At 55.1% G+C, this 101,582-nt stretch overlaps 1 protein-coding gene across 1 annotated transcript; it reads left to right on the top strand.

The window, feature by feature from the left end:
* Positions 1-8,522: 8,522 nt before the first annotated feature.
* On the top strand, positions 8,523-97,217 carry PIK3R3 (phosphoinositide-3-kinase regulatory subunit 3). Its single transcript, XM_067301172.1, has 15 exons — positions 8,523-8,850; positions 13,446-13,541; positions 13,884-13,961; positions 23,852-23,983; positions 28,570-28,762; positions 29,205-29,290; positions 86,146-86,257; positions 88,597-88,695; positions 90,144-90,324; positions 91,181-91,306; positions 92,055-92,197; positions 93,034-93,210; positions 94,083-94,157; positions 94,546-94,716; positions 96,202-97,217. The coding sequence occupies exons 1-15, from the start codon at positions 8,523-8,525 to the stop codon at positions 96,401-96,403; spliced, it is 2,199 nt and encodes a 732-aa protein (XP_067157273.1). The 3' UTR covers positions 96,404-97,217.
* Positions 97,218-101,582: the final 4,365 nt, after the last annotated feature.

Raw genomic sequence — 101,582 nt, 5'->3', positions numbered from 1 at the left:
CGCGCCCGTCGCTGCGGCCTCTTGGCCGCCCAAAACTCATGTGAGCCCTGTTTCCTTCCCTGAACCTCGTTGCTCGCCCCCCTCCTCTGCGAGCTGAGCCAGGAGCCGACACCAGACTGGGGAAACTGAGGCACCTGGAGACGCTGCTGGGTCGATCCTGCCGGCTGCGCGGCGGCTGCCAGCCCTGCCATGCCTCGGACGGCAGCTCTGGGCTGCCCTCTTCCATCCCGTGGCTTCGGCCACCAGCGCGGCCACCACGAGCTGACATCCCATCGGCGTCCCTCGTGTCCATGGCCGAGTCCTTGCAGCGTCCGTGTGCGTGCCCCTACCCACATCCCTGCTGGACCTCTCTGGCTGGAGACCGTGCCAGCACGGCCCTGCTGTGCCCTGCGGCCAGCACGGCGCGCAAGGGGACGGGCACTGGAGCGGGGTGGCAGGGGACATCGCTCCCACTCGACTGTGGGAGCAGTTTGGTGTGGGGGTGAGTCCCACACGGAGAAGTACAATGGGACCCCCTGGATGCAAAAGCTGCAGCTGGGGTGGCCCGTGGCAGGGTGCCACCCCGTTCCTCCTCTGCGCACCACCAGCCGGGGAGCCCCCGGGGCCGTGCCTGGCAGGTGGCAGGGACCGTTTGGGGACACACAGCCGCACGTGGCCATGCTGCCGGTGACATCTGCCGTCACACCACCGTGGTCTCCCAGACAGAGGGAGCGTGTCTCTGCTGCAGGAAAGCTGGGGACACGTGACGGCAATGATCCCCCCGGTCCTCCTCCATGAAATGTCACAGCAAATTCCCTGCCCGTCCGTGCTGATGCATTTTGGCGGGGTGAGGTCAGCCTCGCCGGGCTCCAGCCAGCGACCAACGTCACGGGGGGGCTCGAACTCTCCCAGGCACAGGCACTCTGGGCATTAATTCAATCCAAGCTGGATCCTGTTGCTTTAACCCTTCTTCCCACCAGCTGCCTGCAATCACAGCCTTTCTCCCCAGCCAGCTGCCAATCCAGCTGTTAACCTCAGCTGGAGAGAAGAGTTGGAGAGGCCAAGGCTTCAGCCCCCCCTGAGGGGACCTGCTTCCTCCCTCCTGACCCCTGCCCAGCCAAGGAGGTGCCCATCAGCTAATCAAATGCTGCAATTAAACCTGACCTTCGGGACAAGGCAAACGCCTAAATGGTATTGAAGACCCATCGCAGTGCCTCTCACCCAGAAGATGCCCCATCCCAGCCAGACCCTCTTCACTACACACAATCCCCCCACCGAAAATAATCTTGTCAAAGACATCAGTGTTTGCTGAGAAGCAGGAAGACACAAGAACAAATATCTTCTCCACATCTGCAGGAGACGGGACAAAACACGTTTTTGGGAGACAGGCTTGGTGCCGCAAGTGCTCGGGGCAGTCCCTACTCCTGATTCCCACCTTATTTTTGGGGCTGTGCATGACAGCTGGGTGGCCCAGCCAGATGCAGAGGAGAGGGTGCGTGTACGGAGATGGGCATCGGCAGCCAACCTGGCCCTTGGCCCACCTGGCCGTTGCGGTGAGCCACCGGTGAGCTCTGCTGCTGTGGTTTGGCACACCGGGTCCTCTCCAAACATGCGGAAACCGGTGGCTGCAAGAGGCTGGGGCTATTTGATCTCACTGGTTTAGCTGGGATTTGTCCCAGCCGCTGGAAAACTAAAAGGATGAGCTAGGGGCTGCTCACCTGGGCTCCCCAGCACCTAACTCTGGAGGTTAGCTAGTTTTGGATGTTCCCAGTTACCATTCCCATCCAAGCCCAATTAGGGAGCCGAGGGTGGATTTTCTGGCTCTCCAGGAACGCCTGATCTAATTGCAGCAGAACGGGCCGGGTGGCATTCCCGCGCATCCCTCCGTGCCGGCGATGCTGCCAGCTCCCCACTGCCCCATCCGAGCACCCGGCCGCCCGGCTGCACGCCAAGCCCCGAGCCCCGCTTCCCGCCCGCCGCCCCGAAGCGCAGGGAGCAGGGCCGCAGTGTCACGGCCGTATCGCCTCCACGAGCTCAAGGGTGGCTCTACACGGTCAGCCCAAAGGCCGGGCTAGCCAAGGTCGGGTCTCCTTGAGCAGGGCGACACGGGGAGCTTCCCTGTATTCATGCCATCCAGGGGGCTGAGCTGGGCACACGGGATGTGCCCCTGTGCCTCGGTTTCCCCTCTCTGTAAAACATAGGATACCAAACCTGTCTTCCCCAAACCATTTGCCTTCTGCAGCTAGAAACAGCAGAGAGGTGGAAGCAGCAGAGAAAAACCCCGAGCAGGACCAGCCCCGGGCTGCGAACCAGGCCCGCAGGCAGCCCAGGCGCCCCAGGCCTTCGGGGAGCCCCCGCTGCGCGATCCCTGTGCAATGGGCATCCGCACGCGTGTTTCGGGCTGGAAACACCTGCCGGGCCACCCGGCCAGCATCCAGGCTGGAGCCGTGTCCCTCGCAGGGTGACTGGCGGGCAGCGACACCCTGGGCCGTGTGTCCCGGGGCAACACACCGGAGATGAACCGGGCTTGAGATCTGCAAATCAAAGTTAATGCACTTTGCGCTGAATTCATCGGAGTTTTCTTCTTCCTGCTGAAACGGAACAGAAATAAATATCTAAAGGAGCCAAAAGGTTTTGACCTCTTGACAGCAAAAGATTTCAATTTTCAGCTTTGAAAGGGCATCTTGATCCTAAGCAAACCGCAGCCTTATCTAAAACAAACAAAACTCAGACCATTTTGGCCGGAGAACTGGAGAAATCATTGATTTCCGCCAGCTCTGGGAGGGACAGGGGCGCGAAACCAAACAGATTTCCCCATGACCCATGGCTGCAGCTCCTGACTTTGGGGCAATTTCTCCTGATTTCCATGGCTGCGTGCAAAAGCACAACTTGAGTCCGAAAAGCGGAGCTGCCCCCCAGAGTGGATCTACGCCGCGAGCAGGCCAGAACAGAGACAGGCATAACGGGAGAGTATGAGCACATTTCGGCGGTGCATCTCTCCGGGCACGCGCAGGGGATGCTGAGCCGCTCCGGGCGAGGACGCAGCCCGGCACCTTATGTAGCCGATTTTCGTCATGCCGGTGCTCATAGCTGTGCTTTAAGCATGCCGTTAATGAAGGGGTTGGTGACGCTTTCCCGCCGGCGTGTCGGGCTCAGTTTCTTCACGCGCATCTATCCTGGCGCGTTCGCCGGCTCGCAGCACATCTGCCCTTGCTAGCCGTGGGGTGGCCGGCTGCCAGCCCCTCTCCAGTTCACGTTTTCTTGCATCGCATGTGTCCAAGCCGGATAAATCCCTCCTAAATTAATTAACGGGGGCCGTGTAGAGGCGCCAGCTGCTGTAAATCTGAGCCGCACTGGCTATGGGGACGTGCAAGGCTGTGCCACGGGGTCAGGTCAGGACAACCCGGAGCGAGGCGCCGCTTTGCAGGAGGTTTCTGCGCTCGAGAGCCGCGCTCGAGTCCTCATCCGTCTTCCCGACGTCACATCCCGCCAGCGAGGGCGGCCGGGCGGCCCCGGGGACTCACGGAGGGCTTTCCCCGCTCGTGGGGCCGGATGCCGGTGCCCGGCTCCCCTGAAGGAGCTTGCTCTCCAAAAGGGAGGGAAAAACAAAACACCTGGTGCCGTACGGACGGCGAGCAAAGAGCGGCTCGAAGGGGAGAGGGGGGATGTCGGGAGCCGTCACGCTTGAGTCCCGCTAATGAGACGTTTCCACCGGCGGCGGGAAGCAGAAGCCAGTCAAGTCGAAGGCTAATCTTTCATTTCAGTGATCTCTGCTCATTAAGCAAATGAGGAATGAACCGGAGCTAATCAGGGCACGGCGGGCGGCTCCTCCGCGTGCCGGATGCGGCGCGGGGCTGGGGCGCCTTCGCCCCTCGGCAGCACGGCGCAGCGCGGGGAGGGGGCTCGCCGCCGTCCAGGGAGCGCAGCCGGCTGTGGCAGCGCAGGCGTCGGCCCGGGGGCCTTTAACCACGCCGCAGCCCGGAGCGACGCTGCGAACAGGCCGGGCTGAGTGCTTCCTTCCAGGAGAAATGCAGAGCTTTGCAACAAGTGTGGAATCCCCACCGGAGACGGAGCAGTGCTCGGCTCTCCTTCCCCAGCCCCTATAAAGCCATCCACTGGCCATCGGTGCTGTCACCCCCTGGCTGGGACATCAAAGGGTGGCAGCTAGGTGACAGGACCGAGGCCACAGGAGGCAGTGGCAGAGCACGGCAGCAGGATGCCAGATGCCACAGACTGTCCTGGCTGTCCTTCACCCCAAGGCGCCAGGTGTCCCCGGGTGTCTCTTCGTTCCCAGGAAGGCTACGAGCAGCCCTCCAGCCCTGCGGTCCCTTGCTGGGAGGCGCGACCAGGAGCTCTGGATAGTCCCTGCTCATATAAATCCGGAGCCGGGGGGATGCTCAGCCCCATCCAGCGAGCTGGGCCCTGGGTGGGATGCAGGCAGGGAGGGGGACGGGGCAACTCAACGCCAGTGCAGGACGGCGCCTTTGCGTTTGGGACCCCCCTCACCTCCCGGCTCAGCGGTGACCGGCATCACGCGGGCTGCTCCCGATGAGGCGATGCCTGACCCATTTCCCTGCCCCAGCGCCCACTGGGACCAGCAGCGAGAGCAGCGCCCGGCCCTGCTATACCCCCTCCCTGCTGCTTCTAAGCGCTGCGGGGAGGGACCAGGAGCAGCTTTGCCTCCGGTGCGGTGCAACCCTGCACTGATGCGCTGAGCCCCTAACTGGTACTGGAGCTGGAAAAGCCACTGACTCCAGTGGGCACCTGGTGGCTCCAGCAGCTGTGAGCACGGTTCCTGAGCAATCCTGATCCACCAGCAACCTCTCGCTGCCTCCCTCCGGATCTCCCCGTGCCTGGAGAGGGCCCCAGCCTGCCCCAGCCACCCCCGCAGCATGGCAGAGCTGTGCCGCCTCCGTATGTTATATTTTCAGCCTTCCCCACTCTCATCCTCCTCTCTGCCCCTTGCCAGCCCCTCCCGGGAGCAAACCTCCTCCTCTCCACTCTCCGGGCGGCCCGGGAGCGCAGGTGCCATGCCCAGCCCCACTGGGCTCCGTAACGCCGCCGGAGAGCCGGCCGCAGGGCGAAACGCTCGTGCGGGGCCAGGGCGAGAGCGAGGGGCTGCGCTCTGGCGTGGGGGGATGCAGAGGAGCGGGACACCCGTGCGTCCCGGCGGGCGGAGGAGCAGCGCTGCGGCAGGGTCTTTGCTTGCCAGCACCGCAGCCGGAGGGGAGACGCTGCTGCTTTCGGTGTCCTGGGGAAGGGGCACGGGGAGGACCGGCCTTGTGACCTGTCCTACGAGACACAGCTCCCTGCTCAGAGCAGGAGAAGGGTGATTTCCCTCTGGATGCACGTCAAGATAAACCTATTGCGTGGGAGCAGTGCACTGGTTTTCCTGGATTTCATAGGAAAAGATGCCCCCGATCCGTCCCCAAACCCCTCCGATGCCATCCCAAGTTGGGCTTTGCCCAGGGTCCCAGCACTCAGCAAACTGGGGCCGTTTGCAGCCGTGCAGGAGCCGGGAACGACTCCAGCTCCGTGTCGGCAGCTGCAGCGGCACCGCGGTGCCAGCAGGAGAGGTGCACGGCAGGGGGAAAAAAGCCCTTTTAGTCCCGGCCCCGGCAGCTGTCGCTGGGATCCGGGCCGGGAGAGGAGCGGAGGGCTGCGAGGGCCGCGCGCGGCAATGCGAATGCAGCCACAGCCAAATCCCCTGGGATGACGATGCTGGGCTGTGCCGTGCCGGGGAGGAGTTTTCCGAGACGATGGCCGAGAAGGGCCGTGCGCCTCCCGCCTTGCACCGCCAGCCCCTGTGCCAGGTGCCCAGCCTCAGTTTCCCCAAATTTCCCAGTCCCAGGGTGAGCACCCAGGCCCGGACTTGCCCTTCGCCAGCTCCCGGGGTGCCACCGCTCCGGAGGAGACCACCCCTGCCCCGAATCCTCGGTGTCCCTCCCTGGCTGCCCCCGGCCACCCCGACCCCCCCACGGGGGCTGCCAGGGGAATTGGGGTGGCCGGGCCCACTGGAGCCGGGTTCGCCGGCGCGGAGGCTCGGCTCAGCCCCGGCTCCGGATCCAGCTGCGCATAGTTGCTAGGAGACTGGGGATGTTCCTGCGAGCTCCTCCATCTGCCGGGAGGTTGGTGCCGCTTCGGCTCCCTGTGGCGCCGGGGGGGGGGGGAGCGGGGGGTCCCCTCGTCTCCGAGCCCCAAGCACGGGGTCCCGGCAGAGCAGGGTCCCCTCGCAGCCGGCGGCAGGGGGACAGGACCAGCCCGAGCAGCCGAGCCGGCACACGAGCTCCTCTGCAGCGGTGTCTCCTACGCGGCCGTCCCTGTGACTCCGGGCCCGGGCGCCAGCGGGGGTGATGGGGCCGAGTCCCCTCGTAGATTTGGGAGCGCGTGAGGCCACGTTGCACCGGCCTGCAAATGGCACGCAGTGCAAGGCGCTGCGCACTCGCCACACGGGCCGGGTGGGCCGGGTGCTCCCGAGCCCTTTCTCCTCCACGGCCCCAGGCCAAATCCATGCCATCGCTCAGCGGCTTCGCTCCTTGTGGGTTCGCAAAGAAAACTGCTCTTAAAGCCTGGCAAGAAGGAGGAATCCAGAGCCCAGGATCAGCACAGGAGCAGGCACCGGACCTCCCGCTCCGCCATGCACCACCAGCCTTGCAGCCTCCGCCTGTGCCTCAGTTTCCCCTGGAGCCGAAGAGCATTTCCTTCTCGCGGGGGTGCTCGGGGCTCCCGCCGCGAGCTCGCCCAGGCGCTGCCGTGGGGGGGAGGCCGGCCAGCGCGAGATGAGCGCTCCCGGCTCACGAGGGCAGCAGGCCCCCCCGTGCTGCTCCAGTGCTGGCCTGGATTCAGCCAGAGTGCATTTCCCAGAGCTCATGTTTTAGGTACCATCTATTTTTAGGATGCCCAACCTGCGGCAAAGACACGGAGCAGCCGCCAGTTCAGAGAAGGCAGTGTGACAAGGAAGGATTTTAGAAAAAAACCAAAGTCTGTGCCTCTGGGAGCATCACACCCAACCTCTCCAGGCCCCACGAGCACCCAAGCATTTTGGCAGCTCATCCATGCCCAAACTTGAGTGGGGTGACTTCTCAGAGACACGAAGCACCTCAGGGCAGAGCCGTTCGCAGCATGGGTGCCCACCCAGCCAGAAGGCAGCTGAGACCCGGCGCTCTTGTTGCACGCAGCCGCACCGCTCTCTCGCCACGGGCTGGCCATGCGCGCTCCCCGCCACGGCAGAGCCGGGCCCTTTCCACGCGCGCCCTGCCAGCCTCCTCCATCCAGCCGTGCCCCGCTCAGTTTAATGCCGCCTCGCTGATTTTCTCGCCCGGCTCGGTGACGGGGCGGCAGGCGGGGAGGGGGCTCTGCTGCGCGCCCGAAGCCCCCTCCGGCGATCCGGGAGCGCAGGCGCTGCCAGCGCTGCATTGGGACCGGGGGGGGGGGTAAAATCGGGCCCCCCCCCCGGGGGCCAAGCGCCCGCCCCCGCCGCGCTGCGCTGCGCTGCGGAGCCGCGGGGGGGGGGCGCGGGGGGGGGGGCGCCCGCTGACATCACCGCGGAGCCGCGCGCGCCGCCGCCCCCGCCGCGCGCCCCCGCCGCCGCCGCCGCCGCCGCCGCCGCCGCCGCCGCCGCGGAGCGCCGCGGGCGCCGGGTGAGGCGCGGGCTGCCGCGGGGCCGGGGCGCGGGGCAACGCGGAGCGGCGGCCTCGGCCCCGCGCGGCTGCAGTATTTTAATGCATCCGGAAAAAAAGGGAAAAAAAAGGAAATCTCCGCTCCTGCAGCTTCGCCCGCCGGCTCCGCGCCGGGTTTCTGCGCTGGAGCTGCTGGGAGGGAGCTGCGTGCGGTGGGAGGCTGCTCGGCACATACAGTCTATTTTAAAAGCACATTGCTTGATCCCTTGCCCTACTTTCCAGGCTCCCGTCTGTACTTTCCTTGTGCGCAGTGTCCGATCCCCGCTGGCGTAAACTCCCTGGGAAGCGGGAGCCGACCGAGCCGCCGGGCTTGTTCCAGCTCCGGGTGTTTCGGACGGGGAACGGGGCCACGCTCCGGGGTCGAGCCAGAGATCGGATTGCTAACACGCTGCTTTTCTCTCCGACAGAGGCCAGCGCGGCTGGGGAGGGCTGATCCCCGGCGATGTGCGGATGAAGGGCAGAGAGAGACCAGGCTGAGAAGGGGACTGCGCCTTCGTACCCGCCCCGGCGACCCCGAATTGGCGTCGTTTGCTTCCCTCCTGCTTGCGCTGGCAATGCCCGGGCTGCGCGCAGACGCCTGAGCGAACCCCTGCAGCCTGCTGAGCCTTTGGGACCGGCTTGGCTCCACAGCGATTTTGGGAGAACGGTGGCCTGGAAAGGGCAGGGGCTGCTCTCCAACGCAGAGACTTTTCTGTGCGTGCACAGGGAAGGAAATCCCGCCGTTCCCCGTCGGTGACCCTACGACCGCCCCCGCACCCCGTCCCGGCCTGCCCGCCCCGCGCAGGCGCCGCGGGCCCCCGATGCCTACCCGCACCGGCAGGCGCAGGGCGATCCGGGCAGCGTGACCCACGCCACGCCATCGCCATGGCCTCCTCGGACGGGCTGCAGTACCGGGCCCTCTACGAGTACCGGAAGGACCGGGAGGAAGACCTGGCGCTGTGCCCCGGGGACGTGCTGATGGTCAGCAAGGCCGGGCTGCTGAGCGCCCCCGACTACAAGGACGGCGACGAGCGGAGCCCCAAGGGCTGGCTCAACGGCTTCAACGAGCGCACCAAGGAGCGCGGCGACTTCCCCGGCACCTACGTGGAGTACCTGGGCCCCGCGCGCATCCCCGCCGCCGCGGCCAAGGCCAGGCCCCGGCCCGTGCCCCCGGCGCCCGCCGGCACCCCCGCGCCCGGCGGCCAGCCCTGGGGTGAGTGCCGGGGGGGCGCGCGGGGGGAGGGCGGCCCCCTGCGGCCCGGCGAGGGGGGCATGGAGCCCAGGTTGGTCCCTCTGCGCAGCCCTGGCGGGGGTGCAGCACCCGTCGGGATCCGCTCGCAGGGGACAGCGGGATGGGATTGCAGGGGTCGCCGCAAAGGAATAGTTGCCCCGGGAATTATTTGCCGCGGTGCGTCGTGGCAGCTGCAGAAGGGGGTGTCGGGGGCATTGCTGCACCCCAGGTGACACGCTGCAAGGATCGCTCCTCTCCAGCACCCCGAGCTCGCTGCCGTGCCTGGCGCGGGTGGGCAAGGGGTCTGGGCCGCTGGCAGAGGACACGGGAGCCCTTTGAGCCGTGCAAGCCCCAGGGTGCCCAGAAAGCCCTGTTGTGGCCGGGGACCTTTCCGTCCGACCGCCGTTCTGCCCCGCTGCAGTGCCCGTGTCTAGCTGCTCTCAGTGCCCGGGCCAGCACTGGCCCTGCGGTGACGTTGTCCCAGACGTTGTCCCGGCCTGGCTGCTCGGCAGGTCAGTCCCCTGCTAAGGGCGGCTCTGCGCTGGGCTTTTCCTGCCCCGGGGGCTGGAGCGCAGCGTGGGCCGGGATGTTCAGCTCGGCCTTGCCAGGCTGGGAGGGATTTCAAAGCAATTGCATAATGTATCCGACAAAAAAAGAAACCTTCCAGGCAGGCAAACGAACCAAACCCGGCAGCCCTGGACGAAGCCTCGGTTCTCTGCTCCGCCTGGCCACGGCCGAGGAGAAACCTCTCTGCGGAGCCTCGAGCGGGGAGAGCGGGGCAGCCCGTAGCCGCGGGCGCCCAGAGCTTTCTCAGTCGCTGGCTCAGCGTCTCGGGCGCCTCCTCCATAGGTTCGGGAGCAGGGTGCAGCTTTGGGAACGGGAGAGGCTGTTTCCCTCTGGGCTGGCAGAGAAAACCGGGGGGACCTTGCTCCCGGGCAAGGGTCCGTACGCCTCCGAAATGCCGTTAAGGTGGCAGCAGGGAGCCTGCATCCCTCTAGCTACAGTATTTTGCACTGCGAGCGGCTGAAGGGCTGGGACGGCCGCTTCGGCAGCACTGGGGGGCTGGCGGGTGCCCCTGCCGCGGGGTTTCGGAGGAAGGCGACGGCTGGCTCCCGGGGAAGCCCGGCTGGCCCGAGCGCTGCAGGGCTCGGCTTGCACGGCACTGGGGTGCCCCAACGCAGAGGCCTTGGCGCATCCTAGTAAAAAGGGCTGGGTGCCCCGAAGGGGCGAGGTTTGGCCGTGCTTTTCTGCTCAGGCAGGCAGCATTGCATGGCACAGTGTTTTTCCCGGAGCGGCGCCACTCCGGTAGGTGAAGTCTGAGCCTGTGATCCCGCGCGCAGGGAGCTGTCAGAGTCCGAGGGAAGGGAGCAGGTAAAACATCTCCTCGCGGAGGGTTACGGACAGCCAGAGCTCTGCTTTGCAGCTGGTTCCCGTCTGGGTGGGATCAGCCTGGGACACGGGCGCGGAGCATCCCTGGAGCCCCAGCGGCTGCCTCCGTCCCTCCCCGCGAGCGCTCGCTGCGTCGCGCAGGCACGAGCGCGAGGCGAAAGGAGCCACCGGCATCGTTTTCTTTCCTCCCCTCCGCGGCGAGGTGCTGACAGCTCAGCCCTGCTGCGCTCCTGCAGCCGCCTTCCCCGACAGCGAGCGGCAGCATGGCACGTGTACGCAAGCGGCGGTACGTCGCCATCGCAGCGGGGAGCAGGGCGCTTTCGGGGTGCTCACCTTGTCAGGCAAAGCAGGGTCTGATCCCCTCCCCCAGCCAAAAGTCATTCGTGCAAGGAGCCCTCTTCCCCCGGGCAGAGCCCTAGCAAACTCGGTGCTGTAGTGTGGACAGTGGGACAGCTCAGGCACGAGCAGGTGTAAAGGCTCTCCAGCCCCGTTCACTGGGTGCTTTACATTTTGGCCTTGCAAGCAGCGCCCGGCTCTGGTCCCCAGCGGGATCGCTTGGCTCAGGGCCCGGAAGGGCGCCGGGTGCCAGAGGCAGGTCCCGGAGGTGGCACCCGGGGCGGGGGGTCCCTGCCCGCTGCCCGCGACCGAACGAGGCCTGGCCCCAGCAGTGAACGCGTGCATCGGTGTTAAGCAGCCGTAACGAGCCAAAAGCCCAGATTTCAACCTCAGCTGAGCTCAGGGGAATCGCTCCGGATTTCTCCTAGGGGAAAGGAGGCCAGGAGATGCCGTGGCCTGGGAAGCACAGGTGGCCCTTGGCAGACCCTGGGCGATGGTAGCAGCGGGGAGAAGGCTGCATTGGTCCCCCAAAAAGCTGCGGTTTAGCCCAAGCTGCCGGCTCACTTCATTGGGAACCGCACGCCAGGCCCCAGGGCTCAGGCAAAATCAGAAAAAATTTAAATTTAAAAAAAAAATAAATTAAAATTTTCTGTTAAGGAAAACCCAATAAAGCCGGTTTTCAGGGGGTAAATAGACGGGGGATGCTGCCATCTGCTGGACACGCTCCAGCCGTGTCCCTGTGTGCCAGCGTGGTCTCCCGGAGCGTACGTGGGCCTCGGGCTTGGCCCTTTTCAGCCCTCCGTTACGCTCCCAGCCTGGGGAAAGGACGGGGTCAAGGGCAGCGTTGCCTTGCCCAAAGTCCTTTTTCTTTTTTCCTCCTTCTTCCTTAAAATGGTTATGGTTTTATTTGCTTCACGAGGGAGCTCCCTGCCTTCCTGCCAGGCAGGAAAAGCTGGAGATAGAGCAAACCGAATGAGCGAGTTGGCCGGGCCACGGCGAAATGCAGTCACATGGGATCCTTGTTTAATTTGTTAGGATCCTTTTTAATGCATTTCCATCAAAACAAACCCGCTCACCACATTAAACAGGCAAACGAGCTCTTGACGCGTCGGCCTTTCCGGATGTTGTCCGGGTGCCCGGCAGCAGCGCCAAAACAGGGATTTGAAGGAGCTTTCCCAGGGGATTAAGCGAAAGGGCAGCGCAGACTGCATCGGGCATGCTTAAAGCTCCGCTCCGCAGCGCTTTTGGGGAGGCTCGGAGCAAAACCAGTGAATTTAACCCGCCTTGACGCTGGATCTGCTGCCCGGGAGCGTGACGAAGGGCGTTAATTAGAGCCACGCAGTGGGCAAACCGCCTCCCCCCTAGCTTGTCTTCCTCCAAAGCTCCCTCCGGAGCCGGCAGCTTCAGGACCTCAGTGGAGGAGCAGTCGCGCTGCTGCCGTCGGGAAAAGCTCCCCGGAAGGAGCTCGGCGCGCAGCGGGGACGTTGCCCGAAATGGGGCACGGTTTTTGGCAGGCCCGGCGCGGGCAGCTCGGGAGCGCGTGCCCCTGCCCGTCGCCGGCCCAGCTCGGACGGGCCTCGGCCGCCGGCTGTGCCGCAGCGCTGGCGGGGTGCCGCGCGGCGCTGGCGAGCCTTCGGCCCTGTCTCCCTCTCGTGGCTGCCGCGCAGACGGCCGGAGCTGGGCCGTCTGTCCGGCCTGAGCGCGGTCGTTAGCGTCCCCCGTGCAAGGCCATGTTCATTAGCGTCCCCCGTGCAAGGCCACGTTTGTTAGCATCCCCTGTGCAAGGCCACGTTCGTTAGCGTCCCCCGTGCAAGGCCGCGGCTTGAAGCTGACAGCTCCTGCGATAACCCCCCGTCTGGCGTCCGGGAGGTCTCCCGCGGGCTGCTCTCTGGGCCATCTCGCAGGACGGGATGGAGGGACAGCAGGCGACCGGGCGGCCGAGGGACCCCTGGGCTGAGAGGGGCCGGCGCCACCCCCGCGCACCCCCTAGCTGTGCTCTGTGCCAGCCCATGCCGGCGTGCCCCATCCCCTCTGGACGTTTGGGCAGAGCGGCCTCCAGGTGTCCCTACCGCGGCGAGGGCTGAGCCTCTGTGAGCCCCTGGAGAGGCCACGGCAGGCGGTCCGGGCGGCGGAAAGCCCGGGCGACCCGTCTTCCCCGGCTCCGCGGTGGGGCCGAGCCCCTCCCAGGCTCGGGCTCAACCCCGTTGCAGACACCAGCGAGTCCAAGCCGCGGGGAGCCCTGCCTGTGCTGGGGGGCGTCTGACGGCCCCAGTCCCGCCTGGGGGCCTCCAGGGGCCGGGGGCGATTAGAGGGGGCCGTTCCTGGCGCCCTCGGGGGGCTGGCCCGTGCGTTTGGGGGGAGCCCGCTTTCAGGGCGGGCGGGCGGGCGCCGTGTCGGGGCAAGGCTCTGCTGGATCCGCTCCAGCGCGCGGTGGCAGCTCGGGGCCGGAGGCGTGGGGAAGGGCTTTGGGCGTAAAGGGAAGCCGCGGTGGCGGCTGGATGCCTGCCCCGCCGGCCGGGGAGCGTGCGCTAACAGGTCTTTGCGACGCAGGGAGTGTTTGAGTCCCCAAAGCTGGCTTTTACTGCAAAAAGAGGATAAAATAAGGGAGAAGTTCTCCAAAATTGGACATCCGTGATCCAAAGCGTTGGCTGCGGCTGTGCCAAAGCAGCAGCTTGATCCTGTCCCGGGGCGCCCGAGAAAGACGGCTTGAATTCCTGCAGGCGACCTGGAGGCAGCGACTTCGGGGGGGGCCAGCTTGGAGCACCACACCAGGGCTGGGAGCGCATGCTGCCGGTGCGCGCACAGCTGGAAAACCAGGACACCCCGCTCCAAGCTTTCTCTCTCCGTGACAGGGCTCTCCGGACAGGTGGAGTTCGCCGAGCACTCCAACTTCCCCGAGCAGGCCGTGCCGACTGTAGCCAGGCTCATTGAGGCGCTGGAAAAAAAAGGTACCGTCAGCCTTCCAGATGGGATACGTGGGCGGGCAGGAGCGATGACCACCAGGATGACCTGCGACGGGCATCGCTGCGACCGGGGGCTCGTTTCCGCGGCTGTGCCGGGGCAGGTCCGGGCTGTTTGCAACTGCCCCGCGGAGCATCGTCTCGGGGCATGGAGGGGTCCCGTTCCCGTGCTCCCTGTGCCCGCCAGCCCCAGGCGGCACGAGGCGGGCGAGGAGACCCGGCCGGACGGGCGCTCCCAGCAGCATCAGCCCTCGCCAGCGTCAGCTGCAGGGCCGCTGGAGGGGGGGTTCGGGGCTGGGGACTGACCCTTCCCTCCCGGCTGCTCCGCAGGTGTCGACGGCGAGGTGCTCTACAGATCGCCCGCCGGCTCGCTGGGCGACCCCGAGCTGAAGCAGGCTCTTCTGACAGGTGAGTCCCGTAGCCACGTCCCTCCTCGCGGCCTGGGCGCAGCCGCGCTGGCCCCGGGCAGGAGCAGGGCCCTGGAGGTGCTGCTGCCGCGCAAGCTGGGGCGCTGCTGCCGCCGCCGCGTTGCCTTCGGAGCATGCAGAAGGCAGCAGCGGCCTCGTTAGGGCCCTGATTAGGCAGCTCTGTAGCTCCCTGCGCGCGTGATGTCCCCTGCGCTCTCCCCGCGGCTCTTGGGCGACCCCGGAGCGGCGCTGCGGGAGGCACCGGGGTGCCCGGCGCTGGCGCGGGGCCGGGGGCCGGGGGTGCGTTGCTTCCTGCACCCTGCTTGCATTTCGGAGGAGATCCCCTGGCCGGGGGGGGGGGGAGGGGGGGGTCTCCATCACTTTGGCTGCGGCGCCCAGAGGGCGGCACTGTGGCGCCAGGCAGGGGCGCAGTCCAGCCGTGCACGGTCCCGTCCTGGCACCGCGGCCGCCCCGGGCGGCAGGCGCGGATCCGGCCAGCGCCGGGAGCCGAGCCGGTGGCGCGCCGGGCCGTGCGGCCGGGGAGGAGGGACACGACGGCGGAGCTATCTAAAGCAACACGAGCTCATCGCTTCCCCCCGCGCCGGGCGCCGCATCCGGATGGGGCGAGGGGCGCGGGAGCCCGGCGCTCCCGACGGCAGCGAGGCCGCGGAAGAAGGGGTTTGGCGGGGGAAGAGGCAAGAGCGCAGAAAGTTTGTTTGGCTTTGCAAGCACGCGGGAGCCGGGGCCTCCCCTCCTCCCCGCGCAGCCGAGCGGGCCCGGTGCGTGGCCGGGCGCAGCATCCCCGGCAGGCGCAGCCAGAGGGGCAGGAGCCCCAGCCGTCAGTCCTTCCGTGGCGTGTCCTGCACGCAGGCTGCGGGAGCGGGGACAGCCGGACGCCCCGGGAACGCCGGTCGTGCCCAGACCCGTCCTCGCATGGGCAGGACAGCGACAGCAGCCGCCTTGCTTGCTGGCTGCTTAGAAGCAGGATATGGGAGCCAGCACCAGGGTAGGGAAATGCCATCCTGGTTTTTGGGCCATTTTAAAGGCAGCCGTGAAAAACCCCTGCTGGGCCCCCGAGCGACTTGGTGCTCCCACTCGCACCCGTCCCCCATCTCCTCCAGGTTCCTCCTGCCCCGATCCGTAAAAGTTCTTTTGTCCGACAGCTCGGCAGCGCTGGGTGCCAGCAGAGCTCCTTCACGTGCCGGCTGCCGGCTGCACAGCCCCGGCCTCATCCTCCACTGGGCGAGCTGCTGCATAGGGACTTCCACGGGTTAGATGAGGCTGTGGCGTGTCATGCTTTTGCTAGGTCTCAGCCAGAGGGTGCATTTCCCTGTGCTACCTGCCTGCTTCTTAAAAGCAGCCGGAAACATGACCCGCTTCCTTGGTGCTGGGCCGGGAGTCGCTCCGAAGCGCGGGGCATGCGCGGTGGCGAGGGGATGGGTGCAGCCGCGGCTTGGGGCAGGGACCTGGTGCTGGGCCCGGAGCCCCTCTCGTCCCTGCCACAGGGTGCAAAAACGCCGGCGCGCGGCGTGGTGACGTGGCTGCGCGCCAGGACACGGGGGTGACCCTCTGCCCTCGCTGCGAGGCTGCCGGCGGGGCAGCGGACGTGCGCGGTGGCGGGGCCGCCCCGTCGAGCCGGCGCGCCAGCTCCGGCGTGCGCCAAGCTGCAGCCGAGCCTGCGCCACCTCCAGCCCCGTGACCCGCGCTGGGCCGGCTCCAGGCGCCCGGCCCCGGTCCTCCCACGGCATCAGGCGGCGCCTGGCCGGGCTCTCGGGCTCGCCGGCGGTGCCTCCCGCTGGGATCCCGGCCCTCGTCCTGCCCGCGGAGCCGGCTGCCCTGGTGCGCACTGGTTCCCGGCCAGCCTGGGAAAGAGGAGGAGGAGGAGGAGGAGGAGGAGGAGGAGGGGAAGGCAGGAGGCTGCGCTCCCCGTTGGCCTTGCCAAGGGCTGGGAACCCTTCGCCCCAGTCCGGCTGCCGCTTTGGTCCTTGTGCGGGTGCGTGGGGTGCTGCTGGCTCGGACCACGTTCAGTGGGGCGAAACGCCCCTGCTGAAGCCGGGGAGCGCTGCGGCCGCTCGGGAGGGTGCACGCGAGGGGGCAGAGGCGAGGGGCGCGCTGCTCTTCCTCCCACGCTCCCGGTCGGCTCCGTCGTATCTGAGGCCAGGAGCTCACTTCGTTCAGCAGCCCGTATGCAAAAGTCAAGCTTTTTGGACTCGAATGGGGAGAAACGCGATACGGGGCTGGCAGAGAGGTGACTGGCTGGGAACCGAAGCTGGGCCTCGGCTGCGGAGAAAAGCGGGTGTCGGGAAGAGATGTCGGGTTCCCACCGGGGGTTTCGGCTTCCCTATGAATGCCCTAATTATGCTGGTATTTGGCAGCCGTGGCAGGAAAACTGCTAGAAAGCACAAGGAAAAGGGAGTAGGGGCTGCAAATGTTCAGGTGTTGGTTTCCTAACCCCAATCTTAATGTGTCAAAGAGAACAGGGCATTTTCTACGCTAAAAAAAACAGTTGTCTTAAATTTCCGTGGGGAGGGAGGAGGTTTCTCCCGGGGAAAACGACTCTCGCACCTGCAACCGCAGGGCCGTTGCCTTTCAGCGGCGAGGTCCCCGGCGGGGACGCGGGTTTCTGGGTCGGTTCCCAGCTCCGCCAGCGCCTTGCCGGGAGGGCCGGAGCCCCTGCGTGTCCTCCCCGCCAGCGAGCGAGCGTGGGCCCGTGGGGTTTGGCGGCCAGGGCGCAGTGAATCCAGGGGCGAGGCCGGGCTGCCGACAACGTGCCGAAAGCAACGTGCGGACTCGGTCCTTGCCCTGTCTCCCGTTCCGACGCCGCACCGCGGAAAAGTCATTTCACCCTGCTGCGCTGTTCCTGCCTGGCGCGGCTGCCGCCCGTCTCCCGAGCGGGGCCGCTCTGCTCCCGGCACGGGCGATGGGGAGAGCGGACAGGTCTCGAGGGGGAGCAGGGGCCCTGGGTCACGCCGTGCTGCCCAAATCCGTGCCAGGTGGCTCCCTGACCCAGCCCCAACTCCTTAAGGAGCTTGGCTTTTCCTGGTGTGTGGCCTCGTTCGCTTGGGGCCCGGGTCATCCCGCCCCGCGGCGATGGGCAGAGGACCCTTCCTCGGAGAGGCTCAGAGGACTGCCCTACAAAAAGCGATGTGTTCTCCCCACTCTTTTTCCTGTGAGCCTTAAGGGTCAGGGTAATCCTGGCTCCAGCTGGATGGCGGGGACGGGGGCACGAGCAGTCCCCTCTGCAACCTCCTCCTGCTTGCTGCTGCCTCGCACCCAGGCGTGGAAATGCAACGTGTGAGCACGAAAACGCATGGTGATAAAGAGCCCGGGGAGCAGTTCGTGGTCCGTGCGCCCGTCCCTGCAGGAGCACCCAAAACCCCGTGCGCCCGGGGCCGTGCCAGCACTGCTGTGCTGCCGGAGAGCACGGCGCGAAGCCCGGGCTGCCCCGGGGGAGCTGGGGACCCCACGTGTCTGAGCAAAGCGGGAGCCCACCTGAGCCGCCCCGACTGAAGCCTTAGCCTGTGCCCGGCCTTTTCAGAGCCCTCACCTGTGGCAGGTTCAGCCGAGTCGCATTAGGTCCGGCCTGGCGGTGCGCATGGTGTCGGGAGCGAAGGCCGAGGGGAGCCTGCTTAACCTAAGCCGGGGATACCGAAACTTAGCCGTACGTGGTCCCCGCTGCCCAGGGAGCAGGGAGGATCCCACCATGCAGCAGAGCGCGACCGCTGGTGAAAGCCTGTGGCCCGAATCTGGTATTTTCAAGCTGAAAGACGCAAGAGAAATGATTATTAGAAGGGAAGGCAAAGACAGAGTCCATTTAGGAAGAGCACAGCCCTAGTCAAGGCTTTTGCTTGAAGCAGCCCGGGAAAAAGACGGGCCGCTGAGCTGGGAGCCTCCCCGTGACGCCGGCCGCGCTGCCGCCGGCCCGTGCGTGGAGCGTGGACGGAGAGAGCAGCCGGGCCTGCAGCTGCCTTGCAGAAGTAGTTGTTTTAGGGCACTCGGCGTTTTGCACAGCGAGCGGGCGAGCCCGCGGGGCCGTGGGACGCACGGCCGAGCGCAGGGGCTGGAGTCACGGGGCGGCACCGAAAAGGGACTTAGCAAAGAGTCCCTTGGCGGAAGGGCTGCGGGCCATCAGCGAGGCAGAGGCTCCTCTCGGGAGCTTCGCTTGAGCCGCAGAGAAATTATTAGAGGCAGAAAAAGAAGAGAAAAGCATAGAAGTGGCCTCTTATTTTGTTTACCCCGCCACTGCCATCTTCAGTCCGGTTTCCTAAGGGAAATAAAAAGCTCACACTATTGCAATGGTGTGTATCCCCAAATGCCACCCAGTGTGACAGAGGGGTCCTGTAGCTGTTGAGGGGGAGGAGAGAGCCCTGTGCATGTGCTCAACCCTTATTAGACACTGGAGAATCCCCACAGGCCCGAGCCACCGGCAGACGGGCTCCTGCAACGCTTTGCCCCAGCCCATGCGGGGGTCGGGGTGAATCCTGCACCGGGGAGAGGCGGATTGGAGCCGCTGTCTCCAGGCGTGCCAGGCCCATGCATTGCCATCCTGCCGGCTTTGATCTCCAGCCGCGGTCTGCCTGGAGACACGCTCACGTGCCCGGGAATTAGGTCAGGGCTCGGCACGGATTAGAGGCTGCGGTGGGCCCGGCGGCTTCGCGAGTGGATGCCCGGGCAGGGAGCGCTCCCGGCTGCGATGCAGGGGGGCGGTTGCGTTCCCACGTCCTCGTCCCCCCGGCGAGGCCAGCGAGGGATGGAGACCTCAGAGGACGCTGGTCCTGCTTTCCGGCACCCGGCTTCCCCCGGCCGAGCCTTTAACCCCACCGCGACTGCTTTACTCCCCGAGCCGCGGCGCCCCGGCGCTGCTCCTCCGCTTTTTATTTATACCTGCAGCGCAATTAAACGCGGCGGCCGTCAGAGCCCGGGGAGAGGCATGAGTTCAGCTGTTAAATTTGGTGGTGACGAGAGGCGGAGGAAGAAGCGGCCGAGGCTTGGGCCTCGGTGCCTCCCTGTGACCCCGCTGCCCCCCGCGCCGGCCCCAGCGCTGCCTCCTGCTGCTCCCGCGTGTGCGGATGCCGCAGCGCTCCCCCCATTTCAGCTCATTTGCAGGGTCATTTTCGGCTCCGGGGCGGAAAGGCGATCCGAGCCCCCCGGCCACAGTGGGTATTTCGGTATTCGCCGGCTTTCGGGGGCCCGCGTGGGCGGCAGGGGCTGTCCCGGGCGCAGCCGGGTCCCAGCACAGGGACTGGCCCAGGGGCATTGCAAAGACACCGAGTCAAAGCCGGGGAAAAATTCCCCGGCTCCGTGCAGAATTCCCTGGGGAAATCCTCGCCGCGGGCTTCCCGGGAGGCGGGAACACCTGGCCGGGGCCAAGGCTTAGCGCTCAGGCTCAGGTCCCCGGGAGAGCCGGGTGCTCGTGCCACCGCCGCCGGGGCCGCCTGCCCGCGAGGCCCCACGGCGGAGCCGCTCGGTGCCACGGACGTGCTCAAGCCTCTCGCTCGGAGCGGCTCCCCCCCGCCCCCCCCCGCCTCCTCCCTGCCGTCCCTTGGCTAAACATCCTCCGCGTTTACTGAAACTCGCGGCGATTTGGGTGCGCGCCACGGGGCCGGCTTACTCACGCCTCCCCCGGGTAGCTGCAGCTGCCGGGAGAGGTCCTGGCATTTCCTGCCCGGCCTGACTCAGCCCCGCGGCTCCTGGCCCCGCGGCTCCCGGCCCCGCTCCGGCCTCGGCGCCAGCTCCTGCTCCCTCCGGTGAAGCTCCCGCCGCGGCCCCGGGCCCTTTGCGCCCGTCACGTTTTCCCTCCAGCTCGGATGTTTTGGGGACAGGACTGCCCAGGAGTTGCTCCGGGGATCGGAGCGGCTGTCCCCGGGGCTGGAGGCGCCCCTTTCCTCTCCCCAAACTTATTCCCGCTTCTGATCCTCGACGGAGCCTCTCCGGGTGCCCCCCGACCCCCTCCGCGCTCCCGCAGCCCCGCTACTCCCAGCCCCAGCGGTGCCAGGGTAGCGCCCGGCTCGGTCCCCAAGAAGCCCGGCCGAGCCTGGCTTAGCGGGGCCGGATGGGAAGGTGTCCACCCCGTCCCCTCCTTCCTCCCGCCTCCCTCCTCCTCGGCGCGAAAGCGGAGGCGCGTGGCAGCGGCGGGGTCGGCAGCCGGCGCTGGCGGGGGGCCTGGGTCCCTGCCAGCCGCCGGAGACGCTCGGCTCGGTTTGCAGGCACGCCAGCGAGCCGGGCTGCCGGCATTTGCTCGGCGCGGGGGGTCATTTGGGGGTTCAGTTTGAGGGTTTGGGGGGCTTTCCGTCTCTCTGTGGCACCGCGGGCACCCGGATGGGAAGCCCCTCTCCTTTACCCAGGGCTCGGCGAGGGACGGGGACCTCCAGGAACAGGCTGCAACATCTGGAGAGCGGCAGGAGAGCAGTGACTCATCCTGCAGCATCATTAACTTCTTAGGGCTGGTTATCATCTCCCTCCGATAAGGAGCGAGCAGAATCCGCCGGGTCAGGCCGGGACGGTAATTGGCTGGGAAGCCTCCGCCGTTAACCCTTCCCGGGCCGCCGGCCGGAGCCGCCGAGGTGGCCGGCGCCGCGCAGCCTCCTGCCGCCCACGCTGGCGAAGCCACGGCCTCCGGTCTGCTGGGCCCCCCGCGGCTTTTTGCGCCGGTTATTTCACCCCTTCTCCTCTTTGCGGAGGCTCTGCAGCGCACGCCTCCGGGTGCTGGGATGTTTCTGGGTCTCGCTTGGAAACGGAGCTCCGTTTGCACGATGCAAATGAGCTCATTAGGCAGCGCCGGCTCCCGGGGCTAATCGCCTCGGGCCAGAGCCAATCCACGGCGCCTCCGCGACTTCAGAAACAGATTGCGGCTGCTTTTCCCAATCTGTGCGAGCATCGTTAAGGTCACGGCGAGCGGCGGGTCCCAGCCAAAATCTCCGCAGCGGGCAGGGAGACGGCAAGCCCCCGGCCCTGCCAGCACCAGCCCCCCGTTTTGCCTGGTACGGAGTCGCCCTCAGAGGCCGGACCACGCTCGCTGCGCGCGTCCCCCAGTCTCGCTCCACCATGAGCAGCCGTGCGGGGCAGGATCAGATCCTGGTTTTATGTGGGTTTCCTTTACCCCAGTGCCAGGGACGCCCTGAGAGCGAGGACTGACCCACTGGAGCTGCTGGAGACCAGGTTTCTGGTCTGCAGGAGGAGGCCAAGCTCTTTCCACGGAGAAAGGCTTTGCCAGGGATTTCAGCAGGAGCAGGGCTGCCCACATGTGTGTGTGTGCATGTTTGCACACGTGTGTGCACGCACGTTTGCACATGTGTGTGCATGCACATGTGTGCACATCTGGCGTTTCCCCTTCCCAAAGAGACCTCTTTGTTAAAATGCAGCTGCCCATCAGCAGCCTCTTTAAAATAACCCAAAGCAGCAATGCCAGGGCAGGAAATGAAGAAGAAAAACACCGTCTCCATGGCAGGAGGTAAACGTCGTTCCCGGCTGGAGCGCGGCCAGGCCGGGGCGATGATCCCGCTCGGAGCAGCGCGCCGTCTGAAATGACGGCATCTCCTCTGTGTCAGCAGCTGCGGCTGGCCACCGCCATGGGGACGGGTGCCCGGGGCCTGGCAAAACCTGCCCCTTCGCTCAGCCGCCCCGAATCTGCTCCCGGGCCTTGGCAGTATGCTGCTAATGAGAGCGGCTCTCCGCAACGTAGCTGTTTTCCAGCGGAATTAGACCCCTAAGATTGCGGGAATGCAACCGATCCGTTTCTGAGCAAACGGCTCATCACTTACTGCTACTCCCTGCCCGCTGCTAAGTGGAAACATGCGTCCTTTGAGCTCATCGCCGGGCACGAAACCTCACGGCTGCGTCAAGCCGGGAGCTCGATAGCCGGGAGGAGAAGCTGTTTATCGGCGAGGTGGGAACCGCTCCGCGTTTCCACCAGACCCCCCGCAAGCGCGCTGGGCCTTCAGAGGAGGAAAGCTTTGGGCAAGCTCCCTCCAGGAAGCATCTGAAGCCCCTTCAAAGCCACCTGTTTCTCCAGTGCTGAAGGCAAAGTGCGTTGCCGGAGTTGGGCAAACTAACCCAAAACGTCAGGTTTCCCCAAGCAGGGGAAAAAACAGCAGCACCCCCAGGTTTTAGCTGTGCACTGGGGGATTTCAGCCAAAAATGGGGGTCGGAGGCCCCCTATGGGGGTCGGAGCTCGAGGGAGCTCCTACCCCTTCCCAACCCCACCTCCCTGGCCTTTCCTTAGGAAATAGCTTTTCTTGGCTATTTTTGGCTTCCAACGTCATCCCCTGGGCTCCCAGTCCCCGGAAGGGAGCGCAGCCACAGATGGCCAGTCAAAATGGTTGGAGACTCAAGCGCTTTTCTGTTGAAAAATGCCAGTTTTCTGGAAATGGGGCATCTCCTAATATGCCACTGATTTTGGTAAATCTGCATTTTGGGATAAAAACCAGGAGACGGGAAAAGGAAGGGAGTGAGCAGGTTCTGACTGCAGCAAACTCCTCGCCTCACTTATAAATCACAGCATATCAACGATTCAGGGCTTGAAACACCTCCTTTAAGAAAGTGCAAAGTTTGCTTTTTTTCCCCAATATTCCCATGCAGAAGAAGAGAGAGGTTCGGTTTCTACAAACAAAACATGTCAGCCAGTCCCAAGTATCTAGGGATTTTCTTCTTTTTCTTTCCCCGAGATTTCTCCTGCGAGGAGAATTTCAAAATGTTTGCATTGGGATCCAATTCGAATCAAAGCCAGATTTTGAAACCTCGAGATCTTTGCGAAAGGGAACGTCACCCTCCAGGCAGCCACCTCCCGGCCTGGCCGGGGCTGAGAGACCTCCAAGAAAAACGCATGAGGCAATGCCTCAAAGGGTGGCCGAAAGGGCTCTTCCCCCTGGACCGCGGTGAAGTAACGTCCCTGCGCGGGCTCCGCCGCGGGGCTCAGACGGCCGCGTCCCACCCTTTGGCTCCAGCCGCTCCATGGCACATTAGTTCTCCGAGCACTGACCCCATCCTGAGCTCGATTTCGGATGAGCTCAGCCTTTCCCACGTGGGTTCTCCCAGACATGGTGTTGCATGTCCCGGGAGCATCCCTCGCCGCCTCCCCGGGCACAGCTGCGTTTCAGGGCTGGCAGAAGCGATGCCAGCCGGGGCCACGCTCGCAGCATTTTGGGGTCGTTGGGGACGATGCCTGTCTTCGGTAGCGTGCATTACCCTGGGTGCCGTAACCCTGCATCAGCCCTGCAAAGCAGCCCAGCAGGGGCAACACGGGGAGTATCGTTTAGTGCCGCATCGTTTGGTGTTGCATCGTTTGGTGTTGCATCATTCAGTGTTGCATCAGTCGGTGTTGCATCGTTTGGTGTTTCATCGTTTAGCGCTGCATCGTTCGGCATTGCATCGTTCGGCGTTGCATAGTTCGGCGTTGCATCGTTCGGTGTTGCATCGTTCGGTGTTGCATCATCTTTTCCAATTGCCAGGTTTTATTTCTAGGCAGATTGGTGGGCTTCTCCACTGGGATGAAGCATGAGCTTTGATCGATATATTTTTAAAATCAGCCCCTCCTCGGGTGGGATTGGGGCCCGGCTCCTCGTCCTGAGGGGCAGGAGATGGGCCTGGGGGGTGGGCGAGCTCTGCCACTGTGCTGAAGCTAGGGCAGAAATATTTTCTGGGTGGTGCGTGGAGATGAATTCACGGGCTGCCCTGCGCGGGGAACTGGGCCAAGGCTGTGGGAATGGGCACTGATTTCCAGGGCAGGGCCCACCGGGGGTGGAGGGATGGAAAAGCAAAGGCCTCTCCGCAAAACAGAGGGTAAAAAACAGGAGGGGGCAAAACCAGGAGGAGGAAACAAGGCCAGGAGGCTCCGGAGGGGCAGCGCCATAGCTGTGTCCGTGGCCTGAGGATCCCCCGGGTCTCTCCTTGCAGATGCCTCCGCCGTGGACATGGACCGCTACGATGCCCCGACGCTGGCGGAGGCCCTGACGTGGTACCTCCAGGAGCTCCCGTCTCCCGTCATCCACCCGGCCGTCTACACCGACCTGCTCTATCTGGCCCAAGGTGAGCATCGCCGGGGCCTCAGGGGCCGGAGAGCGTCATGGGGCTGGAAGAGCCCCAGGAAGCGCTGCCGAGGGGGGCTCACGTGTGGCTCACGGGGCTGGGGAGCGCTCGGCCCCCTCCCTGGAGCTGCGTCAGGAGCAGATCTGGGCAGCGGGTGCATGGGCTGCTCCGGCCCTCTCCCCCTCCGCCCTGTCCAGTGGTTATTCCCTGCGCTCCTTGGAGCAGGGCTCCCTCTTTCTATCCGTCCAGTTGGGAAATGGTTGTTCCAGGTGCTGCCGGAAATCATTGTGACTAATAACACCCTGATTATACACTGGGGGGCTGCAAATTACGGCCTGGCGGTCGGGCAGGCGGCACGAGGCATCTCTGAAGGGCTTTGCAAATCCAGAAGTAGCTGGGAGGATGGCGGGGGGCAGAGCCGGGGCGCGGGCTGGTCCTGCAGCCGAAAGGAGCCCGGAGCGAGCGACGCCCGCCGTCCCTCCTCGCGCGTCGCTGAAGCGCAGCGGGGACTTTCCAGGCCGCCCGCGGGTTAGGCAGGCTGCCCGCTGCTGGGGCGGAGGCACCGATGGGACGAGGACTGTCCTGGAGGACAGTGCGGGTGTTGTCATTTTTTCCTGCTTGGCTGGGCACTGTCTAAGCCCAGTGCTCCGGTCCCTTCCTAGCAGGGACAGTCCTGCTGACACGGACACGCTCAGACCTTTCCCGAAAGAAATAGTTCAAGGAGAACTGGATTTGCTTGAGAAATCGGAGATGTACCAGCGGCAGCAGTCCCCCATCCAGCTGCTGGCTCCATCCCCCTCGGCCCATGCTGCGGCCACATCCACGGCCCCGCGGGAGCAGGACCGCCAGGAGCATCCTCCTGGCCTGGAGCTGCGTGTGCTGCCCAGCAGCTTTCGGGAGATGCTCCAGCGAAGCGAGAGGTGTTGCCGGATGGGAACAGGGCAGGCAGCGCTCCAGAGGCCGGCAGTGCCCACTGCCTGCCCGGCCCTTGCCGAGCTCTCCCGCTGGCAAGGCCGGCCACATCCCTGCGGGAGACTGAAAAAGCTCCCGCGGTAGGAGCCATATGAGGACAACGGCGTTTCGCAGCCCATGGCTCCCTCCTCGGACGGTCGCAGGCTGCGAGCCGAGCCGGACGCCGCGGCTTTCCACCCCGCAGCAAGCGGCTGAGCCCTGCTCTTGGAGGAGACCCACCTTGCAGCGCCGGGGGCCCTCTCCTGCCCAGACACACCACCGTGGGGAGATTTTGGGACATCAGAGCGTGGCGCTTGGATTGCACTTTGCCCCACAGACCTCCTCCCAGTCTTTCGGGGGTTCCCAAAGGAAACACCCCAGGAAGGAACCATCGCGGTGGGCTGGGTCGCACTGTGCGCCCTCCAAATCCCGCTGTGCACCCTGCAAATCCCACTGCGTATCCCTCAGCCCTCTCCCTCCCGGAGACCCGGGCGAGGTGCCGCTGCTGCAGACGGTGAGCAGCGCCGGTGCGTCCAGGCCCTGCCAGAAGAGCAGCCGGCTGCCAAGTCTCTCTGATACTGGCCCAGGAAGAAAGCGTTATTACAATATTTTGGCTCTGCTGCCTGGGAATTTTTTACTGTAATCTAGTCAAGATTTGGCTTTATATGGGCATAGAAGAATTCTCCGCTTTTTTAGCTCAGGATTTGGAAGTGCCTGCAGGTCTCTGCAAGTTTTTCAGCCTCTGTGCAAATATGTGAGATTGTTAAGGTTTCGGTTTTGTTTGATTTTTTTCTCTGAAGCGACAGGCGCAGGGCTGGTAACCAGGTCAGTAAAGGGAGACAGGAGTCCTTGGTCTGTCCAACCGGGAGCTTGGAACAAAACGCTTTGCAAATGAGTTCTGGTAGAGAGAAACCACGGACGAAAACCTGGGCCAGGATTTCTCCCGTCTCCACCCCGTCGTCCCTCTGAGATGAGTCCCATGGGCACTGCAAGGCAAGGGCCGGGCCCTCATGTACCTTGCAAGAGAGCTGCCGTGCTTGAGAACCTGCATCCCGCTCCTGCCTCCCCGGCTGCCTCTCAAATCGGATTTTCCCCTCTCGCACTAGCTGGTGGTTGCTGGTGCGGCTCAGTGTCCGCCATCCCCAGGAGAAACCTTCCTGCTCTGGTCCGGAGGAGCACGTCTGCAGCTCATGGTCTAGCCCGGCTTGGCGGGGACCCAAAGATCACCCGCGGCCGGAGCAGCGTGGAGAGCCAGCCCGGCCGTCCCTCCCTGGTCCGCCTGAGGCCGGAGGAGTTTGCTGCCGACGGAGGACAGCGCTGGCTTGCAGTCAAGCCCCCAGCAGTGCGAACCTCCCCCCGTCGTTTCCTTCCACTTGCTCTGCAAACAGGCTTGGGTTTTCCCCCAGACTCCTTGCCCAGCCCCGGAGCGGGCCGACGGGCTTGATATATAAGGGAACACCGAGAGCTCTGCCGAACCCCCGTGTTCCACCTCTGCCAGCCGCTGTGTGCAGCCGTCCCCAGCCCCTCGCCGCGCGCCTGCGAGCCAGCCCAGACCCCCTTACACGGCCCGGCAGCCTCCCTGCGTGGGTGCAGGCCGCCGCGGTGCGGGTGGGCACGGGAATATGCACACGTACACATGGCGACCCGCGCGTCCTCGTAGGAAAAGGTTGCTCGTGGCCTCCGGAGGGAGAAGGTGATGGATAGCAGCGATTTTCTCCTTGCCGTCCCCTCACCTCCCCCACGCAGGGACGCGGGGCCGTGGAGAAACACCCTCGGCCAGCTCCTGCTGGAGCCCATGGGGGCTGGTGGCATGGAGACTGTCTTTCCCCGTACCCGTTTGAGAGGAGAAATCAAAGGCTGCCTCCCTCCCAAGGATAAAAACTCAATTAGAAAGCAATTAGTCAGGTTGCCTCGTTAAGCTACTTCAAAGGGAAGCGTCTTTCCCCTGCAGCCCAAGTTCCTCAGATTCCTGCGCAGGAGCAATCTCTGCTCATTGCACAACACGGAGGAGGAGGATGGAGCCAGGAACCGAGGCGAAAACCTCCGGGGATTTCTCTGGGGCTTAGAAAAAAAAGAAAATGCAACTCTTTGAGGAGACGGTTCTGGGTTTTGGCAGTTTGCCCTTGCAAGCAGCCTCCTTCTGCCAAGGCTGAGGCTGGGTTGCTGGGGAGGACTGGAAGGGACCCACCACACGATGTCCAGCTCCACGCTGAGACATCGTCTGTGACACCTTCCGGGCCCTCACCCGGACAGACGTGAACCTGCTCCCGGCAGGAAGCTGCGTGGCCCTGGGAGCACAGAGCTAGCAGCGTACTGCTGCGGCAGCGCAGCTACGGGGGTCCAGGCAGCTCCAGCTCCAGGAGGACATCTGCGGTCCTCCTCCACCTGGGCCCCCAAGGCAGGGCTGGAAACCGCAGAGACCCAGCTCTGGGGACGGAGGGTGGCAGGTGGAAACGGTCAAGGTGCAAAGAGCCCCGAGGTTGGATCCTGCTTGGAGCCGCCCATGGCGCCACTGACCTGCTTGGTGGGGGCCCCCAAAGCCGTGATGCCTCCGGCTCTGGAGCACCCGGGTGCATGTGAGCCCCAGGGACCGATGGGTGCCTGGAGCCAGCTGGGCACCCGCCAAACCACAGCCCTGGTGCAAAAAGCTGCAGGGAGCTGACTCAGCCTCACGGCCCCGCGCAGGATCCGACCTTTGAAGCTGGCTGTGCGCAGCAGAGCCCCGGGGACTTTCCTGTCCCCGGCAGATGAAAGGGCCGGCCTGAGGCGGGGAAGGAGGACGGCCAGGAGGGCGACTGGGAGATCGGGGAGCCCTGGTCCTGCCGCAACATGCTTGTGCAATGCCACCACGCACGTTGGGACATCAGGGATGTAAGGTGCAAGCAGAAAAACAAAGAACTTCCCAGGCCTTTCCAGCCTCCCTCCACGCACGCAGCAGCAGCATTACGGAGAATTTTTTCCCGTCCATATAGTCAGCTTAAGAAAAGCCGGTGCCTCCAGAGCGCCGACGTATCATTTAGCACGAGCCTCCTGCCCGGGCTGTGCATTCCCGCGGCTCAGCCCCCGAGCCGTGCCCCCACCGCGCTTCCCTCACCTCGGGGCAGCCTGCGGGCGACCAGCGGGACTTTTCCCTGGCAAGCTGCCCCCGAGCTAAGCGCGAGCGGCGCGGGCAGGGCAGGACCGGGGCGCCTCGCGCTCGCAGCCTTTTCTTTCCCGAGGAGCCCTTCTCCTCCCAGCTTGCCCTTTCTGCTGCAGGGGCCGGACCTGTAAATTCGGCATGTCCTGCACCTGGTGCCGCTTGACCCTGCCTTTCCCAGGGCAGCGGTGGTGCAGGGCTGCTCCGGGGCTGTGCTACTCCTCCGTTTAAGTGGTGGAGAGGAGGCAGAGAGGGACGCGGCCAACGCTGGGTGAGCGGCTCCGTCCCTTGCTGCCCGCTGTGATGGGGAGCAGCGATGTTTCCGGAGGGGAAAGGGCGGGGGGCTGAACGGCGGGGAGCAGAGCCCCAGCAGAGCTCGTCGCACGCGTGCCCGCGGGCGCTTGGCTCAGCGGCAGCGTTGCGGGGCGGCCCGGGAGAGGCGAGCGGGGCGGGGGGGACGCCGGCCTTCGACGCTGAGCTTTCTCTCCCGCTCCCGCAGAGACGCAGGGCCTGGAGGAGTGCGGCCAGCGAGCGGGAGCCGTGCTGGCGGGGCCGGGCCTGGCGGCGCCGCAGCGGCTGCTGCTGCGGGAGCTCACGCGCCACTTCTGCCGCCTGTGCCGCGGCGGCCGCCTGGCGCCCCGGCTGCTGGGGGAGCTCTTCGGCGAGGTGCTCTTCCGCCCCGCTCTCGCCAGGTGAGGCGCGCGCCGGGGGGGGTGGGGGGGTTGCACAGCGGCCCTGCCCGAAACGCAGAGCGCTCGGGGGGCCCCTGCTCCCGCGCGGGTTTGCCCCAAGGGCCCGAGTCGGGTGTCGCCTTTGCTTGGCTTTTTTAGTGGGGTTTTTTGCCCCTCCTGCCTTGCGTTTAGATAAAATCCTGCCCCGCAGAGCCCGCCGGCCCCGGGCACACGGGGGGGGGGGTGTCACGGGGAGGGGGAGGGAGAGGGGGAGGGAGGGGGGCGGCCGAGCCCCCCCCACACACACACCGGGGCCCTCTGACATCACAGCGGTTCCCGCGGCGACGCGCTGCGACGTCACACGCGGGGCCGCGATAAAGGCCGGCGCCCGAATCCCGCCGGGATCCCGTCCCGGGAGCCCCCGCTCACGGCCGCCCCTCTTCCCCCTCCTCCCGCCCTGCAGCGCCGAGGCCGGCCCCGAGCTCCGCGCGAAGGTGGTCGAGTCCCTCATCGTGGCCGGCGGCACGGCCGAGGCGCCGGCGGCCCCCGGTAAGAGGCGGCGGCGGGCGGCGGGGGGGTCCCGCGCGCGGGGGGCCGGCGGCGGGCGCGGGCTTCGCGGTGCCCCCCGCAATTTGGGGGCCGGTCGTGACGCCCGGGTGCGGGATCGACGCTCGGGTGTGCAAACCCTGCGGACTTCCCGCCGTCCTTCCGCCCTCCCCGGGCTGCTCCTCGGTGAGGCGGGACTCGTGGCATTTCTTCGGAAAGAGGATTTCCCGAATGCATTTGGAAAAATGGAAATTTTGCAGCTGTTTTGCTTTGTGTCGGCGTCCCCGGTCCCACCGTGGTGCCGGCGGGTGCCGAGGCCGAGGCCGAGCCCTCGCGGGAAGGCGGCGGGCAGCGGTGTGCGCGGGCCTGCGTGTCGGTCGGGGCGTTTGCTGTGCGGCTCGTTTTGGTCGGATTTTCCTGTAACGTAGGCAGGATCAAGCCGTAGCTTAACTAAGGCGCTGTTACTCGCACTTTGAAACCTGGGCACAGCCTCCCCGCGCCGCGAGCTCCCCCGTCCCCGCTGCGGCCCCGTCAGCGATGGGGCCGGGGCGCCTGGCGTGCGGCTCTTCATGCCCGGCAAAGTGCCGAGAGCGCGTGCTTTCCACTGATATTAATGAATCCACAACCTCTCCCAGGCTTCAACCCCAAGGACTGTAAATATGTCCCTTTTTTGCTATCAGAACAGGTTTTTGCCCTCCAGCATCCGTTCATTCCCTGCGTTGGCTTTGCTGGTTTAAGGTCCAGCCCTCCGCTGACTCCTTGTCCTGCCCTGTCCCCCTTCCTTGGTTGCACCTCTCCTGTCCCACCGTTGAGGCACACGCTTCAGTTTGGGGCTCTTTGGTGTTTGTACAGCACTTGCGCTCCGGGGCCTGGTGCTTGGCGTAAGTGGGGGACTCGGGGCCGGGAGCAGCGAGCGTCTCCCACGGTGCCGGCCCTTGGCCAAGTCCCCGTCACATCAAGATGTGAGTGTGGGGGCTTCATGCAAATCACATGGAGGAGAAAAACCAAACCAAAAAAAACCCAAACCAAAACCAAACTCCAAGGAGGGGCCCTCGCCGTGGGATGCTCCCAAGGATGGGGCGCAGGCAGTGTGTTTAGGCAGGGCAGGGATGTGCCGGGGGGAAAAGTGGTTGGTTGGGCACCAACCGCAGACCTTGAGGACCATGGTGACCAACTCTTGTCTGAGCTGAGGGCTTGCAATGGCTTCTCATGACCGCTGTGGGATCTCACCTACCTCTGCCAAAGCCCGGCTGTCCCTTCTTCCCCCTGCTCCGAGCCCTCCGGACCCATGGGGAAGTCAGCTGCTCCCAGCCTTCTCCACTCGGAGATATTTCAGTGTTGGGTCTGGTGGATCCTGTCTCCATGCATTTCCTCCTTGTAATATATCTGGGTCCCTGTCATCGCCCTGCATCGCTGTGGGGTGGCCAGGCCAGGCAGGATTCTGACTCTCAATATTTCTCGTAAATCAGCCCTTTCAGACCTGTCATCTTGTTTCTCGCTCTCCCTTGAGCTCTCGCCCACAAGTTTGTCAACATGGATATGTCTCCTCTGCTGCTGATCCAGATGTTGTGCAGCTGGAGCCCCAGCTGGCCCCGGGGTCTGCTGCAACGTCCCGGCTGCTGTCCCCACTCCCATGGTGTCGCTTGTCACCCCCCCACACACCAAGCGGGGAGGTGGGTCGGGGCTCCTGGGTCCTCATCCTGACCACAAGCCCCACAGAAACACGGCCCGAGGGCCGGGAACGGAAGCCGGGACGCCTGGGCTCTCCCCCAGCCAGCCGAGCAGCTCGCTGCGTGACTTCGGACAAGTCCTGCAGCCTCACCTCTGTTTGTATCTAAAAGTGAGGCTATTATTATTTGTCTGTCATCACATTAGGATGTTGGGAAGCTTAATTAAATGCCTGCGAAGCGCTTTTGAGAGCTGTGGATGAAAGATGCTGTATAAAGTGGCGGGAATTATTATTAGCAGCTCCGAGGCAGGGTCCGTGCGCGCGGCTCCTGTTGCTGCCCTCGCTGCCTGCCTCACTCCTCCCGCTGCCCCCACGTCCGGGCACCATTATTATTTTCGTGCATGTGTGGAGCTGTGGCTTTATAATTATACATGTAAAATAGCTATAAATACCCTGCAATAACACAGCGGGTGTGTGCAAATAGCACAGGAATAGGAGTCGGTAGTTGACACGGAGGAAACCACGGTGTGACCTCATTCTGACTCAAGCATAAATATACCTCGTGCGAGCGTGCGGCTGGGGGGTTTCGGGGCTGGGGGGGGGAAGCGTCTCTCCCGCCTGGGTCCCTTCCCAGGCTCATGGGGCTGTAGGAGGCGCAGCCGTGGGACCCACCACGAGGGGTGCGGGGGCTGCCGGGAGGGTCTCCATGACAGGGACGCTTGCGTTTTGTTGGTGCCGTTCAGGATGCGATCCAAAGCTAGCGGCTCCCCTCGGAGGGCTGCACCGTGGGGCGGTGGTCCCTCCTCTCCCACACATCCCGGGGGCTGATATTTGAGGCTTTGGTGCAGAAAATGAGTATAAAGGATTCAAAACCCACCCTGGTGGAATCTGGTTCCCAGTAGGGCTGCCTGGTGTGGATTCGCTGGGGGCTAATATTGTTGCTGAGCTTGGTCTGCATCCTTCCCTTCGGCTGATGCACGTGCCGCGTCTCTGCAGCCACCCGTAAGCCAGGCCGTGAAGGGAAATCGTACGAGTCCTCTCCCACCACGGGTTCATGGTGGGTCCTTAAAGCCCTCCCTGGCCCCCCAGGGGACGCATGGGCCACACACAAGTTGCGCATGGCTGAGCCCAGGCCCAGGCGGCCACATCCAGACCTCCTCACTGCTTCCCGCTGCGAGTCCCCGCTGCGGCAGCCAGCCCTTCCCGGAGCCGGGTGCTCCCGGCCGGACACGGAGCCCCTCGCGGGTGCCCAGTGCCCGGGGGGATGCGTTTCCCGAGCTCGGGTGCGGGAGGGCTGGGGAAGGCAAAGGGAAGAACTGATGTAAACACCAGCTCAGCTGAAGGAAGATGACTTCATCTCCTTTTCCTCTCCTGGTGCTATTTATAGGCACTTTAATTTACTCTCCTTTGCTTTATTATCTCTCCGGCAACCCGTTAGCCCTCAGACAGCAGGTTGCCTTTACTCACAATGCAGCAAAGACTTGTGCAACCCCCTCCCCAACAAAAAAACAAGCGAAAATGGGGGTGGGAGGCAGGAAAAGAAGGCAGCAAGGTGGGGAGCAGGAATATATCTGTCCTTTGGAGTAGGTTTGGGGAGAAAACATGAGGATTTCAGCTCCTTGTGGGGAGCAAAAGTGGGAATCAAGCAAGGGAGATCTCCCCCTCCCTCCTTGAGAGCAGGGTTTTACCGGAAAACAACCCTGCTGTTTGCAAGCCCATCCCTTAGCTCTGGGAGCCGTGCTGCTGGAGAGCCCCGGGGCCACCCGTGTGCCGCCAAGCACCGCGGGGGACAGGGACCGTCACCGCGGAGGTGATGCGCGGCCCGGCGATCGCCCCCCTCCTTGCCTGCCCCGTGACGATCGCGCCACCGCCACGGGCTCGTCACCCTGCCGGGGCACGGGAGAGGAGCGCAGCCACCGGGAGAAGGAGCTGGAGTTATAAATAAGCGCAGCGGCTTTTTCCGGTGCGTCCCGGGAAGCACGAAAGGCTCCCTGCGACTCAGCGGCAGGGCAGGGCGGAGGTGCGCGCAGATGGCGCGGGGGAGACGTTCCTCCTGGTCGGTATTTTGGGAAACAAGCAGTGCTCTGAGCATCTGGACTGAGGCACCCAGTTTCCTCTCAACTGGTGTCCCGCCTGCGAGGCTGATGTGGACTCTCTGGTGGCTAGTAGTGTGGTTGAGCCCATGTTACGACTGTTTCTGTGGGGTTGGTGCTGATCTGTGGTCGGGGGGGGCAGCACCAGTGGCACCAGCATCCCTGTGCTGGGATGGGGACTGCCTTTTTGTTGGGTCCCCCGCTCCCTTCGCACACATCCACTGCGTCCCCTGGGAACCGGAGTGCAGCCCTGCTTTATGCTGGGCATTGGAGTGGGTGGGGGATTGAGCTCCAGCACCCAGCATGAGAGCCTTGGAAACATATCTGGGAAGAGCAGGCACATCGGAGACGCTTGCTGTGCCACGCCATGCGCCGGCTCGCTGCTGTGCCTCAGTTTCCCCGCTAGTGAGCAGGTCTGCGTGCTCCAGACCGCCCCACAGACTAGGTCACCCAGCGGCTGCCAGTCGAGGGACTAATTCAGAGAGGCCCCAGCCCTGCATTTCAGGGAAGAGCATCCACGTGTCCAAGCCCGGGCAGGTCAGCCAGAGTTGCCACCTGCAGCTCTCTGCCAGGCGCCTCCAGCCAGCAGCACTCAGTCCATCGTTTTGATGGGACTCATGAAACGTTCCCGGTCCCACCTCGGCTTCGCTGGGGCTCAGGCACTCCCCGATTAACCCCTCACACGGGGGCAGCCGAGGGGCATGTGGGCACGGTGGCAGGTCAGGGATGCTGTCCGTGGGGACGCTGCCGGGACTCACCCTCTCCCGGCATCCACAAGCCAGCTGAGCTCCACGCGGGCATCTTTGACAGCATCACTGCCATCAGAAACAGCTGCCTTCAACCAAATTAGGAGAAGTATCGGGCTTTGAAGTTTTTAATTATCTTCTCTTTTCTCCTGTTTGCTTTCCTCTGAATGCAAGGGAAAAACCCATCTTTTATCTCTCCCCGGCTCGTGGATGAGACGAGCCCCGGGGGAGTTTGCTGGCCGTCTCCAGGGGCTGGGTTCGAGCACGCGCCGGGTCAGGAAGGTGCCAAGGATGGTGGAGGCCACGGCCGAGACGTGCCCGATAAACCCTCCTCCTCCATCCATGGTGACCCCAAGGGCCGGGAGACACACTGGGCACCCGGATGGGCCTCAAAGCCCAGCTCCACCAGTTTCGTTGCATATCCCACCAGTTTTATTGCATATCCCACCAGCTTGGTTGCGTATCCCAGGCAGTTGCTCCGTGTCTCAGTTTCCGCTCTGTGCAACGGGGACGGTGGTACCACCTGCGGGTGAAGCTGGACAAAGTCAGGTGGCAACAAGGAAGAATAGGGCAAAAATGCTCCGCAAAAGGTGTTTTCCCGCTAGCGTTAATCCCCTTCCCGTGCTGGCAGTATCATTCAGCCTGGTCGGCTCTCAGAAACCAGCTCCGGCGGTGCCCACGGAGGTCCTGGCCCGGCGTGGGGCCACGTGTGGGCGCCAGCATGCGGACGGGACACTGGTGGGTCTGATCGAGCGCGCGAGGTGCGTCACTGCCCACCGCGGGCCGTCGCTCTGCTTCGCACTCCCCAGCAAGTCCCGACGCGGCCGCGAGCTGCCAGGTCCCAAATCAGCCGCTGGGCACGAGGGGAACGGCTCGAGGAAGCCAAAGAAAAGCACTATGAAAAAGTTACAACAGCCCGAGTGTAGCTTCTTGCCCGACCCGGATTTCCCCGTGTCCGAGGTGGCAGGCGAGGGAGATGGGGCCGTCACCGCCGGCCCCATCCGTGCAAGCTGCTTTGCTAAACACGGGCTTTCGGATATCGTCCCCCATCCTATATACGAGCTGAACCTCCCCTGTGAGCCCCTGTGCCGGCTCCTGTCCCTCGTCCCCGAGGGGTTTCTCTCCCGGCTGCGCCAGCCCCCTTCATTTCCGAGCAGCGCGTGGGTTGGGGAAAGGGTTAAAAATAGCCGGTGGGGGGAAAAAACGAACCAAAAAGCCCTGGGTGGAGGTGGCGTGGGCAGGCAGCGTGCCGCGGCCGGGAAGTCCCCCGCGCGGAGCAGCCTGGTTCTGGCTCCCCTAATCTGAAAATAATACAGAGCAAACAAATTAACGCCGGGGGGAAAAAAAAGTGGGCGAGAGCCTAGCGACGCGAGATAGGGAGAGCGGCTAAAAATAACAGGTCCCTGCCGGCACGGGGAGAGACACGACGGGAATAGACACTCTTGCGATCCCAGGCGGAGGCCTCTCGCTCCGCGGGCTGCTCCGGCCGCTAATGAAATCGAGCTCGTTGACTCGAGGGAGGGGGAAGCCGCGGGAAGAGCCGTGCAGCGTGGCGGCGGCAGCGGCAGTGGCAGGGCGAGAGGCAGGCGCGGAGACGCGGGGCCACCCCGGGGAGCCCCGGCGGCAGCGCGCGCTGGAAATCCCTCTGCAACAGGGACGGACAAGGGGGGGATTTCCACCAGCTGGGAGAGACGGGCCTGGGAATATCTCAAGCAAAGCAAGGCTGGGGGAAAGGGGGCACCGACATTATTTGGGCCGCCGGGCCAGAGCGGGGTCTCCGTTAGCATCCCTCTGCCCCCGCCGCGGGCCGGGCTCTTGCACGGCTCCCGCGGGATCCTTGCAGCGGCCGGCCCGGCCCGCGGCGGAGGGCAGGGGTCCGGCGGGGGGAAGCTCAGCCCTTCCTCGCCCCCCGGCACCCCGGGGCGCCCGGCTGGGCGGCAGCCGCCGGGTGACCTGCTTGCAGGCCGCCCGCAGGCAGGAGCCGGATGCTGGCGGGGGACCCCAGCGGCACTGCTCGCGCGGCTAATTTTAGCGTGTGCTCAATTAATCACAGAGCGGGAGGGGGCCGGGGCGCCGCGGCAAGGCGAGCCTCCCCCCGCTGCCGGCTGCTGCGCCGGGCGGCGCGCGCTGCCGGCAGGGAGCCGGGCTCGGCGAAACGGGGCCGGGGCGTGCGCCCCCCTGTCCTTTTCCGCTGGGGGAGGCGACGGCCGAGCCGCGCTCCCCGCCGGCCCCCCGCGCCTGGGGAAACCGCTCCCGACGGAAACGCCGCTCGGGTCGGATTCAAACCCTTTTCCTCCCCGGCCCGCGTGGCCAAGGCTGATAACGGGCAGATTAGGCCCAAAGCATTGTGCGCGCCGCGAACAATAACCCGCCGGGGAGGCCTGCGCTGCCGCGGAGGAAACGGGGCGGCTCGGCGGGCCGGGATTAGGACGCGGCCCCTCGGCGCGCCCCGCTCGGGCCCTGGGGCTGCCCCGCTTGCTTCGCGTTGTCGCTTTTTCCGGCGTGTCTCGTGCTTCGGGATGGTTCCTCCGGGGCCGGCGGGCTGACGGGAGCTGTCGGGGTTGGGTCCCGGGGTCTGCAGGGGCAGCCGGGCGCGGGGCACCCGAGCAAGCACATCTGCAGGAATTAGGGCAGGAAAATTAGGGCCCCCGGGTCGAGACCCAGCAAAAGGCAGGCGGTTCAAGGGCCGCGAGGCATGGGCAGCCCCCCGTCCCGGGCAGGCCGTGCTGGTGGCGGGCAGGCGTCTCCGGGCCCCGTTTCCCTGTGCCCGGCGGCCCAGCCCCCCTCCCTCTCCCTGCCGCAGCTTCCTCCCTGCCCAGGGCTCCCGTCCAGAGGCGCCGGCCGAAGCCGCGCTCCGAAGCATTTGCTCATTCCCACGTGTTCCCCCCCGTGCCGTCGAGCAGCCACCCCGGGCAAACATCCCCTGCAAACAGCCTCCCTCCACCGGAGCCAAAGCCAAAACCAAGGAGCCCCCCACCCCGCTGCCCTGCTTGAAACGCGGACGTCCCAGGGAGCTGAAACAGGTCCCCAAGGCCGGGATGCAGCCACCTCCCGACACTCAGATCGGTCGGAAATGGTGCGAGTTGCTTGTACAGGCCACCGCGTCCTCATCCCTCCTCCAGCACAGCCGTGCAGGCAGCCAAAGCCCTCGGAAGCAGCCCGGGGAGCCGGCACTCCGCTGGGAACACTGCGCACAGATGTGAGCTTGCACTGCGGATGCTCCTGCCAGCTTCGGGGGCCGAGCCGGCGTCCCCCTCGCACGGAGCCGCCGGGTTCGCTCCACCAGCCGGGGGTCCCCAGGGTGGAGAGGAGGGTGCAAGGCCGGGAGCGGGGCGGCTTCGGGGCAAGGCAGGAGTTGGGGAAAGGCAGGAGCTGGGGAAACGAGTCGCCCGGGGGCGGCGGGGCCGTGTGAGCTGCCGAGCTGGCGAGCCGGGGAACTGGTGACGGTCGGCCGCTGTCCCGGAGGTCGGGCAGAAATGTTCGCCCAGGCCACCTGGCTTTAAAACCTATTAACGTCCTTCTGCTGTTGAAGCCGAGAGCGGCACAGGCAGCAGGAACGTTCAGGCACGGATGAGATCAGAGCGGGATTTCAATGACAGTAATCAGAGGTGACACAGACACGAAACCTCTGGTCTGTGAAGGCCCGACAGCTGTCCTCCGGCTCCAACCAGCCCGGATCGCGAGCGGCTCCGTCAGAATCACTGGAGTGGTACCAGGGCGAAGTTGGACTGAGAATCCATTTTCATCTGCCAGGGCAGAAAACGCTTTCCATGCGCTCCTCGGGGAAGAAATCCAAGTGCTTGGAGGAGCCGGTTAAGGCAGGGAGACGCACAGGGCATGGCAGGGGGTCACGAGGGGACCTCGTCCACCCTGCAGGCACCAGCCGGCAGCTTTCGCTCTGCCGCTGGCGCCGTGCGGAGCCTTGCACAGGCCCCGCCGTGCCTCAGTTTCCCCAGCGCTCCCTGCCCTAAAGCAGAGGGCCACGGCGAGGGCTGGTGGCAGCCGCGAAACGCTTCGCACCCTGACACGTAGGAGGGAGGGGGCCGCGGGAGGAGGGGGCCAGACTTGAGCAACGCAGCCCAAGAGGAGGAGGAGGAGGAGGAGGAGGAGGAGGCTTGGGCAGTGGCGGAGAGATGCCAAGCGAGGGGGAAGGCGGTTCGAACCCCTCTTTCCTCCCAGCGCTCGCTCGGACGGAGGCAAGGCAGCAGCGGCCAAGGGGACGCGCAGCACCTAGCGCTTGGCTGGGCTCCCCCGCTCGCACCTCCAAGCCGCACGTCCCGGTGGGGCACCAGCCCCAGCGGATCCTCGTCGCCGGTGACCGCCGCGCCGCGGACCACACGCCACGGCCTCGCGGGGCCGCGCGCCACAGTCCCGGCACGCTGCCGGGCCGGAGCGGCCGGGATGCGGCCGAGCCGCAGGGGTGCTGCCCGGGTGCCCGGCGCACAAGGGGCCCTTTCTGCGCCCCCAGCGCGCCGCGGGAACCGCCGGCCGCCGAAACACACAGCGGCTCTTTCTGCGCCCGCTGGCAGCACCCGGCCCCGCTGGCCCCGCTCCAGCCTGGCCAGGTGTCAAACCCCGGCCGTAAAGCCGTACCCCCAGGGCAAGAGCCGCGGCTGGGAGCCCCTTCGCCGGCAGCGGCCGGGGCGGCGCGAGCCCCGGCCGAACACTAGGCGCTTGTGCGGGGCGCCGGGGCTGAATGGCCCGTCTGTGCGGCCCTGGGGGCTGCCCGTCAGCGCGGAAATGAGAGCAGCTTGCCTCATCTGTTTACCTGGAAGTGGAAACTCCAGCCAGGCCCAGCTGCAGCCTCGGCGGGCGCTTTCATGCCGGGCGCAGCCGGAGCTAATGGGCCGCGGCGCGTTACGCTCCCGCCTCCGCCAGCCCCGGCTCCGGCGGCCCCCTGGCCCGCGCTGCGTGCCCTCGGCCCCTGCGCCAAGGCGGGCTCTCAGCTGGCCTTTCCGAGCCTGGCCCCGAGCCCTGCCGGCCCCCGAGCGCCGGAGGCACGGACATGCCCGCGTGGTGCCAAATGACGCGGGCTTGGTGCAAAGCCCAGGGAGCTGCTGCCCGGGATGCTCGGGGAGGCTGGAAACGCACGGCCCGCGGAGCCGGATGCAGTGGAGGAAGTGTTCCCTTTCTGCCCGCGGCCGTCCGAGGCCGCAGCTGGCGTCCCCGAGCCCTGGGGACCTGAGGCTGGGATGCGGCCGGGCGATGGGGGTGATGCGGGTTTGTCGCTCTCTGCCACCGCGCTCTGGGAGGGCGTCAGCTCGGTGTCGCTGCACCCCGGGTGCTTGCAGGGTCCCTCTGCCTGCGTCCCCGTGCCGTCCGTGGGTCTCCATCCTGGCTGCGTGTCCCCATACCGGCAGGGTCTCCATCCTGGCTGCGTGTCCCTGTACCATCCATGGTCTCCATGACTGTGGGTCCGAGTTCCCCTCTCCCACATGCACGCAGCACTGCAGGGATGACCTGGGAGCTGCTTTGCAGCTTCGAAAGAGCCAGGATATCCATGCAAGCGGAGGGTTTTGTTCTCCTGGACATGCAGGCCTGGACTGATGGCCACAGACGAGCTGCCAGGGAGGGAATGCAGCCACCAGCATCTTCGTTAGTGCCTGAGTGCGCAGGGGTTAACAGAGTTGGCTCTCCATCCCCAGCACAAGGGGTTCGGTTGCATTATCTGTATGTATCTGTTTCTATTTGACTGCAGCAATGCCGAGTTAGAGCCGATCCCGCAGCAGCAGTGATGCCGCGCAGCTAATCCCGAGGGCTGCAAGATAGCGCAGGGGGCGGCTCTTCCACCCACAGCCCAGTGCTGGGCACCGGGTGGCTGCTCGGGGGAGCACCGAGGTGCCCAAAAGCCTCGTCTTGCCCCCAGGTCACCTGATGCTTGAAATAGCTGGAGGCCCCAGGCGTAGGTGCAATGAGTTTGGCGTTCTCAGGCTCCGGCAGTAACAGCAGGGTTGGGGGGCAGGCACTGGGCATTGCCTCCTTCCCCAGCCCCAAGGCTCGGTGACCTTCCAGTTCTCAGCAAAGCTATATCTGTGCCCAGTTTATCTCCGTTTATCCTTTCCTTGAGCTGAGCGTTACTGCCCTTCATCCACCTCTGCCACCCTCACGCTTACCCTGACACATTTCCAGAGGTCACTTGTGTCGCCTCAGCTTGCCAGGCTGTCCTGGTCCCACTTGGCAAGGCTGACTGTTCCCAGTCACAGTGTGGTCTCCTCTGCCCCGTCTCACTCTGATCTCACCCTTCCTGAGGCATTTGGACAAGGTCTCACAGAGTTCTTGATGGTTCCTCCACCTCCTCTGGAATAGGTCCTGCTCACAGCCCAGAAATTGCCTGTTTTGTCTCAGGACATCTTGTCCCAGTTCTCCGATGCACTCCGAGGTGAGCCCATGCTGCCCTCTTTCCATTTCCTTCCATCCACCCACTTCTTTCCGGAAGGGATCTCCAGCCCCATCTGTATCGGCAAGGCCTCCTGCCATGGAGCGTCGGCACATTTCGTGAGCTCGCGGCTGGGTTTTGCGCCAAAGTAGTCAGTGAAAAATATGAAGTGAGACCAGCTGGAAAAGGCTCCACTTGGACCCATCTCGCCCTTTCCATGAGGCATTTGTATCTCGCTCCAGCAGCACTTTTGCCGTCTCCATCAACCGCTGGTGCTCCAGCTTACGGACTGCATTAGCAAGGCCATGAGTGTCAGGACTTGGCACCAGCCGCATCAGGGCGCTGCGGCTGAGGCCCGTGAGTTACACCAAGTCTCTTGAAGTTCGTGACCGTGCTTTGGGGTCACTGAGCAGATTTCTCCACCTCTCAGTCCTTGGTTGGGAGGCAGATGCTGAAGGTGCGGGGATATCTGCAGCGCCTGGATCTCATCGAGCGTCCTGGCTGCCATCGTCCCTGCAGGAGCTGGTGCTGGGCCTGGGCAGCTTGACCTTGCACTACGCAGACGTGGCTGTCGCATCCTCGCTGAGCATCCTCAGTGGCACTTCAGTGTCTTTATTTTTTTTCAGCCATTTCCCTGCTTTCTTTGCAAACTGGCTCCTTTGCTGGGTGACAGCGATTGCAGGGGTTATCTGGGAAGTGAACTGCCTGCAGCATGGAGTCTGGGCCGGGGACCTTGTTTTGGCCTGCCCTGCTCTTGGACCCCACATCTCGGATGTCTCTGACCCTGTCTGGATGTGGCATGGGAAGAAGTATTGTCTAACCGAGGCCTGGGAGATAGAGTCCAGCACCAGCCACAGGGACTCAGGGTCCTCGAAACCACCTGGTTCCCACGGGATGTGCAGCTCCAAGTACCACAGGCATAGGTGACACTGGGGAAAAAGCAGAGCAGTCACAGTCAAAGCTGATGTTGTCCCCAAGATCAGTCCAAGGGGAGCACCAGGGAGCCAGATCCGTGAAGGATGAAGAAGAAAAATCAACTCGAGCTCAGCCAGCAGCCAGGGTTGCTGCACCCTGACTCACCTGGATGCTCATGTCCCCTCACCATAAGGCAGCTGGACCAAACCCCTTATGGCCACCAGCATCCCGCAGAAGGGATAAGGACCATGCCAGCTCCCAGTGTGCCTGGAGACAGGGCCAGGCCCCCAAGAGCACGATTCAAACCATGAGATGGCATTTTTGCATCTGTTTAAGCTCTCAAGTTCTGGCTCCCTTTTGCTTTCTTCACCGCCCCTGGGGCAACAAGGTCTCTCGTGTGTGTCCCTGCTGTCATGGGTGAGACAAGCCATGTCCCCTGACTGTCCTGCATCGTTCCTGCAGTGCACCCCTGCACCCCTAGTTACAACCTCTTGGAAGGTCTGAGCTTTCCCGTGCCTCAGTTTCCCCAGCTGCCAGGCTGCAGGGGCTCCGAGTCCTCCACGAAACAGCACTGAGCCAGAGCCCACTGAACCGGGCTTCCAGCCCTGCACGGCATCACCATCGCTGCGCTCGCTCTGACCTCAGTGCCTCCCACTCCAAGCCCTCGGCTCTTTCTGAATGTCTTTTCTGTCATTTCACGTACAGATACATGAGGATGTAAAGCTCTTATAAACATGCCCCGGGGAAGCGTGCACCTTTGCAAGGTGCCTCTGCACCCTCCGTCTCAGGTATTACGTGCGGTCCAGTAGGACAGAGATGCTCCAGACAGGACGAGGACTCCCTGCCCTGTTATATCCCGTCTGCAGTGGTCCCTGCTGCAAATGGGCTTTGTCACGGTTGGAGGGGGACGGTGGCAAATGAACTCACGCAGGGCTAAGCAGTGGGGCTGTTAGAGCAGGAGCTCCCTGGACTTCCCTATGTGAACTGGGTTTGGAGGACTGACCCTGCCTGGGGGACTTCATGGCCAATTCTGCAGTTTTAGCCCCTGGACCAGGGGGATGTAGAGTGAAACATTTCACCCCACGAGAAAACCTTCCCACCTGCGGCTGCAAAATGAAGTTCCTGTCTCAAAACTGAGCAGAACTTGGGACAGGTTTCAGAAGTGAAAAGAAAAAGTAAATAGAAGAGAAGCTGAACAAAACGCCTTGAACAGGCTGTTGTGGGTCACCTTGAGACAAAGTATGGAGGATTTTGAGTGTCACCAAAAGCCAATAAAGTCATATTTCAGGGCAGACTAGAACATCATGGCTTTTTTGTGGCTTCTCTGTTCAGCAGCCAAATAGAAAAGTCCACCGTCTGCTCCTCTCCACGAATAATTGGCTGTTCATCCCTTGCTCTGCTGGCTGATTTCTTCAGTTTGAAGAAACATTGGAAACAAATTCATTTGGGGTGAACTGGAGAGGTTTTTGGTAATGCAAAAAGCAAAAGCACAAGCTGGCCTTACCTGAATGGCCTGTTTCACTTTGCTGTTTCAAGACTGGTTGTAACTATTTGGTTGCTGCACATTTATCGGAGAAGCTCTGCTCTGCTCTGCAGCCTCCAACAGCTGTTTTTGTAAAAGCATTAAAATGAAACATCTGGAGTGTTTCAGCAAGAGAAACCTGAGTGTTTTGGGGTCCAGAACAGCTAAAAAGATCCAAGTCAAAATCACGAGTCATCAGGCTTGACCTGAATCTGTTCTTTTCAGCAAGGAAGTAAAAAGCCTTCATCCAAGTATTTTTTTCCCCAGCTTTTAGTGGGATTAGAAATGCAGTGTCCTGTGCTGGCACAAGTCCCCCTGTGCAGAGCACATCCATGCCCTGAAATCCTTCAGCACTGGGCTAAGAGTCCATCTCGGCATCGAGACGCTTTCTGCTTCTGCTGCGATTACTTCCAATTTCAACTTCTTTTGCTGCAAAGACCAATATAGAAACACTTCACAGCATGGCACTTCCCTTCCCCGGGGAGCCGTTGGCGTCGCTTTGCTCTTCCCACTCGCCAGCTCAGAGGCAAAAGAAGAGGTTGAATTACTTTTTCCAAGAAGGGTGGATTTGGTTTGCAGAAAGATAAGGGCTTAGGAGCAGTTGTTCAGCTCTGCTGAGCCTTTTGCCATCTGGAACCACTTCTGATTTCCTTCTGGATGCCTCTTCCATGGCCTGCATGCCTCCAGCCCTGGCCCACGTAGGCAGTGCTGGGACAGGGAGCAGAGAGCAGAGGGCTTGGGGTTAGGAAAGGTCTTGGAGCAAGCCATACATGGTAGCCCAGTGGGTCAGCCCACCCTCGGGTGCTCCTGCCCTGCTGTTCGCTGCTACGTGCCCCTCATCTCACCAGGACGGCGGCTGCTCGCGCCTACAGCTGCTGTTTCTTGCGGCCTAGGGCATAGGAAAAGTCACGTCTTCTCCATCCTCACTGTTTCCCTCCTGGGGAGAAAGGCGAAAGCAAAGCAGTCGATGCCACGGCTGGATCGCCTGGGGTCTGATGGAGACAGAGCTCTCCCCAAGGCTGGGGCCCTCCCGGCTTCTGCCCCCAGGCGAAGTGTCTGCTAGGGGGTTGTGCTCCTGCAGCTGTGGCCAGACTGGGTGCTGCGGCCGGACGGCTGGACAGGATCAGACCCGCAGAGCTTCGCAGGGCACGGGCTTGCCCTGGGTGCCGTAGGAGAGGACGCAGCGATGCTGAAGGGCCGCTCGCAGCTGTCTGAGCAGGGGCAGCCTCGGTACAAGCCTCTTCCTCAGTTTCCCTGCGAGATCTGCGTGGTACGTGTTAAAAATTAGTTGCTTTTCCACTGCCTTTCGCCAGGCAGAGAGGGGGTTTCAGACACAATTTCGAGCAGCACACGCTGAAAGCTGTGGTCACAGCTCCCCCCCACCATGGTTTTTAATTGCTTTTGGTGGCTGCACGCTCTGCCTCCGCGCGCCCGGAGGCCTCGAGGCTCGGGGCAGATCCGCCGTTGCGGGGGGACAGTCGGACAGGAGCGGGAGCCGCCACTCTCCCCGCTGCCACTGGGCCCCGTAGCAGGGACAGCCGCATCTGGAGGAGGGACCAGATCCGAGCGCCGCATTTGCGGGACGGGGACGGGAATGGGGAAGGGACCCGGCGTGCAGCTGTGCACGGCAGGGAGAGTAAACGCGCACGGCTCCTCCGGGCTCGAGCCCGGCTCGGGGCTGCGCGGCCGCTGCCCAGCCGGCCCGTAACTTCCTGAGCATCCCGTGCTTGGAACAACCTGCTTTCGGCAAGCATCTTCCCCGGAGAGCCCGCTCGCTGCAATTAATCTGGGCACGGTTTATGCTAATGACTCTCCCCACTTTAAATTATAAATGGCCCTTGGCCTGTGTGCACACAAACACACGTGCGCGCACAGAGATCCTTTAAGGCCATCATTAGCTGTAATTAGCGGGATCTGTCACTCATCTCTGGCAGTTAACGATGAGCCCTGAGTCACAGGAATCCGGCGGCAGATAAAATAAATACGATTTCAAACAGTTTGGAAATAACAAGCCCTCATTAATCAGACAAGCCCCCGAGGGGAGCGCTTGGAAAAGCGCCGGCTTCTTTGCTGTCTCCAAGACGGGGGCTGGGGTGGGCTCGGTGCCGGTCCCTGGCTGGGGTGCGGGACCAGGGCTCCCAAATCCCACCTCCCTCCCCAAAACCCCCTTCCAGCAGGACGCAGCGGGGCAGGAGGCTTTCGCGTCCTGCAGCTTTAGTGGCATGGCTGGGGGCTGGCTGAGCGCTGGGGGTGTCACAGCCGTTCAGTTTGTGTGAAAGGCCTGAAAAGTGGTAAAACCCACCTGGAAAGGCTCCGGTGTGGCCCGTCTGGGCCACAGTGGCCAAGGCAACGCAGGGCTCGGGACCTGCGCTCCCGAGGTGCCCGGGGTTGCAGGAGCCAGCGTGCGGAGCGCAGGGTCAGCTGGAGGTGCAGCTCTGCCCGTGCAGCCTGGCCACCGGCCCCCCAGGACGGGGAAGGATGCTCATTAAGGACACGCGGGAGGCAGCAGGAGCAGCTCCAGGATCCCTCGGCACACAGCAGAGCAGTATTTTGGGAAGGGGCCGGTGCAAGAGAAGTTTCCCAGGGAGCAGGGGGAGCTGAGGAGGGTTTCTAGCTGTCACAGCTGCAGCTGACTCACAGCAAATAGGAGGGGAATGGGACACACGAGGCTGGATTATATTACAAAGGAGCAGTCCATCATGGGGTATTTAAAATAATCCGCTTAGATGCACAGTAGCAGATCTGGAGCGCTAAGGGAATTGAAGGAGCTGTGGCTTTGCAAGGCTGGATCAGATCTAGTTAAGGTGCCACTTAGGACAGCACATCCCGTCCTGCCTTGCTGCTCCGGGGACAGGCACATGGCACCTGCGGCCTCTGCAGGGCACCTCGGCACGGCCCCCCGGGCCAGAGATGGTGACACTGGCCACATCGGGATGGGTGACAACATTCCATGGCATTTCCCTGGGAAAAGGCGGTTTCAGAGGTCTGGGGGACACCAGCGTAACTCCATGCGTCCTCACTGCACCCGCCTGCCCTGCAAAGCAGCTCGGAGCCGTTTCGGGCAGGGGACGGCCAGCAGGGAGCTGAGACCCGTGCCCCCCCCGGGGGATGCTACAACCTGCATTAGAGCACATTTGGGCGTTTGCATTTGAAGGGCATTCGCAGCTCAGCCGGGGCCGGGGCTGTGAGAAGAGCAGTGAGAGCACCGCACCGGGGCGGCAGGACCCACGGGCACGCGGCTGGGCTGCAAGGGCCCGGGGGACCCGGCGGGGGGGTCAGTGGGAGGGGGCAGCCTGGGGTGGGGTGTCGCAGGGGGACCCGTCTCTGTGTTGGCGGTGGGGGGAGCTGCCGAAGGTGAAGCTGGATGACTCTTCCAGCGCCAAACGCCGCCTGCCCGGGATGCGGGCTCGCGCACACCGTGCTGGTGTCCGGGGTCCCGCGAAGCCGGGGGATGCTGCACGCGTGGGGAGCGGCAGTCGGTCACCGACGGCAGATGCAGGGCCCAGGACAGCCTTCCTGGCCCCTCTTTCCTCCCTCACGGCCATAGCTCTTCTCAGACGGGATGTTGTCCAGGGACATCGCCCTGAGACGTTGCACCGATCCCCTGCCACTCCTCTGAGCGGGGCAGTTTCGCCGGACGTGACCCCGAGCCCGGAGCTGGCAGCGGCGCTGCCGTGCCCATCGCTGTGCCCTCTGCAGGGAAGGCTGTGCCCAGAAATACGCCCACGAAATCCACGGCTGCATGTCCAACGAGGCCATCGCGCCACCACCTGCCCCTCTCGCTGCCCTTTGCCGGTGCCCTCCGTCCCCTCCTGACCCCGCTTTGCCGCTGCGCTTATCTGGAGGGCTCGCTCCTGCGGGTTTAACCGTTGTCCCTGGCTCCTCTGAGCGTTAATCCAAGGGAGGATTAAGGTTAACAAGCTCCCAGAGCCACCCAGCCCTCGAGCCTCCCTGGACAGACCCCTCTGCCCTGGCCCCGGGGAGGCTCCTCGCTCCTTGACCTTTGTCCCGCCGCCGAGCCCCGCTCCGCCGGCTCCCGGCCCCCCGCCGATGCCCCGCACCCCGCCAACCTCGCATCCCGCCGGCATCCCGCAGCGCGTGCTCGCTGCTCCCTGCATCGGGGCCGCGGGGCCTCCCTGCCGCTTCCAGGGCTTCCCACCACCGCTGAGCATCCTGCCCTGCTCCATGCAAGCCAGGGGGATGGAGGTTGGGGGGGGGGTTCGCTTCTCCCCCCCTGCTCCTCCCCTGTCCCCTGGGCGCTGCGGTCCGGGTCGCTCCTTCTTGGATAGCTCCGGGCTCGTGACAACTGGTTTAAATGCACGGAAAATAGCTTAATCCCTGGTAAGCCCCGATCCCTGCCTGCCTCATCCTCCCCATGAGAGCCCCCCACTCGGGCCATAATCCCCAGGGAGAGATGACCTGCGCCTCCCTCTGGCCCTGGGGACTCCGGGGCCCCGCTCCGGGGACCGTGCGGGTGCTGGTCAGCCTTGCCCAGCGGGTCCCCGCTCACCTGCAGGGCTGGGGCACGGCGGGGAGACGGCTGGGGAGGGGGGCCCCCAGGGATGCTCCTGCCATGGGGTGGCATGGCAAAGCCGCATGGGCTGCAGGACCATCATATATAGTATTACTACCTATTTCATGTATTATACATATTTTTTTAATTTCTATTTGTATTGCTATATGCTTCACAGTGAGCATAGCCCCTGTATCCCAACTGGCCCCCACACCAGGGCTGCCCTTTCCCGCGCCCAGTCCCGTCCCTGCTGCATCCCCCGGCAGCAGTACGGGGCCGCTTGCCCTGAGCGAGGCTCCGGCTCGAGAACGGAGTGAGTGGGGCTGCTGCAGGGCAGAGCCGCTCGCCACGGGCTCCAGCCCCATGTCCGCTCCTGCTCTGGTCCACTGCCACCCCCGGGCCCTGCTGCCTTCCGCTGGCCTGACCCACGTCCCCGCCAGCGCTAATCCGCCTCCTGCTGCACACACAGGATCAGGGACGGGTTGTCCTGGCAGCCCTTCGGCCAGCGCCGGGACCTCAGCGCCGGCGGGCGAGCTAGGGCCGACGCCAGAGGCAGGCGCCGGGGCTGCTGCCGCCGGGGCTGACCAGCGGCTGGGTGTCCGGTCTCGCGCTGCCCCGCACGCCTATGCCGGGCTGCACAAGGCCGGCGGGACGCAAGCCGAGCGGGGCCGGGCTCTGCGGAGGCGGCCGGGCTCCGGCTCTGCGCCAGCTGCCAGCACCCTGCGCTGCCAGCGCCAAACCCAGCCTGGGGAGAAGGGGGCACCGGGGGGGGGTTAATGAACACACTAATGAGGCCATGCGGCGAGGGGGAGGAGAGCGAGAGACTCTCCCCAGTCTCTTGGGTCTATAAATAAGCAAAAGGAAAAAAATCCCTCTTTGCAGAAGTGTCTCCTATATTTATAAAAGACAAAGAAGATGCTGGGATAGAGGCTGAGCTGAGCTTTTAACCAGCCAGATTACACTTAGCAGGAGCATTTCCCTCCGTCTCTAATCCGCCTGCGACAACGACTTGCTAACTCCTTCCCGTATTTAACTGGGAGGCTTGAACTCTTCCTGCAAACCGGAGAGTCAAGCCCAAGCTGGGGCCGGAGGGCTCCCAGGGTCAGCTCTTGCAGGCTGGGAGACACAGATCTGGGCCCCCCCACCCCAAAACCCTCCTGCCGCCCCCCTTCGGGAAGGTGCTGCCGGCCAGCTTGGCTCCACGAGCTCGGTCTTTGCAAGGCAGAGAGAAAAGTCTCGCAGCCGCGCAGGGGAAACTGCCCGGGCGCCAGGCAGGGCCGAGGGAAGGCAGGAGCGGGACTGGGGTTGCCACCTTCGGGGCTGCCTTGCTCCTCTCTCTGCCCCGGCTAACGGCACCGGGAGCGCTCCGGTCCGGACGTGGGATCGCTACGGCAGGGTGGTTCGCTCCTGCTGCCACGGAGTCAAATCGCGGTCACAGCCCCAGAGCAGAGGGTGCCCCAACAGCCAGCGATCTGCGCAGGGGGCAAAAGTTCGTTTTATGCAACGTATATTTTTCTGAAAATGGTCCATCGGTCATTCCCCATCGGCTTCTCCGTGGCTAGTAAAGGGCTGAGCACAGGAAACAGCTCTACTGAGAGGCTCTGCCCCCTGCCAGCCCGGTCATCCCAGGGCATATACGGAGGCAATTCCTATCTCCAGTCCGCGGTCAGGCAGCAGGTCTTGGCATGGTGCCGGGGGCGGTGGGAAGGGCGCCGGGAAGAGCCACGCTCCAGCTGCAGCCCCCACCAGGCAGCAGCACGGGTGCTCCCTGAGGACAGGCCGGAGGGCCCAGGTGAGGGCCAGGGGCTGCCGGAGGTTAACGGAGCGGGAACCGCAGCGGTGCCTTGTCGGGCAGAAAGGCCGTAATGTCGGCTCGATTCGTGATGAGACAAATTTGATTTGGAAGAGCAGCTTTTAATGCAGAAGAGGAGAGGCTGGGATTTATTCCTCCGGGGAAGCACTGGCTGGTGAGTTCTCCCTGCTGGCTTTTGGCAGGGGGAAGGAGCAGTCCGGGATGGTATTTCAGTAGACACAGGCCCAGCAATGTCCTTGCAGCATCACCACACGTGCCTGGGTTGTGCTGTCAGCCTATGGACGGACCAGATGGTCTGGGCACCGTTGGACGGCGGCATGGCCAAGCAAATGGGCCTTTGGGAAACCTGAGCCCAGGAGCTGTAGCGCTGCAGGAATGGGAGCAATTTCTGTGTCTTGGCGTCCCCAGGCACCACGACATGCCTGTTGGATGCTCCTCGGGCCACGGCTGGGAGAAGGGCAGGTACCGGTTTTGCATGAGCCCGGCGCTGGCACCTTAGACGAACGACAGGCCAAATACCAAGCATCGGGGAAATTTTGCAAGGAAGGCTCAGGGACCTGCGCGTTCCAGCCACTTGCACCAGCCACTGGTTCAAACTGGGAGGACTGGTCCCCTCATCCCTAGGAGCTCTCCATGGGGTCAGTGCCCACGAGGCACAAATCCAGCCCCCCCAATGCAAGGCTTTTAGAAGGGGCTCAACACATCTTTGGCATTGCATGTTTTGAAAGAGACTTCCCAAAATATCAAGTGGAGAAGGGGAGGAAGCCGGATCCCCTGGTTCCTCCAGCTGTGTGGATCCACAGGGGACAAGGAGATGGAGGGTGGCCATAGGTTACCCCCACAGCTGTCCCTGCCACAAACCAGCAAGCCATGCCCTGAAGCTCGGGCAGGCTTTGGGGCTGTCCAGCACCCTGCAAGGTGCATCCTGCTGGGATTGCTGCCTGGGAAACCAGGAGCAGCCCTGTGCACAGGACAGCACGGCACAGGGTCTGCCCCAGCACCTGGGGGCCCGGCAGTCCGGAGCCACATCCGAGCTTTCCCAGCCCTGCACAGTTGCTGGGAGCTCCAGGGAGCTTGGGGCCCACGCAGAGCAAAAAGGACATTTCTGAGCAAAAATAACTGCTGCTTAAACACAAAAAGCAAGAGGAGAGCTTTGGAAGAAACCGTTTGGCAAGTGAAGTCTGTCTTGTTTTCAGCTGGATTTCTTGTAAGAACAGAAAACATTCACAGCCGACGCTGGATGGCTGGGACAGGCGAAAGGGAAATTATTATCCCTGGCAGACTCGGAGGCTGCTGGAGGACACGAAACTGCTTCCTAGCCCCCGTGAGCCTGATTCCTGCTAAACTGACAGCGATTCTGATGCTCCTCTCTGCCCTGCTCCCAAAGCTTTCCCACCCCTGACGGCGATGCTGCAAACCCAGGGAAAGCCACAGGAATCAGCATCCGCTGTGAGAACCAGAGCGGCACCAAAACCTTTCGCCTGGGCCCTGCTGAGTAACCAGGGAGGGGAGGGCAGGTACACCCAGCTAAAGGTTTACCCACAGCATTGGGTAAGCCGAATTTTGCAGCTTCCAGATGCTTGGACCTTGGGCTTCCCCCGGAGCCAGCCGCTTTCTCCATTGCTTGCATCGATGGTGAGGACAGCCACAAAAATACCAGCACTCGGTTCTTATCAAGGATAAAGCACCCAGCAGTGGAGCGACATCTGCACAAACCCCCTGCCGCCAGCCTTCGGCGAGGGCCGCGCTCCAGCATCAGCGCTCGAGCGGCCGGGAGCCGCGATGGCTCATTAAGGGATTTCGGCAGGAGGCTTTGAGGGAGGGGGGACGGGGACGCACTGCAGCTCAGGCTGACGTCACCGAGTTGGCCGGCGTTGGGCAGCACGCATCTCCGGCAGCGCTGCCGGCTCGAACGCAGCGAGCATCTCTGCGCTGCAGCCCGCACCCCCGAAAGCGGGCAATGGTGCAATCTTCCGAGAAGGCGGCCCCGCTTGGAAACGAGCCCAGAGAAATATCGGAGCGGTGTCTTTCCCGCGCAGGGAGCTGCGCTCGGGGAAAGGGGAGAGCTGCGAGCTCACAAGGCTGGGAAGGTGCAAGAGCAGAGCGGAGGGGCTCCTGCCAGAACGGATCTGCTGTCACTCATCAGAGGGCAGCTTTGGGGTCCCGGGGCGGTTGTCCAAAAACGACAGGTCCTGCATAGGGTCAAACAGCAGCTGGTGCTGGGATGGGCTGGAAAGATCCCTGGAAGAGTGGCTGAAAAGAGCTTTGATCCTTCTCAGACTACATCCCCACGCACAGGCATGGTCACGCCAGCGTGGGCACCCGCGTCCTCACGTCCGTGCACCAGCTCTTTCCTCTTCCCACTGCCGCATCGAGCAGGTTCCCCTGAACCACCTTTCACAAGGGAGAAACTTCTTCAAGGGAATCGCCGTGGTCGCTGGCGCTGATGTGACCCGCGTGAACGCGGCGATCGTCCGCAGCCTCGCGTCTGCCCCAGGAGCCAGCCCTCGGGAACAGCCACCCGTGGTCTTGCCTTGCAAAGGCAGCGTTAAGCGCTGAGTGCCAGCTTTGCAGGCTGAGACAGGAAGGAAGCGTGAGCCGAGAGAGCAGAGCCAGGACTGAAATGTCCTCTGACTTCTGGGAACCGTGAGGTATTGGAAATTTCCCTGTGGCAGGGCTGTTTCAGCAATTCCTGTGCACTGGCCCGTGGCCTGGCCGCACATAGCTGAGGGAGGACGAACCCCCGTGGTCGGAGCTTGGTGGCAGAGCCGCGACGCCCCGTAACTCGCGGGCCGTGGGGGACGCGATGCTCAGCGAAACCCCGGGCCGGGGCGGCAGGCAGCGAGCGCCGAGTGCCGCCAAGCCGCCGCCGCCGCCTGCCCCGTCGCCGCCTCCTCGGACAAAGGCAGGAAGCCCAGCGCCGCGGAGGTGCTTCCTGGCTCGGTCGTGGCCCCGGCTGCTGCTGCCGGCCCCGGAGCACCGGCACCCCGAGGGCTGAGCCAGCCGTGGGGCCGTGCCTGGCCTCTGCGTGTCTTTGCTGAACTGCTCAAGTGGTTTCTTCCAAGGTCGGGGCCTTCCCTGCCTTTCCTCTGCTCTCTGCAAAACCGGGTGTTAGCGCAGCCCCGCTGTCTCCACCAGCGCCGCCGTACTGGGACCAGTGTGGAGCGGGTGGGGGCTCCTCTGGGCATGGCCGAAACTGTAGCTGCTCCTTCTGGGGTTAATGTTCACAGCATCGCCTTCAAGTGCTAAACCGGGCTTCAGAAAGCACCTGGCAGTAGAAAATTTGTGTCATGTGTTTCCAGACTTGGCACTCAGATTTGAGCAGGGTTTTGCGCGCCAGATTACAGCGAGCAATTGCAGGGCGGCCGGCCAGAGCGGCCCCTGGCTCTGCGCTGGAGTCGTGGCTGCTCCGGCAGGAGATCAGGTCAGACCCGCAGCAGGTCACAGCCCTGCCGCGAGCTCTTCTGCCCCCAGACTTCCCGCACTCGCGGCCCGGGGTCCCCACGCAGGGAGGATGGAGCGGTGCGGAGGAGGAAGCGTGGCCTCGGCCCCTGCCCTTCGGGATGCGTCATGAGGCAATGAGCCGCTCTGGGCGCGGGCGTCCCGCGGATGCCACCGGCTGTGTGCAGAGCGGGTGGGGTGGCAGATGGGGAGTCCCCTCCGGCGGCGTGCTCGGGGCCCCACCACTGACTGCCCGCGCCTTGGCCAGCTCCTGACAGCGGGTGCAGCGACAGCCGTCGGAGGCACATCCTGGGAAGGCAGGCAGGAGCTTTCGCCCAGCTTGGCCAGGTGTTTTGTGGCATACCTGCTGTGCGGGGCCTCTCCCGGGGGTCTGAGCTGCTGAAGGACCCATACAGGCCATTGCTAATGGGGACTTTCCTCCCTTGCAAAAGGAGTTTCCCCTCTCCGTCACCCATAAGCTCCTCCAAGCCATAACAGTAGCCCAAGGCCTCCATCTGGGCCAGGATCCTGCCTCCAGGAGTGAGCACTGATCCACCTTCATGGATAGAGCATAAGAGCTAACTAACCCTGCGTGTATAACAAGGCCTTTCCATGGCCAGACCCTCCCAACTTCCAGAAATCGGCAGAAATCCTACATCAAGGGTGCCTCTGGTCCAGCATATTCAGTAGCCACTTCTCCTCCCTGAAGGCATCTAACCAGACTTCAAGCCCATGTCCTACTTTTATCCCCTGCAGTGGATAAACTCTACATATGTAACTGGGTGCATGAAGACACCCTGAAACCTGCCCCATCCCTGGATGAGGATTGTTGCTAGAGAATGAGGAAGAAAGAAAACACATGATTTGGTCACCAAAGCTTTTGGGTTATGAAGACATGTCCTCTTGGGAATGTTGCCTTATTAGTCGAAGCAAAGGGCTCCCTTTCTCTGCTGTACGTTGCCAGCCGCTGCCTGGCATGGCTCTGAGCAGTCATGCTCACAGGCAGCGGTAAGTCCCTTTTGTCCGAACCCACGCAGAGACTCTCTGAACATCAAAAAGCTCTGGCTGTGCTCTGCCATCCTGGCCAGCCACCAGTCCCCTGCAAAGGTCCCCTCCCAGGGGAAACATCTCCTGAATTTCCCCTTGGAAACCAAACAGTGCTCTATGCTGGGGGAGCGGGGGGGGGGAAGGGAAGGCAGTTGCTGGACCACATGTCAAAAAAAGCCGGCCACGTTTCCTTCCTCCCTGAGCCGTTTTGTTGCCAGCCCTGAATTCACAGTGACCTAGCTGTGATGTGGACAGAAAATTAGCCATCCCCAGCGGTGAGCTCTGTGTCCGTGCCTCCATTCGGCCTGCCGACAGCAGGCAGCATCAGACCCCCCAACAGTGTGCACCATCCATCCATTCCTCCCACGCTCCCTGCGCTAGGTGAGTTTGCCCCAAACAGTCCGGCACACAGACAGGGTGGCTCGGAGCTGGGGCAAATAGTTGCATTTAGAGGCTACCATGTGGCAAGCGGATCTGCACTTTCCCCTGACCATCAGGCTGCGGCCAACATAGCTATAGGCTATGGCAAGAAGCAGTTTTGCAGCCAGGAGTGGGATGTATCCCATTCCTGGTTGCAGGACTGCTCTGGCATGCCCTGCTCTCCTCCTGGCCAGCCCCCAGCAGGGCTGACGCCTGTCGGTGTAGCTACACAAGCTCTGGAGGGCCGTGCTTGGACAGGGAAGGGAACCCAAAGCAAATGGTGAGAACTGCCTGAAGATGGGGGTTTCCAGCTGGTACGTAGCACGGATGCAGGCAAGCAGGGCTCTGGAGCGCGTGCATGTGTGTGTGTGCTGCACGCAGCCAGGAGCACGCTCCACATGACTCCTTCACCCGTTTCACCACATTTAGTCATTGCCTGCAGCCTTCCTAACAAGCAGATCGCCAAATTTCAACTAATGAACCCAAACAAACAGCAACAACCACTGGGAAATGTTTTTCCCAAGGCCTCGGAGACAGGTCAGGCAGGCAGGGCTGCTGAGCGGTCCCGTTTCTCTCCTCCCAGCCTACTGGGAAGGGGGCCAGCTTGGCTCGCGCAGCCCTTTGTGAAGGCAGGACTGGTATGTTCACCACAAGCTATAGGTGGCCCAGCTGCCGGTTACAGTAAATCTGAGTAAGTTGTTTCGGGCAGAGCATCTGAAGTCCCGCAGGCGGCAAACTAGCCGTGTCCTACTGGCACAATCATATCCTGCTTCAGGCGTCTCCCATTTCCAGCACACCCGTTTGCTTTCCCGGCACTGACCCGTTGGGCCATGCGATGCCTGCTGGGTCAGCCCCCGTCATCGGCACAAAGCAACTTTCTCGGGGTTTCCCCCCCTTCCCGGATGCAGCTGAGTCTCGGGAAGAGCTCCTCAGTCGGAGAGCTAGAGAGCTACATCGGTGCGCCAGCACCCACCACCGCAGGTTTGAGACCCTGGGTGTCTCGGAAAGCCAAATCCTCCTGGCACTGGTGAGGAAGGATGCTGGGGCACTGGATGCTCGCAGGCATGGTCCTTGCACCAGCTCAGCAAACTGCTCCCCAGCCATGGTATTGCTGCTCCTTTCTCTCAGAGCTGCCATCCGGCCGCAGGTAGCAACAAACTCCATCAGAGGGACAGGGGGATTTTCTGCTTTCTTGGGTGAATATGAAATCTTCGCATCTGCAGTGGCCAGGGGATGCACCTGAAGTGCCACTCAAGCATCTCCTTAAGGGCTTACGGGATTTATGGGATGAAGATGCCTGCTCCAGCCCTCTTCATGGATGGGGAACCCCAAGCACTGGAAAATGGCAAGAATTGGCTTTAAAAGGAAGAGTTTCTTTGAGCCCTTGGGATCACATTTTGCGTTTTTCTCTCCCTAACCCACAAAGAGCAATTTCCCCTGGTCTCATGTCACTGGTGGACATCCTACTTGGGGCTGCAAAGGCTGTTCCACATCTCTCTGCACATTTGCCCCCCTCGGCAGCCCAAAGGAAGGCAAGCTACACGATGGGGAGAGGCTCAGCTCTGCCTAATAGTAGGACACTAAACAACAGAGCAGGAAACAGAAAACAAGGCCCCGAGTCTCCAAGGACAGATCACCTCCCAGAAGCTGAGACCTGACCAACCTTTCCACATCCCTGACCCAGCAGCGAGGGGAGCATTGCGCCAGGGCCGCTCTGCCAGCCCCGCAGCAAATACTGCCTTCGTCCCAGCTGCCAGACTTCCCTCGGCGGGCCTGGGAAGGGATGCACAGCAGACACAGGCGGAGGGATTTTCCAGGGTGGGAGCTTGCTCCTAGTCTGGTTTCTCACTGTCTCCAAAGCAGGCTGCGAGCTTGTGAATCGGAGGTATTTTTCAAGTTGGTTCCTGCAGAGGAAGTGATCAAATAATTATTTGTGCTCCTCTCTGACCCGACGGCTAATGCTCACGGAGCACAAACCTGCTGTCAAGGCTGCCAGGAAGCGGTTCGCCCGTAGTCCGTGGTGTGTTTCTAAAAGGAAGACGCTGAGGCAACAGGTCCCCTTCAAACGCACCGCCGTGCCGTGAGCCACACTTCTGGCCAGCTTCTGGGCTGAAGTCATGCCTCGCTTCCCCTCTGCAGAGCCGTGGGAGGACTGGATCCGGCAGCAGGGTTTTTCCTGCTCACCTTGCGCAGGAGGGTGATCCCGGCTGCTTCTCCAGCCCTTAGCCCCCTCCTTGCCCCTCGCACCGGTTTGCAACCCAAATAGCCTGGCTCTGGCTCTCAGGTGTGTTTTTATCTCCCACCCAGAGGTGGGAGAGGAGCAGAGCCAAAGCCAGCGGAGAGCCCCAGGGCCGGCAGTACCGAGGCCGGGGCCGCATCCCGACGAGCTTGGACCAGCTCTTGAACTCCACCAGCCCATGCTCTTCTCAAGCCGGCGTCCATAACAGCCTCGCTGGCCCGAGGGAGGAGGACAGAGGCTCGTGTCCCCCCGGGACAGCCGGACCTGCCAAGCGGCAGCCTCCCACGACCCCATGGGAAGGCTGTGGGATCGCAGCATGCGCGGAAGCAGCCCCCAAAGTGAGGGTGACGTGAAAGTTTCTGTCCAGACCAACTGTTTTTTCAGGCATTTGTAACTCCCTCTAATGTGTTTGGCTTTTCCACTCTCCTTTGGGGATGGAATTATTCTGGCTTTGTGCAAAAAATGGCTCTGAAGTGCTCTGGGAGTGGAAACCTCCCATTATACTTTTGAAAAATAATATTAATCTTCCCTTTGCTTTTATGAAGCACTCTTTCTCCCACATGGCTCAGGACCAGAGGTAGGCATTTGATGTGGAAATAGCCCGAGCTGAAAAGGCCCTTTTGATGTTCGACTTTCACAGGGCCAGCGGAGGGCCGTCCAGATCACAGGCGCAGGGCACTTGGCAAGGGCTGGCGCCAGGCTGGCCCTGCCGGGAGCCGCGGGAGGACGCGGGGCGAAGGGAGGGAGCATGTGTCCTATGGCAGGAAGCGGGTGCAGGAGCAGGTCCCTGCCCTGCCAGTCCCTTCTCCTGCCTGCCCAGGGCCGTGCATTTCTTCTTCCAGGCCTTTAAAGAAAAGAAAACCAAACAGAGGGATTTCCATTAAGGAAAACCACCCTCGGGGCACCTTAGCTGTGGGCTGCGTGAGAGCCAGGCCAGGCTGCTGGCGCAGAAGGGTCCAGCCCTCAACGAGGTGGCCAACGAGGGTGGGGATCTGCCCATGCTTCTTCCGCCTTTGCTCTCCTCGGATTTCTTGTGGCACCGAGCAGCTCTGCAGAGCCACACGCCTGGCCAGAGAGAGGCCTTGAACCACGCACAGGTCAGTCAGGAAACACAGCGACCAAAGAGATTCGCCAGTATGAATGAGCCACCTCAGCTCACAGCCAAGGCAAGACTCCTCCAGCCCCGGCAGGCACCTGGGACATTGCCACTTGCCCAAAAGACTCCTTGAAAAATCCCACCCTGCAGAGAGAAGGGACCATGTCACGAAGGACCCTTTGGCCTGCTGCAGCTCCAGGGCCTAATGCAGGTGCGGAGCAGGGCACGGGAGCGGAGCTGCTGCACCAGAGCTCAGCTGGCATCCCAAGCCCCAGCCGACCGACGCAGCCTGCAGCAAACTGGAGTAATGAATGCAGCATTTCCAAACCACTACGAGGACATTGCTCGTTCCTACAGCCGGAGACGAAGCAGGTGTTTCTGTTGCTGGACTGCGTCGTAAGGAGCGTGCAGAAGAGCATGGAGCCATGTGTTGCTGCTGTGCCTAAGGCTCAAATCTCCCCTTGCACCAGGCACTAACCTGGTTCAAGGTTGCTGTCCCAAGGAGCCTGCGATGGTTATGCTACGCAGTCAGCTCTGGCCGGTGCCTTTCCTGGCTGCGTATTTCCCCCCCTTCTGCCGGTGTTACGCATGAGGGCAGGCGAAGGGAGCAGGAGGGAAGGACTGAGCGTCCCGACTTTGCAGGAACCTGGGGCTGAGTCGTAGCCCCGCAATAGTGATGAACGAGGCACTGGCGACCCTCAGTTGTGCTCTCATCACTGAATAACCTTGTGCCTAGGGAAGCTTCGAGGGAGACAGCAGGATGGCTCAATTTGCAGTTATAGGTGTAAAATGCAGCTTTGCCAAGCAAAGAGCATCCGTCTCATGGAAAACACGGCCTAGCAGGTCAGGCAGTGACCTGTGGTTAAGATATGGTGGGACATGGTTGTATGTCATTAGTCTGAACCCATCGAACAAGCCATCTAGGTTTTCGGTGTGCCAGGAGCCCCAGCAGGTACCTGGGAGCCTGCACACACCCTTTGCTGCTGGGGCCTTTCGGGTCCGCCTCTGCTTCCCACGTGGGTTGTTCAAGCGTCGCCTATATCCCCCTGCCGTGACACCTCCCCTCTGTCCCATCTCCCCTCCCTGGTATAACTCTGCCTGCGAGCCCTGTGCTGTGCTGGGGCAGTATTGCAGTTTGCTTTTAAAAAATCGTAGCAGTAACCCAAAAAGGCCCCTGTTTGTTAGAAGACGCATTGGTATCGTGTGCTTCCAGTCTGCCCCAGGAGGCAGACCTGGCTTAAGGTATACCTAGTGGTATATTTTTCTGGTGGGACTGCTAAGGTGGTGAGCTAGATATGAGGAAACCAGATGAGCTGAGAACTGAAGTATCTCAGTGCAGGAGTGATCTGTCATTGGAAGAGGGCTGTGAATCTCCGTCGTCAGTAACCCTGTGGGGCGAGGCGGGCGATGGCATCGGCAGGATCCCCCCAGCTCTGCCCGCGGGACTGCGTGTCCCACCACGGAGCTGCGTAGAGGGGCAGGACCTTGGACCTTGGACCTGGTCCAAGAGTTGCAGGACACAGAGCAAGGCAGGTCCCGCCGAGCGCAGGGCACGGGCACGCTGGCCGCCGAGTTGCCTCCGCCTTGGCCGTCGGCGCCCCCGATCCCGTGGTATCCGCGCGGTGGGAAGGCTCAGGCCTCCTTATTTTGTCATCGCTTTGGTGCCTGGTTCCCAGGGTCCAGTCGCCCTCTGGCCTCGCCTCAGCGCTGTCAGGGGACAAGGAGCCTTGCTACATTCGAGTGAAAATTGGCACTGGGAACGTACCGGCTTCCTAGTGATCGTGGGATGAGGCAAGATGATCCAAACCTGGACCCTAGCCAGCAGCTTCTCCGCCGCCCGCACCAAGCGGCCCAGCTCCCCAGCCCGACGTGGGGGCAGACGGGGCAGGACGGCCCCGGGCTGCAGGAGGAGCAAAGCAGAAGGGTCGCTGCGTCCCCGCTTCCCGTCGGACCGCTCTCCCTTTACAAAGCCCGGAGCCCTCTGGACACGCGTTACCGCAGCAGTAACGAGAGGTCCTGGCAGCGGGCCCGGCCGAATGCCAGCACGGCCAGGCGAAACGCAGCCCACCATCTTCCCGTGTTTCGGCACGGATAACTGTCACCTGCGCGGGGCAGGGCGGGGGTGACGTCCCCCCCACCACCCGGGGCTGGCTCGCTCTGCAAACCCCCGGTTTTGGAGGCGAGCTCATGGACACCCATGCCGTCTTCCCCAGCGGCGCTGTGCACCGAGCGCGGCCACCCCGTCCTCCAGCCACCCGCGCTGCCCACGGAGCCGTCGGTCCCCCGTCACCCCCTGCGTCCCCTGCTCCCCGCAGCCGATCGCGGACCGGGAGGGACACGTCACCAGGGCAGGATCCCATTTCTCAGCTCTCTCGCTTCTCAAGAGCAGATTTCGAGCCTGTTGCCCAGGACCCCGCGTCGACCACAGAGGCTAGAGAGGGGTGCACGAAGCAGGGTTTGGCCCCCGCCGCGGGCAGCAATGCGACGACCCTGGGCGGGAGGAAGGGGAAAAGCGAACCCATTGCATCATCCCCAAAAGGAGCGCGCTGCGGTGCACAGCGGGCCGGCGGGCCAGGAGGGACCCGAGCACCCTTGGGGCACGCGGGGAGGCAGGGGAGCCCTGCTGTGCAGCCTCGGGGTGGGGGGCGGGGGGCAGGTGAAGCGGATATTCGCTTTGGGACCCAGTCTGCGCGCGGCGGGGAGCCGCTGGCAATAGGGAACCCGATGACCCCTTCGCCCCTTCCAGTCCGGCATTGCTCCGATTGCCTTATTTAGGGTTTCTAGTATCCATTGATTTTGTCTCGGTTTGGTGCAGCTCCGGGCTTTGCTCTCCTTTTCCCCTGCCTCTTTCCCTCCTACTGTTTTCTCTCATTTAACTCATAAAAACACTTTTAAAAGGCGGTTTGTCTGGGAGATATTGCGTAAAACAGGGTTTTATTGTGTATGTTTGGTCAAAGCGAGATAAGAGCTTCAAAATGCCGGGGCAATAAAGGTTGCTTCTTCAGGTGCTGGCAGCTCGCACAGAGCACTTAGTGTTTGGGAGCCGGCTGATGTGTTAACCTACCGGCTGCGATTTGCATAGATACAATACCCGTTTTCAGTTTCTGACAGGTTCTTGGCCTGGAAGCTGTTGTATTAAACCTTATACCAGTATGTTGGCCCATTAATCAGTATCACGCTATTTACTTTGTCTCTCCCTTTTTTCTTTCCCCTTTTTCTTTTCGGAGACAATAAGCATTTTATGCTTCGTCAGCAGAATGTAGGACTAAGGCTAACCCCTCGGGCTCTCCCCGCGCTCCTCCAAGCGGCCGCGCGGCAGGTAACGCGCGCTTTGCGTTAGCCGAGCAAAGCGAGGAGCGCTCGGGAGCTCGCGTACGTGTCCTTACGGCTGCCTCTCCCCCGAGAAACAAAATTCAGCCTCCGGTAGCCCAAGCGTTGCCCGCCGGCTGGGTCTCCTCCACGCCGTGCGAGAGCAGCGCGAAGGCAGGTCTGGCCCCCAGGGGCACAGGCTGGCCCGTGGGCGGCGATTTCCCGTGGGCAGGCTTGAAATCCGCCCGCAGGCGGGGCGGTCCTGGGGACGCCACCTCGTCGCCCGCAGAAAATACTGAGTTCTCTCAAAGTCCACGATGCACCCTGCCCCGCTGAAAGCATCGCGACGCGACAGACTGGGTCCCTCCGGGATGCAATCTCCTCTTCACCCAAAAGGGTTGTCCTAGGTAAAATCTGAGGACGTTGCAAATTTTGCCTAATCCTCTAGGAACAAAGAACTGCAGGACATCTGGAAATCCTGGATGTGAGCACCAGGCCAGCCCAGCGCAGCCCTAAGGCACATGCTTAGCGAGAGCAGCGCTCGCGGGAAGCACGGGACCGATCGCACATGTGCTGCACACTCACTCCGCGCACGGGCAGGAAAGCTGATGCCTTCCAAATGCTCTGGATTTACTGCACATTTAGAGGACATCTGTGCAGCACGGGTGCTGTTGGGCCCAGGCTTCCAGCCTAAGGATTTACCTGGTGCGTTGGGCAGGTTTTTAGCCCAACGTCGTGCTGCTGTGGCCGGTCTGCTCATACGTACCCCTGACAGCTGAGCCACTGCAGCTGGGATTTACCGAATCTGGGAGATTCTGGGGTTTGATGCTGAGAAAGGCCTGTTTTGTGGTGCGAAGCAGTATGGTGGTTTGGGGGGGGGCGAGGGAGGTGTTTTGCTGTGTCCTGCACGTTTCTAGATGGTGTCTAGAGCTCCACAGTGACAGACTGGCATGGAAAGCAAGGCAGAGGGAGAAACACAAAGTTAGTTCTCGGTGCCATGAAGTCCCACCTGCCCTCCAGGAAATAAATATTCTTTTCTTAGGAACCCAGTGTAATTCAACTGAACTCACCCTGTAGGTCAGGAAATTTTCAGCAGGGAAAGAATCTTAATGCAAAAGACAGACAAAAACAGTCTTAAAGAAGTTAATCTGCAAGTATCCTTTGCTCAGGCGCTTTCTTTCCATTGCCTTGGCTTTACAATGAAGGCATCACATTCATGTGCTGGTTTTCAAATGTTTACCCTATACTGCGCTGTTTGTTTTATTTCTCTGCTTAGCGTTCAGAGGCTGTTCTTCTTGCACTTATTTACTGTTAAGCAAAGAAAGCCAGGGAAAATGATCTCCAAAGCAAATAGAACCATGTTTCCATTTGGGAAAACTTAGAGGGAAAGTGCATGTAGCTAAGCAACAATGCATGATGGTAAATGGGTCATTTTCCAAGGCATGAATTGCATGCGTATAACTGCAAGGAAAACAATACCAGCCAACACACTGCGTACATTTGAATTCTTGGCCTAGCCTATTAATAAGAAATGAGACGACTTTTCAATACCCCAGAGAGCTCCCCGGTTTGTTTGGTGTTTTTTCTTGTGTTTTCCCTCTCCACCCAAAACCTTGGGTCAGAGTCAGTGTTACGGCTGCTGCGGCGAGCTCGGAGTACGGATCTGTCAACACAAGGGGCACTGCCTTGCTCCCGGAGGTTGCGGAGTGAGGGATCGGCTCCGACCGCATCCCAGGGAAGGGGAGATGGCCAGGGCAAGCCGGTAGCAGCGCTAGGGAGCGCGGCCAAGGCTCTCCTCTGGCCATGAGAAACTTCCTCCTGTTTAGGGCCAGGGCAAAGCTGGCTTTCACTCGCGCGTTATCACCGAAGCTTAATCTCAAAATACATCCAACAGTAAACAGAGGTTGCTTTGCCCAGTTGTCCTCCCAGCTGAACTCGATAATCTTCGCTGCAAAAAAAAAAGGGTGGTGCTGTCTTACCGTAGAGTAACGAGCTGTGGCTACTGGGACAGCAGTGCTAGGATAACACGAGCAGCGGTACTGCAAAATGGGGCGGGAAGCCAGGCACCGGAGTTTCCTGCCGGATAAACAGGTGAGGTCAGGTTTGGATGGGGCATAACATCCGTCTCACATAACTACCTTGTCATAAATGACAGCGCCTGGCTCAGCCCTGGGCGAAGGCTTAGGGAACCCATGTGCTTTGCGTCCCAGGGCAGGAAAGCTAGCTTTCCTCTTTTTCACCATAATAAAAACAAATCTACAGAGTTGAAGCTTTGTATTTACCGAAGTGGCTACTCAGTCGGGCTTTTTAAGAATTCCTACTGGAAATGGTGTCACCTTCAGATCAGTTCTGACCGGAAGGTCACCAAGTGAGTTGGTAGCGGAGCTGGGAAGAGACCTCGGTTTTCCTAGGCTTGCCACTTATTTCCTCTTCCTGACACTTGCATCACTGACTGTGATTAAAATATACACTGCTGTGTTTATTAAAAAGAAAGAGTTATTGCAGGAAGGTATTGGGATTATTCCTTTCCTCCGTGAATAAAGTTCTACAGTTCCTTTTAAAATCAGACCTGTGGAATTTACAGAGTGGTTATTGTACATTCCTTGAAAAAAAATCTGAGCAAGTAGTCCCAGTGCATTAAAGCAATGAATAGAGGAAGTGAAAAATATTTTAAATTCTTATACAGTGTTACATTTCAAAAATGCCCTGCTTTCAGAATTAGAAGGGGGTGGGTGACTTTTTTTTTCTCCTTTTTTTCCCCTCTCTAATTTCTCTGAACTTGTTACAAGTCTCCTTCCATTTTGCTCACCATTTCCAAGCGACTAAATAAAGAGAGGCTTGGAATGATGACAGAGATGCGAAGTGCACAAAGGGACCAGAGTGTGGTCCGATAATTCTGTAATTGGAGCTGCTCGAGGCGAAATTTTTTCAAGCCCGTGTAAATGGGGATCGCTGAAAACCCTTCACAACTGGTCCGTCAGGGTTCTTCTTTAATGGGTTGCTCTGTTTAACTCTCTCTGTTTGTCCCTGGCAAGATGACAAGAGAAATTAGTGTACTGGAAAAACAGAAGGTAAATGGCAGCTCTGCAGCCTGGTTCCACGGCCCCCCGGACACGGGACGTGGCAGCGCCCGAGCCCGGCTTGCGGGCTGCCTCACTGCTTCGGCGAGCAGCAGGGGCTTGCAAAACCCCGGCTGCCCTTCCTCGGGGTAGGGGGGCAGAGGACCTGCAGCTCGGGGACGAAAGCAGTGAGGAGCGTGTAGGGAGGAGCGCGATCCACCCACACATCCATGGGGATCCCTAAAAGCACTGGCTGCAGCTGGCTGCAGACAGGGATTGGGAGTGGATGGAACGTAACTCCCCCGGCAAGGCCAAGTCACAAATCTTCTCATCAGCTCGAAACTGGTTTTGTCTTCTGCTTTTGCATCAAGGCAATTCCATTTGCTTTAAGCGCTATGTATTAATGTCAGTCTCCTGGGGACACTGGGTGCAGGGTGGGTAACGCTCTCCGTTAGAGAGGATATTTATCTGTGCGTGCGAGCGTGTGTGTGTGTGTGTGTGTGTGTGTGTGAGCATGCATGTGTGCAAGCGTGTGTGCCTCTTTGGAGATGCTCTGACACCTCCATTGTTTGCAGCCAGCCTGAAATTTGGCAGGGACAATGCCCCGAGGCTAGAGATGTACCTTTCCCTTTTCCCATGAAATTCCATTCTGGTTTGGCTGAGTTATAAAAAAAATGTTTGAAAATCGCCATTTCCCTTCTGCTGCCTGCATTCCTCAGGAAAACTTTGGCAGCCTGTCAAAACAATAACTGAACGTGAACTTTCTAAAGAGCTGGCCCAGCGCTGTCTGCCAAAGCAGCAATTCAGCACAGCTCAGCGCTGCGTGTCCTTTCCCTCACCCCCCTTGCCCACCCCTCCGTGCGCCCAGCCCCGAGCACCGATCGGGGCAGACGTGTCCTCTCCAGGCGCCCGTGGGCAGAGCGTGCAGTTGGCACGTGGGGCCCAGCTGCAGAACCGACATGCAACCCCACCAGCAATCCCCGTCCGGGAGAGCAGCTTTCAGCTTCCAGCCCGTGCGCTGACTCTTGCAACTTATGCGGCAGAAACCTCCGGAGCAATGTGGAAGGTCCGGGATTCAAATGTTGCCGAGGAATATGTTAGGCCCAGCTGCAATAACCTATGCTGTCGATATTTATTTAAAATATCTTAATTTTTTAATGCTGTTATTTCCTGCGTTAAAAGAATGTTGTTTACAATGTGAAGCCAAGTGCTTTTAAGTTAGGAAATGCCTAATGTATGATTCCTTGCAAGCTTAATTCTGTGTGCCTGCATTGTGATACAACCGTTAAGTGCACGATCCTGTATTTCGGCCTTTTTCATTTTAGTGTGGACACAGAAGGGAAAGGATACAAGTTGCTCAGACAGCTGTAAATAAGGCATATCCTAACTCCAAGTGTTTCATTTTAAATTTTTTTTGCAGCCCACATGTAATTCTTTAATACAGGTTTTTAATGCCATATATAATTTTCAGACCAAAGCACCCTACTTCAGTGCACTTGCCAGAGCTTTTTCTCGCCACAGAAATGCAGCCACATTGGGGTGGAGCAAGGCGACTGTTTTGCAGCCTATTAGGGCACGAAACGACTCTTTAGATCACAGAGGAGGAAACACGGTCCCTGTTAAAATTTGGTGGCTCCCTCCGATTGCCATCTCACTTGAAGCTGCAAAAGGAAGCAGAGAGGGAACCACCGCTACCCGCGCTGTCACCTCAGCAGAACGCACGGGTTAATGCTCTTAATCTGGTGGCAAAGCTTTGTGGTCCCTGGGGCACTTTCAGGGCTCAGATTTCATAATTCACGTGGAAGATGGAGCTTGCAAAGCCCCCATGCCACCCAGCACTGTGCTGGTTCAGGGGGACAGACTAAATCTCCAGCAGTACCTTCCTGCCTTCCCACATCTCCTTAGCATCCGGAGGCGAGAAACGGGAAGGGATAATCCATTAACTAAACCAAACAGCCGCGACTGGCTGTTGTGGCGCTGCGAGATGCAGCCGACCCCGTGGGAAGCTGGCCACCGGTGGTAGCAGGTATTTTACAGACCCCGGTGTCCACGCTGCACGAGGCTAGTAACTTCACGCAGAGTTTCCTGCAGGGCAGGGAGTTGTCCTTTCCTACTCCAGCTTAGCACTGCCTTCAGAAAGCTCCCCTCCAGCAGGCCCGGAGCCTGTGCTAATGGTGGAGCTAATATTTGGATCTCAGGAGTGGCCAGAAGTCTACAGTCTGCCCAAAAATCTCTCATCATTTTAGCGCATTTGGCTAGTAGCACTGTAGATTCAGCCCCCCCTTCCTCCTCCACCCCTCCAACTATAAAAGCCTGTTGTGGCCTACATTCAGCTGTCGGATATCACATTATCATGGCTCGGCAAAGAGGAAACCAAGCAGTTTGGCACAAATGGCTTTTCTGTGTTCAGCATGTTCCAGTGCGAGTCCATTTGACTCTTCCTGAAACACATGGAAGCGCTCAGAACTTCAATATTTAATCTTGCCTTGAAATGCAAATTGTCAGATCCAAGGAAATGAAAGAGAGAGAACTTATGGCAGTTGACACTGGAACATAAGATGCATCGTAGAAACAGCACACACTGTGCTCATTTCTTGCCTTTTAAGTTCACTTAATAGTGCAGACCTGACTGCGAGCGTTGTCTGTAGAGTTGTCACTCTTGCACTTAGCATGCGACACGGGGACCACGTTATAGAGACTCACCTTAAGGGTGAGGACAGTACACAGGGCCATGCAGGAGAACGACCGTGCCAAGCCGAGTTTCCCCCACGCTAGGGCGCCGTGCTTTCTCTAGCACTCTGCCCTGTGGCCAAGCATCACCATCATTACTGCTATTTTATTTTCAGTGTTTCAGTCTAGTTCCTCCTGACTTGGGATTATCCAGAGCACTAGCGTTCAGCCAGACCCTGACCATTCCTGAGCGTTAGCATGCTCGGGATGTTGTTTCTTTTCTCAGAGGGCACTTTTGCGAGGCGAACATAGACATCCCCGTCTTTTGTGCATGTGGAGGAGAGACGCATAAGCAGAGGGAATTTGCTGTGTGCAAGGCAGCACATGTGGCTTCCTCTCCCCCCGGCACGCACATGCACGCAGTCGCTCTCCCCTTATTGAAAGGCAGGCAGTGGAAGTAGGAAAGGGAGTGTCCCGTGCGTGTGTGTCGGGAGCCAAGTAATCCTGGATATATTATAAGCACAGTTTTGAGAAATAAAAACACATTAATATTCTGTTCTCTCAAGGCATTCTCCTACTGTTTACCATTACACACAATCCTTTGCCTTAAATTGCATCTTTGATTAAAGCAGCAATGAGAGAAACCAGTGCTAATAACAAAATGTATTCTGCTTTAAATCACTAAAGTGAAAACATCAATAAGCTGTAACCATCAGTGCCGCCATGAAAATGAAGGCAACCATCATGGGAAACGGCAAGAATGAAATCCACTTTGCCAGCATAAAAGCCAAGTAATTAGGTCTTCTGTGGGTGGAACCTATAATGAGGTGCAGGAAGGGGGAAAATGAATTTCAACCCGACTCCCTCCTCCGTCCTCCCCCCTTCAGAGCTGCTAATCAAAGTTTGGGGATGGACTAGCCTCTTTTCTCCACTCCGCAGGGTCTGCAGAGCAGCAGCTGCATCTCCACCTGCACCCGGCACCCTGGCACAGCCTGCACTTTGCAGCTTTGCAGTCCTACCCCCTGGGCACCTTCTGTGCGCAGGGGGGTTGTTTGCACCCGTTGTACCAACTTAAATTTCGCTGAGGCGTTGGGTTTCCAGGAAAGGCATTTTATTTGAGCAAGCTTGAGCTGATATATTATGTTAGCCCAAGAAATTTAATTTAAAAATTAGAAAAAGGATTCATATCTGGTTATCATGGATTAATCAGAATTTCTGGATGGGGATATAAAATTAATTTATCTACAGTGAGTTATTTGCATCAAAGCCCTGTGCTCCTATGCAGCTGTCTGTCCCTCAAGGAGTTCTATTACTGGAGCAGTGCTTGCTTTCAATTACTTGCTATGGAAGTTATTTGAGATATATCAGTGAACTTCAGATTCTCTGAGCCTAGCTCTTCCCACGTATTCTTAAGTTGGGTATAGGCTTTCACTCCTTGAATCATCCTCAGTCACCTTCTGGTTCACCTAAGCCAGGAATATGTTTTCAGCAGCTTTCTACCTTGAGCTAGAACAGGAGAAATTATTAATAACTTATTCTTCCATGCTTTAAAGTGCAGATGAAATGGACAACTGAAGTGCTGGGGTTTTTACCACTCCTTGACATCTCTCCGGCAGATCAAAGTTCTTGTCCGTCCTTGTGTCTGTGACAGTGGCTGGAAGTCCCTAGAAAGGGTTTTTTCTGAGTATCTGAACAGATGTCATTTTGCCTTTCTTTAAAGTAGCTTCACTGAGCTAACACAGAGCCTGACTTTTGAGCTAGCCAAGTTTCTGCTCATGTAGCATTTAGTCCATTAGCATCTGTAGGCACCAGCTTTGGGTTTGGCCATCGAGATTTCACTAGCACGCACATTGTGGCTTCTTGTCCTGGTTTGGTTTTGGTTGTGTTTGTAGCTCAGAATTTTTATTTCAAAGTTTGTTAGAAGCAGCCATTTGGTTCTGTGCCCTTTCTCCTGGAGGCTTTTTTCCCTGGTTATGTCACTAGAAACTGGGAGTGTTTGGTTTCTTCGAGAGCCATGCTCTAGTTAGTGGACGGTTATGATGCACTTTGAAATGTTCAGGTGCCAGAGTTGGATAAAGTGGTATTATTTTTAATATACAACAGGCACCATCCCATTGTCAGGTAACTGCAGAAATGCGGCTGCAAAGGTAGGACAGGAGATCCTCTGTTTAATTTCTTATGATACAAACGAAATAGAAAACACATCAGATGTAGAGCGGTGGTAATGTTGCTTAGGACAGGCTGCGTCCCCCCAGACATCACGTGGGACAAGAGCATCTCAATGGCAACAAGCAGCACAGATGGTGGTCTCGTCCTCTCCCTCCTGCTGTTGCCCACCAGCTCACCCACACACGTGCTGGGCAGCCATGTGAAGGCCACCGTCGTCATCTGAACGACCGTCATGTTTCAGTCCCTCACCCTGGGAGGTCATGAGTCACGCATCTTGCAGAGCTTCTCGTGCAGACAGCCCCTCGCGCTCAGCCACGTCTGCTCCAGATCACAGGGATGCTCCGTGCGGTACCTGACTTCCCTTGACTTCACTTTTGGGGGCAAGATCTTTGAAAGCCAGGTCCATCTACTCACACGCTTGCCTTCTCTCAGAGGTTTGGTTTTGCTGAGCAATGTCCTCATTCGGAGGGGGCTCACGCGAAATGCTGAGAGAAGGGGGTCTCACTCAGCTCCTACATCCAAAATTCATCCCTCGGCAAGCACAACCCTTTATTAATGAAATTTTGGATGTTTCCAACTTTCCAAGTGCAAACGCTCCAGGAGAGAGGGAGGAAAGGGTTTTGCTTCAGGTGCTATCTGTTGAGTTGCTGGCTGTGTGCGGAGGGGGATGGGGCGCTCTCTCTCCTCTGAGCTTAGATGTATTTAACTGTGTCCCTGGCTCAGGTTGGTGCTGCGACAGCAGGAGACTAAGACGGCCGCGCTGCCAGCAAAGATGGCTTCGTTGTCCTGGCCGTGGGGCCGAGCGCCACAGGGCGAACGCTCCTCGGGGTCACCGAGCAGGACATCCCCCGCCCGCCCCGTCCATGATGCGGCCCTCCGGCCGTGCTGGGGGAGGGGAGGGGAGGGGAAAGGAGAGGAGAGGCGTCCGTGGGGACGTCCGTGGGCGTCCGCGGCCCGCCCGCCGGCGCTGCAGGGGCTGAACGTCCCTGGGAGGCTCCGAGGCGTGGGGACGGCAAGGGCTGTGGGGCTGGACCCCCGCGCGGGGAGGAGGGCTGCACACCCCTGCGTCAGCACGGCTGGGCGCGCACGCCATGGTACGGGGGGTGCAGCCCATGATCAGCGTGCGCAAGGGGTGTACCCCCAGAGGAGCTCGGGGGCAGCCGCACCCCCCACAGCACGCCCCAAAACCCCGAGCCCCGGCGGAAAGGGGTCAGCGCAGGAAGGGGTGCACATCCCCCAGGCAGTTTGGGGGGCTGTACCCCAGTTGGTGTGTGGGTCGCACATCCCTGACAGCGCGGGGCTGCACCCCGGCCCGTGTGGGGCGCACTGCGGCCAGTGCGGGGCGCACCGCCATGCCGGCCGCGGCGACGGCTCCGAGGTGCCCGCGCGCCCGCTCCTCTCTTTGTCCCCCCTCTTCTCCCCCTCACCCCTCGCCTTTCTTTGTCCCGCTTGGTAACTGGGGCTCCCAGCCAATCGGCATCGAGCCGGCCGGCTTCGCCGCTAGCTGATTGGTCGGGCCGCCGGCATCCCTCAACCAATCCGTGCGCTCGCTGCTCTCTCAGACAAAGACGGCAGCTCTGGCAACTGGGCTAAACTCCCCCCGCCCCCCGCGCGTGCTCCATGGCAGCAGCCCCTTGGCGACGGGCCAGCCACGGGACCTACCACTTCGCCTTTTTCTACTCGCAAGGGGGGATCGTTAGGAAAAGGGGGCGAGAGAGGCGGCTGAAGTGTAGAAAGAGAGCAGGCGAATAGTCAGAATGGTAGAAAATAGATATTTATAGTGTGAGAAACTTTATTTTTCGGCGCGCTTCGCCGAGCGAAGGAGGATGTGTCCCTTTCTGCTCGTTGTGCCCACCCCCTCTTCTGCCTCGTGGAAGCGACCGCTCGCACAGCCCCCCCGCCCTCCTCCAATGGGTTAAAAAGGCGGCGCGAAGCCCCGCCCCGCCGGGGCCCCTCCCGCGCGGTGTCAAGGGGGCGTGGCTTCGTCCTCGGCAAGAGGCGGTTGGCGACGGTTGGGCCCCTCAGAGCCTCTTAAAATGAAACCTAGCGGGGCCGGGAGCGGCGCAGAGAGCGAGGGGCTGCGACCTGCTGGAGCCGCCCGGAGCCGCCGGCCGCGCCGCGCGGGGCTGCGAGCTGGGCACGGCGGGCGCCGCCGCGGGCTGCCGGCCCAGCGCTGAGCCGCGCCGCGGAGCCGGCGGGGGCCGCGGGCTGAGCGCCGCTGCCCGCCCCGCTTGGGCTCCTCGCCTGCCGTTATTGTTGCTCGCCGCCCCCCGCCTTTCTCCTCAGCCTGCGGGAAGAAGTCTAGCCGGGGACCGAAATCGCCCCTTTTATCCGCTTTTCCACACACACACCCCCCTCCCGCCTTTGTGCGGGGGGGTGGTTTTATTTTAAACCAGGTGTTTTAAAAATACCCCGAAAACGGCGGTTTTTTAGAAAGTGGCTTTTCTGTGGAAAGGTGTCTTTTTAAACAAAAAAAACACTATATTATATACGTAATCTACCTAGTTGAGTTCCTGCAGGGCAGCTGCTGGGGCGTCTCGTGTGTGTATGCTGTTTGGGGGTTTTTTTAAGTTTAATTTTGACTTTTTTTTTAATTTTTTGACAGAAGTGTCATATTAGAGCGGGGTGGGTTATTCTCGGCTTTTTTTCCCCCCCCCTCCATTAAACGCAAAGAAAGCCAGTCTCTTATTTATAAATCTGCCGGGACTTGCCTGTCGCGATGTACAACACGGTGTGGGATATGGACCGCGATGATACAGACTGGAGGGAAGTGATGATGCCCTATTCCACTGAGCTGATATTTTATATTGAAATGGACCCTCCAGGTACGGAGCAAAAGTCTGCGTGCGTGTCTCTATGTGCATCTCCGAGCCGATAGATGCTGCATTTATTTCCTTCCATTATTGCTGTCTCCCTTGCCCAGAGGGCTCAGCACGTCTCCTTATTGCATACTTTTCCATTTGGAAAAGGAGGGGGGTATCTGCAGGGTGGGGTGGGGGGGGAAATCTGCAGCTAAACTAGCTTTGGTACCTGTGTAAACTTTGCACTTACTCGAACCTGATGTCTGCAGAGCAAAAGTATTTTAAGACTGGTTTGGGGAGGGGGAGGGGGGTTATGGGGTGTGGAGGGACAATAATGATTTATCCTGCCTTTAGGAGGGTAAAAGAAGGCAGAAGGAAAAGAGCTACTAGCAGTTTCTCTCCTGAGTCTGTTTTGGTTTTGTTTTTGTTTTTTTAACCTTTATTGAAAATGTATATTTTAGATGCGTTCATTGTTAGAGCAGCAGTTTTATTACCCCCTTCACCTGTGTGTCTTTATGTGCCTGTAACACTTTGATGTTAGTGATTTACCTATCTCTTTTAATTCAGTTTCAGTTTAATAGTTTTTACGGTTTCTGAGACCCTTTTCTCTCCAGTTCTGTTACTGCATTGACAGATTGTATGTGTCGTCCCTGAGTTCTTGGGAGGTTTTTTTGTTAAAATATTTTCCTTGAGGCAGCATTATTTTAATAACAATAACCTTGTTCAAAAGGTTTTGATGCAACTTTTTTTCTGCTGATTGCCAGTGCTGAAAATAGAGAAATGTTTCATCCCTTGCTTGCCTAAAGTTTTTAGATAGGACAGAAAGTTTCATTCGCCTCTGAAGAGTGAGGGCAGGCTTACAAGTACAAGGAGAAGAGTTTGATTCTTTCTTTGGTAATGAGTTAAAGTAAGCATAGATGTGTAGTTGTGAAGCCATATCTGTAAGTTTCTAGCTATAACTGGCTGAGAGCAGTAAGATAATTGAAGGGCCTTTATGTTCTTTGGTCTGAATTCAGAATGTGCAGTAAAATATGCATCAAAAATCTTAGCCTGCAGAGAAACCAATAGCAAATAAGTTCTTTGTGTCTATCTTCTGTGTAGTGTGTACTGTTAGACTTTTAAAATGTGCTTTTAAATCTGTGTCTGAATTATGGCTCTGTATCTGAAAGTGTGGTTTAGTCTCTTTGTTTCAGCAGTGAGCTGTTTTCCTCTCTCTTTAGGTATGTGGGTGCTTTGATTAAAAGTGGGGGAGGGGGAGGGAAGAGGGGGGATAGTCTTAAGATTTTTGGATCTCAAGGACCTGTAGTCACTTCCTCTAGTAACTCTGACGCTTTAAAAATTGGACAGATCTCTCAGATATGCAGTACTGGCCACTACTCATTAAATTCTTGCATAGCTGACACTACCTATTTTTAGATGCTACTCCTGAATGCCTAAAGTTCAGTCAAATCTGTTTGCTTGCTTCTATAAATTTCAAAGGGTATCTCTTCTGTAAATGCTTGTCAACTGCTCAGGCAGTTAATAATTCTGTCTACTTGCATCAATGAAACAAAAAAAGTTCTGTTGTAGGTGCCTTTGAACCATTGGTGTTGATTTAAAAAAAATGCCCCTTAAGTGGTTTGGTGTGAGGAGACTGCTAAAAGGGATTGGCCTAACTGAACTGGTCAGAAAACAATTTTTTAATATTTCTGCAGAAACTTGGCAATGCAGCCTTCAGAAGTTTACATTAAGAAGCAGTGCTTCTGTCATTAATACTGTCAGTATTTCCATCACTGAAGCTCTATCATCAGGAATCAAGACTCTGCATCTATAAAACTTAAGTTAGTAAAGGACTTAATGCTACGTGCTGATTCCCTGAAGTGTTCAGTAACTTCATCTTTCATATTCTTAAGCTAGAAAAGTCAGAGCTGGGAATGATGCATGGGATAGTCCCCATGTGCATGTCCCGATTTTGTAGAACTATAAATTGTAGGGAAACGGGGGAGAGAGAGAATGTGTCTAAGGTCATCTCCTTTTTCCTAGTCTGGAGGTGGGATGGAAAAGCATTTTAAGGTCTGGAATGATAGGTCATCCCTAAGGGGAGTGTGGAGGAATTTATTTGGAAGACTTAGACACTCTGCATGCCTTGTGATAAAGTCACTTTGCTTGCACCCGGTAACACCACAACTGAATCTGGCCCACTTCCAACAAAAATTTGTTAAGGCTTTCAGTATAGAATTCTCCTGCACAGTGACTAGAGTTCCTGAGCAGTTGAACTGTGGCAATATGTTTTCTCAACAGTGCACAAACTAACAATATGCAGTGAATTACTGTGCTGCCAAAGGAGGCAGTGCATTCTTTTGTTCACAGAACTTGCGTGAAGAGATCCCTGGTTGGTCTTTATGCTACAATACTGGGCACTTACTGATACCAGGAGCCAAGTGGTTCAAATCATGCATGACTGCTCATGATTACGTTTTAGTATGTCTAAAGTTTAGACAGAAGACAAAAGCAAGGTTAACATAATGTGCAGTGTCACCTGTAACCTCTAAGTCAAGGGTAGGGATACTGTTTCTTGTTAAGGGCCAATAGACCTTTAATATGTCTTGACAGGTGGTCTTAATACCCACCTTAACATTGTCCAATAATAATGCAGAAATAAAATCCTGTGATAGCAGGCAGTATGAAGCGAAGCTGTAGGCTCTGTCAGGCCTCAATGCACCTGCACCAGCTTATCAGTGTGCTCATGTTTTCAGTCTGTATCAGATGTTGTAGGTGTAAATGGATGCTTGGAGCAGTTCCTGTAGTCAGTCTGCTAAAGACCTTGCTCAAAAATTAAAAAAAAAAATTTTTTTTTGATGTCTCTCTCCTGTGAAATTTTCTCCAACTCCAGCTGGTGCAAGGTCAGGGAAGAAGTGGTTGTCAGCTTTCTTCTAGCTTTTAATCCATCCTAAACATAGGAGTGAGGCAGTTTTCCTAAACAGACTGGTAGATCTATGGATTCAGTTCTACCAGCCTTGCAAAAACATGCATTATAGTGCTACTACTAATACAGTAGCAAAAATGGTAACAACTGATAGGGTGACTCCTATTTCTTTCAGAGTACCTAATACCTTTTCCTTCTGTTTGCATGCCTTTTGACATAATAAAATGCATCACTGGCATAAGGTGTGTCCATAGGATGTGTATATGGCAGATAATACTAGGTGCAACGAAATAACTTTCAGTGTCTAAAGACAAAACTGGAACCATCAATTGTGTATAGCTAACATAATAGCTTCTAAATTTTCAAATCAGGAATAATATGGACTGTCATGGCTATAAAAGTGTCATACACTGATTCAGACATTAGGAAAATGGGTTATCAGTGACTCACTGCATTTTTGTTCTTGCTCTGAGCCTTGCTGTCTGAAAAGACAACTCAAGGAAATAGGGTACTGGACTGAATTTCTTTTTATTTTACCACATCTGTTCAGGTCTGCAACAAGTTGTAGCTGCCAGAAGTTAAATTTTTGAATAGAGGATCTTGAACTGACTGCAAAAGTTACTGGAGTACCTAAACCATAACTACTTAGATACTTAGGTATTGCATTGCTTCTAATTAGTAGGACTGAATTGTGACTTTCCCTTTCTCTCTCGAGACCTAGGATGTATTATCAGTTATGTTGATGATAAAATGTGTGATCGCTGAATACATTCTGTCACAGTTGGATGAAAATCAGTAAGACTTTTCTGCTGGGATTTCAGATACAGATGTCATCAAAGAGATTTGGCTCAGCTACAAATTAGAGGTTAGTTTCACTTGTGTGGGTTATGAAGAAAACCACAAGTTTAAAGTAGGCTTACTAATGCAGAATGGACTCTATCTATTGATGGGCAGATAATAGAATAAGTACTTGTCCTAAAGCTGTATGAAAGGTATGTTTTTAAAGGCTGGTAGGCACAAATATGCCTGAGTACATTTATTACTTGACCCATCTGTTTTTTTCAAGACTGTTACTCTTCCTTGCCTCTTGTGCATAGCCCAGCTATAGCAATGCTGTTACTACAAAATCTGTATTCCTTTAAAAAGAAAAAGGGTGAGGAATGAGTAATAATCTGTAGGCTGCTCAGTTTAGTCTACTCTCCAAGAGCAGTACTGCCATTGTATGACAGGGACAAGTATTCAGAGAAAAAGCTGTATTTATTATAGCTTCCACTTTCTTCTCATACATAATTGACAACCCTTGTTTTAAGGGAGTACTATAATTTAAATTGGGAAAACACAGGATTCTAATATCAAGGGCAGCGTTTACTTGGATATGAGTCTGCTGTATCATCCACAGTGTTATGTGGAAACTGAATGTGGCTCCACAGTTTGGGTTTGTGTGATGCAGTCGCCAGATGCAGGTGAATACTGTGTGTCTGTGCCTAATTAATTTTCTGGTGGGAGAACAGATGACAATTTTAATAGCATTGTCAGTATTGTCCTTCAGCTTATCTGAGCTGACTCCAAAAGCTTATCAAAAAAAAGTTCTGTTCTCACGCCTCTTTACAAATTGGAGTAGTTCTTGCTAGTCAGTTTGATCAGCACAACAGCACTGTAACAGCAAATGTCGTCATTGCAAACACAAGTTTTGCTGGAAGCCAGGTCCCCAAAAACATAGGTGTTGGGGGACAGGGTGTTTCCTTATTGCAGAAACCAGGAACCTTGGGCAGACTGTTTTGGGATGGAGCAGGGAATAAAGACTCAGTAAACTATACTCTGCAAATCCTGAAAAAATGGTTTCAATCCAATTCTCAGCTCCTGTAAGGAAAGAGGCATGAAATGTTTGTATTCTGTTTTTGTTACACCTAGATTTCTCTACCACTGTCTTCATTTAATGACTGCTGTAACCATCTTTTATTTCTGATTGCATTTTCAGGCTTGTTTTTGCATTCCTTGTGTTTGATTTTCATTTTGATGGCTCTAACTGTTAAAGAATATCACTCATCAGCTTTCAATTAAGTGCATGAATGCAAAAAGTAGCATCATTGATATAAAGTGAGATGATGCTTTGCTGGAATAGGGAGAACCTGCTTTAAAAGGCTGGAATTTTTATCAGTAGGCTTTCAGATGACATAGAAATAAAGTTGGGGATCGAAAGTTTAGTGAAGGCAGTTGTAATTCAATTGTTCTGAAAAGTTGCAGGTTTATGCAAACTAAAATATGGAAGAATGTTCTAGGAAGAAAGGGAGCTATATGTGCTTGAAAGCAAGCCCCTCTCTAAGGGCAGCGGATGTTACTTCTGCATTGTTCTGAACAACTTTGTATCTCATCTGAAGCCTCTAGCTGACAGAAGTTAATCACAGTGTTGCTTCCTTCTACCTCATCTGCTCTCCTTGGAGTTTCTTTTGAAGAACATAGTTTCCCAAGCAGTAGAAGACTTCTGTCTTCACCATTGTATGCATAATGCCTTATTCCAGAGTTAAACTATTCAGGCTTATCCTTAGTCTACAGTTTGGGAAAACTGAGAGGCACAGTTGGTCGTATACATTTGCACCCATTACTAAGAACAGTCGGTTGCCTTCCATCATCTCATGTTGGTTGTTTGGTGAGTCACTTTTGGAGCAGAGAACTAAAGAACACTGGAAGAAACAGCAGCATAAAAATACTTGTATCGGTGTTTCATGTATGTTTTAAAGCTTAGGTGGTTATTGTCAAAAAGAATATTACTGTCTTGAAACAGGTTTCTGGAAAACTCTGGCTCCATTAAAGCAATAGGTGTGTTCTAGCTGGATTTTGGGAGCTCCTGTTTGTGAAGTAGGTTGCTGAGTAGTGCTTGAAGAACAGACTCTGCTCATGTATTAAATGTCCCTATGAAAATGAGTCAAAATTTTCTTCTTCTGTTTTTTAATCTTTTTTTTTCTGACAGGTTAAAATCTGTACCATAACCGTCTGTTCTTTGCGTAATCTAAACTGCAGCAAATAAATTTAGGCCATGTTCCCAAATAGTGTGAGATGTTACCATCTTCTAAAGAGGTTATTTCAGTTGTCCTTGATCTTAGCTATGCCCTCCCCTCAAAAGACAAAGGTTTTGAAATGGTTTAGTGAATATATTCCAGTACTTTAAGTTCTTCTACTGCACTTTTAAGGAAGAGTGGGTACCAAATGCAAGTTTTATAAAAATGTATCCAGTTCAAAGGAAGCAAAGCTGCAACTGGTGCCTATTGTAACCTTTCCCAGCAGGACTCCAGCTGTCTGGTGAATCCTAATGCTGAAGCATGATGCACTCTAAAGCTTTCCTGTAGCTGAACAGGGTCCAGGTTCTTCTCAGGCTTTGAGTCCAGTAGCACATTCAAGATGGCCAGCACCCATCCAGCTCTTTTTGAAAGAGGAGATCAATTACTCCAAATGCTTCAACCTGTGACTATTTCCAGCATTTGCTCAGACTCTCTACTAGTTTTTATGAGTGCTGGAAAAGTGTTATTTTAATGATATGTATGTTGCTGCTTCTAAAATCAGATATCCCTGAAGCTGATGAATGGTTTTTTGGAAAGGATTTGAAAAAAAAAAAATCATACTTCTTAGCAAAAAACTTGTGGAGCTGGACAAAAAAATCAAACATCAGTCTACATCCCCTTCCTCTATTCTTGCATTCTAGGATAACTTGATATTTGATTTGGTGGTACTTTGAGGCTCTTGTCCTTCAGGTCAGGTTTCTCCTTCAAAACATAAACCTATTGCTTCCCTCTGCCAGATACTTTTTACTCTTCTTTACTTCTTCCCACTTCCCCTTGAAGGGAAAAATTAACAGCCAGCTTTTTTCAGGGTTTTTTCCCTTCCCTAGCCTTATCCTAATTTTCAGCCTCTGTAGTCCTTAAAATCTGTTACACCTGATCATCTTTGCCTTTGAAGGAATTCTTTTCCTTCCTTGCACTCTCCCACCTCACCCCCAAACCCAAACAAACAAAAAAACCCGAACCAGAAGTTCTGCAATGAAGCTAGAGAAAATTATTGTAGCAGGGGCATACAGCCCGCTGTCCCATTGTGTTCCTTCTGAGTGTGGGCAGTAAGACTTGCTCTCCACAATGCCTGCTTCAGGAAAATGTTTGAGAGATGATATGGATGAGAAGTTCTTTGATGTATCATATACATAAATTCTACTGTCTCTGTTACAACCAGAATTTATAGCTCACAATTAAATTTCCTAAGTTGTCAGTACTCATGCTGTGTTTCTCCAGTATGGCCATATTGAAATTTTAGGAATCTAGATTGATGGCTTTCTGGGGAACTGCTCCTGAATTTCAAGTTAGTATTCTTTGGGTTTTGTGGCATCTTTTACTTTGATTCATCTCCTGTCTCCAAAAGTATTCTCTTGAATGTTTCAGGGAAGCTTGAATCAATGAGATGAACACTTAAGGTCCTTTCTGTTTAGAGGAGTGTGGTACAGACCACGCTGTTTGATCAGTACTGGAAAATGAAAGATGTCAAATTGCTGTTGTGAAATGGATTTGATTAAAATATTTTGAAGATCACAGTGTACTCGAACAAGGAGATCAAATTCATTTATTTTGTTACACCTGAAGCATGAGCAACGGCTGTGCCATCTGAGGTATACCAGATAGGGACAGTGACTTTTTATCTTCTCTGAATTTCAGCCTCTGCTGAAGGTGCTCCATCAGACTGCATATATTGGGACTTCTGCCTCACTGTAACTGTCTTTATAATCTCTGTGTGCATGTGTGCACACGTACACAAAATGCAACAGTTTTCTTCTGAGTACTTTTCTAATTTCAAATTTCTTTTTGTGTGTTGATTTGGAAAGCACCTTCTGATCTTGATTTAGATGGATCTCTGTTAGCAATTTAGGTAGTGTTGAAATATCTCTGTTTAGTAACTACAGAAAATAGTTTGGCATATAGCAAGGACATGTGCTGTGTGAAGGATATTTTTATGTACTGCTGCGAAAGATCTGAGCCAGTGGAAAACTGAAAAAAATGCTGCTTGGAGCAGGAAGAGTCACATGTATTTAAGACTATTATTATTTTCAAGAGGTAGGCTCTTCTGCAACAAACTTCTCATGAACACCCAACTATTTCTGTGAATTAGTTCTATGAAGCTTGTGCTTGATGTCTGGATAGATAGTTACTCTCTGACACATCTGGGGGAAAAAGCCCCTCCCCATTTCAAGTGACTTTTTCTTTCCTTTTTGTTAGGTCTTCTAGTTATAGTCTCTCACTGCCTCAGCCTGATTTCATTATCTTCCACAACGAAGAGCTAGTTCTTCATTCTTGGTCACCGTAGGTCTGTGCTTATGCTCAATTTTATGCTTTTCTAACTCTTACACGCAATTTATCTCCATGTATTGACCAAACAGTATCTTTAATGGCTGTTTGAATATTCTACTTGTGTAGGATAGTCTTCTAGATCTGACATTGGATTCTATGAAGTACAGTTGTTGATAATAAATATTTCAGATTTTCATGGGACAATGAAATGTCTGCTTCAGACTTTCATCTGAGAGTTGGTAAAAGCCTAGGCCTACTAGTTAGTAGGTAGAGTTATTCCTTTCTGAAGTGAGCCAAGCGTGTGATGCTTAATAATGATCTTTGAATGAATAAAACAGGAAAAATTTTAAAGCATTGTTACTTTTTTGGTATTCAGCTTATTGATAGTATACTAATTGTCAAAAATCCCAATGTCATTTATCTGGGAGTGAGTATCTTCCATTTCTGCCCGTCTCAGCCAGTGAAGGAACAAACCTTGTGACATAGTGATGGGTATTTGACATATGCCCAAAGGAGAATTCTGAATCTGAGTCAGCCTCTTTCTCTTCAGACTGTTGTTGTTTGCCCCTCTGCAGGTGTCCCATACCAGATAATCATTTAACCTGTGCAGTAGCTGTGAATGCTCATGAAGAACAAATAAAGAGTGCACCAGAAGCCTGACAATCTGTAGGAGGTGAAACTGTGGTTGTGAGGTGTGAGAGAGGCTTGGATGGCTGGGGAGTTTTCAAACAAAACAGATCTTTATCAAGAAAGCCAATTAATCAAAACTGAAATATTTCTTAAAGGTGTTGGTTTTTATGAAAGTTCACAGAAACGCAGGCACAGCTATAATGGAAGTGTTTTCATTGGAAACTTGCCTGGCTTTTTGCCAGCTTGTCTGCTCTTTTCTGTAATGAGATATTGAAAGGCTTCAATTCTTTGAATGTTTTTTGGCCTTTGGTGTCTCGCCTGATCTGGTGGAGGAGGGCAAAAGTGTGAGCATAAATGAGGTTCCATGGCCAGCACTAATGTGATTGTGTAGCTTCCCCTTCTATTCCTTGAGGAGTTTTCAGGGCACATTAGCTGCCCTTTGGGGAAGAGAAGCTTAGAAGGACATTGGTGTTCAGTACTTTGGGAAGGGGGTCTTGGCAAGAGAACTGACAAGTTGAGATGTGCAGCTGCCACCATAACTTACCTGTCAGTAGTAGTGAATGAGCTGCTGTCAGTCGGCGCTCACGATCCTCCTCTTTGTCAACTGGAAAATCTCAGCAAAAGTGTGGTGCCTTATTGCTCCCACTTGCATACGCAGTACACAAATTCACTGAAATGAAGAAGTGCAAAAAGCACCTTTGTTCAGCACAGGCTTTTTTCCCCAAGCTGTAGTTGTCTTGAGGGGATCTAGTGTAGCAGTGACAAATACAGGACTATTGAGGGACAAAAAGATTGAGTCTTGGCATTAAAATTTTTTGAGAAATTGAGTAAAACTACAAGAAATAGTTGAATGTTGGGAGAGGGTTTTTTTTTTGTCAAAAAAGAAAAGCTAGCTTGCACTTTCATTCCAAGTCCTCATCCATATCTACAATGGGAAAATATTTCTGTCCTTAAGGACTACGTCATTAAAATATTAGCTGGCCTAACTTTGGAGTGCTTGCATGTTTCCCTAGTAATGACACTTTCCAAAGCCTTATATTACATTTTGTAGGGTACTGTATGCCAGCTTTTTAGAAACTGGGTAACTATCTTAGGAATCCTCTGATCTGTTATCTGCTTGTCACAAAATGTGTAGGGAGAGTAGATTGGGATCTTCAGAAGGAAGCAGGTTAGTAAACAAGGAAGTGCTGAGTGGCTTGAAGTTGACTACTCAGTAGTTATGATTATTTGTAACAATACAAATAGTTAATACTGCATTTAAATCCCCTATGCTTTTAAGTATCTGGCCTGCATCCCTTGGAAAATGCCAGAAGAAATGAGTTAAGTAATGGAGACATTCCTAGACTAAGTGGCATCTGCCTGAAAACTTGAAATTAAAGTTTACTTATCTGGCAGACTTATCTTGTACACAGATACTGCAGCCAGAGAAGGAGTGGGCTGCCTGACTGGATGCTACTTGGGATGTAGCACTTGGAGACCCAAGGCATTCTGCTTTTTCGCTCCTCCTGAATTAGTGCTATTGAAAACTCTCACTCTTTGGGCTCTCTGGCTCTTGAATCATGTAAACTTTTAAAGTTTTTGATTAAAAGCCTAGCTGGGAAAAGTGGCTATCTCTTGTAAGTCACAGTATACTTTGCTGAAGTTAAATTTGGGATTAATACAGCCCATTGTCCTCTTCAAGGGACCTTAATTTAAAAAAAAAAAAAAATACAGCAGTACTAAGCTTCGGACACTTCCAGTTTTCTATGTTGTCTCAGTGTTAGAGGTGATTTGAATTTCAGGGAATTAGGTCCTTATATGTGGAGTGGCCTTTAAAGAAAAAAAATTCTATGCAGTCAAGAAAGTATCTCAGCAAAACCTAATCAATAGGCTTTTCTCTCTAAGGAACTGCATTTCACTTCTGCAGAGCGGCTCAGCTAAAGCTACCTGCTGGAGACTGCACAGCAGCGTCCTGGGCCCTGACGTCAGCAACATACGATCGCGGGGCCCAGCTGGCATTGGCTGCCTCTGTTGTCTCCGTTCACTCATCAGCTCCTTTTTATTTTCCTCCTTCTAAATGACACTGCTCTGGGATTGGGATTTAGCTCATGCTAGGCTGCTTGGGAAAGCTAGAAAGAGGGGACTTAGAGCGCTAAAGAAAGAAGAAGAAGAAAAAAAAAAAACGAAGATGCCTGCTAGTTTTGTCTCATTGCTGCATGCCAGGCAGTTGCTGAGGTCTGAACCTGGTCTTGGGAGTGCAAGGATGGAAGCATCCTGTTCAGCTGTTGCCTTTTGGTTTTTGGAAAGATCTGTGTGGTAAAGCTGTCCTAGACATTGGTAGGGGAGGGCTGTTTTGTGTATCTCATTTTAACAGCAGGATCTTTATTTAAAAAAAAAAAAAAAGTGCTGTTAATCACTAAAGATCAATGTTCTTTCTCCCCCAAGAAAAGGGAGGAAAGAAAACCATCAAGATCTTTCACTCTAATCAGAGCTTGTTTTTTAGACAAATTGAGATTGTGCCTGTGGCTAGATCAGAATTGGACCCAGTAATATGGAAAGAGGAACACTCCTGTTCTTGAAAGCATTCCTATTGACTCCAAGCCAGCTTTATTTCACTTTACTGTAGGATTTTAGCTCTCTAATGTTCATCAAGTGCAGTATATAAAACTGGATTTTCTTAGATTTAAATCAAAATCTGTAGACTCTGTAAGGCTCTCTGTAGCTTCTGATAGAAACATTGCAGGATTTCTTCTAGCAGGGCAGTTAGTACTGTGTAGATATCACTAAAAACTATTTTAGTTTTATCACTTACATCTATTCTAGCTCATTGTGCCAGCACTCTGAAAGCAGCAGTGTGGTGGTTGCTGCTCTGTTAAGAAGACTAGTCCCACTATTGCAAAATGCTTCTCATGTTATTACAGGTTCTGGGTTGCAGAGTCTAAACTACTTTTTCTCCGGTCGTATAGACTGCAGTCCTATCAAGCTGAGAAAATAGTCAAGGAACACAAAAATGGTTGGGCATGTTAGTTTTGTGGGCAGAGCAATAGCAAAGGCCTGTTTCTGTAGACAGACTTAAGTGAATAATCCCATTACTATTCAAAGAACTCAAAGCACTTAAAGTAAAGAACTAGATCCATAGTGCTCTAAAAACAGAGGATCCACCCTTGCAAGTGCTTTTGTATTTTTCAAATGTGCAAGCTATTAAAGCATTTTTTTTAAAAAGTCTATTGTGGAAAGGACTGACTTCCATGAGTCAGGTTTTACAGGAACTGGTCCAAGTCTTCTGATTTTCTCACGCGGAGTAAAGTTGTGCAGACAAATCCATGATAGAAAGAACTGATACCTACCTTTTATAGGAAAGAAGGAAAAAAACAACCTGTAGTGAGAATGGTTAGTGTAATATGTAATTCTCTGTGCCCTTTTACTAAACTCTCCTTCCCTACAGTTCTGGTCTTTGTTAGTTTGCTTTTCTGTCCCAGTGCTTTGGAGTGAGCCCTAACAAAGCTGTAAAATAATTCCATAGTATACAAAGGAGCAAGACTTAAGCATACAAAGAAGGCTAGAGAAATATTCAAGTATTCTAGAGAATCCTTGAAAGCCTTTTCTAGAAAGCCCCAATACCTTGTTCTATTACCAGTGTAAAAGACGCTCTTACACTGTAAAAACCTTGAAATTTTTGGTATGTCCAAGCCTTAATTTGTAAAAAGTGAAATCATTGCTGGTGCTGGTATGTTGTTCTTTTTTAAAAAAAAAAAAAAAAATACACTCCATGCTGTTGTTTTCTACATGAAGCTTCATGTACTTGTTGATTCAGAATCTGCAAAAGATTCTGGGGTAGATTGAAAACATTTAGTTGTTGGGTTTTTCTGAATTCAGATTTATTGCCGTGTGCGGATACCAGTCAGACTCAAACTTTGCTGCTTGTGTCTTGTTGCTTGCTTAGAATATGTAGAGTAACCAAGCCCAGTGTGAAGTGGGGAGGAAGAAGGACCTGAGAACACTTTCTAATTCAGGAGCTTTGAATGGGGGAGATGCAACAAAATAGGGGGCAGTATATAAAATTCATTCCACAGGCTTGGTCTGGGTATATGCTGCTCTCACCTTGCAAGGCAGAGTAAGACTCATAGAGCTTCAAGCAAAGTGGGGTTACAAATGTATCTTATTCTCAATCGTACATCTAGGAGTGCTTCTTAGGTGTCATACAAACAACTGTAGCAGTTGAGCTAGGACTGAATGCAGCCTCCTAACCAGGAAGCTACTTCGCCGAATCCAAAGGTTTGCACCTTCCTTTTATGAGACCTGTTATTGCCTTGGTAGATATGTGCACACCTGAAAGCGCCTGGCTCACCTCACAAAAAGAACCTGTATGCGACAGTTTAATGCTCAGTGCCACCGAATGAATGCTGCTATCTGAATCAGGTGTTTGGTCAGCAACCCCAGGGTGCAAACGTCTGGGTCAAGGTTCAGGTTTAGTTTAGATTGGCTTGATTAAAGCATCGGCTGGTTTGTCTGAGAACAGTGAAGTTACTGTGTGTTGGATATTCAACATGAAATGGTATTTGAAACTGCAGTTGGAACACGGTATTTTCTCTTCTTTAATGTGGGAGGTGTGGCTCAGAGGTGAGCAGATGAATGGTGCCAAGTAGCACACCTCTCGGCGTTAAGGCACTCTGCACTGGAGCGAGAGATCAAAATCTTCTTTCTACTCATTGTATTTGTATTTCTGCTTGTACGCCGGGACTGTGTGCATCTGAAAGATGGTGCTTGTCAGTGCGCGTCAGGCCTGCTCTCTGATGCTTGTGTAATCTGATGGCTAGGACATAGGACTGGGAGAGCAGATGTTCAGGCTCTGACTTAAAAACATGCTAGCACATCATTGTATGTAGCTGCTTATCTTTCTCTGATAGCTGTCCCTCTAAAGCACTCTGTGGTTGCCTCATGAAATGCCAGGAAAATGCTCAGTTTTAGTGGTAGTGTTTCTGAGGAGCTCTGAGCCCCTCTGCAAAGCAGGGGAGAGCACTCGAGACATCTTTCTTGAAGAAAATAGTAACACATTTGTGCTGACAGACAATTCTCTACCAATATATTAGTATACCTGTGGCTGCTGATTTATTCTTGGAATAGGACTTACATTCAGGATCATGCTAAAGTTACTTGTTTGAGTTGTTTTGAAAAACTGCCTGGATGGCAAGAGTTTTAGCGGGTTGTGTGTCCTTACATTGTGTAGGCTATTTTGAGAACAGAAGTAAGCCCTGTTTGCATTGAATTCAGAACAGGGGAATTCCAGGCAGATATGCCCTTCCAAAGAAACAGAATTTGAAGCCAAGATAAATCTTGATACATGTGTACAGTTTTGGCGGCTGTCTTTGGGGGATCATAGCTTCCCCTTTCCTTTAGTAAAAGTTACTGAGCTGTGTGGTTTAAAGAGGTGTTGATAACTTAGAGCTAGATGCCCTAATAGTGAGCTAATGTCCCTTTTCCTCTTACTTTGTCGCCTCGTGTCCTGTATGAATTACCTATACAAAGAGTTGTCGTTTCTGTTCCTAATGGGGAGCCCAAAAACCAAATCCAGTGTTGAACATGAGCCCTGGGGTCTGTAATGGGTGTGCAGCTGCTTAGCCACCACTTTTCTCGCCAGCAAAGTTGGTTTTTCCCTCTGAAGGAGGGCACACCTGTGTGCTCTTACGGGTTTCCAAAAGGACTTGCGATTCCTTAGCAACCATAGCTTTTCCATAGCTATGCACAACACTCTTCAGGCTGTGGCGTTCAAGCACAATACATCTTTGTAATTTGTTTGGAGGTGTAGGCAGTGATAGTCCACGTGGTCATGCCGGAGCCAGTCTTCCTTTTAACAAAAGCTCCCATTTCCTCTTATTCCTTATTCCTCTTCTTCCTCAAGCCCACATTTTGTTTGAGTGCTGGGAAATCTAGGATCATGGTGCAGCTGTTGACATCAAAGTACTTTAAAAATCACAGATTCTGTTTATTTTGAGAAAGCATGAAATCCAAGTTCATGCTTTTTTTGCTTGTTTCTCTTGGTTTTTTTCACTGTCATATTTCCGTAATATTTCAGTGATATTTTCCCCTATTTACCTTTCTTTGTATCTGCTCTTCATTTTCAGCTCTTCCTCCAAAACCCCCCAAACCAATGACTCCAGTCAATACAAATGGGATAAAGGACAATTCCAGTTTCTCTCTGCAGGAAGCGGAGTGGTACTGGGGGGACATCTCAAGGTAAACCTTATTTATTATTAAAAATACAGTGGACCTGTTAGACTTCAGGGGAAGAATAATGTGTCTGTTTCAGACAGCATTTTACAGGAAGAAATGCTTTAGGACTGTACTTGGCAAAGTACCTTAAATGCTAGTGTTACACTGGATTCAAGACTCGTGTTTATGTTATGGTTGTTGTTCTGGAGCAGTGTCAGTCTTGATGACAGTTATTTTCTTGGGTTTTAAACTTTCTCCAGATATATAAACTGTTTTAAAAATTGAAATTCTTTTGATTCAGAAGAAAAGTGCTTCTGAGTATGCTATGTAATAATGAGTTTTCAAAGCATACAGGGCTGGGATGCATGCAGTTGAGGAAACTTTTATTTGGAGGTTTGTTTAGAATAAAAGGAGTTTTATTCTTTTTTTTGGTTTCTTCAACATTTTGTTAGAATTGCATCTGTATTAATTTCTATTATGTGATGGTATAAAAACTGGTCTTATAATGCTAACCATCACCAGCTATCACGTAGCAGATGATACAGATACATACCAAATAAATAAGTTTTACCTTTTCAGGAAACACTTTTCCATGTGCTTGAGAAAATAGATGGCCTGGGTTAGGTTCAGAAAATAACATACCATTTTTTTGTATGCTTAATTTCATTGAAAAAAGAACTGAAGTGTCCAGTCATCTCACCCTCTTAAGGCACTGCTGAAGAGTCTAGAATTTGGAACTGTAGGGAGAAACATGAGCATGCTGGGCTTGTGATCAGAAGTTGCTCAAACTTGTACACATAATACTTTGAAACAGTTTGTCAGATAAAAGCAAGAAAAGTATATTTGTCACAGTAGTTCGCTGAAGTTCTAAGAAGGGAAATAAAGTTTTCATATCTTTATTGTACCACTCTTATCTCTAAAGTAAACCTGCATAGATCTTGGTTTTGAAGGGCCTCAGCAGTGATATATTTCTGTTAATACTAAATCAAAGCAGAGTGGGAAAACCTGATCACAAAACCTGCTAGGCAGGGTTTGTTTAAAACAGCTCAATATCAGTATAAGTTCATTGACTATGGATTTGTTCCTCAATTACCAGTGCACGTGATGACAGGAGGAGATGCAGTACAAACCCTGCTGGAGTGGCTTTATTAGGTTAAAATGTGACACATGTACATGTAAAGATGAAATTGCTGATGGCTCTAATTTGGAAGCCAGTAGGTACAGACTGCATTGGGCTGACAAATCAGCAACCAGGTTCTTAAGAACTTATGTTGAAAATTTTATCATGAGCTCCAGGATGTAACTTGCAGACGTAAGCCCAAGCCCGTAGATCGCTTTGATCTGTTCAAAGATGGGAGGAGGCCACCATTTGAGTGTCTAGGTCCAATCTGTCAAGGTTTTGAGAGGAGTAACCTGCTATGCACATGATATCTAGGAGTCAGTCATCTTAATGGAATGGCTTCCAGGTAGCTAAATCAAATTAAGGCCATTTTGTAAGAATACTTTTGTTCCCTAATGTTTGAACAAAAAAAAACTGTTGATTTTTCTTTTGTAAAGTTCAAGCAGACTTCCTACCTCACTTAGATAATGTTGAGGCTACCAGATAAACTTTTGTTTTCAAATGGTTGTATTAAAAAGTGCTTAAGTGCTTCTAAGAACCTGTGAGAAAGCTGTTACAAAGCATGATTTGTAATCTAGGTGAAATGGTTGAACCTGTCAAAACACTTAACTCTTCAACTGAAAGCTTTTTTTTTTTTTTTTTTAATGCTTACAGGTATTCCCTTTCCCTAAAAGCTGTCTTGATTTAGCTTAAAGCTCTGAGTCTAGTTTTCCTTTTGCTTCACATTGGTAAATAAGGAGAAGTTGCACTGAAGCTAGCAAGGTTGCAGTGGTTTAAAACTACTGTAAATGAGATCAGAGTTAAGCCAATAATGAGTCTCTTGAGACTAGAACTGTGCTAAACTCTAGACACCTTTAAGAGATGATGCTAGAGCTTGTTTCTTAAGAGGTCAGGGCTGGCTTCTCAAAGGGCACCTGTCTCCAGTGTGGTCTTTAAAACATGAGCAGCTTACAGTGAAAGGTTGTGAACTCTGAGACACAGCTGCTACTGTTGCTTAAATGCAGACTCCTTCCTAAGTGGCAGTTGACTGCAGCTGCTATTTTTTCAGTATAACTATGTAAGTTTGAACTTGCTTTAGGTGGCCTAAAAGACTGGAGAGCCTGAGTTTGAAAGAAGATTGCTTCATATTTTGAAGACAAAACTCCTTACACCTGCTGGTGTTAGTGGCCCTGGTATTGATACCTACAGTAAAGAGAATCATGTCTTTAATGCTTCTAATTCTATCTTCCTTTCCATTCTCCAGGGAAGAAGTAAATGACAAATTACGAGACATGCCAGATGGAACATTCCTGGTGCGTGATGCATCGACCAAGATGCAGGGAGACTACACTCTTACGTTACGGTAAGTGTTGAGTGGTGATGTTCTGCATAGTCAAACCTTGCATAGCTAGTCATTGCTCCAGGGACAGCAGTGGCTGTGGAAGGCTGGCATGGCCTCAGTTGAGAGAGTTTCCCAAAGGTACGGCAGATCACAGAATGAGCAAATGAGTAGCCAGGTGTGACAGTCTGTTCTGTACAGATTCAATGATCCTGTCCCTGAACTGAGCAGTACTGTAAGGGTTTCTCTGTAAATTAGATGGGATTTGGGGAGGACAGCAACTCAGTAGTGCTAACGTAAAAGTATTTGTAAACTAGGGCTTTGATTAATAGGAGTGTGTTGAATAATCTCGTCAGTGTGCAACTCTGGGTAATTGAGCGCAGTGTCTTCGTAAAAAGAGTATCTTGTGCTTTCTGATCTAAATTTTAGAAAATGTTGAATTGGAGGCATGTTCATCATTAAAATTGTCTGCCAAGTGGCAGGCTTTTCGGAGCTGCTCCAGCCCTGTCTACTGCAATTAGGCAGCAGACCTCTTGTGACTAGCTGCTAAGGTTTTTGCCCAGAATGTCCAACCACTTGGCTCTGCCAGACTCAAGATTGGTCGTTAGAGGCAAATTGGGAGGACATGTAAGCCACTGCTGCTGTAGCACACCCCTGGGAGTTGCTCTGATATGTAGGTATTTGATCTTGCCATGAAATTCAGTTGTCTTATGGTGAGTTGGACCTCGAGCATGTGATTTAAATTCTGCTCTGACTTGTACCTTGAAGTTCAAGACTTGTGTGCTAAATTCTGGCATGATTTGGTTATTTATCTGAAGCAAATGTCTTTAGGAACCAAAGCTGAGAGTGCAGGAAGGACAGAATATTGTCTAAACAGTCTATTGGTGAAAAGGGAAGAAATAAACAGTATTTGTGGAAACTGCTAGGATGTATAAATCTGGATAATGTAAAGTCCTAGATTTACAGCCTTGTTGTAATCCTCAAAGGATTTTGTTTTGGTTAGCGTATCCTGTATTAGCATCCATAACTTAAAAGACTTGTTAATCACTGTATAAATGTATACTCAGTTGTATACTATTAGTGACCCTGAAGTCCAGGAAATACTGGGGTTTGGTTTTTATATGGCTCCTTTATTCAGCCTTAAGCATCCTTCTTTTCCCTTGAAAAACTTCTAGCTAAGCTAGGCCTTTAGTACAATAAGTTGGCTCCAGAACGAACACACAGGAAGCGATTTGCTTTGGGCTTTGCTCCTGTTCAAATAATACACAATGATAATTCTGTGTGTATTGACTCTTAAACTACCTTATGTTTGTTAGTATGTAAAGGATAATTATAAAGGTGTACTTATTCAGCTGTCTGACTGGCTTCAAAGATTCTTGCCCAGGAATTTCACTATTTTTGTTAGCAGCCCCAGTGTTGAAGAGGATAGGAGGTATGCAGTAAAACCTCTAAATGACTATACTGTTTTACAGGAAGGGTGGCAACAATAAACTGATAAAGATCTATCATCGGGATGGAAAATACGGCTTTTCTGATCCACTGACGTTTAATTCTGTTGTGGAACTGATTAACCACTACCGCAATGAGTCTCTTGCTCAGTATAACCCGAAGCTTGACGTGAAGTTGATGTATCCAGTGTCCCGGTATCAGCAGGTAAGGTCTTCATCAGACCCCTGTAACTATTGGTGCAGGCAAGAAAAAAAATACAACTGTGTATATGATTGTTTTATCTTCTAAAGCTTGATCGTTAGGTTTTTTTTCCCATACACGCTTCTTTTGCTTGAAAACTTGCAAAATGTGAGCTTTCCTATTTGACCTCACTTTGACAGCTCACACTAACATGTCTTCAAAATTCTCTAGACATTTAAGCTTTCTCCTGCATTTTATAAAACTACCAGTCTCCATTTGAGCAGTCCAGTAGGGAAGTGAAACCCCTGCATGCGGCAACCTTGAGCCTGTTTGAGCAGCCTTTTTTTCCTTGGGCCCCTGGGGACCTCCAGGGCACTGTGCTAGACAGTTGAAGTTGCCCTTGAAACACATCTCTGAGCCATGCCGCTGCTTGCTGTGTGCTTAGCCATCTAGCTTTTTCAGCAATTTTGGGGATATTTTTATTCAGTGGTCTGAGACATTTCCATACTTTAAGGAAAAAAAATGCAGAGCTTATTGGAAGAAAACTCTGATCTTTAACTTCTGATTCTGAGCAATCCACTTCCCCCTTTCTCCAAGGTAAGATAGAATCCTAGACCTAAGCTGTCATGTATTTTTGGAGTCTTTAGTATTTTTAGCATAGTTCTAGGTGTCCCATAATTCCAGTTCCTGCTCTTTTTAAACTGTGGAACTTGTGCAGAAGGAAGGGGGATTTCAATTTGCTGTTTGTGTGTTCTGTAGAAACCTGATTATAAAAATTATGCTAATAGCTGCAGAAATGCAAATGTGTATGAGTGGACAAGTGAATACTCTTAAGGAAAAACTGCTTTGCTTGAAGACTTAATAGCTTTTTTATATACAGGATCAGTTGGTGAAAGAAGATAACATAGATGCAGTAGGTAAAAAGCTTCAAGAATACCATGCTCAGTATCAAGAAAAGAGTAAAGAGTATGACAAACTGTATGAAGAATATACCAGAACATCACAGGTTGGTTCCACTGCAGCTATCTGCAGAGTCTGTTTCATGTTATTTAAAAAAAAAAAAGTAAAGAAAATGGCTTTAATATATTAAACCTAACAAAGTCAGTCCAAGGTCAAAAAATACAGGGAAAAAAAACTGATCAATTGTTTTGTAATAGAGCAAGGAGGTGTGAAGGTTGATGGAAACGCAATAAATATGACTTGTTGGTGATACTCCTAGAGGTATTGTGTGGGATGAGGAAGAAATGGGAGCTGAGCTTTCTATTATAAGGTCGAACAATGGAGAAGACCATCCTGTGCAAGCTTTGCACTGCAGACTACTTCTTCAGCTGCTGAATATTTACAGCTGCTGCATGCTGCAGTGGGAATACTAGAAGGGCTTGGTCCAAGTTCTGTGTGAAGTCATGTTCAAATCGGATACTGAATTTTATGCATTAAGGAAGTGCCAGTATGATATTTGGGCTGATAGGGGGAGGGTGTTTGCTAGCAGTCTACCTGAAAACTAAGACGGAAAGAAAGACTAAAATACTTCTAAGAGGGTTTGCAGCCTAATAGCATCATTTGAGGTTGGGGGGTAAGCTTACAGGGAGCAGAGATGACTACTCAGAGACTTGCACTAAAGTAAAACCTAATTAATCACATTTTGACTTTAGGGGGAGAAGAGTTCATCATCTCAGTCAATTTAGGGAATGTAATTGAGTCTTGTGTTATCATCTGCTTCATGAACAAATGACAAAGACTCTTTCCTCACATAGGAAATTCAGATGAAGAGGACTGCAATTGAAGCGTTTAATGAAACTATTAAGATATTTGAGGAACAGTGCCACTCACAAGAGCGATACAGCAAAGAATACATTGAGAGATTTCGCAGAGAGGGGAATGACAAAGAAATTGAACGGTAGGCTCTCAAGTTGGGCTTGCTTACAAGGAAGAACTAGTGTGCACACTAGGACTCCCATGATTTTTTTTTTAATATAATAATTAATTGTATAAAACAACGTTTAGTAAATTCAGTATTTTCACTGAGACCTTCCCAAAGTATCTGAACCTTCAAGAAGCCCTCTTAAATGGGGAATTGCATTACAGGGAGAAGAGGTGGATTGTTCTGCCTCTAACTTCAGTAAATTGAGATACTGTGATGAGGACCAGGAAGGGCCATGTTTACATATGTATATTTCTAAAACATAGACCGTGCGGTTGATATACAGGGTGAATGTCTGTAAGCTATAGTGTGAACTCAAGAAAATTTTTCTGAAGTGCAGTATTTGCAGTGTGTAGTTCTGAATCACCAGGCTGACTTGATAAAGAACACTTGTCGCTTGATGATGTCGTTGGATGCCTGTGCACCAACTACTTATTGGTGCTACTGAAAGCTGTATGCATCACAGAACAGGATTTGCTCCTACATCCTGTTCTGCATTTTTCTAGGGGAAGCCCATAGAGGTTTTGAATCTCCTTCCTTGAAGATGCTTATAACTTGACTGCATGTAAGGTCCACAAACTGAAAACTCTTGCAATGGGTGATAGGCGAAAGGGTGGTAGGCCTTCTAGCAAAAGGTCTTGTGCTTTTCTGACACTTTTATAATAATTTTCATGTTAAGGTGAGGAGGAAAAGGGGAGGAACTGCTGTTGCAGTAGTTCTTGGGTCACTTTTATATATAGTGCTACCAGTAAGGTTCAGTCCCTCTGAACTGGATTGACTTGACCTCTCAAATATTGCACGCTTATTTGCAGGATTATGATGAACTATGAGAAATTAAAATCACGCTTGGGTGAGATCCACGATAGTAAAATGCGTCTGGAGCAAGATTTGAAGAAACAAGCTCTGGACAACAGAGAGACTGACAAGAAAATGAACAGTATCAAGCCTGACCTAATTCAGCTCCGCAAAATCAGAGATCAGTATCTTGTGTAAGTAAGCCTGACCTGTGCCTCAAAATGGACAAACCAGGTTAATGACCGTTTCCATCAGGGTAATGGGAATTTAATTTTCTTTTCATAACAAAAGTGGTGTGAGTACTAATGTGGTATTAAACCTTGGCATGGGATATCTGAGTAATTGGTTGGCCTCTTCCTGACTTCATTACTTTATTACTGCAGTTGTCAGAATTAAAGGGCCTGCTACAATTAAGTGCACATTCTGTGACTCGTGTAAATAAAGTATCATTTAATATTAAATGAGTTATCAACCAAAACCTGTGCCCACTAATGCAACAGAAGTTGGTAGTTTTTGTGCTGGGTGAAGATGATGTTACTCTCGTCCCACTCTTGATTTCACTGACACCTCTGTTACCCAGCTCTTAATGTCCTTGTGCTGGAGTCACTGCACTGGGATAACTGATTCTGGCAGAGAACAGTGGGAAATGCACTCTCTGAGAAGGTGATGTTAGGTGGTTAGAAGAAGCCAACTGCAATACCTGTTTTGTTTTCTTAGGAAAACAGGCAGCTGTCACTGTTTGTATTCAGCTTCTTCCCTTCCCTGCACTGTGCAGAGGCAATACCTCTTTCTCAACTGTACCCTCCTCTTTCTCCAGTTAAGAGGCTGCTTCATGGCTCTTTGCTGTGCCCAGTAGAGGTGGCATCTCAGAAGACTATGCAGGGAAGCGCTCTTATGGAGTGTGGACTATCTGTGCCTTCTCTATGGCTCTTGCTAGCAGGGAGCAAATTTTTTAAGCTCTAGACCATTTCTCTACGGGACCTTGTGTCTGAACTTCTGCTTGGTCAGTAAGAAAATCTGCACACATACTCTGAAGTAACATATTAACTCTCTCTTCTCCTGGCAGATGGCTCAACCACAAAGGAGTGAGACAGAAGCGAATAAATGACTGGCTGGGGATCAAAAATGAAAATATTGATGAGTAAGTGTCATTGTATGTTTAATTTTACTGAGAAGTGGTACACTGATAAGTGGTATATTTTGTGGAGATTGGTAATATGAAATGCCAGTTTCTCTGTAAAGGATTGCAGAGAAAGGAAGGAATTCTCTAGGGGCGCTTATGTCATTTAGGGCAGCAACTCTGCTGAAACATTTAGGATTACAGCTAAGTCAAGAAAACTAAGTTCCACATTGAAACCTCTAGGATTAAAGGCTATGAGTTGATACCAAATGACCAGTAGGAGCCTGACATCCAAGTTTGAGGGGGTTTTTTGTATTACTTTGAATGATTTCTGCAAAAATAAATCACTCAGCTTATTAACTCCTTTACTAAACAGAAGCTGAGTTAACAACTTGGTCTCCTCTTGCAGCACATACTTTGTGAATGAAGAAGATGAAAACCTGCCACATCATGATGAGAAAACTTGGTTTGTTGGGGACCTCAACCGTATCCAAGCAGAAGACTTGCTCTGTGGAAAACCTGATGGAGCATTTTTAATTCGAGAAAGTAGCAAGAAAGGATGTTATGCTTGTTCTGTGGTGTAAGTCTAGTTTCCTTTTTTTCCTGACTTTTCAATTCACAAATCTCTACTGCATTTCTTTATTCTGGAGAACAAAAGCCAGGCCTAGCCTAGGCCTACCTGTTGAAACCTGTTGCATGTTTGCAGGAAGTCTAAAATGGCAATAGCTTTGTTGCAAAAATCTGCTTTGAAAGTGCAGTAACTAGTTCTAACAGTCTTTTCAGTCGCCACAATCACTAGTACAAAAGTACTAGCGATCTGAAGTATCCCAACTTGAAGCTTTACAGTCATAAGCAATTTAAGGCCAAATTTCTCCCATATTTTTATCTGCCGAGGAACACGTGGGAAGGAGAACTGTGCTTGTAATGCTGTAACTTCTAGAAATGAGAACAGAAGATGTGCCAAACTCCAGATTCCTCCTGTTGTGTGTTTAAGATAATGGAGGATAAAGCTTCAGAGGAGATATTATTTGTGAGGAGTAGTTTTTAGGGCATTCACACAGACTCAGAGCCATGCCCTTACCTGATGCTTTGAATTGCACCAGCCTTGCATTGATTTTTAGTGTTTCACTTGATTTTATGCTAGTATAATGAAGGGCAGAAATACTCTGGTTCTATTATCTAAAAATCCTTCAAGCCTATTTTGGAGTGCAAAATTGACTTTCACTGATTTATTTCACATGAGGTTAATTACATCTGAAAGCAAGTCAGGGAAATAAATATGTGAAGGTATATCACCTCAGGGTAACTGAAGGTTGTAGTATCTGTTATGTTCAGGATACTGTTTGTCACAGTCACTGAAGTGACAGGTTCATCAGATACGTCCACTTGGTTGGTATCATGCTACAAGATAGCAAAGGCATGGCATAATGTAACCTGTTCCTACATGTGACTTGGACTGTAAAAGGCTCCAGTACAGGGATTACATAATACTCGATCTTTTTGGCAGATAAGGTATTCTAGCAGCTTTGGAAATAATGTGTTCCAGTAAATGCTTTGCCAAGTTAGGGACTCAATCACTATGACTTCAGATAATGAACCAACTTGAACACATGCCATGCTTAACATTAGAAAATGCACATTGAAAGTTAGTGCTGTATTTCATGAAATACTCTGTAGGTCCTAAGAACTTGTGGGTTTTGGCTTGTTTGCTTAGTTGAAAGCTTTCCAAATAAGTTGAGCACAAAGTTGTTGCTGACTTCAGGTGCTTATCTTCTTGGTTAAGCTCTTGACTCTTTCTCCAAGAAACATTTGGAGAACAATGCAGTAGGGAATTGTACTGCTGGGATAGAAGAGGCCTCTTATGGATTATTATGTAAGAGTATTTAATCACATGCCCTGAAGCACTGTTTCTTCACAGACTATATTAATCTCCTCCGCTTGCATCTGCTGGGTACTCCATTATGTAATTCAGTGGCTGGCAGGGTTGCTATGTTAGTTAATTGTTAATAGACTGTCGCTTTGGGTTTGTTCTTTGATGTTAAACTCTTGTTTTCTTTCCTTGCAGAGCTGATGGAGAAGTGAAACACTGTGTGATCTACAGCACTCCAAGAGGTTATGGGTTTGCAGAACCGTATAACCTGTACAGCACACTTAAGGATTTGGTTCTTCATTACCAGCAGACATCCCTTGTCCAACACAATGATTCCCTAAATGTCAGGCTTGCCTACCCTGTCTACGCACAGATGCCCCCCTCTCTTTGCAGATAAATCTTGGGGAGGAGGAAAGTGTTGTCTATCTTGGATTCTTTTCTACAATTTTTATTAGAACTTGGAGGGCATTCTTTCTCCTTAGACTGCTTGTTTTGCACAAGAAGTGATTCTGTGAATGTGAATCAAAAAGAGGCCTAGCAGCAACAAGACGACAACTTGGGTGTAGGTGTCCTGGTGCTACCTTAAAAGCTCAGCTGTGCTTTTACACTGATACTTTTGTTTCCTTATGAGGGGAATAAACTCAACACAATGCATACAAAAATACTGGAAGCAAAACATCATTTTATGGAGATAATTTTTTGCCAGGCACCTTCAGTGGAACTTCTAATTGGATTTTGTTTTCTCTTGTTCTTGTAGAGACGATTTGAAGCCTCTGTTTGAGGCGTCAGTAATGTCTTTCAGTCTTAAAACCCAAGAAACTAGGGGGGAAACTCTACCACAGCAATTCTTCTCTGTTAATTTTAGCAGCTTCACTGCATTTCAGCCGAACTTCCAAAAGAGGGCTTGTCTTAAGGTAGCGTGAAATTTGGTGAGAGAAGACCAAAGGAATTATGGGAAAGCTTCAGGTTTTTATTTAAATGGAAAAATGCTTGTAAAGAAAAGTTGCTTTATTTTTTTGCCAACAGTAACAAAGTTTTGGTTTCAATGGCACTACAGGTCTTCACTTAAAGGAAACATTTATAACCAAATTGATCCCACCAAAACTTTGTTTGTTGCTAGATTGAGCACTTATGGGAAAGGTTGCGTTAGCATCCGCACGTACTTTCTACACCAAAACTTGAAACAAATAAAAGGAAAAGCTAAAACATTGTGTGGCTTCACAACACTAATTTGTCTGACCGGATATAATTGCTCACTCTCCTCTCTTTCTTCATCCCTCCTCTTCCCATTCCTCAGCCTGGGATTCTGTTTTCAATTTTTAAAGATGCCGTGCTTCAGAATGTAAACTAGAACGAAACTTGCACTTGCATGTTGCAGTTCTCTTGCTGAACAATGACTGACTCTTGTAACACTTGGTTTTGATGTAAAAGAGGTGCAATCTAATGCTTCTGGATGGCTTACTGTACCAAATTATTTCATGAGGAGTAGTTAAAAGTGAGCATGCGAATTGAATCTCTGATTTGTTCTTTGCAAGCTAGATTCTGAGCTTTCACATCACTGTAGCCAAGCAAGATTTTACACTGGTATAATCTAAACTCCCTTGTTATTTTGTATATTATGCAAAACACAGGAAGGGAAGAGAGCTGTACGCCTCAGTTATTGGGTGTCTGGTACCTTCCCTTGGCAAGGGCTGCTGTCAGATACTGGAGTAGGTAGTCCTGGGCTTTGTCAAGTATAGCAATCATCCAATAAATCCCCTCCTTGGAAAGAAGAAAGTACACGCCACAAGTATACAAAGCAGCTTATTTCCATTCCTTAGGGTTCTAAAATGAAAAAGAGCTAAGTTTGGCAAACTGAACCACTTGGCATCAAAGCATAACTGGCAAAGTAATTGTTCAGTGTGCAACCTTGAAAGTTGCTTTTGTTCCTATTATTGGAAGCAGTTCCCTTGAAATGCGCCCATTGTACAGGACAGGAAGCCAACAGTCATGCAAATGTGAGACTTTGCATTGGGAACTTCTGGACCTGTTTCTGACCCTATTGCTGATTTCCTGTTCAAATTGCCAGGCTTGTTGATGTTGAAAGTGTAAAATCATCAGAGGCACTGTAAGTATTATTTAGCTGAATGTCATGAATTTGCAAGCAGGGAAGTGACAAGCCTGGAGCACTGACAACAGCTGCAGGAAGGGTATCGTAGTTGCCTGGTCTGCCTGTGAGATATTTCATTTTGCACTAATGACCCTGGTACAACCCAGGTGCTTTGTAGTCAGGTAGAGTGTGACTTATAGGCGAAGGGTTCTGTAGATGCCACTTTTCTCATTAAAGGAAAGACTATGAAACTTAGTCGGGCAGTAGAGGAGAAGAAAGTTAATGCAAGCTGTTCTGTCAAAGTGACCCACATCATCTCCTAGTGTGTCCCCTCTTCCCTCCCGCTTCCCCAAGAAAAGGAAAACTCAGGCTTAGCCTTTGCTCTTAGCCTTGTTCTGGAGTGGACTCCCCAGCTGTACATGGACATGGAAATTTTTCTTTTTAAAACTTGCCCTACCTCTTGGATAATTTGCAGTTCTAATCTCGAAACTGTAAAGCTGTCATTCTCACACCTCTTGTGCATCTAATGTTCCCTTAGCACTGGATTCAGTCCAAACGCCTAATGAGGGAAATCAATTCAAAGGCACAAATAATAGCCAGGTGCCTAATTCCTGTGGAAAAATCTGTGCGAGAGGAGTGTCTGGCTGTTTTCTGTGCTTCTGCAGTCTCTCAGGCCTCTGCTCTTACAATGTTAACATTTGAAAATGATGGGGCATGTATTTCTGATTCTCGTTTTTGTGAAAGGAATGAACTAGCTGAAGTGTTTTACATCTACCATGTTTTTAGATAGGGCTCAGGCTTGATTTTTGTTTTAAACAAGCAAGGGTCTACTTTCAGGCTCATGAATCCTGGCACACCCTCAGAGTACTGACAGCAGCTGTATAAAAGTGGGACTGTCTGAAGTTTCCTTGTAGCGGGATCTCACTGATCTTGTGAGGTCTTGGTCCAGACTCCAGCCCCGTTTATGCCAATGTAAATACAGTATAATTCCATTGGCGTCTCTGAAGGTATCTTGGCTTTATAGTGGCGTGACTGAATTCAGAATCTGGTCCCTCTTTCTTTCAGATCTCTTCACTAATCACAGGTGATGCATTTGCTGTGAATGATTTGCTCAGAGCCAAAAGCCATCTTGAAGCCCCCCACCCTCCCAAACCTTCAGATCAGGACTATAGGCAGATTAAGCCTATGGTATTTGTATTTGGCTCCTTTATCCTCAGTGATCTTTCCGAGTGTCTGTTTTGCCACTATATCTCTTTGCATTTGGTTTAGGCACCTAAAGTCACAGCTGCTAAGATTATTACCCATTTTTTACTCTCGCATGCCATTGCACACATTCTTTTTGCATCAGTTTTGCACTCATATGGCAAGTGAAAATGGGTATAAAACCAACTGACATATGTAGCAGGTGTAATACACTGGGCAAGGGCTTGGTCCTGCTGCATTCATTTTGTTTGGCCTAATTCTGCTTGCTCAGTAGCTTTAGACCTGTGAGATCCACCATTGCTTCCAGTAGTCTTTCCTAACTTGCATGACTGAGAAATCAGAAATGGGCCTATGAGGTACAGGAAACAAAACCTGTACAAAAACCAGCTGTTAAGACTAAAACAAATACAGGAAATGTGAACATAAAGGCAAAACAAAGGAACTCAAGTTCTTTTAAAGCAGTAAGATGTGAGAAAGTTTTGGTTTCAAGAGTCAAAAAGTAGGGAGGAAAGAGGGGGAAATAGTCTCACTGTCGGAGCAGCCGTTTTCTATCGGACTGCAGCTAGAGGAGTACTGATTTCATTGACCCGTGTTGTATTAAATATATATGTAGAGTTAAATGAATAACTTTTGCACAGTGTTAACTGGGGGGGGGGGGTAATGTTGAAACTCTAATATGCACAGTTTCTTCTAATCTGTTTTGAAGTATATTTGCAGGGATCAGGGGTGATTCAGTATTTTGTATTCGTATGGATGGGAATTCAGGTCTACTTCCACAGTTGCCATTGGCCCCATTACGTCAGCCAAGAGTGCCATGTTTTTGAAGTTAATAAGTTACAAATCTTTTCCCACTAGTTTCTTTCTTGATTGCAAGTGATCTTCGAATGGAAAGAACTGACCTAGAAACTCAGAGGGATGTCTTGACAGATATTTGGGCTACTACACAATAAAATGTGAAACAGTAATGCATGATGGTGCATCTTTTACCCCCCAAACACTCCAGATTTGGTTCTTGTTTCCTCATTTGTTTTTTAATTCCCACAAGCGGTGGGTTGGGTAGCTGATCTGCACCTTTTGTAGCTGGAATCTAGAGTTCACATCCTGTACAGCCCTCTGTCCTATGCCAAATATTAAACACTCTTTCCACACTCATTTCTCTTGATGTGGCAGATAGTCAAGAAATTTTCCGTTTATTGTGATGGGCCTGATTCTTTTCTCGCTGACACTAGTGTAAGCAAGAGTTCCCCAACTGAAAGCCATCTCTAGGAAAAGAGCTTGTATGTAATCATATCTGAATTCAAGTCATAGAAGGGCAAAAATCAAATCTTGGCTTTCATAAAGCCAGGCAACTGTAATGGGGACTGTGGAAATGAAAGTTGACACTTAGTGCTGTTTTGGGGAGGAGAGGGGAGGAAGGAGGGTCTTGGTTGCCCTAAATCATGTGCACTCGGCAAACCTGAGTGGCAGCATGTCCGTAACTGAATGCTGTGGCTGTATAAAACAGCAGAATTGCTAAAGAGGTGTCACGACTTAAGTTTGGAAAAGCCCCTTATTTGGTACTTGAACAATCTCTCTTCTGTTTTTGAATGTCTGTTTATTTTTTATTTTTGTTACACTAACAGGGAATAAAAATCTGAAATGTTAGTGAGTCTTGTATGTTTGCTGCATTGTGCAGACATAAAACAGGTACTGTTTGTGGATTGGGAGGGGTAAGAGACAGGTTCAACATGCAGTTTTTGCAAAGCACTATGATGAGTTGGGGTATGTCTTGTTTAGATCATGTTTAAAATCAGACTCTTACGTGTAGCTTCCTTCTGTTAATTTACAAACATTTGCTTTGGGAGCAGCAAAGTCAAAATATATTCCTGAAGAGCAAAGATGCGGTGGGGGGGGAGGGCGGTACGCTTACTCAGATTTGCCGTTCAAAGCAATCTTGAAAATGCTTTAACAAATAGGGGGAGGTTGGCATCCTAAAGAAACTCTCTGGTTGTAGCTTGATCAAGCAGCAGACAGACCACTGAAGCAGGACCTCTGTCTTTAACCGTAAAAGAAAGAGGAGATGCCAGAACAGACCCATTCACAATGTTCACGTTGAAAACTTTGGAATAATTGGTTGTATTTTTCGTAAATGTGTGTGCAAGTAGATATATGAGAAACAGTCAGGAAACCAATAGAAGTCCTTGAGGACTCGCTCCTCTTTTTTGTATTGGAAGGAAACTTGCATTGCTGATTCCCTCGTTTCCTTTGGCACTGACTGTGCAGCCGGGAGAAGGGAACCAAGTTA

Source organism: Apteryx mantelli, chromosome 8 (genome assembly GCF_036417845.1).
Source record: "Apteryx mantelli isolate bAptMan1 chromosome 8, bAptMan1.hap1, whole genome shotgun sequence".
NCBI lineage: Eukaryota > Metazoa > Chordata > Aves > Apterygiformes > Apterygidae > Apteryx > Apteryx mantelli.
Note: the sequence above shows the minus strand (reverse complement) of the source record. Positions and strands in the feature narration are given on the sequence as shown.

Bases quoted from the DNA above. Each gene is read 5' to 3' on its own strand.
- PIK3R3 (XM_067301172.1), top strand. From the start codon at position 8,523: ATGGCCTCCTCGGACGGGCTGCAGTACCGGGCCCTCTACGAGTACCGG. The intron at 28,763-29,204 runs GTGAGGCGCGCG...CCCGCCCTGCAG, and splicing joins TTCCGCCCCGCTCTCGCCAG to CGCCGAGGCCGGCCCCGAGC. The intron at 93,211-94,082 runs GTAAGTAAGCCT...TTCTCCTGGCAG, and splicing joins ATCAGAGATCAGTATCTTGT to ATGGCTCAACCACAAAGGAG.